Raw genomic sequence first — 105543 nt, 5'->3', positions numbered from 1 at the left:
TTGTTGTATCAGTGGCAGAATAATTGTGCTCATGCTTAGCCTTTTTACCTGGGCATTCTTCAGAGGAACAGGACTTGCTGCAACGTTCTCAAGTCACTCCATAAGGAGCCTGATCCTCTCATTAATAGCCTGATCCTGCTCCCATTCAAGTCAAGAGCAAAATTCCCATTGATTTACAGGATCAAACCCTTTCACTGGTGTAATCAGGAATAAATTAAACCAATAAAAGTGTAGAGAATTAGAAACACAAGCCCTTCATTTTTTAAGGCCCCGTTCAGTAAAGCACTTAACACATGCACACATTCTGAATTCCCATTAAGTTATCCCCATTTCTTAAGTGCTTTGCTGAATCAAGGACAAAGAGCGTCACAAATAACATTCAGTGACAATAGCAGTCTTACCATTTGGTAGTTACTTCTCCATTGTGAGTGGGAGTTAACTTCCTAACAATGACAAGTGAGAAAGAACTGTAAAGGTTCCAGAGGCAAAGCTATAAAAATCTTTTTTGCGGCTATAAACAGCCTTTTATAATTCATCAACTCCTCAGATGCAGATTTCAGAGATACCTGGTCCGCACAGAGTTCCTTTGAAGATCCCAATGTAGATGTGGATAACACCCATGATACTATGGTCTTCTCTAATTTAATTTTTACATGATTGCATACTTTTATGCCAAAATAAATCTGTATCAGTATTACACCCCTACAGTGAGTAGAGACTAATTGACAAGCTATTGAGCTGAAAAATTAGTATGCGTTAGCAAGAATATAAATAAAAATAAATAGTCAAAAGATTTCACAGGGCTTTAAAAAACAAACAAACACTGATAATATGACAGATTATAAATTGTGTTAGTAAATGTTTGGTGTTAAAAAACACTTCAGGCATAATTTTGATCTCACTTATATAGAGCCGGAATAACTTCATTGTCACGAATGGAGTTATTGGTATGAAGTCACATTCAAGCCCTTAGGACTCAATCCAACTCCCCATTGACTTCATATGGGACTTGGTAGCAGCCCTTAGACTATATTTAAAAACAAAACAAAAGCAAAACCCCAGGTGACTTAGATACAAATTATATACATTTTTATTCATTTTAAATAACATTCTTCTGTATAAATTCTGACATATTCAAATCATACACAGCTTTTTTAGAAATGCATTTGTAAGCTTAGTATATGCTTAGGAGACACCTTATTTGGATGTGTTGTAAGCCTGCTGGATTTTAGTAGGGAGCACGTGTAATTTTAATGTTTTAGGCCCACGTTTTATTTTAATTGGAGACATAAATAGCAGAGTTTCTTGGAAGCTAATTTTAAAACTTCACTTTAAAGAGAAATTTTGTGGAGGCTTCAATCTGAGGTCCTCATTTTAGAAGAGATTGTACCGACTGTCTGCCACCATACTGGATCGCTTATATTGCATTTAACATTTGGAATAAAGATACTGTATATCAGAAGTCAACGGCCCCAGAATGCCATTACAATGGTGAAGAGGCTCCATCTTGCCTCATAAATTACTTCTGAGGGTCTAAGTTTATTTTGCCTGGACCAAGGAAGTGACTATTTCAATATATGATACCTCATGATAACTCCCCAGGCCTAAAACTTCATGCCGTTATTTCTGGCTATGATGGTTCATGAGATACAAGACCTTAAATTCACATTAGCCCCATTATATTTTTGTATGTCTGCCACATCCTGTGCTCAAAGAATAGCATCCTACCTTGTGATCCAGCCAGGGTGTCCCTGTGCATATTATAAAGTTACTGTTTTTCCCTTCACCCACACTATCAGAGGAGTCTTTTTGTTCTCAAGTACTTGACTATGGGATTTCAGTTGCCTCATCCAGACCAGCAGGGGCATGTGCCAAAATGGTGCTCACTTCCCATGACAGGAGCATAAGATCATTACCATTAAGAACAGCAGCCATTGATCTTTCACAATCCTATTTCTCTGGACTGGCATGTCCCCCTATTACTCCATCTTCACCATGCACACATAGCTACTGCATCATACCACCCACTGTCTCACCCAAAATGAATCATGTCCTGTAGGACTTAACACTATTCAGTTAGCTGCTAGCAGGTGGAACAATGGTAATCACCAAAGATGTGGGTATCTGTAGTAGGAAGGTCTGATGACCAGCTGGCCTAGTGTTCAGCTCATGGCAGTATGGTTTCTGCTAGTCTAGTCATCCCAGAGGGGTCCGAGCTGCAGCCTCAAATCACCTAGCTCCTCATGCTCTAACTGCTCCATCACCATTCAGTCATTATAAAGGAGCCAGGGGACAAGGCAGAGGGACTCAGGCTCACCTGAGCAGGTCCCAAACCAGGGCTCTTGGAGTTTTTTCAAACTGTCTTGCCAAGTTACTGAGCTACCCCAAATTACATTTCCCCCAGGTCATTTCCTACCAGTCTAAAGCTCCTCAGTTTGGGGCATGGGCACTGGCTTAGTAGACTCTCCTCAGTCTCTTAGGGCTTTCAACTCCCAAAGATCAAGTAGGGGGCCCTCCAACTCCCTACTGCTAGAGGGGCCTTCACAAAGCTGTTACCATTCCTGGCACAGCATCAGCCCCATTTCCTGGTTACTACATGCAGCCCATACCCCCCTGGCCTGCCAGTCTCCTTTTAAACTCTTCCTCTACTGGGAACATGCCCTGCACCTGTTGAGGGGTGGGGCTTCCTAAGTCCAGTATCGCCTATTGCCTGCCCTGGTTCAGGGTGAGGTCTGTAAATGCCATCACAGTATCGATACTGATACTTCAGCCATCTGTGCCCAGTACCCTAGATGCCCCATCCCTACACTTGATGATTAGTCTCTCCACTGGCTCTGGTGCATCGGTGCTGTCCTCTTCCTACTTATCCATGCACGTTCCAAGCTGCTCTGGAGCAGACTCCGCAGCTCTGTGGCAAGTTATAAAATGAACAAAATGACAGGAGGACTTTGGCAGGCTGAGGCAGTTGCCAGTGGACGTTTCAAGCAGCGCGCTATGTCAGGGTGCCCTCTAAGCTGATCAAGAGATACAACTAGCTCATTTTCTTCCTCCCTTTGTAAAGATGCTCAGGTATGTGGTTAACAGAGGGGATACAAGCAGGCTCCACTCCCAGAGATCATAGAACGAGGCTGAACCTCAAGCAGGGGAGTTTCTCTTTAATTTCTCTTTCTTTAATTGTCTTTTGATTTCTTATTCAGTTATTCATCTCAGCCAAAAGACGTGACTGACTGCAATTATTTTTGTTTCTTCTGCTGAGTCATTTCACCCTCCTATAGGCATCCTCCCTAGTGCCTCACCTCTGTGATGTCTCCAGTCTCTGCTAGGCTGTTAGTTCCAAAACAAAGCCTGCTATATAACAGATAGAGTATCCCTCCACAGTCCCAGCAAGGTCAGGCCGGTTTTGAAAAGTTTTAGGCAAGTAGGGTCCAAAGGAAAGACCCAATTGACTTCCGGAGGCTTTGGATCAGATCCCCAGGATGTCTATGAGGTGCTTTCTCAAAATTTGTGAGATAATTTGCCATCAGCAAAGTATCCCAAATCCTATTGCTCTCCCACTCTTACAAAGTGTAGGGGGAACTGACCTCCTCCCTCCATCAAACACGGGCTGGGATATAGTGCCTTCATAGTCATTTCTCTTGTTTTGCTTATAAAGCAGAAAAGGGCCAGAACCAGACACCCCCATTTTTAATGGTGGGATAGGAGGGGACAGTATCTGAACTCAGAAGCAAACTCTGCAGCTGGCCCACTCTCTCTATAATGGGAGAGAACCAAAAACCAGGATCTGAAATCCAAATGAGACGTGTCCCATCCCTGTTATAAACTAGCCTGCAGGCTTGCCAAGGTTTCAAGAAGGAAAATTCGGTAGCCGTTCTTATCTTCTTTGCAAACTCTCCTCAAGCTCCCCCAAAAGCCTTCTGACAGGCCACAGTGCTCACACTTTCTTTGCCTGTCAGCATTATTGCTCTAGGAACTATTTCCAGAATCTAAAACGGGGGATCATTAAAATCGCCTATGAAAAGTTACTTTTTTCACTGTGTAAACATCAGGCAAGTAGATATTACAAAAGGACACTGCCAAGTAATTACATACAGTTTTTAGTCATTTCTCTCCATTGTCATTAATCCACTCTTCAAAAGCTTTGTGTGCAATCTATGATTTTCCTTTGTCTTTTTCCCCTTCTATTTTATCACTGAAAACATCGCTGAATGACTTGAATCTAACTTTCTTATAAACTTAGGACCTGATCCCAAGCCCACAGCAGGGAATGGCAGACTTTCCATTGACTTCAGGGGGCTTTGGATCCGGCTTATACACGGTCTATCACACCCCGCTATCACTATTTTCCTTGCTCTCCATCTCGAATTCCCTTTGTTATGTTTACTTGTGCCACATCTGACATTAGACTGTAATATCTTTGGGGGCAGGGATTGTAACTTCTTGTGTGTACGTACAGTACCGAGCACAATGCATCCCCCACCCTGACTGAGGTCCTTAGGCACTAGTGGAATACAAACAGAATAAATAAATTAAATAAATAAATAAACAAACAGTATTCTCCTTTTCCACTCGGTTTCTGATTTTGCATGAGCCAGCCATAGCTCAACTTGGGCCTGGTCTACACTAACCCCCCAATTCGAACTAAGGTACGCAACTTTAGCTACGTGAATAACGTAGCTGAAGTCGACGTACCTTAGTTCGAACTTACCGCGGTCCAGACACGGCAGGCAGGCTCCCCCGTCGACTCCGCGTACTCCTCGCGCCGAGCAGGATTACCGGAGTCGACGGGGAGCACTTCTGGGTTCGATTGCCTGCCGCCGAACCAGCGCGTAAGTATAGACCAGCCCTTGGTTAACTACCTTGTTTATCAGCAACATTGTTTCTAAACGTTTGCAAAGAACCATCACCCATGCATCACAGCTGTATACGTGGTGTCAGAGCAGGTTAGGAAAAGGGCTTGATTCATGACTCTGTTAAACATTAAATGTATTGATTTTCATAGGACAGTAACAGTTTGCCAAGCTCAGGAAAAAAAAAAAAAAAAAAAAAATCAAACAAATGATCCCATTCAAACTCCATTAAAGTGAATGGGAGACTTTCCATTGGCTTTAATGGGAGTTGGATTGGGCCCAAAGACAGCCTGTGAGTACAGTGAAAAGAATAAGGGAGAGAGATTGGATGTGGCTCTTGAAAAGGACCATGTGCCACGCTGGTGCTCGTGAGGCACACTGAAGAAAGGTAGGGTGGAGCCGAGGTGCTCCATGGCATTATTTTTACACTGCACAGATGCAGACAGAATGCTTTGGGGTCACTGAAAGGAGCAAACTGTCCAGTGCTCCTTACACCTGCTGGCAAAAGGTTCAGCATGTGCTCCCCCATTGCCTGCTGCCAGCTGTTAACAGGACAGGAGAGAAGGTCTCTCAGGGGTCAGGTGTTCTAACCAGCTGCTCACAGGCCGTTATTGCCAGCATTCTTCCTCGGTGGTGCACGGAAGTACGTTCATCATCCACATTACACCTATGCATAGGAGCCTGTATTCAGGCCTACATCTTAGAGCCACCTGGGGGAACAAGGCGGCATCCTGCTTCCATGTGGCTATCTCCATTCTGCTGAGCCAGAAAAGGGCTGTCAGCTGTTAACTGTGCTCCCTCTGCTAACAGCTAGTCTGTCGCTGCACAAAAACAGTCGGACTTTGCATAACCAATGGACCTTCGTGTTTTTCTTGGCAACGGAGCCTCCCGACTCTCCCCAGCATACAACAGCTTAAAGCTACAAGAACTTCTACGCATAAATTGCTTGACAGTGTCTATATAATTTTTTTTTTAACTAGAATTTTGCAATGAAGAACCTGATCTGTAAACTCTTAGGGGACGTCCTGGTTCCATTGAAGTCAATGGGAGTGTTGCCATTCTCTTCAACCGGGGCAAGGCAAAGTTCAGCGCCTCTGACACTACTTGATCACACCAAGCAGTCTTTAGTCACACGAGCAGTCTCGTGGACGTCAAAGAAATTACGCTTGTGAATAACAACAGCGCACGTTCATCATGGTTTTCAGGATCAGGGCATAAATAATTATGTATTTGTAACGGCATGTTTTCTTTTTGTGCTGGATTTCATAGCAAATTACCAAATGTTACACCTGATCTCTGGAAATTGACCAGGCTCTATTCATGATACTATGGGCCATACCTTTAAAGGAGCTGGGGAGTTTGAATCGTTACAGATAACGAGTAGGAAACAGACAACTTTAAAAAACTTTCAGTGATATCAGAAGAAGAACTTTAAATGATGGGTGTTTGCCAGAGGCCCAGCTCCAGCAATATTGCCATCTGATTTACACAATTTTAAACAATCCCCATATTTTTTTTACAATGCCACTAACCGCTGTACAGATAAAATCTAGATGATAAAATATGACTCATGATTTTTTTTTTTTTTTTTTTACAAATAGTTATAAATACAATGGAGAGAAGATATATTACATTCTATGTACAGAACACACCATTTCTATCAGGGTAGGATATTAAGCCTAGCTTTCATTTGTACACGTGACCCTGAGATGTCTTGTCGTCTTCCCTTGTACAGTATGTATACAAGTTCATTAACTCCTTCTATTGAAAATGGATTTCTGTGTTTTAATAGTATCATCTCTTTGTATGAGAACTCAGAAAGGGAAAACAGTGATCTTTCTCCCCTCAGCCCCAGACATTTTCATGATTGATTGTTTCTGCTCCCCAAATTGTTGGAGAACTGAACATGGTGACTTTAGTATTTGTGTAACATTTACTCATTTAGAAGTCTCTTAGCAGTACACTGAAATGAACATGATTTCCCTTTTTATATATAAAAACACAAATTCGTACCAGGAAATAAAATGAAGTCTTTACAAAAGTCTATTTTCTGAAAGTCCGCTGTTAATTCAACAGGCTGCTTTTCAAAATATAGGCTACTGGTGTAGGCCTTCGCTTGGCTGGAAGTCAAAGTAGCTTTTGATTCATCAGGAGGCATTGGTTACTACCTCCCACCATCTTTTCATATAAAAATATACTTTAAGGTCAGCATAATTTTATGGAAAGTCCTTAGCAATGAATTCTATGGATCGTCATGGAAAACAATACACTGAATGCATTTAATAATTTTACCTGAAATTCATATGCACGACACTCCTTTCCTGCTCAACAGCAAGCTATGCCATGCCCGATGTAAAAGAGTGTGTGGGTAGCAAATTCCTTTGCTTGGTGCCTTGGTACAGATTTTGATACCCCTTCAACGAGGACTGTAATTTTTTAAAGCCGACTTTGGAATAGCTGGAGTGACTCTTGTTTTAAGCTTTATAGTTATGCATGGGAGTTGTCAGCGTCAGCTGTCCATTTGGTGCCACTTCATTTCCGTCTTCCTCCAGTAAGCCTGAAACATCAGCGTTGGGTATGCTGTCATGGTAGCTGCTAAAACTAATGTTGTCCTCCTTGAGCTCAATGGTCCAAAAAGGAGCATTAAGTTTTCTGTTTTGATATTCACGGTACATGTAAACAGCACCCACAAATCCCATCAATAGGACCACAACAATAATAATAACTGTCAAAATAATGATGTTAAATTGAGTCCAGGAGACGTCTGCCAATGCAGAGGTACTATTGTCAGAGGAGTTGACAGGAAATATAGTCTGCACAGTTGTTGGCGCTAATGTACTATTTATCACCGTAGTTGAAAATGATGTTGTCCTGCTGGTGTTGGGAGCAGCAGTTATAAACCCTCTAGGTTCAGGACCAGGAATGACTTCTACAAATAAAAAAGAGATACGTAAATGAATACATACATGAACAATAAAATACATGGTGAGCCATGACTGGAGAACAGGAAATAAATGGCTCTGCCTATAGATCACTGTTAGTATGAGTGCAACAAACTAAAATTTTAAGGTCAGAATTGTTCAGGTCCCATTTACACATCAAAATATTCGGCCAGATGTTCAAGACAGCTCAGCGCATTGAGGGCTGAGTTCTTTTGAAAACCTGTCCATAAGCATCACAATGGGAGCTGCTGGGGGCCGAGCACTTTTGAAACCCCCCTCCTTGTTTAGGTGCCCAAATAGGAGTTGAGCTTTTTGGAAAATCTGGCCCCGATTGTGGGTGCTCTGCTCTTGAAAATCTGGCCCACGCGACCTCGATTACTCATGATGAATTCAAGTAACTCCAAGTGCAACTCAATGGGTGAAATGTTGGCTCCACAAAGTCAAAGGGAGTTTTGCAATTCAGTGGAGCCAGGATTTCACCCATACAAAAGGTTTTCTGAAGAGACCTTTTACTAGTAGGCGCTGAGGAGGAGACTCCCCTCTGAAAGGCGAATTTGGTACAGGCAACAGGAGTTGGGGATGCTCAGCCCATCTCCGGATCAGCCCCTAAGTGCCAGCAGTAGGAGAGTGATTATACTTGAAAGCCCAGGGATGGATTTAGAGGTGGAAAGATCCCTAACCAGAACATGTTACAACTAGACAAAGGATTTAGAATGTTTCTGCTCCATGGACCTAGTCCTGCTCTCAGCTACATCCATCCCACTCCATCCATTTTAATGCGATTGCCTGTGCATAACTAAGAAGAGAATTTGGTCCTGTCTATCTTAGGTATTTTTATACCACCAATCACTGCAGTATCGAGCCACTGAATAAAGTCCTCAATAAAAAGCTATTACAAGTTACAGAAGGTCAACTTCCAATCAGGTTCCCACACAAAACAATCTAGTTAGAAGACAGTTAAGGTTAAAACGTTGTTGACACAACCTAATTGACTAGCTTCAAGCTTCCTTATCATATACACATTAAAATATATGCTAGCCATTAGACACGCTAGCAATGCACAGTGAAGGTATCCACCCAGCTCCTCTCCATCATATAATAAATGACCATTGGCTCTCACCCAGACCAATTTCTACCACCACTCAACCTTAGCTTTGTCTCACTAGTGGTTTAATTAGACCGTGGTGTTGATGGTGTTGTGTGAATGTGCACACTGTTGGATTTATAAGTACAGTACAGACCCGTTTACGCGCAAATCCGCTTAACAAGCGGTAGCGCCATGCCTCCCAGTGCTACCTATTTAACACACGAGAATGGTTAATATGCAGTACAGGAACTTGGTATGTTGCGCTACAGATTTGCTCACTAACTCACTGACAGAAATCGACAGGAAGTGCGGAGCGGAAATGTGTTGTATGTCTTTACCGCTGACGGGGGGGAAGGGCAGGGGGGAAGGGGCAGCAACGTTAAAGCGCCGCCACAGCAAAGGACCCTGCAGCACTTTAAAGTTCCTGCCCCTTTTGCCCCCCGCTTGGCCGCCGATGGGGGGTGGGGGTGGGGGCGGCGCAAAGGGAGCAGCTGCCCGGGGCCGGCGATTTAAAAGGATTCCGCAGCAGCAGCGTCCGGAACCCCGGCCCCTTTAAAATTGCCACGGGAATCCTGAAGGACTGACTTGGGGATGCTGACCCCTAGCCCCACCCCTTCTGCCCAAGGCCCCGCCCCTTCCAGGGGCCAGAGCCTTCCCCGCCCTGTACAGTAAGTGTCCTGAGTTACTTTCACCCCTGTGTAGTTGTAGTAGTAGTAATGTTTTTATTAGATTACACATTTGAATTTATATTCTTGCAAAGCGCCATTAAGATAGGCCTGCAGTATTTGGGATGTTGTGAATACGTATGTAATCCTAGATAATTATACATGTATATATAGATATCTTAAGATATTTCAGCATGGCCCTCTTAATCCGCAGTCTGTTAACATGCGGTCACGATGGCTTGACTCCCGACATCTGCACGTAAACGGGTCTGAACTGTAGTTAAGTTCTCAGGGCCCAATCCTGCTCCCATTGAAGCAAGTGGTAAAATTCCCAGTGAATTTAGCTATGCAGGACTGGAGCCTACGACCCCAAGCAACTGAAAACAGGGAGGGTCAGAATTTAAACACTTTTTCAGCCTTCCCTATAGCAGTCAGTGCCTTTTCCACTAGAATATTCCAACAACATTTAACTATAATCAAGAGAAGGAGGAAGCTAGTATATCTCTGTGAGATGAATTATTATGGCGCAATGGAGCCTGCATCCACAAAAGTTTGCTGCAGTACTTGAGCAGACAGATCTGTGATGTCAGCTGCTGCGTTCACACCACTGATCCCTGAGCCCAGCACTTCATGGATCCAAATTAAAGGTGCTCAAAAGATCATGGCCCAAATCCCGAGTGCCTCAAGGATCCTGCTTTAGTCTGCTCTTGTGACTAAGCAAACATAAAGGATCAGTTTTCGTGAGTGGCTAGTTATTTTCGGTGCTCCAATTTTCTCAGTATCCAACCCGAGACTCCTTAAAAGGGCCTGCTAAGCATCCACCCCATGAAAATTAGACCCCTTTTAGTTGCCTCAAGTTGGGCTGCCCAAAATTGAGGCCTCCAAATTCACTAGTCACTTCTGAAAATCTTGGCCCTAAAATCTGCTTGCACGCAGTGCCTCCACCATCTCCGCCCATGGCCGAGCAACATTCAACAAACAGGGAACAAAAATGCAGATCTTTTAAATATTAACATGGAAAGGAAAACAGGTGTCAAGGAAACATGATAGCTGCCTCAGCTGCCAGTGAGACGGGAGGGCAGTATTTTCCCAAGTCAGTAATCAGCTATCTCACCATGTCATTAAAGTGGCAGGAGAGGTGCAGGCTGGAAAGGGTCATTCAAAAGCAAAGGCATGTATGTTACTATGGGACAAGGTCAGTCAGTCCCTTACACACAAAACCAATGCATTACAACGGATGGACCAGTGTGAAACTGCTATCTGCAACCCTGCAGAGACAGCCATACATAAAGTTACAGCAGATGAATATTAATCTTTTTACTAATCATCTCTCTTCCTTGCACAGAAAACAATCTTGCAGTCTGTGCATTCAGGGATCAGTAAGAGAATGAAGGTTACATCAGCTCCGTACTGTAATGCCTTTGAATTAAATCTCTTGGAACAGCAGGGATGAATTTGGTCCTGATACGTTTTGGAATTCTGCGCTCTCCTTCCTATGTACAACCACACACGCATGGAGCCTGCAGTCTATCTAGTGGAGTAACTTACTGACAACCACTGGGAGAAGAACTATAGGAGAAGAACTTTCTACCATTTTATTCAGGGCTATACTGTTAAAAGGTAGCCTCTTCGTTACCACCGTGCACCTGAGAGTATTAGATGCAATGAGGATGGGGAATAAGAGGCCTCAAAATCAGGCAACAGTGAGTTCACATCCCTGCTCTGCCACTGGATTTGTTGTGTGGCTTTGGTCAAGTTGCTAACCGCTCGGTGCTTTAGTTTCCAGCTACAAAGCGGAGGTGATAGTTCTTCACAGAGTTGTTCTAAGCAGTTGGTTAAGGCCTGCACAGCAATTTGAAGCACTATGTGTTATGATAAAAAGCCTTTATAAAGGTGCCAATCCTGTAAATCCTTACTGACGTGAGAAGTGCTACTGAATGTAGTCAAATAAAGCAACTCACCGGGGGGGTTAAGAGTTTGCATCCAGCTCTAGAAATCAGGATACAAACCAAATTATACATAATCTTTTGTTTCAGTTTATTTCATGATATTGCCTGCCACAGTTTTGGGGAACAGATGAATTAACGAAAACCTAGATGAATCTCCAATTCACGGATTTTAGAGCCAGAACGGATCATTAGATTATCTAGTCTGACCTTCTGTATAATACTAGCAAGATGAATATATTAGTGTCTTTTTTTATACAGACAAGTGCACAAACACGCATGAAAACACACACAAAAGTTCACTGCAGGAAAGGAACTTTCTTAAATACTTTTCTGTGCCAAAACCTAGAAGATTCTGCCCTTCCCCAGCCTGCTGTCTCAAGCTGTAGAGAGAACTGTCTGTCAAGAGCCACTTCCAGAATGCCAAAGATTAGCCGTGCGTCAGAAACATCATGCTGCTCCTTTCAACGTAGGCAATGTTCAGACAGGCTCTCGGTAACTGAAAACGAAGCTTGAGAAAACATTGTAATGGCTACAGGGGGAACTTTCTTCCAGCTTCCCACTTGGATTGACCCTTTTAAAGGAATGAGTTTCCACCTTGGAAGATGCTAAAGCTGTTTCATCTTCAACAGCAAATCCCTCCAGGAATAAATATACCCAATATTCCTTCCCCACCCCCAGGCAGCTTGCGTGCGGCTGATCTGTTTAGGAAACACAGACACTGATTCGAGGAGAAGGGTTTACCTTTCTTGGTGCAGTTGGCTCCCTCCGGGTCTCTGACATAACCTTCCTGACACTCCTCGCAATGGAACCCGGACGTGTTGTGGAGGCAGCCAATGCATTCCCCTGTGTCTGGCTTGCACACCTTGGGTGACTGCTCTGGGTCTACATTCCCGTTACATTTACATCTAATGCAAATGCTGTCGGAATTGTAATAGCCATTGTCGCACTGGTCGCAGTTTGGGCCTGTGTATCCGGCTTTGCAACTGTCACACGTTGGAGCGTGTTGACCAGGTTCTGAAAAAAAAAAAAAGAGCCCATGCAAATATCACTGAACGAGCTCTGTGAAAGAATGTTCCTTGTACCACTTGCATGTTTGTTCTGCATCACACTAATTTGCAGTCAGGTTCTAAAGTCAATGGGAGATTGCCCGTGTAAAAGCTGAACACACACATCTTTAAAATGCAAGCGCTTTGCAGCAGGGACGTCTTTCTGTTCAGCCCTGTAGATCTATGCTGCTCCATAAAAATAAAAAAAAACATTTTTAGGTTTCTAAATCTTGGTGCCCAGTCGGAGTATAGTTAGCATATTTCCAGTCAATCTACTTCAGGACCCATCTGTCTTGAGTGATGGATTGCACGGAGCATCTGGCCCATTGGGACTACACCATGGAAGTTATGGATGGACAAGAACTTTTTAGATCATCTCGACCCGGGGAAGTGGGGCGGGGGAAATCACAAGGCGTTGAAAATGTTATTACAACCTAAAGCTAAGGTGACTCCCACTCACACCATTTGCCTTAGAACTCAAGTATTCACCACCAACCTCTTGAAAACACACACAAATTACATAGGCCTAGCCTTGTTATCATTAATACTGTTCCTTATTCTTGCTTTTATAGTAAATGTACGGGCATCACAAAAATTCAGTCTTCAAATAAGGGACCAACCACCTACTAAGTTTGGGAAAAACTACTCTAGGCCATCTCCCCACTAGTGCAGGACTGATCCCAATAGTTTGTTTTCTAGCATTTTGTCCAAAATTAATTTGAAAATCCCAAGCAACAGGGCCTTCCGTCTCTCTTCTCTTGGGAGTCTCTTACATGGCTAGGGACGGCAGCTTAAATTTCCTCCCGATTAATTTCATCCCATCCCCCTTTGCTATCTCTCTAGTAATGAGGTGGCAAGAGCTCAAAGCAACATTGCAAAACCTGTAAGGCACAGACATCTTCACAAGCCCTGCAGCCAAGCAAAGAGCACAGATTATTTGTGGCAGGTCTATTTTCTGTGTACACTGGGTGAAATTTACCCCTGGGCAAAGGGCCAGCATGTTGCCTATGCACTGCTGCAGTTCCACTTAAGCAGGAATTAAGGGTTGCATAGGCCTGTTGCTAACTTTCTGCAGAAGGATGAATTTCACCCACTGCTGATAACACAGACTAGCTCTCCACTGTATCTATGTCTTTTTGTCTGCAAAACAATAAAGACACTTAAAACGAGCAGTGGAAACCACCAGGATAACCACAGTAACACGCAACAGTTAGCGCCTGCAGCAAGGGAGATTTTTCAATGGTTTCTTGCTCTCACAAGAAGCATCAAAAATACTCCAAGAATACTGTCAATAAATCCTGCACTCCTAAATGTCACGTGTCACTTCCGATAACACACCCCAGTTCCCATGAAAGAGGGATTCAAAGGCAAAGCTTATAAACTGGCGCACTAGGATAATCTGCCCGGAGTACAATTTAGCTGTGAAATATATTGAAAGAAGTTGCTTTCACTAGCATACAAAAAGAGCCTTACTTATTTGGCAACTGCCAGTAGATGCCACTGTTGAACATGGGCAGCGGTTACAATCGTGGCTTGGGAGGATGCTTCTAAAGAAGCCCACCTTACATTTTTCACAGTGGCTTCCTTCTGTATTTCCTTGGCAGTTCCAACAGGTGCCTAAGAGAAATCAACAAAAACAACAGACGATTCATTTAGCAACAGCTGCAGCAGAACATTTTAATCAAGGATATATCTATATCTATCTCTCTCTCTCTCTCATATATATATATAAGACACACACACACACACACACACCCCTACATTGCACAGCCTAAATGTTCACAAGTAACTAGTGATTTTGGATGCCCCTTTTGTTTGGGCTAAACCTAAGACTCATTCAAAGGATCTGATTTGGGGCATCTCAATGCTTTCTAACCACCAGCCACCCCCAGTTAGGCAGTCAAAAACATAATCACCCAAAATCACTTGGAACTTTTGAAAACGTAGGCCTACGTATACTAATAAATTCATGCAATTAAAATCCCCCAGGAGAAACATCCTAGCCTGTATCAGTCCTGGTGAGTAAGGGTGTCACCCTGCCAACCCTCACTCACACAAGTAGCCCCACTGATTTTTGGTGCCTTGGGAATACCTATAATGGTCAGAATGATGGGTTAAGGTCCTGTAAGGATCACCCTGGGGATGTCGAGGACAGCTCTCTTGATTTCTGCTGTACACTTGTTCTACCACTGCAGTGTCACTGTTTAAGTTAACCAAAGAATTCAGTGAAAAGTCTATGTTGCATCTCTCTTTGGCCTCTCTGCCAATCAAAATTCACTGACACCAGGCTCACTCCTAATGCCAGTAGCACTGCTCTCAAGTTTTGGAGATTGGGCATGCGATGCAGGCTGCAATGATATGAGGACATGAGGAGGAGTAAGAACTCCCTTGCGCAGGTTACCGGACCTTGGGTCTGAGTGTGTGGGGTGTGGCTCCACTCCCAATGCACTGACCAGCAGAGCTGAGCCAGGGGCGTGTGGGAGGATTTGTTGCTGGTCTAGGCCAGCAACAAATTACTAACCCCCTGGAGAACCCTGGGGGAGCAGAGAAGGAATTGGGGGTTCCTGAGCCAAAATTACTTCTCTAGGGTGCTCCTGGAACAGCAAAGCAACACATTGCCTCTTACTAGAGGCTGTGCCCTTGTGGCATGATCTAGCCCTTTGTCAAATTCAATTTGATATTACTGCAAACAAAGGAAGCAAATCCTGCTAGCAATATAAATGCAGCCCCTATCGAAAGCTCATCCATCAACAGGAACATCATCTGCTTCAACAAGCGTCTTACTGAGGGGTGGAGGTGACCCAGGGGAAGCTTATTTGATTAAATCCCAAGTACAAGCCTCTGAAAGGTAAAAGCAGCCTCTCCGCAAACCAGGATGGCGCAGAGCAGCGTAGTTACTGAGTGCACACTGGCTGAGCTACGCTGTCAGGGTTCTGGGGGGACAAAATGCTAGTATCAACGGCAACCAGGCATATAAAATCCCCATCAGGTTCATGTTCAGACTAGAGTTTAAACACAATATAGTTCCTTATAACATCAATCAAGGCTGGGTATTGAATAACTGGCTGGGTATTGCTTTTTGGAACCAGCTGACCGTATGGTGAAGGCTGGCAGTGACTAAGGATGCTTGCAGCGTTCCATAACTCAGGCCAGGTCTACACTAACCCCCTAATTCGAACTAAGGTACGCAACTTCAGCTACGTGAATAACGTAGCTGAAGTTCGAAGTACCTTAGTTCGAACTTACCTCGGTCCACACGCGGCAGGCAGGCTCCCCCGTCGACTCCGCGGTACTCCTCTCGTCTAGCTGGAGTACCGCAGTCGACAGCGAGCACTTCCGGGTTCGACTTATCGCGTCCAGACAAGACGCGATAAGTCGAACCCAGAAGTTCGATCGCTCGCCGCCGAACTACCGGGTAAGTGTAGACCTACCCTTAGTCTTCTAGTCATTGCTTCTTGTACAGTGGCCTGTATGACATGAGCTGGTGGTCTCGGTGGGAGAGATTTCCACACGATGGAAACCACCCCCCCCGCCCAGTTGCAACCTCTTTTGGCAATCTCACCACGGAGACCAAGGGTTGAATGAATCATGGAGAGTCAACTACTAGAGGTGGTCTTACCTAGTCAGCTTTAAGGCACTTGAGTTAGACTCTGCTCTCGGTTATGCTGCCCTAAATCTGGAATAACTGCACACATTTTCTGTGCAGACCTCTCCATTTCAAGACCACATCCTTTCCCATCAGCAGGAGTTGCAAGCATCTTCCTCTGCAATACTCCAACTGGCTGCATTGCCAATGGACCAATAGGTCACTCAATTGTACAAAGCAACAAAGAGTCCTGTGGCACCTTAAAGACTAACAGATGTATTGGAGCATAAGCTTTCGTGGGTGAATACCCACTTTGTCAGACGCAAGACGAATACCCACTGCGTCTGACGAAGTGGGTATTCACCCACAAAAGCTTATGCTCCAATACATCTTAGTCTTTAAGGTGCCATAGGACTCTTACTTTTTACAGATCCAGACTAACACGGCTACCCCTCTGATACTCAATTGTACTAAGCATCCTAAAGGTTGTGGACCAGGGATCACTTTCTTCTCTGTGGAAAGCATTAATATTTCAGAACAGTTTCCATTCTGATTGCACCTTTCAAGCATTAACTAAGCCTGGTGGCTCCTCCGGTAGGTAGGTGTTGCTACACTTATTTTACAGATACAACAAGGAGTCTGGTGGCACCTTAAAGACTAACAGATTTATTTGGGCATAAGCTTTCGTGAGTAAAAACCTCACTTCTTCGGATGCATAGAGTAAAAGTTATGAATACAGTCAGACACAAGAGAGGTGAAGTGACTTATACAAGGCAGTATGTGTAAGAATAAAGCCCGGCATTCTTGATTTCCAGTCTGCCTGCCCTAACTACTTTCTCTTTAACACACTAAAACCTAATGAACCTGTATCCATACAACATACTGTGAGAAAACATCCTTTATATGAAATTCCATCACATTATCCAACTGGGATTTGTCAAAACAACGTAGGTTTCCAATTAGCCACAAGAGGGAGCCCACAACACAGTATTAATGCAATAGAAACTTTGACATTGACAAGGAATACACACTTTTATATAAAGCTGGAAAGGTCAAACAAAGTGCAATCTCTAGTTCCTATCAAGAGCTACATGCATACATTACTTGTTAGACATCAGATCTAATTTACTACCTGTTTTTCTGCTTCAACAATAAAAAGGAAATGCAAGTAAAGAAAGAATAGGAACTTTTTACCGTTCCATCATAGATTAAACTAACAGTAACACGGTTAGGCTTCAATTCTGCAATCTGATCTATAAAGACGAACCTTTAACACTCATGGCAAAGGGTTTTGCCTCCATAGACTGACTGCAAGATCAAGGGCTTAGCTGGCTTGTTTTCTTTTTTTGGTATGTAATTCCATATCAAATAGCTAAAACACACAAAGGCTCTGATTCAGCCAGGCACTTCAGCGCACCTTACCTTGAAACATGTTCTTATGTCCCATGACTTCAATGGGACTTAATCACATACTTAAAATTAAGTCTATGAGCGAGTGCTTGGCTGAATCAGGGCCACACCGAAAAAAGTTCTAATCTCTGCTAGATTTCCCATGAAATTTGTTCTTCTGTAGCAAGCAATGAGGGTGTTATCTGCTGAGAGTTCATTCTGTGACTGTCAATATTGACTCTGTGTCTGTTAGAAATGCGCAGACAATGTAGTAATAAATACTAGAACAGAGCAAATAATTACAAACAAATAATTCATTTGATTAATTCTGTGTCTTTCTGCTCACAGGCTGTTGGCAAACAAGCTGCTAACTTCTTGAACTCATTGCCTATTTCACTAGACAAAATTTTGGGGAGTTTTAGTTTATTCTGTGGCTCATCAATATAAGTTTGAATTTCAAAATTGGAGCTTTGTTGCTGAGCTGGGATAGGTCGTGTAAATCACAGGATATTGTCTCTCTTTGGGTTTCTGGTGTGAAGGGACACAGAAAGGCAATTTACTTTTTTCAGCACAGAAAACGTGTAAATGGATCACAACGTTCAAGGAACGTCAACACAAAATGGACAGGAGGCAAATGCATTAAAAATCAGAAACAAATATGAACGGCTCATTTCTGCAGCGCTCATAATGTTATTTGGGTTATAGCTTGCATTCAGCCAACACCTGAATAATACATACTTCTGGTGAATAGAAGGTACAGCAAAACGTAAGCTCTTTCGGGTCAGGATCATCTTTTGGTTATGTGTTTGTATAGGGTCTAGAACAATGGGGCCCTGCATTCCTAGCTGGAGCCCTAGACATAATAAAGGGTCAATATTGCTGTCAAAGTGAATGGCAGAGCCCGCACCAACTTCAATGGGAAGAGGATCAGATCCAAAACAGAGTTTGTGGTGGAAGTAGATGATTTCATGCCCTATGCACAAGTCCAATTAAATGAAAGATACAAATCAAAGGGATGAGATTGGAGAGATTAGTCTTCTGAGGGCTGTAATACTTGGTCTAATTCTGGTGGTTGGGCTTGGTGTGCAGATGGCTAGGTGGTATTTAGTGGCCTGTGTTACACAGGAGGTCAGACTAGATGATCTGGTAGTCCCTTCTGGCTTTAAACTCTATGACTCTAAATACAATGGCAGAAATCAGGGGACAGTTGACTACAGGTACATCTACACAGGAAGCAGAAACGCACAGCAGCAAGTCTCAGAGCTCGGGTCTATAGACTTGGGCTGTGGAGCTAAAAATAGCTGTGTAGACGTTCCAGCGTGGGCCGGAGCCTGAGCTCCGAAACCTAGGGAGGGGCCCAACTGTCTATGGAGCTATTTTTAGTACCGTAGAATCGAGCCACGCGAGCCTGAGCCTGTAGACTCAGTGCCGCGGGTTTCTGCTTGCTCTGTAGATGTACTCTAGACTAGACGGTAAGGACCCAAATCACTACTCACTCACCACTGCAACCTGGCTGACATCAATGGAGCCCCACCAACATTACAGAGGAGAACTTGGCTCTAAGCGGTCAGAAGCATTGTACCTGTTAAGACATCGCAGCTGTTGGAATAGTTATTGCACTGGCATGGTTCACAGCTGGTTTGGTTGACCCAGTAGTATCCATCGCGGCACTGGTCACACTTGAAGCCGGTTACCCCAACTTTACACTGGCATTTTCCAAAGCTGCGAAGGAAAAAGAAACAAGAAATTTAAATGTGCTACTTGACGACTCGGTAATTTCTGTTCTCACTCTCATGAGTGCAATGCTCTCCTTCCCGAAGGGGGAATCTGTTACAATGTCATGCACATGCAGCAAATGTTCACCAGAAATGTAAATGCTGGAATATAAAACACAAGGGAGTATTACTGGAGTGCAAAACACCTGTACTACCTCATTGAGTTCATGGGGTTGTGTGGGTGTAACTGCACACAGAATTTGACCGTGTATTAGCTTTCAGTTCACACTTTATTGTCTGATAATGGTCCCTTTCTGAGCACAGCAACTCAATGACTCATCCCTCCCTTTGAAAGAGCTCTCTCGTTGACTTACACATCTCTAGGTATTGATAGCAATGGGTGACCCTTGTCATAGACTGTGAATTCTTGAGGACAAAGATGTCTTCCTCTGTGACTGGAAAGCACCTAAACCATTTTGGGCACTACTGCAACGTAGCAGCAAATGAAAGAAGATGATGACAGTTCGGAGTTTGAGTTTGGTTCAGATAAGTAACCCCCTAAAATCAGATGCTTAACCAAAGCTTCTACAAACCTCTTTGAGTGTACAAAACCGGACTGGAAATTTTGTGAGATCAGGAATATTTCAGTGTTTGAAGTTCTGATCCAGGCTAGAAACTAAAAATGAAGAAAATTCCCCCCACCATATCTGGCTATCCCAATATTTCAGAACTTTTTTAAAAGGTTCTCCTTGAGAAACGGGCAATGTCATTTCCTCTGGACCAGCCCAGCCATCTATAGGAATGATAGCATGTTACAGGGGCCGGAACTGGAATGGGGACTAGAACTGGGCTCTATTTCAACCTCAACCACTATGAGCCGGCTCCAAAGCCCACAGAAGGCAATGAGAGTCTTTCCAGTGACCTCAACAGGCTTTGGAGTAATGAGCCTTTACGTAGCACCTTTCACCTGAAAATCTCAAAGCACTTCACAACCGTGGATAAGTAATGTCTCCATTTTACAGATGGGAAAGTTCAGAGATGCAAAGTGACTTGCCAAAGATCACAGAGCCAATCAATGGTGCTTCAGAACAGCTGTGGGTCTTGATCTGCCCACCTGTAAAATGGGGACAATAATATCGCCTTATCTCATGTGTGTATGTGGAGGGGTGGGGGGGAGGGAGTTCTAAGGATTAATCCATTAATGCATGTAAGACACTTTGAGATTTCCATATGGAAGGAGCTATTGAAGGGCAAAATATACATATCCATGTATAACACGCATTCCAGTGCTTCTTAATTCTCCTCCTTTTATTCAGCATCTCAGCATTTGCTGTGCCATCCTAAACAAACATCAATTATTCTGGACAGTTCTTGCAGGGGAAGAAGAGACAACTAACCGCATCTACGAAAAGCCGATTAACACTAACAGAGGCTGAGGTCGAGAATAGCTGGATGTACTATTTATGTGTTGTTTTTAATTAAACGCCGTAGATTACAGTGTTTTTGGACAGCACCATTTAAAAAAAATTAACATACTTTGGTATTTCTCTTGATAGTTTGCTTGGCAAAAATAGGAAATACCCAAAGCCCCCGCACCTCCCTCCCCCCCACACACACACTGAAGGAAAACCCACAAATCTAGCCCAAGAGGCTAAACAAAGAAATACTTTCAAAATATGAATTTCAGACACGTTTAATGGACTGATTACAGAAAAGAGCAAGAAATAGGTTTCATTAGCCTCCACGTCATATCAGGAACTGCAGCTGGCAGATGCAGAATTTAAAGAGATGCTGTTAGAAAGCTCAGTCCCAAAACGTAGCTTTGACAATAAAAATAGGGTTTCACAAAACCTAAAGTTAATGTTTTCATGATGTTTAAACCCAAAGCAAATGGAAACCATTTTTCATTTGCATTTGAACATTTCTCCTGCAGGATTTGCAGCACAGAGCTACAGTGTCATGGAGCTAACAGCTCTGTAGAAAACAAGACTGATTAGACTGATAAGAAAGTGAAACCAACTAGACCTGTCATTCTAAACCTATGCCACAGCAGGACTCCCTTTCCCCTCTAGCTGGGACCTCATCCCATCTACCAGTACGGACAAGGGTGGAATAGTTGTGACTCCCAGATCAAGAATCCATGAACTAGTCTAGCTTCATTGTACAAACTGACTGAAATACATCGGATTTATAAGCTAGACCTCATCTGCGACAGATCTAAGAGGAAGCTTGCAGTGATGGTTAAAGCACAAAGCTAGGAGTCAGAACTCCTGGGTTCTATTACAACAAAGAAAATATTCTATTATATATAAGGTACTTATATGACCTTCATCTCCCTAGTATTATGATACAACTCTTATCTGAAGCAGAAAAATGGCCATTAAAAACAGCTGAGGCGAGGAAACAGCAGTTTTTAGTGTCAACAGTTACAGTGTATTCTTAACATCCTTTGGTTTGAGCTTGTCACAAGCAAGGAGCTACTTATGGTCCTGGCAAGTTGCAGTCTTGCATGAGTTGAGAACAAGTGATTGCAACAGTGGCGTTGTGTCCAGCGTGCAGAAGATTACAAGGGGTTTATTTATACAGCTGAGGGTGAAGGAAGTAGAGCATGAGCCTGACCACGAATGTGGTTGGAAGCTACAATTTTGAGAGATTTAATAAACCTAAATCCTCCCATACTGACTCTTGCCAAAGGAAGACAACTTGCAAGGGACCATTCAAGATGGAAATCCATTGTACACGCCACCATGGCTACATCATAGCCTTTTCTGCCCTCCCACAACTATTCTGCATGGACAGAAGAAGGCTCTCTCATCAAGAATGGCGGTAGTTGTGGGAAGGGGGAGATAGAATAGACAGTGCTAATCAGGGCAGGCATGAATGGAGAGGGAGGAGACAGACCTGATCTGTGAGGGGGACTGGAGCAAGCCCAGAGAGGGCTTAAAATAAATAAAGCAATTTTGAACTGGATCATCAAATGCACTAGGAACCTGAGGGAGGCTGAGGGGATAACAGGTCCGTGCTGCGTTGTACCTGTGTGAAAGTGACGAGTAACCCTCCTGCCCCCAACACACACATATTGCTCCCCTAGAAGGAGGATGGTCTTGTGGTTAGGGGGCTAGTGTGGGACTTTGGAGCCCTGAGTTCAATTCCCTGCACCATCATAATCTCCCCATGTGACTTTGGGCAAGTCACCTGATCTCTCTGAACCTCACTTCCCCACCTATAAAATGGGGATGACAGCACTTCCCTATCTCACGGGGATTGTCGGTTGAAATACACTGAAGAGCGCTAGGAACTTGGCTACCAGGGAGATGCAGCAGGAGAGACACATGGTGAGATGTAACCCTGGCGATGTGCAGAATGCATTTCCATCTTGAATGGTCCCTTGCAACTCTTCTTTCAGCAGTATGTTTTTTAGGTTTCTTAAATCCCAGTGGCCACTGCTGGAGTAGCATAAAGGAGCTATAATGCAAAGAAGAATGGGCTCCTTTATGCTGCTCCAGCAGTGCAAAGAGGCCATAAAGTGGGTGGATATGGCCCCTGGAGAATTTCCCTTGATTTAGAGGTAATCCCTTTGTGACAAAGAGCCAGCACAATGGGTCTATCCCACTCCCCTGGCATCATGGTCAGAGGAAAAGAGGAAATATTGGAGCTACTCCCAGTTTCTGAAATGGTTCCTTGTGGCCATGAGCAGCCAGGTGCAAGTTAGAGCAGCCCAAAGGCTCAAAGATAGGGTAAGTGCAAAGTTCCTGCAAAGGGCATAGCTCAGTCAGAACTGGTCCTTGTCGCTCTCTGCTTCGCTGATTATCTCTGCCTCATTTCAAATTTCAGCTGAAAAACACAGCCGTTGGTCTCCCTGGCTATAGTTGATTTCAAACTGAACTCTAACCGGGTTTAACTCCGGCCAGTATTCGGAGATGGCGTACAAATTAAGGGCCCAGTTCCTCATGTGAGTAGTCTCACAAGTCCCATTTCCTAGAGTGGTTTCAAATTTAGCCTCCAGAATCATTTCCCTTGATTCTGGGGCATTCCCTATTATTTTCTCACCTTAATATTGACCAGGCATCTATTTTAACAGGACCATTCTCCCCAGCAACCTCTTTCCAGCCAGACTCCTGCTTCATTTTAAACAAAGTTTTTTTCCTAGGACTCCTCTGTACTTAAAATGTAGTGTTCTTGGGACAACACCCATGGATTTTACTTGTTAGATTAAAAATAACAGGATAGGAAGTTATTTTTAAAAAGTTTTGGAAAGTTTGGTATCAATGCTTCTCTAGGAGGACTTTTCTCCACATTACACCCGGCACAGAGCCAAGTCTTGCATGTGTAAGATTAACTCATTCAGCAAATATAAAGCGTTGCCTGTGGTCACTGCTTCTATAGGATAAAGCCCTTACAACACTCCCTTTCAGAGCTCCAGCCCAGTGAAGACTGTTGAACACTTTTCGAAGCAAAGGTCAATGGTATAAACATGCTGAAATCACAAAAAAGCCCTGTTACCAGAGCAATTGTGCCCATAAAAAATCCAAAGACTTGAAAGAAAAGACCCACAGTTTAATACTTGAAGAGTGAGAACTGAATTGGATTTGTAGTGCAAGCCAGGAATATTTTGGGGAGGAAGACTATTAAGACACAGCAACATAAATTGCTTGGTTACTATTTCAAATGATTAACCATGCGGAAGCCAACAAGTTTTTAGCTCTCCGCGTTCATGCAGTGGAAGGCCCTGTTGGAAAATCTTGATTTCTGGTACCACAGGGTGGCTGCCCGCCTGGGATTCTATTTGGATCTGTGACAGTACATACTTTATACAGGGTGCATGGATTGTACAGTGCACTCCAGTCGGACACCACCTAGTGATTCAAATAAATTCTTGCCACTGCAATGCACAAGAGCATTTAACAGCCCAATCTGGGTCCCTAACAGCACATGAGCATGGCAGGGGTTTAAAAAGTCTGGGGCTGATGCACCATTGCACTGTATGCTAGCAGAGCACAGAGATTTAAATGGAGTCACCTTGGCGGAGAAGAGGAGTAGCACCGAATAAGGACCCTAACAGTTGCTGGAGAATATGGTTTGGGAACACTCCACAGGCTAGATCATCAAGAACCTGGTCCACCAGGGCTAGCATGAAGGAAACAGCACAAGTTAGAAGGAGAGGCACACGGAAATATTACTGTGTGTGGACACTGTTCTCAGATGATCTGGACAGATAAAGGAGTGGAAAGTCTGAAGGGCAATTGCCGGGGGGGACATAAATGAGATAAAAGACTTGCAGAAAAGAGAACCCCACATCAGAACCAGATGGGCTTGTAAAACCTGGTTTGGTTTGGTTTCCGTTCACCAGGGCTGCATTCCCCAGGGGGAATGGCCATATGGGGTGCAGGAAACCCCACACCTCTGCAGAGTTGCCTCCAAATCATTCCTTGGGGGGCAGGGATGCCTCTCTCCCACCCACCCCTTTTAATCAATGGCAGGGGCTCAGGCACTTAGCGAGAGCAGAAGCATCAGAGGATCTTTGAACAGGTCCCTGGGCCAAATCACTCCATTCAGGAGCTGGGTTGCTACGTGGCCCACATTGGTAACGGCAACAACATGACCCCCTTGTCGACAGCACTGGAGGGTGAAGTCATAGGGGCCAAAGGGTGGCTGGGCAACCATCCAGGACCATTTTTTTGGCTGTCAGCTGGCTACTTGGAAACCTTCCTAGACACACAGGGAGCATACTACAGAGAGCAGCTGATGCCGGTCTCCTTCCCCTGATCCTACCCCACACCATGTCCTGAAGCTGCAGAGCACCTATATGCTGAGGGGAATGGAGATCCTTCTGATCAGCTGCCGTCGCCACTATCCCCACAATCTCCCTCATCTTGTGGTTTGTGCAATGTGCTATCCTCTGCAACGCACAGCAGAGAGCTGGCTGAGATGTGACACGGGGGCTAGAGGTGTAATACCCCAGCTGGCAGTACATCCCCACGCTAGCTCTGATCAAGCTAAAAATAGAGGTGTAGCCATGACAGCATGAGCAGTGGGGTGAGTTAGCTGCCCCGAATATGAGCCCATCTGAAACTTGGGGTGGTCAACCCATCCTATCACTTACACCACTGCAGCTACCCTGCTGTTCTTAGCACGCTAGCTCCATCAGACTAGCGCGGTCCATGTAACCCAGCTGGAAATTACACCTCCAACTCCAGTGTAGACATACAGGTGTGTCACACTGTGATCCATACATTGTGCAGTACAATGAACCTTGATGAGACTCCTGCTGCTGTCAGTGGGAGAGTTTCCCATGTCAAAAGGGCCTTCAAGCTGTGATGAGCCCAGGATAGATGAGAGGAGGCATGAACATGTCCTAAGCAGCTGTCCATACAGTATAGTGCTATGGGATACAGAAAATCAATAGCCAGTTGTAATAGTTTGGGTTTCCTTTACAAGTGAGGAATCTCAGAGTCCATTGCTATAGGACTTTTTTTTAAAATACATTTGATAGCATTCAAGAGCAGGGGTAAAATTCTCTATTCAATTTTCTAGGACAAACTTCCTATAGAAAAGTTAAAGAGACAAGGTGGGTGGGGTAATATCTGTTATTGGACCAACTTCTGCTGGTGAAAGAGAAATCTTCAGGCTGCACAGAGCCCTTCAGATCTGTGTCAGCTTGAAAGCTTGTCTCTCTCACCAACAGAAGATGGTCCAATAAAAAGATAGGACCTCACCCACCTTATCCAGGGACCAACCCAGCTACAAAAATGCTACACCCAACTCTAGCAGAGTTATCATTCTGCTACTAATTTGTATGGGACATTTTCATGGTGGAACATGACCATTAATACTGGCCATGAGCACACTGAGCCCTAACACAACCATCACGACCTAGAGGTGGATTTTCACATTAATTAATCGGGACATTAACAGATGAGGAAAAGAAGAGCAGAGGAACCATTAGCACATGGTTCACTTTCATCTCCTTGCTCCTCTGGTTCCATGACGGCCCTCAGAAGCCAAACGCTTGCTCCCCAGTGCTAATTTAATCACACCTTCTGAGTGCCGATTCAGAGGCCAAAGGAGCCCCAAGCCCATTATGCACCCCCACTGAGGGCTCCTTTTGTGGAAGGGAGAAGAAGGACGGCTTTATTGTAGCAAACATTGGGTCATTGTGTGAAACATTCTTCGCTTTGTGCCAGTGGACAAAATGTGTGTATATGGAATCCATCACCGGAGCCGGAATACTTAACAGCTCTGAAAGGGCATTTTATAAATGTCAAAGGGCCAGATCGTCTGGCCAAAAGCGCCGCCTCCATAGTGCCATCTCCCCCGCCCCGGGCACGGGTCAGGGATATGTGGCTTCAGAGAGGGGGGTCTAGGGCCCTGGCATTGTGCTCTACAAGCCCCATGGATAAGCCAGCTGAGATACCGCAGCCTGGACTGTCTTAACTCCTCCACACTATTAATGGGGATCCTAGGAGCATCAGTGACTGGGGAGAGCAATGACAGTGCTTCTCCTGGGGAGCCGTGCTGTCAGGGAGATGCAGCACAGTGGCCCCAAGCCAGTGGAGACGATCCCAGGAGACGCAGGGGTAGAATCACTCCCCATTGCACAGGCAGTCATTCTATCCTGACAGAATGATTCCGGGGGAGATTCGATAGAAGGGGTCTTCCAAGGTTGTTATTGTTTGTATTATCGTAGCACGCAGAACCTCCTGAATCTGGACCCCATTGTGCCAGGGGCTGTACAGAGCCAGAACAAAAAGACTTTGTTCCAAAGGAGAGGTGACCCAGGCCAATGACCCCTTTTCAGGGCTTATATTAACCGAGATAAGGGTACTCAATGGCAAATAGTGAAATGCTATCAGACAATAAGCACAGACCTGTAATGCAGCTTTAAAAGGAAATATTTATGGTGTGGTGAAAAGTTGCCTGGGAGTAACAAAAGATTTGTCTAGGCCAAGTTACTCTGTGGCCAGCTGGAGTGTAAATCCACAGGGCACGAGTGTGCCATGTACTAATTGTCCATGTGGATCCTGCGACCATACACTAAAAGCTCCCTAGTGCACTCTGCTCTTAGACTGGGTAATTAACTGCACACTAGGAAAGATTTAGTGGGCTGTAGCAGGATCCACACAGAGTCTGTGGCACACCAGCGTGCTGCAGCTTGCCACGCCAGCCTGCCACACAGTAATGGTTCATCTAGACAAGACTTAACAGCAGCACTTGATCTTTAAGCACCTGATCCTGGATGCCTTGCCTGCTGAAAGCTCCCATGGGGGAGAATGGGAGTTGGGGATGCACCAGGAATGTAGGATTGGGCCATGGAGCATTAGAAGTGTGAAGGACATTGACATTAGCTTGCTCTACGTAGGGATATGGGGCCAGATCCTCAGCTGGAGTAAGTCAAAACTGACCCACGGAGTGACCCCAATTTACAGCAGTTGAGGATCTGGCCCATAGTTTCGTTAGTACTGGTTACCTGAAGTCCCTGGGACTGCACCAGCGTAACACAGAAGAGAATTTGGCTCCATGTATTTTCTACACTCAGGCCACGTCTACACTTAAACCACTACAGTGGCACAGTTGCAGTGCTTCAGTGTAGGCGCTCGCTACAGTCAGGGGAAGGCCTCCCCGGCGCTATAATTAATCCACCTCCCCGAGAGGCAATAGCTAGGTCAATGGAAGAATTCCATAGCTGGGTTGACCTAACGTTTAAGTGTAGGCTTGGCCGGAGCATCTGATTCTCCTCTCATTAACCAGCATTCATTTTCCTTCACAAACTGGTATGAGCAAGAGGAGAAATAGCCTCTAAGTGTTTATTCGCCCCATTGTCAATCAGCCACTGCTGTGGATCAGGAATTGAAACCTCATCGCTCACGGGCCAGGTTAGGGGCTGGACTATCCTGCCTCTTAAGTTACCAATACCAGGCAGAGTTAAAGCAGAAGTGACTGGCTCACACAAATCCAGAGAATGTACATATGTGAGCCTTTTTAGTCATCTTTTCTGGATATTCAGTAATCAGAAAAACAAGGTTGTGTCTCTTGGCAGGTTTGTCTGGTATTGTCATCATTTTTAAAAAACACCCTTCTGGCAAAAACCCAATTATGCAGATGTCCTGCCTAATGAAGTGTTTTTGCAACCAAAGGAAAGGGCCCTCAAGATTGTAAAAGTGATCTCTCCTTCTAGGGCCTGGAATCTGCACTGTTACAGCCTTTATTCTCCTATTATGAAAAAAGCATTTTTGCAAAGATTTTAGAGTCGGATTTTGACCTTCATTACAGCAGTGCAAATCCAAAGTAACTCCGTTGAAGTCTGAGGAATTACACAGGTGCAACCGCTCAGAACTTAGCCCCTAACAGTTCACTCCATTGTTGTTGTTTTCATTATGATAGCACCTAAAGGCCCCAACCAAGACCAGGGACCCATACCAGGTATTGTTGGAACATGGAGTAAGAGACAGTCGCTACCCCCAAAGAGCTTACAAAGAATGGGAAGAGAAACAGGCAGAGAAAGGTAAAATGATTTGCCCAAGGTCACGCAACAGAACTAAGACTAGAAGGCAGATCTCCACCATCCCATAACAGTGACCTAGCCACCAGCTCACCACACTCCTGCTTCCTAGACTACAGTGAATACTTTAGATCGAGGATTTTAGAAGTCTTGATTCAGTATTTTTAAGAGCACTGATTCATCCAGCAGGTGAGGTGCAGCTCTAGGGCAGAAACATAGGAATGGGGAAGCCTACTGAGGGAAATAACAGCATTTCTTGGAGGCCACAGCAGCTGTAAGAGAGGGTAACAACCAGCAATTTTCTGCTGGAGGAGCCGTCAGTTAATAAATTGCTTCGAGGGAGAGAAGTTTGTGAATTACTCCTGTCAGCAAACAAAAGTAATATCCAGGTTCACCATTTACCGACTATGGGGGGTTTAATAAGCTGTAAAAGACGAGAAATCATAACAGATACTTAGCTAATTTAAGCACACAACAAAACATACTCTTAGCCACTTTCCACTGCTTTTATGTTGCCCACATGTAACAATTTCCATTAGAAATAAAAACTCGTTCATTCCCAGAGGTGCTGACAAGGCATTATTTGGGAGATGAACCATCACTTCCGCTCTGCTAGTCAATAAACGTGGGAGTAGTTATTTTAAAAGAAAAAAATAAAGGTTTGGGCTGGGTTTTTCTAAGGGGCACATGGGAGTTAAGCGCTCAGGGCCAGAGTTAAAGGGATTTAGGCACCTAAAGACGCAGAGAGGTGCATAGTGGGATTTACAAAAGTGATTATGTGACTTTCAATGGGAGTTCGGTGCCCAACCTACTTAGGTGCTTTTGTAAAACTAGGCCCACTAGGCCACTCGCTATGTCTTTAGGAACCTAAATACTTTGGTGAATCAGGCCCCCAGCTCTCAATGCCCAACTCTGCTAGGCTCTTTTAGAAATGCCAGCCTTTATGTACTGATCATACCAAACATAAGGCTGGCTGGATCTGCCAGTAACATCAGCAATGCTGTTTCAATCCATGGGAACAAGGCAGGCAGGGTCAGCCTCTCAAAGGGAGACCACTACACGGAGGGCACACACGGTGCCAAGACTGTCTATCAAGTGGAATTCCCCTTTCAGACTCAGTGCATCCTCTGCTGCAGGGGAGACAGTGATGTATAAATGTTCCTAGGGAGGCTCCATTTTCATGCCCTTTACTGGGCATACAAGGCGTGAGATCCCCCTCCGGGGGCAGAACATCTACACTTTGACATTTACAAGCATACCTTACAATTTATTTTTAAGTGGTACAGAATGACAAGATATCCCTCTAACATGACATACCTCACGCCTAAGGCTACATGCACGAACCCTGGGTATCTGCTGAAAACCTCTACAAATTCAGCTTTGAATACCAATAGGCTGCCCTATTAGCTAGACAACTGCATAACGAAGCAGGGAGATAACAGAATGCTGTGCAGTGCTACAGTGCATTTCAGCCAAGGATCTCAGCCTGAACTAATTAAGCCTCAAAACACCCCAGTGAGGGGAAGTAAAGATTGCTATCCCCAATTTACAGATGGGGAAACTGAGGCGTGGAGAAGAGAAGGGAATTTTCCAATGTTGCTTGCCAAATCAGTGGCAGAGCCAGGACCAGACTTGACTCTCGGTCCCTGCTTTAATCTTTAGGCCTTGTTTTCACTATGAAAACAAGGTGCATTTTTAACCCAGGTCAAGTCAATCCCCGTGAACTAAGCAGTGTTATTAACCTAATGAAGACCAGATTTGTATTAGCTGGTTGAGGTAAAGGTTTAATAAAGATTAAAACTACCACTACCTCGGCTTCACTAGGATCAGGACACAGTTTAGTCTAACATGCGTTAGCTTAACATTCTTTCAAAATACAGCTATTTTTCCAAGCGAAGTCACAGCCATATACATCTCTTCCAGTCTCTAATGGCTTGTCTACATGGAAAGTTATACCAGGATAAGATATGGTGTGAATTTAAACTGCTGTAGCTGCACCAGTATAACTCCCTGTGTGGGCAATCTTACTTCGATGTAAGTGTGTCTTTTTCTGGTTTAGTTTATGTTGCTTTGGAAGTGGTTAGGATAAACAGAAAAAAAAGGCTCTCTTATTCTGGAGTAAGAGTGTCCACATGGGGAGTTATACTGGCACAACCACAGTCATGTAACTGGATATGTTTCCTGTATAGACAAGCCCTGAGTTGACCGTCTTTTCCCATGCCCTAGTGAGGGCAGCCCCCTTTTTAACCAGGAGAATCCAGTACTTCCCCAGGATTCCCGTACAGTGAAAGGGTAACCTCAAAGGAAGCCCAGAACTGTGGCTTGCTAAATACTAGATGTGCTGACAGTGGAGGATTTCCCCCCACTGTATCAGCTGTGCAGGATGTGGACAGCAAAAAGCCCAGCGAGGAGCAGGTCCCTGGCACAGGCCCGAGGGAGGGACAGTATATCCTAGCCAGCTTAGCCTCACCACATTGGAATTACTCCACGGAGACCCCGGAGCTTCCGCTGCTCTGCGCTGACCCATGCTGCTATTAGGAAGGCTGAAGACAACCTTCCCCGCCTTCTCTCTTGGTTCCTTTCCCAGCTACAGAAAGTGGGAGATTAGAGGTCAAGCAGAGGTCTAATGGAGGAATCTCAACTGCTTTCACATAATAAAAATACAGGAGCCTATTCAGTTTTTAAGTAATTGATTCAACCAATCCAGGCTCAGTTAACTTTCTTCAGGGTAATCTGTCCCCTTGGCCAAGAAACAGTGCCCAAGACCCACCTGAGTGTGCCAGACAGAACCTTGAAAAACTAATGGCAAAGCTCTTCTGATTTGCTATACCTGAGCATGCCGCAAGAGACGCAGGTTGTCTGGGATGCTAGAGGAGGAAGCTGCAGCATCCACGGAGAAGGGGATTTTGTTTTAAGCTGAGGCCAGCTTGACACAGCTCTTAATTCCTTGGGCAGACAGCTCCATACCCAGAGCTAGCAGGGCGGATGTAAGGTGCCACCTCTGCCTGGTCGGTGCTGTTTCAAAGTCCACTCTAGTCACACAGATGTTGGTATGGAGACAGTTTACACAGGTGGGCTAGTGGTTTAGATCCTAACCTCCAAATCAAGAGACCTGGGTTCTAGTCCGAGCTCTGCATGCGACCTTGGGTCAGTCACTTTACTTCTATGTCCTCCTTCTACCCTTTGCCGGTCTTTTCTACTTGGACTGTTAGCTCTTCAGGGCAGGGACTGAGTCTTTCTATGGGTTCATACAGCGCCTAGCACAAGGGGGCCCGACTTCAGTTGGTGTTCCAAGTTCTACTGGAACACAAACAGAGTAATAATAAAAACAGACATTTTATCCTTGACGCTCTAGTCCCATAATACAGTCAAGTCACCTGATTATATTTTTAGAAAACAGTGTGCTGTAATAGCTAAACAGAAAGGAAAACAATGAGGCAAGATGACATTTTAACAGAGCAAAATTAAAACCAGTTTCAAAACCACTCTGAACTGGCCAGTGGGCCATGTACGGAAACGCACCACCCCAGAGGAGACAGTGCTGATCTCTACAGATAATCAAGTCGAAAAAAGGCCTTTGACTAGCAGCAGCAGAGTCCATGCATAGTGACAGCACTGTCAGGTCAATGTTCACTCCTAAAATCAACCCTATGCCTGGGGAAATGGTTTTTGTTTTGGTTTCTTTATTCTATGGTCTGTACTGGAGGTCTAGTTAATAATTAGCACATTGGGGTGGGGTGGGGTGTGTGACACACTGTAGGGTAAAGCGTGTTTAAAAAAAAAATACAGTTGTCCTTTAAAAAGCAACCTTTACAAAAGTGCATGCAAGCTGATATATAGAAGATATGCCCTTTTTCTCCTTAGAGCTCAGCCTCTAGGAAATGCGCTTCTCAAATCAAGGACTGTCTAGACTGGTCAGAGTCCAAAATTATGTTCCGGGTTTACTGAGACAGTCTTCCCTTGAATATGCACTTTTTAAAAGGGGTACATGAGTATTAGCTTATGCAACACGTGTGAACTTGTTTTTTAAAAATAATTTAAGGTATTTTCATTATATTACCAAAAAGAACCCAAAACAACTATGAGCCCATTATGGGTATTATGGCAGTACTCAGCAGGTCACAACTCTGTCTGTAGGCCCATTGGGCTAGCTGTTGTAAATACACATAATAAGGGACAGGACCTGTCCCAAAAACTATTGTAGTGTTCACTCCGCTTTTCTATTGTAAGATCTCTGGGGCAGGAACTGCCTCCTGCTCTCTGTTCGTCCAGTGACTACCACACTGGGCCCCCTTTCTCTGTTGGTTCCTAGGGGCTACCATTATTATTAGATTGTAAGTTTGTTTATTATGAACAGGTAAGACACAAGAAGAGCATGGGGACGGGGGGGGAGAGGATGGATTGTTAGCCCCATTTTACAGATGGGGCACAAAGGCACGGAGAATAAGTACCCAAGGTAACACAGGGAGTCTGTGGCTGATCTTGGAATAGAACCCAGATCTGTCGAGTCCCCGTGCTTTAGCCATGAGACCATGTGGGGCCAAATCCTGTTCTTAGATACACACAGGCAGCTCCTATCAACTTTGACAAGGGGGTGGGGAGGTGATAGGTCCTCACACCTGAGGACATTTTGACTCTAGAGTTTACACCAGAATCTTTTGGGCAGGGACCACCTTTACACTGGACTTGTATAGAGTGTGTACACAGACTCAGACTTCAAGGCCAGAGGGGACCATCATGATCATCTAGTCTGACCTCCTGCATACTGCAGCCCACAGAACCTCACCCACCCACTCCTGTACTGTATAGCAAAGTGGGGGTCCAATCCCGAGTGAAAGCTCTAGGTGCTACCACAGTACAGATAATAAATAATAACAAAATTACACAAAGTACCAGCTCAACAATCCATCATGAAAGTCCCAAATACATTTCCTCTCCTGTCCCACAGTCAAATATCCATAAGGATCTAGTGCAATATGTTTGCAACCTACAGGCCATATTCACCCGCTTTAACTCCTGTGAATGCAGTAGAGTATTTGGCCCTTTGTTTTTTGTTTCCCATTTAATTTTTTCGCACATCCGCATCACTGTGCAAGAGTCTGCCCATCTTGTAGCAATATTGATGTTCCTAGTTCTGTAACAGACAACTGACCTACTTTTTTTTTTTTTTAAATACCTGGAGGTCATTTCTGTCTGTGGCAAAACGCACTGGGTGTGGAATGAGAACCAGAGAGCAGCTTTTTATTCACAGCATTATCTCACTTCCCCCCCAACCCACCTTATTTTCTCCTACTTTTGCTTTTTGCTCCCTCCTCAAAAAGCTGTGGAATTCCACCACATCCCAAATTCTGAGATTGCCGCCAAAGGACGCTGCCAGAATATGAAATCCTTTGGACAAAATTCTACAGATGCCCTTTCTGACACGTTCAGGGGTCTGTCCAGGTGGAGTTAAGGGAAAGATCGTCCAAATTACAATGGGTAGGTAGTCAAGTGTCAGAGGGATAGCCGTGTTAGTCTGGATCTGTAAAAAGCAACAAGGAGTCCTGTGGCACCTTATAGGCTAACGGACGTATTGGAGCATAAGCTTTCGTGGGTGAATACCCACTTCATCAGATGCAAGTAGGGTAGGTAGATGTCAAAATCCCACACAACTCGCCTTTGGGAATCTTTCCCTAAATTTCCAATGACACTTCCTGGACGATTCTATTTTACAAGGTATATAGTGGTTAAAACTGTAGGGCTGGGAGTGGGGAGAGATGAGCTCTTATGCCAACTGACTGATGTGTGAAGCTATACATGTGACGTAAGGCCAGACTGTGAAGTGAACCCCTCACTCACATTCACCTGAGCACGTGCCCATTCACTCCAACGGGACTGCTCACCAGTGTGGTTCACAACCCCATCTTTGGGAACAGATCCTGATATCCTCAATCAGGTCGGGAAACATCTTTCTCCACAAGTTGTCTCTGCCATTGATTACATTGCAGTATTTGTGAGATAAGGTTCTATTCAACCTGAGTTTCAGGATATCAGAACCTGGCCCTTGACTGCTCTGGTCCCCAGTTTCCCACAAGAGGACAATACTCATCTGACCTTTCTGAAGCATTTTGAGTAGGGCTGGTCACAACTTTGAATTACCATTCCACAGGAGAGTCTGACATTTCAAAATTTGTTTTCATTTCAAATCAGAAGCAACCTCCTCCTCCCACCAAAAAAATTATGGAAATCTCTTGTAAATCAAAGCTTTTGAAAAAAAACTGTTATGGGTCAACATTTTTCGCATTTCTATTTTGACTTGATTTTGTATTATAATTTGTAATATTTGAAAGATTTCAAAATATATAGTTGGAACCTTATCAAAACACTTTCCCCCAATTTTTATTTTCAAAATGAAATACTGAAAAAAATCAACCTGTTCCCCCCAGAATTTCCATTTTGACAAAACAGTTTTCCAATGAAAAAAACATTCCATTGGAAAAAATTTTTTTGATGTGCTCTAATTTTGAAATCCCAGGAAGGAAGGTACTATAAAGCACTAGATATTCTTATGGTTGTGAAGATCTGGGATGCAGTTTCAGATCCTCAAAGGTGCATGCTACCCGTACTTGTTTTGGTGCGAGATCAGCAGTGTCTTCCTTGTACTTCACCAATAAATCAGCTTGGAAAAGAGACGACTAAGTGGGGAATCTGACAGAGGTCTATAAAATCATGACTGGTGTGGAGAAAGTAAATAAGGATGTGTTATTTACTCCTTCTCATAACACAAGAACTAGGGGTCACCAAATGAAATTAATAGGCAGCAGGTTTAAAACAAACAAAAGGAAGTATTTCTTCACCCAATGCACAGTTAACCTGTGGAACTCTTTGCTAGAGGATGTTGTGAAGGCCAAGACTATAACAGGAGTCAAAAAAAGAACTAGATAAATTCATGGAGGATAGGCAGGGATGGTGTTCCTAGCCTCTGTTTGCCAGAAGCTGGGAATGAGCGACAGGGGATGGATCACTTGATGATTACCTGTTCTGTTCATTCCCTCTGGGGCACCTGGCATTGGCCACTGTTGGATGACAGGATACTGGGCTAGATGGACCTTTGGTCTGACCCAGCATGGCCGTTCTTATGTTACTTCTGCCTGCAAGCCCTGGCTGCAAGAACGGTCAATGAGCTAAAATTAAATCAAACCTTCCCTGTTACATTAATTCCAGCAGAGGCTGCCCTTCGCTGCCCTTCCTGCTGATCCCACAGGAAGCTCTGGAACACACCCTCCTCTCCACTGACTCACTCCCTTGCAACTACTTCCCATTTCCTTCATGGTACCTCTACCTCCCCAGCCTCTGAATCCATGACATCTTCCTCAACCCAGCTACTCATATAAGGGGCTAAGATTCAAGGTTCCAGTCTGGGCCCTGTCAGCAGTTCTGACCTTTCTGCTGCATGCCCTTTACCCTGCATGATTTGACTGAAGTAATTCAAATAAGAGAAATCAGGGTGTGTTTTTCCCTTGACTCTTAGCCGGTGTAAATAAAATGGAGGGGAAAAACCATCTGATGAAAGGGTTGAAACTACAACGGCTTAGCAAGCAGAACTCCCTCCGAAGCCAATGGAGTTCCCAGGCACCGAGGGACTGAATTAAGCCCTAAAACTGCACACGGTTTACATTGCAAAGAAAGGCTGATCCTATTCTTGTGAAATTAGGATATGAGATTATATTCAGGAGTTCAGTGTGCAGCTGCTCCATACCAGTCAGTGATGGGGCTGGAATTCTTCCACAGGAGCTCTGCAAGTGGAGGCAACAGCAGCGGGCACTGACTCAAAGCATCTCCTTTCAGTCCTAGCCACACATCCTCCCCCAGCCAGCACCATTTGCCTCCTGTGGGCTGCCAGGGAAGGGGAGGTTGCAGCTGCTTACCATGTCCCTGGTTGAGTTTCCACTGCCAGGAAGCCTCTGTTAGTGTCTATTAGTGTGGAAGCCAGCGCAGACTCCAGATGGATAATACCCACTGTGACAGAGTTCCCCATTTAGGCATCGGATTTGCTCTACTAGAACAGATCATTGGACCATCAAGCCAAGTCACCTAGGTCCAACAGCACAATCCTTTACAGTAAGAAAAAAATCCTTCAAATCATCTAGACAGTCATGCAATGCTATTCATGGGGGTATTCCTTCCTGACCCCTGTGGCAATCAGCTCCTACCCTGAAGCATGAGACTTGATTCACCTTAAAATCCAATATAAGGTAACGAAACTGCCAAGCTGAAACTGCTCTTGGAGTTGAGGGAGGGAGTTGCTTCTTTTGCTTGGTGTAAAATACATGCTGCTGGACTGCAGGGAGCATCAGGTGAGAGTGAAGACTGGCAGCAGAAAAAGACGACAGTGTGCATCAGTAGTGCAGTGTAAAAATATTTAGGGTAGGCAGGCTGTGGAATGGAATGAAAGCAAACGGGAGCTGTTACTTCAGTCCACAAAACTTTTAGTAAACAGCTTTTGACTCAATAGGACACCCTTAGCTGCAGAGCTCTTTCTACACAGGGATTGCGAGAGCTGAGGTGTATTTCACAAGAAGTGAGACTAGCTGTTATGTGCTACAAGCACAGGAAGGAACAACCTCATCAAATAATATTAAGTATCTGATGCATCCTTAACAGCAAGAGAATTCAGCAGTTACCAGCAGTACCCTTTATGCTGTCCTTAGGGTAGGACAGTGCAGTCTAGAATTCTGCTCAACTGTATTATCAAACCCCTGAACTTACCTGATTCTGGGTTCTCATTTTCAAATGCAAAATTCAGCTTAAGCTCTGAGCCAATCAGTAAAGCTACGTCTCAGCCAATCTGAGACAGATTCTGGTTTCACACAGAAACAAGGAACCATTCAGCACTTTGATTAGAGGTGGGTCCAGATCAAAAACCTTTGGTGAAGTTCTGATCTGGATGTAAACTTTACAGCAGGCTCTCAGCTCTACAATGGGCCAAATGACCCAACTCCTCTCCCCACTTCAGGAGCCTGCAGGCAGTTTCACAGCCTGCAAGAGAGTCAGTGCGACCGTCTGCCGCTCAGGACCATGGCTAGCTTTGACAGCATCTTGCTTTGCGCCTGGGCTTTTTACAAACCCCAAACTTGGTTGTTAGAAAACCACATGAGCCCAAGGCCAAAGAAAAGGCTTGTCCTACCCCTTTCAAGTTGAAACAGCGGATTTTGCGTGGTTCTAGGGGGCTCTTCTAAGCTGCATGAAATATCCCAGATAAAGAGACTAGAATCCTACTGAACAACCAATTACAATACAGGAATGATATGGGCACTGCAAAAGGGGCTTTGTTCTTAAGGCTGCTAGACCGCTAATGACTCACTGCAGGGTCATCCTCTAACCCGAACATTTCCCCCACATTCCTTCCTGAAGATGGCCCATGACTTTTGGCAAAGACAAGCAGCTATATCCCTAAATTGGCCACTATCCAGCCAGCTTTTATTATTGCATCTCCTTTCTTTCTCAACCATGTGTGTCCTTAATTCCCTCACTGCAGATGAGTTGGCACATTCTCACCCCTTGTGTTTCCAAATAAAAGGCCAGATCTGATTGCCTTACTTATGTGAGGGGTCATGCTGAAATCAGGGAAGTGCAGGAGATTTGGCCCAGGATTTCTCAGCAGAGCTGTCACGTTGCACCAAACAAACCCAGGAAAATGTGCGGAGGATGGGGGGGGGGGGGGAAGAGCATGAGAGATACATTGGACACTGTTATTCATTTCACCTGCAGTGGCAAGCAATTTGAGTTTCTAAAGCTGCTGACAGAGCAGTGAGCTACACTATGTACTTTCTACAGCTGTTATCAACGTCACTAGCCTGCGCGTAATCCCAGAAGAATGTAACCATTCAGCAATCATTAACAAATAATCAGTTACAGGATTAGGCACCATTACTCTAAATTTAAACACTTAACTACCAGCATAACCCTAATTTCTCAACAGTGACTAGTGATACTGGGTGCCTTAATTTCTGGGTTTCCAACCTGAGATGCCTTAAAAGGGCCAGATTTTCATCCACCCTCTGAGAATCAGGCCCATTTGAGAGGTCACAAGCTGAGCACCTAAAAACCCTGGAAAAATGTAGGCTGCATTATTTTTCTTTATTTACATTGCTGTAGTGCCTAAGAGCCCCAGGCACAGACCACAGACCAGGTACTGTGCCAGGTGCTGTACCAACACACTATAAAACAATGGTCCTTGCCTCACAGAGTTTACAGTACCTATTACCATGAATAACCCCTGTGCTGAGCCTATGAGGAGAGTAATGAACTGGTGAGTCTAGAGAAGGCTGGGAGATTCTAATTCTAAATTAAATGGTTATTTTGTGTAATTAAAGCAGACCTCAGAGGGAGAGGGTAATTCAAAAGCACCGGTTGTGGAGATCTGACTGGGAAAGGAGGGAAACTGAGGCAGCAGTGCATCCAACAATGGAAGAAACAAGGGCCCATTACAGTCTCTCACTCAACTATTTCTTTTGTGATGCTCAGAGAAAGAAAGTCACAAAGCTCTGTTTGAGATCCCAGCCTCTGATGCAGGAAATAACCTTTGAAAGTGACCTCTCCCAACACCCCACTGCGCGCCTCCACCCACTCTTCCTTGGTAAATGAAGGAAATCTTGTGTGAGGAGAGATGCACAGGGAAATAGAGGAGAAATTCTGCAGCAGCAGACATTCAGCTCCGAAATGGAAGTTAACTCCCTTGTAAGTTGCTAGGTTTTTTGCTACAGCTATGGATATTTGTATAATCTGATCTTTAAAAGAAGGGGCAGCATATGCTTCATGAATTTTTATGAGACCAGCTTTTTATATATATACACACATATATATATATATATATATATATATATATATATACAGACACACACACCACACTATGTGAGGAGATCCCACACCTGAGCCTCAAAATACACCCTGGATATCAAAATACACCCAAGTTACAAAACATGGCATACAATCCCTGGGGAGGCTCATTGAAATGTCATGTTACTTACTTGTCACAGAGGGAATTGACAGAGCCTTTGGAACTGCAGCCACACGGAAGGCAGAGCCCACTGGTTTGGTTCAGGAGATATCCCTCCTCGCAATTTTCACACCGCAGACCAGTGTAGCCTTTGTGACACTCGCACTGTCCTGTTGAAGTATTGCACTCATTCACACTTGCACTCCCAAGAGCACTGCAGTTACACAGATAGTCTGCAAAAGGAAAAAGAAACTGAAATTAACATGCTCTAGTCATAAAATGAAGTATATAAGCATTGGGGGGGAGGGAAATCGCTAAACATGCAAAAATTGCCAGGAGCACATTTGGGACAACCAGGCTTGCATGCTCATTCTGTGTGTGTAGCTTTGAAACAGCATTGCCAACCCCAAACAGTCAAAGATCACGAGTCAGGGCCTCAAAAATCATGAGACTGGCTTAAAAAAGAAAAAACACCAAACATGAGGGTGTTTTTGTTGGGGTTCTTCATATTTACTTTCTGGTGTTTGAGCCTCTAGGGTTCATGTTTTCAAGCTTTTCTTTCTACAATTATGAGGACTAGAAACTTACTTTAAAAAAAAAAAGTTGAGACTCTCCCATAATCACATTACTCAAGGAGCTGGGGCTTTCGGAAAGACACCAAATATCTCAAGACTCATGATAAAACTGCAACATTTGGCAACGTTGCTATTAGAGCACCTCATAATTCATGGATTTATCTTCACCACACACCAGTGAGCTAAATCGGTACTATTATCCCCTGTAATTATTATTATTACAGATGGAGAACTGAGCAGAGAGAGAGGTGAAGGGCGAGATTTTCAAAAAACCTCAACACATCGAGCGCTGAGCATTTTTGGAGTGCTGATTGCAAGTGGCACAACAGCAGCTGTGGGTACTGCCCAAGTTTCAAAATCTAGCCCTGATGATGGTGCCTATAAAAGAGGCACCGATCTCTTCGGAAAATGTGCCTCTGACTGTGGATGGTGAGCATCTGAAAATCTGGCCCTAAAATGACTTGCCCAGGATCAACCACAAGAAAATCCTTCCTCTCATCACCTAAAACACAATGAGCCAATTTCAGCCTTGCTGTCGGCAGGCAGATCTCCACTAGAGTCACCGCAGGGCTATCATCTGATCTGAAGAGCCATTCAGGCACACACCCTCCTCCAACTGACTTTCATGGAAGTTCTTCATTTGGAAGGTTTACCGAATCCAGCCCTCAAAGGGCAGAGGCAAAAGATCAAACCACAAGTTCTCAATCTACATAAACTGAAGTGTTTAGAATAAAATCAGAATTCCTCCCCAGCAAACTAGAAACTGACACTATTAGTTTTAGCTTCCCTTCTTTACTGGAAAATATTGGGCGCTGAATAATTCAAAGTATTTATCTACCAAGACTGAATTATGAATAAGGTTCATGTCTGACATGGCAAACAGGCTTCGAGGGAGTTAAGAAACACTGATGATTATTTACCGAGAGCAGCCAGGGTGCATGATGCCGTACAGATGGAGGCAGTTGCCATAGCCACTGACCGGAAGAATTTACAATCAAGAACCCAATCTCACCCACTTTACTTCCAGGAGTCACCCCACTGAAGCCTACTGAATTTTTGCCTACTGGAGCACTGAAGTGGGCCTAAAATTAATAAAATACAGTATTTCAATATTTGTACTTCACAATTATAGTGTACACTTATGTCCCAATCCAGCAGTCCATCCCTATTGAGCAAAGCACTTAATTATATGCCTAATTTTATGCACTTGTTTAAGTTTCACTGAAGTCAAGGAGACTTGAACACGTTTAGCTTTAGGCACATGCTTAAGTGTTGGTCTGAACAGGGGCAGATTTCAGAATGTATTTAAATGTTTTGTTGAACTGGAATCTTACTGAGGATCTCAAAGTGCCTTTAGAAATACCAGATCCCAGGGAGAAAGTAAATTTATTCATTTGTCAGATTAATTTACTCATTTCATGTTGGCTATTCTTTGTATATTTGCTTGTGGAATTTGGGTTGGAGGAAGAGATTATAGATCAACTTCCCAATTGGTTATATACATTTAAAACATTATTTTTAATATTATGCCCAATTAGTTCTGGAATGAAATAATGAAAAACCATGAAAGGAATGCCGGAAGCCTTCTTCTCATAAACAGTTGAATGGGGAAGTACTCGGAACTTTCTAAGAATCAAATATCCAGACAGCTATACTGTCAAACTATAGGATTCAGTAAAATGTCATGCAACTCAATATTTAGAGTAATACCAGGTTTTTTGTTTTTACAGTAAATCAATCCATCAGATGCAGAGATCAGTTTTGCACCAGATTAAGAGAAGAAAATTTTTATCTCATTCATGCCAACATAAATCTGGAGTAACTCCTCTAACGTCAATAGTTATTCTGTATTTATCCTTGTGTAAGTGAGATTAGAACTGGGCCTGTATTTTCTTGGATCAGAACTGATTACTGAAATGAATACCTGGATAAATACAGATCTCCAGGTTAACATCCACTTCCAATTACAAGCACAAATTCCCATCTCAGTTATACCAGTGTGGCCTCACTGATTTTAGCACTTTGACTTCTACCAATGAGCGCAGGTCATGGGCAGCCACTGGAATAAGCGCTCCCTTTTCAGTTTTTAAACCAAACTATTAAACACATTAATTACTTTTAAAAGCTTGTTGTATGCAACGTAATTAATCATAATAAATTTGATAAAAAAGATGTTATAGCTAACTGAACAGTGTTCTTAAATGCTAAGAGAACAGAGACAATTCTTACATATTGCTCCATATTCAGAAGTTCTTATTGCTGCAGTCGCAGCATAACATCATAAATCATTGCTTGCTCTTAGCCTACAAGGTTAGAGTCAACGTAACACTGAAGAAGTTCTACGGTAGCTTTCCGCTGCTAGTTGATATTCAAACATTTCTACAGAGAAAGCCATGGCTATTACAGGCCAACTTCTCTTCTCACTACAACTCAACCCACATCACTATAGTTTCTCCAGAATAAAAAGGAGAATTTGGTCTGTATCCTCTAAAAAGAGACCCGGGGGGGGGGGGGGGGGGAGAGAGAGTTGCAGAGCTCAGATAATGTAGCTAGCAAAAAGGTGTGGAAAAGCAACACTGGCCCAAATTGCTAGCCAAATCCAGCCTAATGCATTCAAATGAGCAGTGAAGTGGTTTAAAGTTTTATAGTTTCATGAGAGGAAGGCAAGTCTAATGGTTAGGGTGCTAGTCCGGAACTCGGGAAACTCAGGTGCAGTTTCTAGCTCTGTTACAAAAACTTCCTGCCTGATCAAGGCACTTAGGGTTAATAGCACTGCCCTACCAGCCTTAGCTGAGGCCAGAGAAACTAACAGGGGAGTTGTGAAGGTAAATATATTAAGGTTGTGCAGTGCTCAGATACTATAGTAACGGGGGAGGTCACGTAAGTACATTAGATAGATGAGATCTCAAGTACTGCAGCTGGAGGAAACCAAATACAAGTCATGCTTTGGATTATATTTTACATCTGCAGCATCTACAATGTTCTATCTCTTAAAATAGCTTGCAAAATGATAGAAAGAATGGTAAAGACTATGGCTGAGATGTTCAAAGCTGACTATGGGATTTTTGCAGTCTTCCATCAAAATTTCACCCAGCTCCGTTCACAAGCCCTGCACCCTCCACTGTTAAAAAAACAAAAACTGCAAAACCAAAATTAACAACGTTGAATAAATTCTAGAAAGAGTCACAATACAATAGCAGATATTCCATAAGTGAAAAAGAGAAGTTAAATTCTATGGATACATTATTAGACCCCAATCCTGCAACTTCAGGCACACAGAGCCCTATTCAGCTGTGTGCATGCAGTGCCCAACTGAATGGGGGTGAACCAGTAGCAGCATCAGCCAGTAGCAGCGTCTGCCGGTGCGCAAGAACTTGAAGGATAAGAGGTTATGTTGTGAATTCTTCACTCCATTCTACCAGCAAAGTTCTATTGCATTCCATTCTGTTTCTCAACCATGCCCATCACCATGGTGTTCATGTGCCATAAGTGACAGGAAATAGGTCATAAGACTACCCTCTTCCACATATGGGACTTTCTTTCATCCTTCCTCTCCTCCTTGGGGTAAGTCACATGTGGATTTTTTTCTTCATATATGATACTGTAAGTGTACATATTAGTAAAGGCAAGGTCGAGAAGTTGTTCTAAATGCAAGAGACCAAATCCCCAACTGGAACAATTGCATAGGTCCATTGACTTCAGTGGCACTATGCGGATTGACATCTGAGGACCTGGCCCAATGTACTGTAAAAATAGTCAGAGGCACAAAAGGTGAGGCAGTAAGTAAAAAGCTTGAACGGATTCACCACAGTCAATTGGTATCAATCACACTCAGGAGTACACTGTATTGAAAGCTGCAATAGGTAGGAGAGGTTGAGATGAAAATTCATCATATGAAATTTAATTTCATCCTTAGAATGGCTATACTGGGTCAGACCAATGGTACATGTAGCCCAGAATTCTGTCTTCCAACAGTGGCCAGTGCCAGATGCCTCAGAGGGAATGAACAGAACAGGACAATTTTGAGTGATCCATCCCACTGTCCAGTCCTAGCTTCTGGCAATCAGAGGTTTAAAGACACCTGGAGCATGGGGTTATGTCCCTGATTACATTGGCTAATAGCCATTTATGGACCCATCATCCATGAACGTATCTAATTTTTTTTTTAAAACCCAGCTATACTTTTGGCTTTCACAACATCCCATAGCAATGTGTTCCACAGGTTGACCACACGTCGTATGAAGAAGTACTTCCTTATGCTTGTTTTAAACCTGCTGCCTATTATTTTCATTGCATTAAGCGCTCTTTCTGTTATGTGAAGAGGTAAAAAAATGCTTCTCTATTCACTTTCTCCACACCATTCATGATTTCATAGACCTCTATCATACTGCCCCTTGGTTGTCTCTTTTCTAACCTGAATAGTCCCAATCTTTTCAACCTCTCTTCATATGGCATCTGTTCCATAGCCTGAAGCAATTCTGTTGCCTTTCTCTGCACCTTTTCCAATCCTAATACACCTCTACCTCGATAGAACGCGGTCCTCGGGAGCAAAAAAAAAAAAAAAAAAAAAAAAAATCTTACCACGTTATAGGTGAAACCACGTTATATCGAACTTGCTTTGATCCACCGGAGTGCGTAGCCCCACCCCCCTGGAGCACTGCTTTACCGTGTTATATCCGAATTTGCGTTATATTGGGTCGCGTTATGCTTCACATTGACCCTGCACTTCAAACTTGGTGCCTTGCATAGAGCCCTGACACAGCAATCTGTCCTGTTTTCTAGTCAAATCAAATATCTACTGCAGCCTTCTAACCGAGGAACAGATAGCATGGCAGAACAAAATGCTGGTGGTTGCAGCAAGAACAAGATTTCAGATGGCAGGAGTTTGTACTCAGAAATTCATCAGGAATGCTGGACTTTTAATCCAACCAAATGAAAGACGAATTGGCCTGTGAAGAGCTACCATCAGAGAGCTTAGAAATAGCAAAGAAAACTTTGGTGTGGTTGGTGTCTAGGCATATTGCTTTAGAAGTTAATTATCCTAAGATCCTGAAATGCCTGTTAATTGATGTCACACCACACTGTAGCAGGCTCATGAACTTTTATCCGTGGCCCAGCCACCCTTAGAGAAGGACAGAGTGCCACACACAATGTGGTATCTCAAACATGAACATGAAGAATTTATTTCCCCGCTCATCTCATCACTGAGGTAATAGATTCCCTTTTGAGAGCCTATAAACATTGAGAAAAAGTTAGCTACACTGCCTCCTACAAAAAAAAAAAAAAAAAAAAATCAAGCCTCCTTCCGGGTGTGGCTGTTATCTGTACATTTAGGACACAATGATTGCACCATGTTTGGTAAGCTTTCTAAAAGCACGGAGTTTAAGGCCAGAAGGAACCACCAGATAGATCCTCTAGTCCAGTGGTTCCCAAATTGGGGTTCGTGAACCCCTGGGGGTTCGCGAAATGTTACAGGGGGTTCTTGGGAAAAAATTCCCTAATGGTGGACAGAGCTGTCCCTAGGAACTCTGGGCAGCATGTGGCCAGCAGCCTGGAGCCTCTAGACTTCCAAGAGCTAAGCAGATCAAAGCAAGAATATCTATCACACTGAGGAGATTTAAACTTCAAGACTCCTTTTAAGAAATGGAAAGGGAGGTGGATATTTTTTTGCTGTTTTTAAAATGAAACAGCCAGCTAGTATTGTTTTTAAAATTATTATGAAGAACAATTTTAAGCTTTGTTGTAACATGTGGTGTTGGCCTGGACTGCTCAAGATCTGAATGCTTGTGTAGGAGGAACTCTGAGTTGGCTTCTTAAATACCTTCATACTCTTTCACATCTGATACTCCTTGATGAAACATAGGAGCCTTGTCTTATAACAGGCTTATTCAAATTGATACAAGCTATGAAAGTGAGTTCTTGGAAGAGTGTTGCCATTTTAATAATGTAATGAAAATACTGTAATGATAAATTATTAATAATAGTGTGTAATAAGCATATCATCAAAACAAATTTTATATTTCCAAGATCACTGCTTTTATAATTTATACTCAGGTAAAGGAGAAAATCCCTGGAAATAGACATTTTTAGGAGGAGATTCGCAAGACTTGACATTTTAGTGAAAGGGGTTCACAGGTTGTTAAAGTTTGGGAACCACTGCTCTAGTCCGACCTCCTGCATCATTACATCTGAGCCCTTATGTTAGCAGGTGACCATGAAAGAAACACTGTTCCACTAAGTCAAGTAAAAGATTCCAGATGGCAAGGTTTCAGACAACGGGCTTGATGTGGAATATATACGCTAGGATCGGCTTACACCAGTTACTCGACAGGGTGGAAAATGCAGCGATAATCCAAAACAAAGGAAAGCATGCAGCTTTTCGTTCACAACCTGGGAAAACCAACGTTCAAGCTGTCTGAGCAGCAAGCCTGGTGGCAATGTCTGTGATCTTGTTTAACGAAAGCAGGCTGGGGCGGCCCCAGAGTAGCGGTTACAGAACCTACTTCAGCCAGTGCACAGGAAATAGATCTGAGCTTTTCTGCTACTGAAACAGTTCGAAACCCTGGAAAAAAAAAAAATCACATGCACATTCTGGGTAACAGTGATCAGACACAAATGAGGCTTTCTTGGCTACTTCTTTCTTTCCATGGCTGTCTGCTCACAAATAATGCTTCCTGAAACATCCACAATTACATGAGGCTCCTCACACAGACTGCATGAGGTCACAGTGCCCCTCACACACTCAGCTCCCTAACACAACTGAGCCAAATCTGCAATACAGAGGAAGATCCATGGAAAAAATAACTTGGCCCCAAGCTGTACCACTCTGTGTCTAACAAAGGTAATCAATGATCACCGTAAAAGAGGCACTCAGAATGTATTTGCCATCACAGTGCACCTGGGAGGTAGGGAAAAGCAGTTACCCCATTGTATAGATGGGGAACGGAGACACAGAGACACCAAGCGTCACACAGGAAACTTGTAGCAGCACAGAGACTAAACCCCGGACCAGTGCCCTAACCCAAAAAGCCACCCTTCTCATGACAAGCTTCATGAGACTTAGAAGATTACGGGCAAATAGATCTGAGGGCCAGCAGAGAGGTCCCAAGAGGAAGAGTAAGGGATGGTGTCATCAAGGCCGCTGAGCCTCCTTCCCTTCCCACGTGGCATGGGGCAATACGTGCATGAAGAGCACTCTCCATGCGGGTGGCTGGAGCGCACAATCCCCCTGCTCATGAAAGTCAGAGCTGGAACAGACTGATAGCACCAAATCAACCAATTCATCCCACTGGCCAGCGCAGGATTGTTCCCTGAAGCACAGAAAGATGCCCTTAAGCACTATCAGTCTGAAAGCAGGAAAGACCTAGACAGACGCTTTAAAGTCCGTTTGCTAATGTAACAGAGATTTGACACTGGTGACTTGCCAGACTAGGAAAACCTGAAGCTTAATCTATCTCTCTATATATTCACTGCCCTGATTGTGGTTGGGTTAAGAAGGCAAGAATATTTCAAAGTCGAGAGAGGAAAGTAATAATGAACTGTCTACCTTAGCCTTCTGCTGATACATCAAAAAGATGGGGAAAAAAAGACTATAGAACATTCTCCTGGCCACTGGCCAGACCCTCTCTGGGTGCACAGAACCGTTATTCCATTTGATCAGGCACATGTCTTGCTCTTGAATGTAACCTTCAACAATATCTTCGAGCTTGTGCAAGTATGAAGGAATTCACAATGAGGGGGAGGGAGGAAGGGAAGATGCTATGGTTTGGCCTAATAGGCTGATCGTGAGATGGGCTTAGTCTGGGAGTTGTCTCGTGCTGTCCTGCTCAGTATCAGACTGATCACATTTATTCCAGAAGTTCATTCATGTTAGGATTGTAACATAAAAGTGGTGTAAAAGCCAGGACAGGTAATTGCCCCGTGGACAGAGCACTGGCCTGAGATGAAGAGTGGGGTTGTATTTCCCGTTCTGCAATTGATTTGTTGTCAGTGAGTCACTTCCCCTTCCCTATGCCTCAGCTCCCCTATATGTGGAATGGGGATAACACTACTTCTCCTCCTTCATAAAAAAGTGCTTTGAGATCACTGGATGAAAAGCACCATACAAGAGCTAGGTATTATCTAGAAGTTGTGATGAACAGGATTATCAGAAGCAGTGAAGTTAATAAATCAAGCAGGGAGGCACAAGCTTTGGGTCTATACCCAGCTCTGCCACAGACTTCCTCTACGATCTGGCAAATCACTTAGTTGTTCCATGCCTCCGTTTCCCCATCAGTAAAATGATTTGGGTTTTGTGCTGAGCATAGCACTGAGCCTATTGTTGGAGCTAATAAATGATATTTCCCTACCACACAGAGATGTTGTAAGTCTTAATTCATGAGTGTCTCTAAAACACTTTGAGACCCTTAGATCAAAACCACTATAGAAGTGCGAATCGTTCTGACAAGATACTACTTTAACCAAAGTGAAAACATGCTGCCTTCATGAACCTTTACTTTTCACTGCTGGATTTTTCGAAGAAGCTTGAGTGAAAGAAGAGATTTACAATACGCTACAGCAATGGAGGTATTGCTGTAATGGGGACTCAAATTTAGCAAGCAATTTCGCATTGCTCCAGCCTCCAATTGGGTCATTATTGTGCAAAATTTCTAGATTACTAATAAATTTTTACCTTTTTTATTAAATTGGAAATATGCCGCTTGCTGGAAATATTAGAGTTCCACTTTGCTGCACTGACAGAATAAGGATCTGCAAAGATTTACAAGACTGCGGTTTTATAAAATTTCACAGAGCTATAACTTCACATACGAGTTCTCATAGCAATATATGCATTGGGTTAGATTCTCTGGTGCACTTTGAGGAGGTGAAGCTCAAGGAGGTGTGGGAGCTTTAAGCTACCTTCGTGTCCTCCCAATTTTGGGCTGCTGCAGGGTCTGGAACAGTTTATGGAGTAACTTAGAGCAACCCCAGAAGCAGCTTCTGCCATTATCCTATCTATACCTTCTCTTCCCTGGCTTTGTTTCTGGCACACTCCCAAATGTCTACAGCAGCCCAGCACAGTACCTGTGGCAGAGGAATTGGTTGTTTGCAGTGTATTAGAGGTCAGGACAGATGGGCCAAGTCCCACTCACCATATTTTTGATGTAAGAGGACAGTCTTCCGCTTGCTCAGGGTCACTTCGGACAATGAATCAGATATGGAATAAAACTCTCCTTTCCTCTGTAGGGCTGGGCTTTTAGAGAGGGCGGCTGGGGTGCTTCTCAGAGGAAGAGAACTAGGACCGTGCCACAGTCCAGCAGAGAAGACGTCCGGCATATTTTTTTAGGGGTCAGCTAAAGCTTGGTAAATACAGCAAAACGTCCTGCAAATATTCAACTGAGTTTCTTAAATGAACAATCATGGGCCATACTCCTGCCCGTTTAGTGCTGACTGCCGGGGAACACTAGAGTGATAGAGGCTCTCTAGCACGAACATTTGTAGAAAGCACCTTTCAAATCCACACAGGCCGGAATGCACTGAAACAGAATGTTACATTTGTATTCCAGGTGTCTGAAGTGCACCCATCCAATCAAGAACCAGAAACAATACCTTGTGACTTAGGGCGAGATTGGTTGGCTAAGTAACACACTGAATTTTTAACATCCACCCAAAGAGTAAAAAATTCAAATAAGTAGTTGTCTACCTTTGAATAAATTTGAGTAAATGATTATTTGAGGGATCTCCATCAAACAGAAGAGAGGCTAAATGTGTCAATATAATTTGTTCACTCCAAATTATTTAACTTTAGGGTGAAGTTTTCCAGCTTCCTTCTTATGAAATAAGACCTTAATGAGTAAAGTGAGAAGGTAAAGATGTAATCAAAAGCCCAAGGAGATACTGGTATACAGAGGGCAGGTTCTTTCTCCTCCTACCTACCTGCTTCTATCTTAAGCTTCACTAGGTCTTTGACTCGACCCCACACATGAGGAAAAATGGGAAGGGAAATCTAGTCTCAAGGCTTTGAGAGATGGAGCAAGATCAGGCCCTCAACTAATACAAAAGAAACCAGTGACTGAAGAGATTCTTACTGAGCAATGAATAGCAAGGGGCATCTACGGGCCATCCCCCGCCCCCTTTTTTTCAGGGGGAGGGGGGGGGGGGAAGGTATATTGCCATCACGGGATCAAAGTGTCTGGAAAGACAGAAAGCAGACTAGGGAAACAGGTGTGAAAATTCTAACCAGGAGCTCCAATGATGCCTGTAATGTAGTAGGGAGACAGGATCTGGCTGCGAGAGGATTCTTTACTGAGGCTGCTGGACACTCTAGGTATGTCTACACGGCAATAAGACACCCATGGCTGGCCCATGTCAGCTGACTTGGGCTCAGAGGGCTTGGGCTGCTGAGCTATAAAAATGCAGTGTAGACACTCAAGCTCAGGCTGGTACCTGCGCTCCGGGACCCCGCGATGGGGGAGGATCCAAGAACCCAGGCTCCAGCCCGAACCTGAATGTCTCAACTGCAATTCTATAGCCCTGCAGCTCAGACCCAAGTCAGCAGCCGCAGGTGCTTTATTGCAGTGTAGACAGACTACTCACAGACCCTGTAGTTCTCCAATTAATAGCCTGTGCAGCCTAGCGTCATCTTACAAGGTCTCTCTGTCCTGACCTGGACTAAGCAGCCATGGAAGGGACTGTTGACTACCGTACAGCACCTTTCCCCTGCCCCAATTGATGATCTGCCTTTCAGTTATGGGAGGCAGACACCAGTCGTACATGCTGCCAGATTTAATAGCATGATCCACATTTTGCATTTGTGAATCACCTCTAAAACAGTTCAGTCATGTAGAAAACTGAATTAATTTTTCGCTTCCTTTCTGACTCGTGATATTCAAAGTGTACAGAAGAGATCCCTTGGTGCATATTTTAGCCATGATTTCTTTTTCATACAGACCATTTAAACAACGAACGAACAGTTTTTACATGGGTGAAGTAGCCACAAATGGCAAAACAAAAGCTATACAATGTGTGAACTAGAATATTTAGAACTTACTTGTCGGGAACGTTCTAAGAGAGTTTAAATCATGAACACTATTCATAGTGTGCAAAATTTCTAAGCACCGGCATGCCCAAATGCACAAGAGATTTTATAGCATACAGAAGCACAAGGAGACCATAGCGGACATGGGCCCATTTCACGTGTACAACTGCAGAGTGGGGAGGAAATATTATCTAATGACTCAGAAAGCAGGGGAGGGAAGGGTCTCTAACCTAGCAGAACTGGGACCTCTGGCTTGCCAGGTAGGTTACTAATTGACATGCTCTGTTAACTTCCTCTATGCCTCAGTTTCACCATTTGTAAAATAGGTTAAAATAACTTACCTACCCCACTAGGCTGGCATTGTTTGTAAAACATTTTAATTGGCCCAATTCTTTAATACTAAGGGCTTATCTACATGGGGAGATTTCCCAGCATAGCTATACTGGAATCGCTCTTCTGCTACAGTTATACTGGTGTCCAATGTGGACACACTATTCCAGAATGAAAGTGATGGTGATCACTCCAAAGGGGAGTAAATATTGCAGAATAAAAACCACTTTTATTCTGGAATAGGGTGTTCAGTATTGTGTCCAGTTCTGGGCACTGCATTTCAAGAAAGATGTGGAGAAATTGGTGAGGGTCCAGAGAAGAGCAACAAGAATGATTAAAGGTCTTGAGAACATGACCTATGAAGGAAGGCTGAAAGAATTGGGTTTGTTTAGTTTGGAAAAGAGAAGACTGAGAGGGGACATGATAGCAGTTTTCAAGTATCTAAAAGGGTGTCATAAGGAGGAGGGAGAAAACTTGTTCACCTTAGCCTCTAAGGACAGAACAAGAAGCAATGGGCTTAAACTGCAGCAAGGGAGGTCTAGGTTGGACATTAGGAAAAAGTTTCTAACTGTCAGGGTGGTTAAACACTGGAATAAATTGCCTAGGGAGGTTGTGGAATCTCCATCTCTGGAGATATTTAAGAGTAGGTTAGATACATGTCTATCAGGGATGGTCTAGACAGTATTTGGTCCTGCCATAAGGGTCCTCTCGAGGTCCCTTCCAGTCCTAGAAGAGAATCTTGAATTTATGGAGATTTATAACAAAAGTGGAATAGCTATCCCACTATAGCTCTGCTGAGAAGTTTTCCCATGTAGACAAGACAACTCGATGCTTTATACTATGTGCTAGGGTCTTAATATAAATAAGAATCAGGCCCTAAGATGTCTAGAATATATGCAGTTATAGAAATACCAAAGAGAGCTAAAGAAATGCTCAAGGATTGAAGCATCAACTGTTAAGAATACATCCTTTCCTTTTAATTCATTTTAAAAGTCTGCTGGCATTTTACTTTTGCCGATTGCATTTTCATACCAATGTTTTCATGAACGTCTGCAGCCATATAAATATTCAGTCCGTTCTATTTAAAATTTCCATACTTTTAAACCACCCAGGGTGTGACAAAACTAACCGAACGCTTCAAGTTTATATATAAACAATATGAGACAAGGATTAAATGGAATGCTGGCAAACAACTCCAAAATAGCACTAGGCAACCCCCAGACTCCCAGCCTACTGAAAGTTCAAACCGGGAGTACATTTGTAAGCAATCGTCTGATACCCCTCAGGAAATATAATCATCATGTCAGCAACATTCTTTTGATACAAGATCAAGACACCTCCTAAGGAGCAGTCCTGAAAATTTATTAGCATACTTCAATTTTAGTATCCATGTACTACGTCCTAAAGAGAGAGGGGAATAAAAAAAAATTACATGAATAACATGGAATATAATCATTGAAGTCTCTATGTACTTTGCTTAAAGCAAAATAATTAAAATCACAAACTTTCCTTGGTGCTTTGGGGAATTGTAGCTAATGAAAGAATGTGTTAATTCACACAGCGGCTTTAAATTAGCTGCAAAAAGCTGGAGTAAGAATGATCCCTCAATCATTTGCACTTGGGCTATAAATTTTGTGCATGGATAAATAGGGAGAAAATTTGAGACTTATATGGGCAAAAGGAGAATGGAGCTCGAATTAGGTTCTGGGGCTGTTATTCAAAACAGTCTTCTGTTTTCCCCATCTTCTGCAGATTAAGTGAAGATGTGGATGTATAACATGAAGGGATGTTACCAATATACATCTCCCTTGCCTAGATTAGGATTTGGAAGGTGTTAAAGGAACACTGCCATATCCACACTAGGTTGTTAACATGTGTTAGCTAACACCTTCTAAAACGTAGTCTAGACAAAGCCCAACAGGATCTCAGTCCAACCCTGAGCCAGGGCAAGGGTCTGGTGTTTGTGTAGGCATGTCTCATTCATGAGATTTTTGGGCCAAAAAGGTAGCAATCTCATAGGGTCAGCTGATTTCCAGGTCCCTTTAGAGCCCCAAAGTTGTACCCCAAATCTTAAAAAAAAGTTTAAAAGGTTAGTGACTGAGGGGCTGGATTTCTCAGCGTTTAAGAACTGGCTGCAGAAATCTATCCCTGAAGTCAATGGAGTTACACCTTTATCCTTCGTTTTCTGGTTCAAATCCAGCCCACATCAACAGTCGCCGAAAGGAGAAACCATCTGATGGCAGTTTGGTGAAATGAGTTTGATCTTAGTCTAGCTCCCCGTGGAGAGATGTCCACATCATAGAAACTACCACAAGTAGCTCTAGTCAGGATACTCACCGGCAGCCCCAGCAGAGCCCCTACCTTCCCTCCTAGCTCTCAAAGTGGTCCCTGCAGGTTAGGGTTTGTGCATATTGGTAGGACAACGTAGGAAAGTTTGTATCCCTGCTGCTTACGCTATACCAGTTCTAAAGTCAAATAGAGGACTTGGACCTCCAAGGCAGCCAGTCTAGCACCTTTCACGTCAGGATTTCAAATAGGCTGGCGCTAAATTCACCATGCGAAGATTAACAGCAACAATGTCAACATCAAAGAAGCCAACTTCTCTCCTGGGCCAAGGCAAATTTTACCAATTTTTTAATTCATGGTAGCCTCAGGCCTTGTTTTAACTAATTTGGAAAAAAGTGCAGCTGGAGAGAATTCCTATGGCCATCAGGTCTTACACCAGCTATGCTCCATTTGATTCCCAGAGAAGAGGAAAGAAAGCGGAGCACTAGCTTCGCATATCGCCTTGAACAGACAATGCAGACCAGGCACTCAGTTATTATCTTCCACTCATCAGCCATATTCTCCGTGCTGATCTTGAAAGAGCAAATGCAATTTAAAAAATAAGCCTCTTCAAAAGCCTGCCCTGTAAGCAGAAGCCACCAACAAGGGGCTTATGTGCTCCTAAACCAGGAGACCTTGGTCTTTTAATAGCCTGATAAACACCAAACCCACAAGACAACGAGACGTACTCGGCCTAATTCTCCTCTCATTTATTCCATTGATTTCAGTGGAGTTACACCCCTGGCGAGAAAAGAATCAGGATGTCTGGTTTTTGAACCTGCCTTATCAGAAAGGTTAGCAGAGAGAAGTTCCTTTGGGAAGGAGAAAAAGGTTCCTTTCTTAATTCCTTGTCTGGGGACTGAGAGGAGAAAAAAATATATATGTGGTTAAGTTTCCATCGCAAGTGGAACCTCGACAGCAATGCAAATGCTGAATCACTAAGACAAAGTTGACTATGGAAAGCTACACGTTCAAATTGCCTTCATTAAGAGAACAGACCTGATTTTCTTCTCCCCAACAGTTGTGTAATTCAGGAGTGATTCCACTGCAGTTAATGGTCACACTGGTGAACACCAGAAAAATAATTAGTTTCATCATAGGGTGAAGAATGACCTTACAAAAGTTGATTCTAGGAAAATACATAGGAGCATACTATCCCTGGTCCACTGAAGTCAGTGGAGTTACACCAGAGGCACATTTGGCCCATTGACCGTGAAAGGACACATTTCACAATTCTAAGGAAAAGGATAGAGAGCAGCAGACTAAAGCCAACAGACTTCAAGAAAAGCAGCCTTAGCACACTCAGAACTGGTAGGTTAGGTGGCGTGGGGAGAAAATCTTAAGGGATAAAGGAGTTCAGGAGAGCTGGCAGTTTCTCAGAGAGACAATATTTAAGGCACAACAGCAAACTATTCTGATGCTATTCTTTCTATCTTTCCTTTGCAAGAGCAACATGGCTGCATCAGGAGCTCTTTAATGACCTGAAAATCACAAAGGAATCCTACAAAAAGTGGAAACACAGATGAGTTGCTAAGGAAGAGTGCAAAAGAACAGCACAAGCATGTAGGGACAAAAATCAGAACGGTTAAGGCACAACGTGAGTTATAGGGACATAAAAAGCAAGAAGAGAGGCTCTATAAATACCTTAGTGGCAAGAAAAAGAGAAAGGAAAGTGTAGGTCCACTACTTAGCAGGGAAAGGAGAGCTAATAACTGATGGTATCAAGAAGGCTGAAGTGTTTAATGCATATTTTGCTTCAGTCTTCGCTAAAAAGGTTAATGGTGACTAGATGCTTAATACCATATGAACAAGGGGGAAGGAAAACAAACAAGAATAGGGATAGAGCAGGTTAAAGAATATTTAGATAAATTAGATGTATTCAAGTCAGAAGGGGGTGGTTTAATTCACCCTAGGGTACTTAATGAACTAGCTGAAGCAAATCTCAGGACCACTAGCAATTATCTTCAAGAACTCAAAGAATACAGGTGAGGTCATCTGGGAGTAGGGAAAACAGTTTTTTTTTTTTTTTTTAAAACCACAGAGGGGGTGGGGGGTGGGAGACAAAGCACCTGGGGAATCATTGACTAATCAGCTTAACTTCAAATACCTGGAAAAATACTAAAACAAATTATTAAACAATCAATTTGTAAGCACCTACCAGATAACAGAGTGACAAACTTACTATAGCCAACATGGATTTGTCAAGAATAAATCATTGCAGACCAACCTAATTTCCTTCTTTGACAGGGTCACTGGCCTAGTGAATGGGGGATGGCAGGGGGAAGCAGTAGATGTGATTTATCTTGATTTTAATAAGCCTTTTGACACAGTCCCACATGACAGTCTCATAAGCAAACTAGAAAAATGTAGTCTAGATGAAATTACTGTAAGTTGGGTGCACAACTGGTTCAAAGAGTAGTTATCAATTCATTGTTCGCTCTCAAACTGGGAGGATGTATTTAGTGGGGTCCTGCAGGGGGTCCTGCACTGTTCATTATCTGAGTCATTAATGAAAATATTGGAGGGGAGAGTATGCTTATAAAATCTGCGGTTGACATCAATGGGAGGGGCTACTAGCGCCTTGGAAAAGATTAGAATTCAAAGGACCTTGACAAATTGGAGAATTGGTCTGAAATCAACAAGATGAATAATTCAATAAAGACAAGTGCAAAGTTGTTCACTTAGGAAGTGGGGGGGGATCAAATGCACAAATACAAGAGGGGAATGGCTAGTGAGGCAGTAGTACTGCAGAAAAAAATCTGCAGGTTATAGTGGATCACAGATTGATTATTAATCAACAGTGTGATGCAGTTGCAAAAAAGGCTAATATTCTGGGATGTATTAACAGGAATATCGGAGACTTGGGAGGTAACTGTCCCATTCTAGTTAGCACTGGTGAGGCCTCAGCAGGAGTAGTGTGTCCAGATTTGGACACCACACTTGAAGAACGATGAGGAGGTTGGTATAACGCATGTTGCTGAGGGATGTGAATAAGCCACACCCCATAGCAACGTAAATTACATTGACCTAAGCACTGGCGTGAAGAGCGCTATGTCAGCAGGACAGCTTCTCCCTCCCTACTGTCGCTTGTTGGGAGTGGATTAAGTCAATGGGAAAGCTCTCTGCCATCAGCTTAGAGCTCGATATGTCCTTTAGGGCTAACCCAGGCTAAACAGTTGGATACCTCTTGCTTATGCCTAAAAAACCTTGCTCTCCAGAGTCCAAGCAGCATAGAGATACTGTTCCTTCTTGTTAGAAATTTTTATTCCCTTTCACCCCAGTTCTTCCAGCTGCAAACTCAGCTGATGGGAGGAATTCACTTTCATGACTCATCTTAGGGGGGGGGGGGGAAGATGGGGGATCAGCAATCAACAAAGTCTTTTGTCCTCTTTAATGTTCCACAATAATTCATCTGGTGTTGATGGGCCTTTCTTTCTGGCCAGAATGTAACACCTTCTGTTGGAGATCAGCACTTTACACTATTTAATGTCTCTCTCCTATTTGGTGATTTACACAGTCACAGAGGCTTATAATACAAATGCTTAAATACAACATCTGTATCCCACAGTTAAGGTAGTAAGTGAGATTACATGCATGCAGCAACTTACAAGCATTCAGTAAAGTCCAAACACTAAGCACATTCTTAGAATTCTAATACCTGTTTTAACAGCACCAACACACAGGTGAGGCAGACTGATTCCAGCCATGGGTGTATCTACACTTTAAACGCTACAGTGGCACAGCTATGCCACTGCAGCTGTAGTATTTCAGACCTAGTCTATGCTACATGGTCTACACTACGCTGCCCTGCGATGACCTAGCTGTGGAAGTGCCTTCACTTAAACTTGACTCCCACCAATGTCAGTGCCTCTTTATGACAATAGAGAGTCACAGTTGATGTCATTCGGTCAACACAGTGTCAGTGTAGACTCTGCGTTGCTTACGTTGACCATTACTGACTTTCAGCAGCCATCCCACAATGCCCCACACTGACAATACAATTGATACAAGCACTATTATTACTTGAGCCCCGGCACTTCTTTCTTGAAGAATTAAGCACTGGTGTAGACAAGGCCAAATGATTACCTGGCCAAAAGTTCATGTAAGAAAGTGTGTTACTTGCTAGCCCTTATTTACCTATTTAAAAAGTTCGTCATTCAAATCAGGGACAAGAAAAAATTACCATGCGATTTAGGTGGCTAATCACACACCTCAGATGGCCAACGGAATTCACTAACAACCTACAGGCTGAATTTTGCTGGTGGAAACAATTCAGTGAATATTTACAGATAAATACATTTGCAGAAGCAGGACTAGTTCACAAACGGGGAGAGGGGAGCTAAATTTGTAACACATATGAATTCAACCAGTTCTAGGGAGGACAGATGGGCTTGCTGTTAAGGCACTAGACTGGGAATCAGTGGGATCAATTCCTGACACTGCCACAGATCACAATGTGACCCTGGGAAAGTCACTTAATCAGCCCTGCACCTCATTTACCCATCTATAATATAGGGGGGTGATACTTCCTTAGCTCACGGGGGTGTGGTGAAGATAAATCTACATGGGACGTGCTTGGCTATAGCAGTGGTAAAGGGCCACATCAGACCCTAAGTAGGTGGAAAGTTTATGGGATGACTCCTGTGCATTGGAGGTGCGTTAGAGAGAACAAATGCTGCATACTCTCTCTTTGTTTTCAGCTCCCTTGTACTGTTTCAGGTTCCTGCCCACCATTCCCCTTGCTAGGATGTTCTTATCAGATCAGGTGCCACCTCTGTTGGAACCTCTATCAGCTACTTCAATTGGCTTATCCGGAATCCTCCCACCCACCCCCAACCCACCCACACACCTTAGTGCTAGATGAAGAGGCAGTGATGTCACTTAGCTGGATGAAAAGCTCTTTCATTCCTGCTGGCTCCCAGTATAAGTATTCACCCTTCTGTTTGTGGGCTGCCAACTTCATTGCTCCTCAACAGCTTTGGCCGAGATAATTAAGAATTCTTTTATCAGTGTAATTCACTTCAGCATAACTGGCTCATCCAGATTTGAAGAACAAAGTCTTTGTCTACCCTGGGATTCCTGCCATTTTGCACAGCTGTACCAATTCAAACCACTAGCAGAGACATGATTTTCACCAGTTCAATGCAATTTACATCCATGCAATTTAATAGTTTGAAACCAGGATAAACTGCACCAGTGCACATAGCATTGCACCAACATAAACTGTATCTATCCCAGGGTTTTGCACCAGCTGGTAAGCTATCCTGGTGAAAATCCTGATGCACTGGTCTAAACCATATCTGCACAAGAGGATTGTCTTGATGCAGCTATACAAGGGCTGAAATCTCAATGTAGGCCAAAATCTGGTAGCCTCTCTTCTCCTGGTTTTACATGGAATTTCTAATCTCAGAATGACAGGATAACAGTCATGCAGCATAATCACTGCACATGTGAAAGAAGAGAGGCATGGAATATAGAACATCACCAGATGAATCATTCACCCCTTTTTTATACAACACCACACCTGATCCCAGAAAGTGATTTTCCTCCTTGAACTTGTTTTGGAGAAGTTTGTGCCACCAAGACTAAATGTTTGCAAAAGATGCATTAAAAATGGACCAAATACATTAAATTGCTTTGGAGGTCGGGAGGGGAACAGGTCTTAACTGAAGAGACTTTTGTAACTAAGCGTAGGCGCTCACATGACATTTTTGGCAAGGAAGATGCTGTATTTATGTCACCAGCACCAAAAGGGCAGTAACAAGATGTAGTATTTGTTTTTGTTTTTTAAAATACACCATCAATGCAATTAAATCTGTTTTAAACCCATGTAATTGGCTAACACTGCAGGAGCATCATTAGATTAGTTATGTTTGTACATTTAAGGCACACTTTACGTCAAAACAGATTATTACCCTGACTTTTAGTTGTGCACATCCCAAATTTGTGTATCAGTGTGCTCAACAATAAGTACCTAGAGACCAGATCCTGGTGTAAAAAAAAAAAAAAAAAAAAAAAAAAAAAAAAGGTCCTATTCTGAAGCAGATGGCAAAACTCCCATTCACTTCACTGGGATCAGGATTTAACCCAGTGACTTCAAGATGTGCTGATATGCCATTGCTTCTCTGCATCCATGGAAACTAAGCAACCAAGGTGATTTGTGTCTCTCTCTCTTGCTTAAAATTACGCTGTGTATTTATCCAGGAATGCTACTGCACAGTTGGCAATCTCTTGAGCGCCAACATCTTTCGTGGTATGATAAGATGGTGTTCTGGATGGTGTTCAATCTGCAAGGAGACTACATCCCCTGGGATTTGTCTGCATGATGATCTTGCTTAAAATTATACAATAAAAACTTCTTTGCCATCAACTTCAGTAGGGTTAGGATAGGGCCACTACAGCAGTTAAGGAAATCAATCTTCTGTCCGAAAGGATTTGCTCTCTATCCTCCTTAATATTGGGGAGGGGAAAATCTCCTACTTGCATAATGCCAAAGACACATGGAAAACCTTGTGCAAAGAGATGGGCACCTACAGGTCTCACTAAAGGTGCAGCAGCAATCCCGCTTGCTGATCGTTGTGATAGGGAGCTGGGATCTTTGCACAAATACAGAATTCACAGTATGCTTTTCATAGCACCTCCCACTTCAGGATTTCAGTCGGTACCGGTGAATTCACTATCCCCAGACCCTGGTGAGGTGGGTAAGCATTACCTCAGCTTTACAGTTGGCAAAACTGAGGCACCAATAGGTTACGGTCCACACTTTCAAGACTGACCTCTCATTTTGTTTTCTAGAGCCTCACCGCACCTCCTACTGATTTCAGCTGGAGCTGCAAGCGCTCAGCGCTACAGGGGGGAAAAAGCGAGGAGGGGGGAGGGAAATCAGTTCCAGGTGGCTCTGGTTAAGCACTCAAAACTCAGAGACCTTTTTTAAAAATGTGAACCCAAATGATGTCCTAAAGGTCACATACAGCTTGCCTATGGCAGAGCGGGGAAATCAAACCCATGGTTTTGGCTCCCAGCATTTTACCCATTAGGCCATATTTCCTCCCGGACATGGAAACATGAGCTGGCTACAAATGAGATACTTTGCCTGGCTAGAGAAGAAACACTCAGCCTCGCTACAGACAATGTGCGCTGACTGCACATTTGTCTTATATAATTAAACTTACTTAAAAAATACCTTGCTGGAAGGAAGAGAATGTATCTTTCCAAACTCTTTCCTCCAGAGACATCTGTGATCACAGCAGAGCATGTTATACAGAGTCTTTAGCATTTAGTGCCTAAGTTCGTGGAGCCAAATTTAGCCCTGGTGTAAGTGGGTGTAACTCCCATCGATTCCATTGAATGTTACACCCACATATGCCAGGATGTATTTGTCCCTGGATGTAAAACCATCAAGCAGCTTGGCACAGCGATAAAGACAAACATACAATGATTTCATATCTAGAAAAGGGAGAGTGTGCTCCATATCTGGTTTGTGCTAACGGGTGGAGTCAAAAACACTTGGCCTTTGCCTATCTCTGCTCCCGCTGAAGTCAAGGGCAGTTTTACCACCCACTTCACAGGGGGCAGGAGTTAGGCTAAATCTGAGCAATTTTAAAAATCCTGCCACAATGCAGAATTTCTTCTCGCAACAAAATGAATGTTTTTAGCAACAAACCAGAGCTAGGCCTAAGCCAAAAGCCTGGTTCAAACTGGATCTGAGCTTTCAGGCTTGGGCCCCATCTCGCCTCCAAACTGAAAACACATTTGCATGATTCCGACTTCAGCACACCACAAGGATCCAAGGGAAGAGCCCCCCTGCTCTAACAATGCCCCTCTAAAAAGCATCCTGCAGCAACAACGCAGCTTGATCTCCATGAAGTGCTGTTTACATCTTATTTAGTCTGTGGTTGCAGTTCAAGGATCTGACACTGACCTACACAATCCTCTACAGTTGGATCCTAGAGAGAACCTAGAATCTATATGCAGAGTACTTGTCCTGAGGGTTTTAAGAAATTGCCTCAGTTGTGAGGACAGCTATGAACTACCCCACTTCCTCTCTTCATAGGAATGCCCAATGGCTAACATCATCCTGGCTGCGCTGCACCACAATCACAGAAAAATGGCTGACCAAGGGCCAGTTTCTGCCCTGTTATACCCACATGTGCCAGAGAACTGCACCCGTATGCATTGCTTAAACTGCCTCCGTTATTTCCCACTTGATCCAACACTCATTTCTGAGATGCACGCCCCAGAGATTTGCCCCAAAGCCTTAGCTGGGGTTGTTGGAAGTAGTTAAGGTGGACAAAAGACTAATGACTATGCATGCAGATTATCGCACAGTCTAAGTACTTTCAAGAGTACTGAAATGTTTATGCATGCTTGGGAGCAGGAAAAGTGTTCAGCATAAGCTGACAGCCACAGCTGAAGGTTGCCCTGTATTAGTATTCTATGTGGCTTTGCACAGAATGAGTAGGCCACCTTAAAGGTGACCTGCAAAAGAATTTAAGAGTTGAGCGTGTGTCTCTGATTTTTTAGGATGTATAAAGGGGGCCTGACAAGTTAGGGGCATTGATGTTTTGCTTTATTTATTTAAAAAAAAAAAAAAACAACCCTTAGAAACATCAGGAATGAAAATTCTGGCCTTTCTTGGTTTTGCTAGCAACCTCTTTGAAGTCTGTGGGGTATTTATTGTAAACACTAATACCATATTGAAGGAGCAAGTGTGTGGATTCTTTCACGAAGGGTTCCTTTATCCAAAGTGTACACTAGTCACGGAAAGAGTTCCTAAAAAGAGACTTAAAACAGCCTGACTAGAAATCCCATCTCATCTCACTTACTTGACTTTCACTCTTGCATCTTGTGAGGTCATCATTTCACTAAGTCTCCACTTGCCAGAATGTTTTCCAATCTAGTTATTTTTGTCTAATTTAACAAAAATTAGAATTTAAAAAAATCCTTTTCGGGACTTTTGTCCATCAGAAAAAGAAAAAGAAGAGTACAAACAATTCCCCTCCCACACCCCTTACAAGTCACCTTTAACGCCAGGTATGGAAAAGAAAGGGGGGAGCAGAGAAGGCGAGCTTTCACCAACCAGAGCTGGTGTGCTCCTGCTCGTTTAATTATGAGAGGGTTTAAGCTCCATGCTCAATAAAGTTCTTTTATCCTGTTGCTCAATAAGTGGAATTGCTCTAACAGAACTTCCATTGGAGGTGGGGTGGGAGAGAGGTAGGGACAGCAAGACACAGGAGTTCTGAGGACTGGATTCACGCAAGTTTTGCCATTTTGGTCTAGTTTCAGGGGTATGATGGCATAATGTCATAAGCTAATTTGGATTTAACACTTGCCAGGCCAAGAGAAAAGTTATAAAACCAGAGAGCATGAAGAGACCCTTCCTTGGAACATGTGACAGACTGGGACACCTTTTAAGCTGGGAGAGAGAATGTTTCTTGCTATGTTTCTTTAGGCTTTATTTTCATATTTTGTAACACTAGCTTTGTGCCCACCTAGCTGTACATTTCACAGTATGCAACTTAGGGTGAACTTGCCATACGTCCGGGCTGTCCCAAACATTGCCTTTTTTTTTTTTTTTTAAATCCTCCTCCACCCTCTGTCTGGGTGGATTTTTCAAATAAAAGAGGCAATGTCCAGGTTTTTGCAGAGCAAATGTTGCAGCTCAGAAAAAGCCCCGATTGGTCTGCTTCCCAAATGGATCCCTCACCTGCATCCGCATCCGATTGGGTGGGATCTGGCAGCTGAGAAGGACCACCCAGGTCCTCCCGTGGGAGGGGGAGAGCCCCCGTGGGTTGGCACTGATTGACAGTTGTTGTTGTTGCAGTTGGTCTGCACCAGGAGCTCTGCCACTGTGACAGGGAGTGACACTGCCTCTCACCTCAAGAGAGAGGCCCCAGGTACCCTCTCCAGCACCCCAGTTGTACAGCCCCTCCAGCAGGGTCCTCTTTTGGGGAACCTGAAACATGGTAACCCTAACCCAACCGGATGCAGTTTTTATCAGCTCTCTTATTTTGTGACTTTTAAAAAAAAAAAAATTTACCAAGAACATCTTCCTTTACCCAGGACCAACGGAACCAGGCTGTGGATGCTGCTAGATGACAACTATTGGTGGGTTCTTCAGAGCTCAGTTTCTCTCTGAAGAAGGGGGCTGGCATCGGCCATTGTAGGCCCTTGGAGCACCATATGAGTTTACTAGGTGTGGCTACACCATGCGATCCCATTGAAATCACCGCATGGGTGTAACAGAAGGCAAAATTTAGCCACAAAAGTGTTTTAGGTGGAGTATTGCCACGTCTACTCTACCACTTATGTCAGCAAAACTTATGTCACTCAGGGGTGTGAAAAAAACAACACACTCCTGAGCGAAATAAGTTTTGCCTGTATAAGTATTCGTGCGCACAGCGCTGTGTCGGTGGGAGAGCTTCTCCCACTGACACAGCTACTGCTGGTTGTTGAGGTGGTTTTATTATGTCAATGGGAGAGCTCTCTGCCGTCAGCAAAGAGCAGCTACACGAGCGAGCTTACAGCGGCACAGCTGTACCGACGCAGCTGCGCTGCTGTAAGCTTGCTAGTGCGGACACGGCCTAACTGCTGCTTCACCCAAAGAGCACTTCCTCGGATTTGTATTCCAATGTTCTTCTTATGCCTCCCTACATCCCATTTACCTTTGTGTTTTAAAGACTGGAGTCATCCAGTAGATTAATGCTTCAATCAGTATTGCACTGCTGCTCCTAATTTCTCTCCTTAGTGTATTGCAATTGATGCTGCAATGATGTTCAATTTCAGTTCAGTTGCTCCCCCACCATGAATTACTTATACATTGACGTACACCAACAGTTTGCATCCAAAAGGAAAATTTCCGTTCAACAGCAAGTTCAGCATCCATACGCAAACATTCCAACTTAGATAAATTCAGGACAAAGTCCCTGAAACCTTCCCAATGAATACCAAGCTATCAGGTGTTATGATTTCTCAGTACGCACAGTGGTTTAAAAGCACACGCACACACACACACCCCACTCCCTCCCCAAGGCAAACAAGACTGCAGATCTCCATGAGTAGGTAGAATGTGCAAATCACCTTTAACATGCTGCATCACAAAATAGTCAATGCTCCTGCAAATGGGCAAGTTCCTAAAAAATTTAAAAGTGCAGGACAGAGAAAACAATTCATAAATGTTATACGCCACACTAGACGTTTTTACTGCACTCATCAGCCTGGGAATTGAGCATCTACATTATAGCAGGAAGATTCCTAGACGCTGAAGCCCTCTCTAAAATGTACATGCGGTCTCATTGCAAGGTTAGGAACGAAAGCGGATGGAGCACTGGGCTGGGGGCTAGGGCTTCTTGCATTCTCCGTCCCAACTCTAGCAGCCCTGATCTGCTCCACGGGGTTCACTAGTTAATGTTCGTAAAGCACTCTGTGTGTGTGTGTTACTATTACGTGCTCAGTGCTAAGTACCTGAGTCATCTGTGCTACTGGGTCAACCGGACATTCAAGTCTGCTGGATTGTTCTCTCGTTATTTGTTGTGTCACTGTGTTAGAAATGCAGGGACGAACCTGTCTGGCTGGCTTCACAAAATAGTTTACTCAGCAGAGGAAAGAAGAGTTCAAGGATTATCCACTCCGAAGTCCCATCCTTCAGAGCCCAGTAAGAAATACAAGCAGGTATTGGACTGAGGGCAATTTTAAATGGGCATTGTCAGTGGCCTGAAATGAAATCTACCAGCTTCATTTGGGTGTGCAGATGTGCATATAAGACATGTTCATTGCACCATCCATTCTGCCTGCTGGCAATGTTCTTCTCAACTGGCAGGGTAATGAAACTTCAACCAATCCTGCAATTCAGCCCTTTTTATTTTTAAACTGTTGTAATGGGGTGAGTGCGAGTGTGAGAGAGAGAATTTAAGGGATTCCTTCCTCCTATGTTACTAGGCTTCAAATCGCCGTTTATCTGTTTTAAATAGGGAAATGCATGTAATCATCAGCTGTTGGTAATAGGGACCATTCCAATTACTGTATTGTCACTAAGATAGGCCAAATTCTCCTTTCAATTATGCTGGTTCAATGCATTAAAGTCAATGGACCAAATTCAGCCTGAGTGCCAATAGGTGCCACTCCAGTGTAACAGAATGGACCAAGGACTCTACATTTTCTATCTCCCTGTGTTTTACTGGATCTTAGTGGGTCAAACTGAAGAGTGGATGCCTTGCATCACTCTTACATTAAAGCACCATATGCCCAAATCAGCATACCTCCATTGCAGTAAACATGCTAAATGCCCAGCTGGTGCAAGTCGGTGTTTCTCCTTTGAAGCCAGTGGACCATATCCTCAACTGAGGTAAATCAGCATAGTGCCCCTGAAGCTCTTTAGATCTCCTTTGCAGAGATGTAGGTGATACCACCAAGGACAGGGCACTGGAAAATCAGGCACAAAGGACACCAAGCCCAAAATAAGCCAAAATACAGAGATTCCTCCATGATAAAAACTCAGCCAAACTTTCTAGATGAGAGAGTAGACAGGAAAATATACACACACACACACACACACACACTGTATCTCAGTGCCATGATATGAAGTTGAGCATCGAACATGAATGAGTTAATCTTTACAAAAAAACACACCTGTGACATTGCGGGAGGGGGAGTATTGTCTCATTTTACAGATGAGGAAATCAAGGCACAAAGCTCTTGAGTCTGAAAACCAGACTCCCCAAATCCTAACTGCAGTCTATGGGAGCTGCAGTTGCTCAACACCTCTGGAAAATCAGACCCTAATATGACATGCCCAACATCACACAGTCAGTGAGAGAGCAGTAGGCTCTTTAAACGCAAGGACCAGCTTCTGTCTTGTATGTGTGTATAGTACCTAAGACAGGGGTTCTCAAACTGAGGGTCGGGAGCCCTCAGTGGGTCGCAAGGTTATTATATGGGGAGGTCGCGAGCTGTCAGCCTCCACCCCAAACCCCACTTTGCATCCAGCATTTATAATGTTGTTAAATATATAAAAAAGTGTTTTTAATGGGGGGGGGGGGGTCGCACTCATTGGCTTGCTATCAGGAGCGCTGCCAGCTTTTCTGCCGCGCTCGGTGGCGGAAGGTCCCACCCTGAAATGCCGGCCCCCCCCCCCCACAGAGGCAGCGGAAGGTCCCACCGCCAAAATACCGGCACGGTCGCCGCCCCACAAATTGTAGTGCCCTAGGCAACCGCCTAGGTCGCCTAATGTGTTACGCCGGCCCTGCTTGCTATGTGAAAGGGGTCACCAGTACACAAGTTTGAGAACCACTGACCTAACACAAAGGAGCCCTGGTCCTTGATTGAGGTCTCCAGGCCCTACTGCAATAACCAATAATAAAGTGCTGGGAATAAAGCCCCCTTTCTCTGACACCTAGGCCTGTCTTCTCACACCAAGATCATTCCTCCTCCCTAATTGGGCCTAAAACGTGACTTGTTATGTAGGGACTCAATCAGTGCATCCCTTAAAAGTATTTTGGTCATCAATGTATTTTAATTTTAAACGGGTTAGGCTTGCACAACAGCGTGTCCTGAAAAGAAACCTATGAGAGATGGAACAAAAGAGACGGTCCCAATGTGGTGCTCCAGTAGGGATTAATGTCAAAGGCGACACGCTATTAACAACGAATAGTAAACTTCCGGGAGTAAAATGCTCACAGTAAAATAGTTAAGCCAAGGCAAATGTTTGTCATTCATTATCTGGAGCCAGTCTTGGATTTCTCGACAGCAGCCGCAAGCCAAGGAAGGCACGTTAATAATAATACGTACTTTGCAGAGAGCTTATGCCCTGTATGTCCAGCTTGCCCTTGAAGGGAGAAGCTCTATCAGCAGGTGGAACGTTTGCTTGCTTTTCTTTCATAACAGGTATTCAGTGAACTCTCTCTCACAGTGTAACTCGCTGGAGACGTTAGCTCCTCCCCCAGCGTGACATTGTGTCGCTCATGGGTAGGTGTGCGTTCTACAGCCCCCTCTGCACCTGATCCATACAGAATGAACCTATTACAAGCTCCTAGCTAAGGGACTTTAGCACAATCTCTAGAGGGTCACATCCTGGGCGCTAGAAGCCTGGGGTTTTATCTCCACTGAGGACAAAGAGGAGAGTCATCATAACCCACTAGCATTCAGTGTTGGGGATATGGTAGGAAGTCTTTATTGCAGCACATGGGAAATGCCTGGTTTTTGTTCTGTTCTTGTACAGCACCTTGCACAACAGGGTCCTACCCCTTAACTAGGGTTTTTAGGCACCAGGGTAATAAAAAAAAAAGTCACAGTAAGTATCTGAATAACTGAGGGCAAAAAGGGGACAGAAAGACAAATAGGAAGAGGATGTCTACACAGAGTGAAGACAGCCAACCCTATGCAGGGCTCCCTACAGAGGCAAATCATCCACTGGACCAAATTCTGCTTCCAGGTCTTGTCCACCCTAGGGATTCACTCAAATTACAGCACCAGTGCACTCCCAGCACAGATAGGCAAAGTCACTATTTGCACTGGAAGACGTTCCCCTGGCTTGAAAACAGGGTAAGCTCCAATTGTGCAAACAGCCCCTTTGCAGGTCTGCACCGGCAGCTGTATTTGGGTCAAATCCCCCAAGGCAGAGGAGGCAAGTTCCACTGATATAACCTCAGTTGACGTCAGGAGGAGTTTTGCTCAAGTAACAGAACTTGAAGAGAAGAAAACCCCACAGAAAAAGAAAAAGCCAGATTGAGAATATGACAAAGGCAGAGAATGAAGCGGCTGCTATAAATAGAAGAGGAGGCTCTAGGAAAAGAACAAGAACAATATCCAGCCGTGACAAGAGCCAGCAGGTCTGCACTCTGATTTGGTTTGGGAAACTTTGTTTACCGAAACTCTTTGGATACAGATTAACTTTCTGTACTTGATATCGTGGAGTCAGATTAATTCAAAATAATTAAAAAAAAACACCAGCTTTCCTAGACTGTTGGTTGTAGAGCTGCAGGGGGAAGAGGGGTATGGAAATGAAACCATCTTATACAATCTGTCTTGTGTTATGCAATTCAATTTGCTTGGTTTCCTAAAGAAGTAAAACAAGACCATATATTTAATAGCCAAGCAAAGAAGTGGAGGAAAACTGGCATTGATTTAGTCAATTACTCATGCAAGCTATTCCTATTTTGGAAGGACAGCTCCTAGTTTTTAGCCTACCCAGAAAGTCTCTCCTGTTTCCATGTCATCTATTCTGATGCAGACATAAAAGACTCTGCCCTATTTTTCTCCTCTATATATGGCCGCCTTTATGGTGTTTACATGTTACCAGGTCTGTATGTTGGGCAAAACAAACCAGTAAAGCTATGTTTTGTTTATTTATGGTAAGAAAGAGAGCTGACTGGAAAGGGAAATGTCTGATATTTCAACACTTGTTTTCATCCCAAATAGAGCACAAAAATAAGTCAAATATTGAAACTTTTTGTGAAAACAAGAAGTTTGAAAAATTTTGTTTCAGAAACCTTCAATTTAGATTTTTCCAATGGAAAATTCCACCAAAATCTTTTCCCCACAGAAAATTTTGACTTTTCACAAATTCCCATTTTCAAATGGGAAAAATGCTGAGTTTCATTCAACCAGCCTTAATAATAATAATAAATAATAACAATACTTTGCACTTTTAAAGCACCTTTCATGTAAGGATTTCAAAGAGCATGATTTCTTATTGGAATTACAGTAGCCCCCCGTGGCTCCAACCAAGATGAGGGTCTCATTGTATTAGGCGCTGTACATGTACAGAGCACAAGGCAATCCCTGCTCTGCACACCTTACAATCTAAACAAAGGATGGAAGAAAGGCAGTGTTGTCATTCCCATTGTACAGATGGGAAGAGAGATGCAGAGTGACGTCGGACTTGCCCAAACCCAAACTGGGAGTCTGTGGCAGAGTTGGGAATTGAATCCTGGTGTTCTGAACCCCAGTCCAGTGCCTTAACAGCAAGACCATCCCTCCTTCCTCACTGTTCATTGAAACGTGACTTGACCATGCCTTACAGTTCCCCACTACAGCACAAGTGTTGGGGGCAAATCCATGCATCAGTGTGAGCTCTGTTGCAGTTCTCCTGACGGTGCAGAATCTGCATGGTGGAATCTCCAAGTGAGGATGGCAGGGGGAACCACAAAACACCTGTCCTCTCACAGAAGAGAATTCCCCATGGGATCCAACAGGCTGGCACTGGGACGTGGGCTAGGAGGTGAATCTGACCCATTATACCCAGTGTACTAATGGGTATGGAGCTCAGCAACTTACACAAAGGCTCCCATAACATCAATTATGGAACAGGAGCTGCCCCAGAGCCAGGAAGTCCCAATTCACAGCCTCACCAGTGTGCTGCCTCACTCTTTACTTGTATCATCACTACCCCAGAGGACGCTAGTCGTGCTGCATCTCAGATTGCAGAGAAAAAGCCGATTCCTTCAGAAGCCACATCAGAACACCGCAGAGTGAGCAAAGCTGGCACATTTCACTTCAGGTGAGACTACATAAAGGAAATGCCTTCTCACCCTATTTTCTCTGCAAGTGAACTGAAGGATGTCTGCTTACTGCTTCCAGGAACTAGGAAATCTACACCCTTCCAAGCTAGAAGGAAACGGGGTCTGCTGGGCTCCTTTACAGGATCTAGGACTGTCCCACCATTCAGAAACTCTGCCTCTAAACAACAGAGTTACCATAAAAAGACCTGGTAAATCCCAATCTACTTTGAATCAACAGTTCTGAAAGGGATTCCCCAACCCTTGGGTTGAGAATCAAATAAAGGTGGGGGCGGGGCATGTTGCATACTGCATTATAATAAAGGTCACAGGGAACGATTAAAAATAATCTCTTTTAGGAACAGTGAGATCTTCTGACTCAGGTGGTGTCCTCGGAATGAGTCATTGCCTGATTCCGGAAAGTACAGTCGTCAGTGAGATACTTCTTTATGGTATGATCAGAACTGTTTCCTTAGTACCCGCTAACCTTGGCTGTTAAACACTGGGCGACAGAAGACAGTAATTATATGCCCCGAATTAGACTCGTTTCCCTTTTTCGGTAGGATGCTGCTGCTGCTGCAGTTGTCCTTCCAGAGTTAGGATTGCTGCTGGGGACGGGCAGAGCGGTACACACACACACACACACACAATCAGTGTCAAAGCAGCCTGTTATTTTTGTTTCCCACTCATCTTCACTGGTCTCACCCTTGTCTTGCCTTTTATACTGTAAGCTCTTTGGGACAGGGACTGTTATTTCCTCTGGGTTTGTACAGCACCGAGCACAATGGAGCTTTCACTTGGTTGAGTCCTCTAGGTGCCATCGCAGTACAAGAGTTAGAGGCCCAACAACACAGAGCTTTCGTGGGCTCCCAGGAATGGAAAGGGTTGACGGGGGAGAACATACACGGCAGCTACACATCTGCCACTTCATCTTTCTTGTCTATTTTACTCTGGTTTGCCCTCCTCCGGGAGGGACTGAGTGTGCACAGGTCCCCCCATCATGCTTCCCACAGACAGAGAACAATCCTTACTAGCCTGGATTAAGGAGGTGGTGGAAGCGCCACTACTCTGGCATTTAAACCTAGACTAGACAAAGATGCAGAAAAACACCCTGCAGGAAATAATCAGCACTAGGAAGGGAATGGATTAGAAGACCTGACAGGTTGTTTTCACATCTCTATCTTCCATGATGCTCTAAATCTCCAACTAGATGCTCTAAATTGCAAAATGCTGTGTCATGCAGTCAGTGAATTCTCTATTGTTACCAATAAAACATGAATGCACCGTGCTAATGCAAGTGACCCTTAAAAGAAAGGATCTATGGGAACTGAAATAATACAAGAGGAGACTATTGAAAAAAAAAAAACAAGTATGATCCATTTCAACATGCTTTTCATAAGCAACTTAAAGAACCCAGCTTGACAATAGAATCATTTAGCACAGCTCACACAGTAAAGCTAGTACATTCAAAATACACATGGCATTAATCAGCTGCCCAGAAATACACGCCATCATTTCCATAAATAATACTGGATCAAAGCAATCTTACCTGCCTTATCACTTAACATAGGCAGCCAATCAGTCAAAAGACAGTGTAAAGCAGCCTGAAAACTGATGCCATATAATTTGTAGGGAAAGGAATGAAGCAGATTCAGTTGAAAGCATGCTGCAAGCATGACCAGTTATGCAGGTAAAGGTTATATGCAGCCTACTGATTACACAGAGAAGATGCAGCATAAAGCAAGAAATAAGAGATTAACACAGATTTTATATATCACACATACACACACAAGTTTAAAGCTTGTGAAATGTCAAATTAGCCACATTTACAACTCATTTAGTAATAATAGCCATGAAGAGCTGGGAAGCCGGGTTGAGGTGGGAGGAATATACTCCCCCTCAAAGGGCAAATGTCCTTATGTGTTCGCATTTCCTCTCATTTCAAAATTTAGCTACATCCCTGGTTGTGGTTTGAAGAGTAGCAGCTGCAGGTCCAGCATCAGAGGGGTAGCCGTGTTAGTCTGAATCTGTAAAAAGCAACAGAGGGTCCTGTGGCACCTTTGAGACTAACAGAAGTATTGGGAGCATAAGCTTTCGTGGGTAAGAACCTCACTTCTTCAGATGCAAGTCTTGTTCTTACCCACGAAAGCTTATGCTCCCAATACTTCTGTTAGTCTCAAAGGTGCCACAGGACCCTCTGTTGCTTTTTACAGGTCCAGAATGTGTCAGCAGCCCTAGCTGAATCAATATGGACATGTATGGGGGAAATTCCAATCAACTTTCCAGATGCTCGCTAATTAATTAAGCCTGGCAACCCTGCTGGGAGGTAGACAGGTACTATACCCATTTTATGGACAACATTAATAAAGCATGGAGAGATTCAGAGCACAGACTTGTTCCCATTACACTCAATGACAAAACTCCCATTGACTTCAAATGTGAACAGTGGCTGGCCCGAATTAACTTGTACAGGTGACAGAGCAAGACAGCAGCTGCGGTTCATCTGCACCTGCTAATGGCAGATACATCCAACAGCCAGACATGGGAACTAGACAGGGAGGGCTCTGAGCTTCTACCGCTAATTCTCTCCCAAGTGTCTAGCTGGTGGGTCCTACCTATATGTTCAGAGTCTAACTGATCACGGTTTTCGGGGTTGGGGAGGAATTTTTCCCCAGGTCAGATTGGCCGAGACCATGGGGGTTTTGGGTTTGTTTGTTTGTTTTAAACTTCCTCTGCATTGTGGGACACGAGTCCCTTGCTGGTTTGAACTAGAGTAAATGGTGGATTCTCTGTAACTTGAAGTCTTTAAATCAAGACTTGAGGATTTCAGTGACTAAGCCAGAGGTTAGGGGTCTATTACAGGAGAGGATGGATGAAGTTCTGTGGCCTGAGATGTGCAGGAGGTCAGACTAGATGATCACAATGGCCCCATCTGGCCTTAATGTCTCTGAGCAACAGAACTGAAAATATGACCCCAGCATCCTGACTCCCAGCTCTTAGTCTGCTCTGTCCTAGACCCACATTCCCCCCTGTCTTTTTATGGCCTTCAATCACTGTAGCATCTAAGCACCTCATTTGTAATGTATTCACTTTCACAATACCACTAAGAAGTAGGGAAGTGCTATTGTTCCCATTTCACAGATGAGGAACTGAGGCACGGAGAGGCTAAGTGACTTGCCCAAGTTCACACAGGTCACCTGTGGTACAGCAAGGAGCTGAACACAGGTCTCACCATTCCCAGATTATGGCCCTAACCACTGGGCCATGCATCCTCCTTTTTCTAGATTGAGGGGCATTGGCACTGTTGTTCCAGTGGCAGAAAGCATGACTGATGGAATGCTGGGTGACACACCCCAAAAGCAGTGCTTGAGGGCATTCAGACATACCCTGAGAAAGGGTTCTCAGTCAGTGTGAAGGGTGACTACAAACAGCTCAGGAACTCTGACGAGAGAAACACAATAGTTCACTTTCTCACTGAAAGGCAACAAAACCAGTTCGCGGTCCAATTTTTAAAAGGCACGTATAGCGATGAGTACTAGCAAATACCCAAGACTGTCATGGCTGGCTGCTCTTCTCTGGGCTTATTTAGATGGATGTGGGGGTTAGTGAATTCAAAATGCTAGCTGATCATCATGGCAAATCTTATAGCGTAGACCTGAACCTTAGAGGAAGGGGCAGTGTTTCAGGAGTTTTGCAGGAAAAAGCTCTAGTCTCTCATGCTTAAACTCTGAATTGGTTACATATAGGGGCAAATTTTACTTCAAATACTGGGCATTCAGCACATGTCTAGTCTGAATAGCATGGGGTCAAACTCAGACTTGGTGTAAGCAGATGCAGCTCCACTGAGGTTGCTGCCGCCTACGCCTGCTCCGAAATAGGACTCATGTGCGCATGGAGCAGAGAGTACAAGTTCTAGAGCCAGCCCTGCAGTCCTCCTTAGGTAGAATCATCCTGTTGATCTCACTTGCTCGGCTCTTGTGTAGCAGGGCCATGAAAGCCCACCCTCTACCCCTATTCTGCAATTCTGCACGCGTTGCCAACTCTCAGTGAAATTAATAGAAGAACAGCCTAAAGAGCATCAACCAGGAAAGGAATTCGGTCATTAAACAATGGGCTGGCTTTGTTAAGATCAAACATTCCTAGGCAGATTAGTGCTATGTCATCATGTTTAGATGGTCTGTTCTCTGCAGTCAGCGGTGTATGTTCCAGAAAACCCCCTCAACCAAGCATCTCGCTCTTCTGTTCGATGAAAACAACCGCTGAGAGCCAGCCGGTCACACACCTAATTCAACCTTACAAGGCCCCTACTATTCTCCCACTGGGTCCTGCTCAGACTGTGACACTGGCTGTGGGGAGGACAGGTGGGACGACTCTTCTGAAAATTCCCCTCTGTGAGGGGGAGGAGCCCCGGCCAGGAGCAAAGAGGGGTCGCATGCTGTTCCCAAGAAAGCAGTGAAGTAACTCACTCCTCCAGTGGGCAGGAGCAGGGGTGGACCTGAGGGTCTGAATCCTAATGGGTTCTCTGGTCCATTCATGAGGTGGTGCAGCTACTCACCACCCGTGTAGGCAGAGTACATTGCAGGGTTCCAATCTAGCCTTTAGGTAGCAGATATAAAAATCCCTACCTTGGGGACAGATTCTGTCCCCCTTCCACACATATTCATGCTGATCAATGCCTTATTATACTAGGAGCCCTGTCGATTTCAGTGGCTGCTCAGTGTGACCCAAGGGGGCAGGATCTATGGGCAACCAGGGCTCTGAAGCTAATCAGAGCCTTTGCAGGAACCTCATTTATAACAGCTAAACAAAGTCTCTGCTGCAATCTAAATTATGTAAGGCAATTCAGTCCCTGTAAACTGTTTTTTTAAATATGTTTTTAATGGAGGAAAGCAGAAACAACAATCCCTTCCCCCAGCCACACATTCCCAAGAGAAACCCCAACTCCTCGCAGCCAGCATGGAAATGAGTTTATTTCTATTGATAAAAGATATATCTTGAGAGTAGCAACATTCCGCTCCCTCTTGAGAGCTTGGCCAATCAGATCAGATCCGTGGAAGCATTTCCTGTCTGCCAAACGGCATGAAGGTTTCAATTTTATAAGCAGCAGAATGAATTACCTGTGTGTTGGAGTCCAGGGGCCTAACTCAAATCCCACTAAAATCTTTCCATTAACTTCAATGGGCTTTGGATCAGGCCCTTGGGTGCAGCGCTGCAACTTGCTTCACACGTCCACAGAGGGGAAGGAGGAGGTGGATGGGCAGTGGGACTGGAATAACGCAGTCTTTGGCCTATCCCGCAGGACAGCAGGCACCCCCGGGCTGGTGCAGGGTAGGGGAAGTGTAACCTGCTACTATAATGAGCAATAGCGGATTACTTACTTCCCCTTAAGAGCAAGGGAGGGTGGAAGCAGAGACAGGACTCTGCCTTTCAGAGTCATGATCCTTTCCTTGGTCTGCCACAGCTACGTGCCACCCCTTAGTCACACTTCTGGGATAAGTCAGTCTCACCTTTGAGGAACTGACCTTTGTGGCTGCTCTTTCCTTACAGGGAAGGGAAAAGAGGTTGGTGGCAGTTTTAAGGCTGAGTGAGTTCTCTTTCCAGCAAAGGTATTTCAGTTCCAACTGCACCGAGATTCAGATTTCAAATGTCAAAATAGCAAAGGCCTGATCCTGCCACTGTTACATCCCTGAAACTCCCATTTGGTTGAGCGTGCTGTAGACCACCATCCTCAAGCATTCCCCCTTGTGGCACACGGTGGCTTTGGAGGCCAGCTGCCCTTCCTCCCTCCTTCCTCGTGGTCTTGCAATGATTTACTCAAACCAAGGAACTGAGAACAAGATGCCTCCTTTGCAGGGTCTGATTTATTTGCTCTTTTTCCAGTGGACAAAGAAACCTCCTCAGCCTCTCAGATCCAACCCTTAAGCCAGGAGTCCCCTAGTTCTCCTCCCAGAGGCCAGCTCTACCCCCCTTTTTATTCACGCCTTTCACCTGTCCAGCTTGAAAAGGTTCATAGTCCTTCTCCTGCCAAGAGCTCAATGAACTCCTCTCTCTAGGAGCATCTCCCTGCAACTGACCCCCGATAGTTTTTTATGGTGATAGTTATTCAGTTAACTGCCTGGATGGGCTTCTTCACAGTGTTGTTGTAGCCAAGTTGGTCCCAGACAAGGTAGGTGAGGTATGTCTGAGTATACAACAAACATCTTTATTGGGGCCCCACTGCCAAGAAATGGAGAAGTTGGGAAGATTGTCAAGAATAAAGGGCCAGTCTAGAGGTACAGGGACTCCATGTGAATGGCTCTAGCCTGCTGTGAACCACAAGGATCCATGCAGAACCAGGAGGACTCAGGGGTTTTATGTAAGATGGGGGGAAATCCCACCTCCCATTGCAGAACAATTTGGGAGAAAACTCTGCTGTGATTTTCCACTGCTGTAGGCTCTGTTGCAAGTGGGGGGGTGATCAAGCACTAAGGTTTTAGTTACCAGAAAGGAAAGACAACCTGGGCCCTAACCCCTGGCCTGAAACCGGGGTTCAATTTCCTGTGCCGCCACAGGCTTCCTGTGTGGCCTGGGGTAAGTCACTTCGTCTCTCCGTGCCTCATTTCCCCATCTGCTCAATGAGACTAACAGCACTGCCATTCCTCACAGGGGAGTAGTGTGGATAAATACATTCAAAGATTGTGAGGTGCTCACACATTACAATGATGGAGCCAGATAAGTACCCTAAGTAGACAGATCGGGATGTTCTCCAGTTCGGCATTGCTAACTCTTGCGATTTTATACTGACCATTTTTGGGGGGGTTTCTTCCAGCCCCAGCTCCTGGAGTCATGTGATTATGTGAGACTCAGTTTTCATTTAAAAAAAAAAAAAACCATACAAATTTCTAACCCTCTTCATTGCTGAGAAAGTTTGAAAATGTGACCCGTAAAGGCCCAAGAACTAGCAAGTAAGACGACCTACAATTTATTGTTTTAAAATCTCATTATTTTTCTGTCCTCATTCATGATTTTTTTTTAAATGCTTGCGGTTGGCACTGCTGATAGTTTGATGCAAACGTGAGTTTGACATGGCTCTGAGACCACAGCACACCCTCTCCATGGAGGCAGCGATGAGCACAGGGTTGTTCTGTTTCCTGCTGAAGGCAGCAGGAATTTATTTATTTATTTTCTCAGACTCACAATAGGAGGCTCATGATTTATAACAAACACCCTCACTCCTCTGGCCCCTCCCAGGATGGTTTCTATGTAGCACGATCATTCCTTACATCCCAGCCTTCACAGCTGTAATTCAAATTTCCATTTCTTAAAAAAGAATAAAAAAAATCCTGGTGACGTCTCCTTGAAACCGTGATATCTCGGCAGCCACACTGAACTGCAAATCCTGAGCTTTCAAATGATACCGAGCGTAAGCTGCATTTCCAGGTGCTCAGCCAGAGGATAGGCCTGTGCCGGCTTGCAGCAGCTTCCCATGGTCGTTCTATACATATCATATCCCATCCCTTATGTCTAAGATAAGGCAGGCGTCATCAGGCTCTTCCTGGATTGCTTTCAGCCGAGTTGTCTCCCAGCACCAGAGAGATCCCAATATCCATGGATTGGGAGCCTTCCCTGCTTGGAGATCATAGATTTTAAGGCCAGAAGGGGCCCCTATGATGATCTAGTCTGATCTCCTGCATGACACAGGCCACAGAACCTCACCCAGTAATTCCTGCATGACGTCTTCTAATGCACCCAAAAGGGACCCCTGTGAAGCCCTGCCGTCCTGCCACACCATACTGAGATACACCAACCCCCAGCAGCAGTGGCAAGAGGAAGCTCATGGCACTCATCCGGTGGTGAAAATCTAGGGAAGAGAGCAGCAACTATGTGAGCAGACCAGAGAAAGATCAGCCTCAGTCAGATGGAGGAAAAAAGGAAAGCAAAGAGTGTTGGGGAATACGCTGTCCAGGTCTCAAGTTTCCATGCTAGCATATATTTGAATAAAAAGATCTCAAAATTGTTTCTCTTTCCCCATGAAAAGCAGCCAACAGCTGCCTGCTTTTCAGGTACTTGGAAAGCAACTGATCCTCAGTTCTTTATTAAAGACAGGCCCAAATCCAAACGTCACGTGAGAACCTCACAAACAGCCCTTAGTATTATTTCTCTAAGGTAACACCTACTATGCATTCAGCGCTTCTTATGTGCTCAAGGAGAAGCTCAGAGGCTAAGGAAAGACAAACAGACAGCGCACAGAGGAAAGGGCATTGTAACAACAGGTAAATGACACGCAAGTCGGCTCAATTCACTGCAGGCACTGCAGCAGAAGTGGGTCTTTAGGAGGGATTTAAATGTGGGTAGGGAAACGCGGATCAGCTGGGAGGGGGTCATTCAGCGTAAAGGAGAGGGGCTTGTGGAAGAAGGAACAGAAGGGATTGTGTGAGAAGCTGATAAATACGGAGGCAAAAGCAGCTGAGAGGTTGCGGAGCCCAAATGAAGCTTGACAAAGGAAGATGAATAAGTAGGGGCAAAGGAGTTATGTAGCGTTTTGGTGACAAGGGGTAAAATTTTCACAACGCAGCTAAGTGCCTTAGCAGGATAAGTCCCAGTGGCATTTAGGAGCTTTGAAAATTCGGTGCAAGAAGCTTAAGTCTGATGCAATAATGGGTGGGATTCTATAAAACGTTGGGAATGTTCAGCTGGATCCAATCTCTTTCCTTACAATGCTGCTTTGTGTGTTAGCCCAGATTTATAAAGTGCCGTGCATGTTAAAATATTACACTGTCCCACCCCCCTGTGAGGTGGACAAGTGTTATTATCCCTCATCTACCGATGGGGAAACTAAGACACAGGCTCATGTAACTTGCCTGAGGTCACAGAGGGAGCCTATGGCTGAGTTGGGGATTTAGACCTGAGCTGTTCCTGGTTCCCAGCCCCATACGTATCCCACCCTGCCTTCCCCTTTATATCCTGCACACTGCACTTCTCCCCGAAGCACAAATCTCAAGGACACAGCCAATGGCAAACTAGAGGCAGGGACCCAATCAGGGCCATGAGGTGTCTGGATGAGTAAGGAAACAGAGCTGCAAATGCCCTCAATGGTCCCACTCCCGAAACATGTCTTGTTTACAAGACAGCTGATTGGAAGTACCGTACTCCTTCCAGGATTTTATATCCCTCTATGGGATTTGCCTTAGTCTCTTGTTTGTGAGCAAAGTCTATTAGCTAATCTTTCTTTCTAACACAGACACAATCAATCTGGCTGCTTTCGGCTGCACCTTTTCAATCTGGATAGACTATTCCCAGTAACAAAGCGGCAGATACAGTAGTATTCTAAATGTGGTTACACAGGTCACTTACTGTCCGTACACCTTGCTTTGCCTGATACCCCACATTTCAATATACCAAGACCTGCTTCGTTTATGCAAATAATGCTGCATATCCACAATCACTTCAGGTACCTTTCACAATCAGTGCTCAGAACAAGGATTTTTTTTCCCCCGTACACCCAAAATGTACATGTTGCAAAATTCAGATCAGGAATCAGATTCTCTACACCCAAAATTTTGGTGGTACTGAGCTAGAGATCCAGTTCGAGCCATTGTAAAAGTGGAGGCAGTTTCTGAAATCTGAATCTTGGTTCAGATTTCAAATAACCTCAAAATTCCAGAGATGTCTGGATTCAGGGTTTTGGACTGAGGTGTAGGTAGCAATGAATCTATTTTCTGTGTAGCAAACCATTTTGCATTTAATAGGTCTATCTGCCTGTCCATCTTCTGGGGTTGGGCCTCAGGCTCTGGAAAGGAATCAAGATGGAGGGATTTATTCTGATGCCCATTGATTGTAATAGTAGTCGTGTGGTTAAAACCACACACGACTGTTTGAAAATGAATCTCTGCCCCTACAGGATTCCCAGTGACACTTCATAGATTGGAACGGGACTAAAAATATATGGATTAACTAGGATGCATGCTGATATCAGGCTGTGCCTATCATGTATACCAACTCTGCAAGTCGGACAGGCTTTTCTATATGAAATCAGGAATACGCCTCGGATTAAAATGAACTATACTGCACACGAAAAAAAAGACGTTATTATATTGCTGCTCTCCTGGTTCATGTATTCCGGACTCGTGGCCTAAACCCATTACATCTGTTACTGTACAGTAAACCCTCCTCGAATCAAACTCAACTGCCTTTACTAACAAACAACATGCAAGAGTGAGTGTAACCTGTCCATGGAGGTGTTTCTAGGGGCCCATCATTGTGGTATGAAGGCACCAAAGTTGAATAATGAACCTTCCCAGTTCTGTAGAGATCAACTGGCTGTAGCTATTATTAATAATTAGCATTTACCAGCTTCTAAGAGCTTCACAAGCATTATTAACAAATGGTCTTTCCATCCCTGAGGTAGGTAGGGGAAGTATTGTTGTTCCCATTTTATAGATGAGGAAATTGAAGCACAGCAAGGAACTTGCCCCTGGGCAGGGAGGGGAGGTCAGAGGCAGCACTGGGATTAGACTCAAGAATCCCTGACTCTCAGTCCTTAACTGAAGCCACCCATCCCAGCAAACATGGAACATGGAAGAATCATACACAGAACATGGAAGAGTGAGGATCCTCATTAAATTTTGAGCTTTCCTTCATGTCTTGCATCACCTATGCATGATACTTGTACTTTTGCCTATATGGAAACTAGAAAGCGCTGCTCACTTTCTCAATAAAGCATAAAAATCAAGAGGCTTTGGTTCTCTTAGCCTTAAAAAGTGAGGTTTTTGGACATCTTTCCAAGATACTGCTACTAGAAGTAGTCCTTTTGGAGGCTATGTAATAGAGGAGCAGTACTTTCTGATGCTGCATTACCTGTTCTGGAGGTGATACACAACAGTACTTCTAGGCATGACCATAAACATTTTTGGGTGGTGGCTACAGTGGCTGTTCCTAATATAAGTCATCTTCTCTCCTAACAGATTTCAATCAGTTAGCAGAGAAACACTACGCATAAAATCAGTTGGAGATTATTTACTTTATATGACTCAACAACCTGTCTATTCACTCTCAATACTTCAGGCCCTCAGGTTCAAACTACACATTCTGGAAACTGCAACTCACTGGATTAGTTTGTTGACAGAACAGATGAAGTTTAATCACTGTACAACTGAAAAGGTTGCTTTTGCTCTGAGAAAATACAACCTTCTCCCAGTGTTATCTATCATTTCCAACCTTAAACCATCCTGTATCTTCACAAGGAAATAAAAAGACAAAACTCAACAGAAACAAAAGGGAAGTGGGTGTGTGAAAGGGTAAGTAAATCCAGGTTTCCCACAAACTGCATTTCTAGCCATGTAAGAAAAGCTGACTAAAATCATCTGCTCAGGACACTGACTGCTGAAGTGGTAAGAAACAACAGCAAAATACCACCCTGTTTCAGATCCTTGTCCAGAATTTGACATAGTTTCTTCAAAATATCTTCAATGTTGGGGGTATTTATGTGTCTGTCTGTCTAAATAGTCTTCATTTCTAAAATTATAGGGACAAATTCTCTGCTGGAGTAAATGGGAACAGCTGTATTGACTTCAATGGAGTTTTGTCTACTTTCATTAGGAGAAAACTGAGTTTCCAACATAGGTGGATGAGAACATGAAAACTCTGGAGAGGAGTGTATGGCCCACCTTGCTAATTCGCCATATCATTTCAAATCTCAGCTGAAAACAGCTTTTCTCCCTGGCCTCTTCTGCTTCATATCTCATACTTTCCCATAATGGCTCTCTAAGGCATTTTGGGGATACGGATGTATGGAAGAGCCAATACAAAAATAAGGTTCAGATACTCAACTGGTATAACTAGGTATAGCTCCACTGAATTCAATGGAAGCAGAATCAGCCCTAGAGCTGATTATGACTATGTTGTGATATTTCCCAGAATGGAAAAAAGCTGAAGGCCTTTTTCACTCACATGAAAGTCAGGCATTGCACTTTCCCAGGCTCCCTCACAAAGTCTCAGCAAATACTCATCATTTGCATATCCCTTTCCCTCCTCCCCAACCTATAGAATTTAGGCAACATCCATATAAACACAAGTACCACAAATCCCAGTCTACGTGAATTTCCTGTCACCGGCATGCGGACGTGGGGATAGAATCTCTTAATCTTAGGACTCAACTTTGCCTTTTAGGTGCTGGCCAGGGAGCACAATGCCTTATAGTGGGCGCACACTGGTTGCTACATCTCTAAAGGTGTAGTGTGGTCTCCCCTTGAACCTTCCCAGTTCTGCTGGCTAGGGTGGAAGGAGGATCATACCCTCCCCTCCACACTCCTCCCTGCCCCTTTAAGGGTTCTGCTGCTCTAGCCAGGAGCTATTCTTGCACTCAGCATCTTCTCCTGGGCCCCTGCACAATTAACTCAAGATGGAGGGGAAGGTGTCTTGTGCCCTCCCCATCCCTTGCACACTCAGGGATCAATCATCATCTTCTGTACTTGTGATTATACCAAAGACACGTCTTCCATGTATTCTCCTACAAGCAGCCCAGGTTTTCCCCCCTCCCCCCATATATATATATATATATATATATATATATATATATATATAAAAATACCTATAGATATACAGGTGTGTCATGGGTGTTGTATGGATTTTACCCCATCCCCCATTATGGCTGACATGCCCCCCTTATCAACACAACATGAATCCGATCCTGCTCCCTTTGAAGCCAATTGGAGTTTTGTCATCAAGTTCAAAGGGAGCAGAATTGGAGCCCAGTGCATTTTTATTTGCACTATTTGTTCTGGAAACCATTGCTTAAAGGCATCACAAACAATTATCCCCCTCCTCTCCATGTACAATTTAGAATATAAAAGGCTCCAAAAATAAGTTTCTTTTAAATGAAACTCCTCCTTGTGGCTCCCTGGTCAACAGAAAAATCTGATCTTTGCTTGTACAAGCATTATTTAATATAGGGGCATGGAACCTGCTACTATTTAATCCAATTTCTAAATTCCCATTGACTTCAATGGGAGCAGGATCAACCCCATAGTAAGGGTTAGTATGTGTAAATAACAAAATTCCACATTTACTTTCTCACCCTCACATCCATTTATAAAAACCAGTGGTGAAATTCTGGCTATATTCCAGCTCAATTAAGCTCAATTTTTTGTATTTGCATGAGCAGTGTAGCCAAAGTGTAATAAAAAGGTAAAAACTGCAGGTGTCTGTCAAGGTAGATACCGGACATCAGGCATCTGCCTAGAATAAGGCTTCACACTCTTGTCTGGTGTTTTATCTTGTGTCCATTTGTCCTTACTGTCCATATGTCATCAACACAGGCGTGCAGGAGAAATAGCAGTGAAGGAAAAGCTAAAAGCCTCCACCCTCTGTTAATGTGCAACTGATCAAGTTTACACCTGTCCTTTGTTTATTTTTAAACAAAACTTTATTTGGCCTGATCCTGAAAATCCCATTGCAGGGTCTTCTATTTTAAATGCCATGAATTACCCAAATATACCACCAGAAGAAAAAAAGAGAAAAGCAGAGAGGTGAGAAAACCAGAGGAATTAAAAAAGAAAAAATGACCCTTTGCTGACCACTGCTGAACCTCAGATTATTGCCAACGATTTCTTGGTGGGGGAAGTGGGGAGGGAAAAGTGGAAGCACATTTTTCTCACGGCCTGTCTACATCTGCCACCATCAGCAGAAATTTCCACCGTCACCAGCAGCTGGGGGAGAGGGAGGGAGGGACCAGGGCTGTTTCCCTTTGGTGCTGCTGGAGCCTCAGGCATCACTGCGCACCTTGAGCATCTTCCCTATCGCCCCCTTTCCCGTTTAACCCGGCGGGTCCCTTGCTCGTCACCCGGCAGGAAAAGAGACAGGGCGGGGAGGGGACTCACCTTTGCTGCTGCTGCCGCCGGCGGCCACGTCCTCCTCCTCCTCGGCAGGTGGGGACGGGACTGCAGCGGGGAGGCCGGCGCTGGGGCCGTCGAGGCGCGGGGCCGGTTGGCTTGGCAGCGGAGACCCTGCCGCGGCTGGCGAGGCTGCGGTGCCGGGGCTGGGCTCAGCTCCCGGCGGCGCTGGGCTCGCCCCGTCCGGGTGCCCCGCGGCGGCGCTGGGCTGGGGGCTACCGGGGCGCGGCAGCGTGGGGGCGAAGGTGGGCTGGGGAGCGGTGGCCTCGGGGCTGAGCTCGTTCCCCGCCGCCGCGCCGGGGGCAGGGCGAGGGGCCGGCAGCGCCGCTCCGGGCTCCCCGCCGGGGGCCGGGCTGGATCCCGGCTCGGGCTCCCGCGGCAGCGAGCCGGCGGAGAGCGCGGCCACCAGCCAGAGCAGGGCGAGCCGCGCCGGGCTCCGCGGGACCCTCATGGCGCCGCGCAGCGCTCCGCCATCCGCGCCGCCCGCCAGCCCGCCGCGCCGCCGCCGTGCGATGAGCGCTGCCCGGCCGCCGGCCGCGACACCATCCCTCAGCCGCTCGCAGTGACAGCCGGCCGCGAGCCCTTCCTGCCTCCGCCCCTTGCGCCTCGCGCCGCCGGGGCCCGGCCAGGCCGCCGCAGCCAATCGCGAGCCAGCCCCGGCCACGTGACGGCGGGCGGGGCGCCCCTTCGGGCGCCGCCCAGCCAATGGCCGGCGAGCTGGGGGCTGAGGGCGAGCGGGTGGGCGGGGCCGTGCGGCATTGTGTGTTACCGGAGTGACACGGGCGGCAGCGAGGCGTGCCCGGCCCCGCGGGCGGCTGCTAACAAAGGAGCCCCCGCCGCGCCCGCGTGCCCCTGGGGGGGGGCTCGTGGGGGGCCGACCGGGGCCCTGAAGCAGGATTTTCCCCTCCGTGCTTTGTGTTGGTTTTTTTAAATACATTTTCCGCTGGTATCTTGGGGAAACCGGGGGGCAGGTGCCTGGCTTGCGGGGAGAGGCGAAAAGCCCTCGCGGCGTGTCCTCGGCCAAGCGCTTGTCTGTGCTTTAATAACCGGCTCCCGCTCCTTCAGCCAAACTCATCGCGCTGACAGCTGAAATGCAGCCACCTCTGGGGTGGAGCGGGCCCGCTGTTCCGCTCCAGCGGCGAGGTTACACAACGGGCTCTGACGTAGGGAAGAAGGATAGCTCATGAGCGGAAGAAGGGGCTCGGGGTTGCAGCCGTCGATTGCTCTTCAGGGGATTGGGGGGCAGTTCTTGGCTCTGACACAGAGTGGCTGTCACACACAAATCTCTTAATCTTTGTGCCTCAGTTCTCCCCCTGTGAAATGCTCCCTTTCTCCTGCTCTTTCTTTGTGCTGCTTATTAAAACGGCAAGCTCTTCAGGGTATGGGACTATTAACAGTGTAATACAAACGATAATAGCCACTTAGAAGCGAGCCATTGAGGCTGACAACGCCTTGAAATGAGCATCAAGGTTGGCAAAACACTGGCCACAGATTGTGATTCAAGATATTGGAAAGAGATACTCGGAAGTGACCTTGGTGAGATTGCACTATCATGGAGAACTATTGACACCACAAAAACAACAAAGAGTCTGGTGGCACCTTAAAGACTAACAGATTTAATTAGGTATAAGCTTACTATTGACACCACAGTGGGGGAAAAAAAACAAAAAACAATGACACGGTTATTAAGTATTTATTGAGCACCCAGAGTGAGGTCACTGCTTCGCAAACATAAAAGGGAGTCACGGCCCTGCTCCTAAGAGCTACCGGCAGCCTTGTTCTGTTTTGTCACTAATGAAGAAAAAAATCCCTGTGATAAACACAAAGGCACGTGTGCCCAAGTGACTGTGCGCTGCTGTGTGTTTATATGCCAGACACCTGCTGATTACAGTGGGAAAGGCATGCCCATAAATACTGCAGGAGTAACCTTTCAGGGGGAATGCAGGAGCAACCCCCCCGTTTCTGCAGCCTACCAGGGAAAAATTCTGCTAATCCCAGGTAGGACAGGACATCATCTACCACTGGGGACCCTCCAGGGCTAGAAGCTATGCAGATGTTTGCAATGTGTTTAGGTATTGTTTATAAACACTAATAATTCAGGCTGCATTCAAAAAAGAAATGAGCGGTGCTGGAAAATGCATCCTTGTCACCCTTTCCTATTGATGATCCTGACTGTCAGTCCTGTGTCCTCATGATTATTTACATAGCACCAAGGTGCACTAGGCACTTTACAAATAAGTAAGGAGACAACAACATCCCCACCCTGAGGATCTTAAAGAGACAACAGACAGAAAAGAGAGATTGGGGAACTGGATGTGAAAAAAATGACAGGGTGAGTAGGGATGTTACGACATATATGCTGTGGTTCCACATTTGGTTGTCTGTGCTCTCTCTCTAGCAGGAAAGCACTGTAAGGGATGCAGGGCAAGCAGTGACACAGCTCCTCATCCATCTGGATTTGAACCCTCCTAATGTGCCAGAGGGGTGTTAGGCATATATCTTGTGGTTTCACATTTGGTTGTCTGTACACACTCTCCTCCCGAATGTGCTCACCGTGGCTTTGTGGGATTAATAGGACGCCTGGACAAAGTGAGTTTTGGGTAAGGATTTGAGGGCCTGATCCAAAGCCCACTGAAGTCAATAAGACTCCTGGTATTGACTTCAATGGGATTTGGATCAGGCAATGAAAGAGGAGAGGAGTGGGTGGGGAGATTGGGAGGGAGTTACAGGCATACAGGACTGCATGGAAGAAAGTGCAGAGACCAGAGCAAGAGGAGGAAATGAAGGTGGCTGTTAGCTGTGTATCCCCATCAAAAATGACTATCAATCTGAAAGGAAATTTGTATTGTGCTGTTAGTTTTATTGAAGGCAGCAGATTTCGACAGGTGCCTCTGCAGCATTAGACATTCCTTCCCCTCCCTTACTCAGAACAAAGCCTAGATAATAACTCCCTTTCTAACTCAACACTTGTCTACACAAGGAGGAAATTGACTGGCATAGCTATTCCAGAATCTCATCATCATCATCAAAGCAAATCCGAAAGGGACGGAGCCTTCCTGCAGATCAAGCACCATATGGATTGATCTCTAGCTATTACGTAATAGCTATTCTGGAATAGCTCTCTGTGTGGACACTCACAAAGCAGAGTAATTCTTCCAGAATAAAATCACTTGTATTCTGGAACAGAGTGTCTACATGGGAGATATTCCAGAATAAGTAAATGATATCAGAATAGCGATTCCAGAATAGTTATTCTAGAATGGTTATGCTGGCCAATTGCCTCCAGGTAAACAAGCTGGTCTTCACTGAAAGTTTTGGCATGTTCCCACAGAACGTTTGGAATCCATCAAACAGCACTTTCCGATGGAAAACCATTCCATTGGAAAAATTTCTACCAGCTCTAGCTCTAACCCATTCCCAAGCCCCAAACCACCCAAACCCACCTCTCACACTTCGGTGACAAGTACAAAAGTTAATTTTGACACCCAACAAAATACATGATACAAAAACATTTTTTAAAATCAATGTTAATTGCAAAGCAAGAAAAATGAATTCTCTCTGTGGAGTTAGTTTTCAAAGCACCAAGCAGCATTTGGCAGCACAACTCTCATTACGTCTGTGAGTATTAAGCGGTGTTTGACATTACTGCGCCCTCTTCGGTAGGCAGAGCCCAGAAAGGACTGTAATGCAGACATCTACAAATGTGACTAAAGAGCAAGGCTCACAGCCAGTCTTGTGAATGTAGGTGTCAGTGTGTGGTTCTGCTCCTTAAAAAGCACACTCCATAAACACACATTCATTTAAAGCACTTCAAAATCATCCTCTGGAGAAAGTTACTGTACAAATGCAAAGCATTATTGTTATCTCCCTTCCATGTTTTATCAGTACAGACAGCCTCTCCTACTGCATGAATATGAAGAGCAACATTCTGGCACCTGCTCCTGTTGTAATGATCCCTTCCTCCTTGATTGGAGAGACTGTACCTGTGGGAGTAACCAGAGTTGTTCAGAAATCCTCCTTGGTCACACTGAGATGCCCTCTATTGTTACCTTTAGAACTCTAGTCGCTGTGCCAACAGTCTCTGGGTTTAAAAGGAAATTAAGTTGTTTAGGCCCCACTTTTTGATGAATATTGTTAACAATAATAATTTTTAAAATATACTGTAATTTACAGAAGATTTTTTGTTCAAATGTAGATGTGCCCCTGCAGCATTTGCAACCTAATCATCACAGCTTTGTGCTAGTGCATATGAATCAGAATGGGAAACTAACTAGGGGTCGATCTGAAACATAAGGAAAAGGCTTGACCCTGTTTTTGGTCTTGGCGATTAATGAAATGCAAAAGTAAACAGCATTAGTGTTGAAATGTTTTAACGATCCGAGGTAGTGCTAGTAGCATATTATAAAAACAGACAGATAAATAGATATGTTTTTAACTTGTCATGGGTGTCCCTTAAATAAAATACCTTCTATAGCGGTGATACTCAGACTGAGGCTCACAAGCGGCTCTTTAATGTGTCTCCTGCGGCTCTGTGCAGCACATGATATTAAAACACGGAGTGATTTAATTATTAACCAATCTAAGTTATTAACCAATCAGGATGCTTTTACTATATTATTAACTGACTGTAGTTGATAAAACAATAATGCTTGGTCAATCATTTTGCTGTGAGAATATCTATCTATATACTAAATATTTTCCTGTCATACTGTTTAAATATGAATATATAGTACTATAATAAATGTAACAATGAACTCACACTCCAGTGGCTCTTTTAAGTAATGTTGGTTGCTAATTTGGCTCCTGAACCCCTGAGGAGTTCACTGGGCTGTAGTCCACGAAAGCTTATGCTCTAATAAATTTGTTAGTCTCTAAGGTGCCACAAGTACTCCTGTTCTTCTATTCTATAGGTTCACTCTGAAACTACATCCCTTATCTCAGCTAAGGCCCTACCTATGCTCGAAAAAAGTGGAACCCAGTGAACTACAATTCCAGCTCAGAGGGTTTCATGGTACTCTTGAGGCTTGTCTACATTAGGGTTGCCAACTTGGTAATATTTAAAAACCGAACACTCCTAACCCTGCCCCACCTCTTCCCTGAGCCTCCACCTCTGCCCTGCCCCTTCCCCGAGGCCTCACTCCTATCCACCCCTCTTCTGCCCTCCCATCACTCGCTGGTTTTTCCCACCCCATCTCCCTACCCAGGTCAGGAGGGACTTGCCTGCGGAGCCGGGGTGGGGAGCTGCAGTCACCCAACGAAGGTAGGCGGTGGCCCCAGCTGAGTAGGGGCTGGAGCGGGTGATAACCCAGTGCCTCCCCACCTCCCCTACTTGTAGTAACTGGACTTCGGGTATCCAGTCAGTAGATCTGACTGGACACTGTCAGGTTCCCTTTTCGACCAGAAAGTCCGGTCGAAAACCGGGCACCTTGCCACCCTCGTCTACACTATAGTTTCAGTGATCATGTAGCTAAACACCAGTGTAAACTGCTAGTGTCTACACTGCAACGGGGTCAAAAATATTTGCACCAGTGCAGTCTAGCGGGTTTGAAATGAGGGCAACAAGTCTCATGATTGCAAGTCACTTTTTACATCAGTGGAGCATAGCTGCACTAGGAGTTTATACCAGGGGCGCTACTTTGGTGTGGCTACATTGGAAAACCCCAAGGTAAACAAGCCCTCCGTCTAATGCAAAGGATTCTCTCCTGTTGCAAACCACCCAGGAGGAGGAAAACTGTACACAAAACGGATCCCTCCCAATTTCACTAAGGCCTGATCTTGCAAACATTTCTGATTCTCATTTGAGTTTACTCACATGGATGCTCAAAGGAGCGACTCACCTGAGTAGAGTTACTCATTTGTAGGCTCTGGCTTACAAAAGCAGAGACCATGCAGCCCCGCGGCCCGGCGCACCCCCCCGCTACCCCGGACCGGCTCCCCGCCCAGCCCCGCGGCCAGGCGCACCCCCCGCTACCCCGGACCGGCTCCCCGCCCGGCCCCGCGGCCCGGCGCACCCCCCCCTGCTACCCCGGCTCGCGGCCCCGCGCACCCCCCTGCTACCCCGGCCCGGCTCGCGGCCCCGCGCACCCCCCCGCTATCCCGGCCCGCGGCCCAGCGCACCGCCCGGCTCCCGGCCCGGCACCGCGCCCCCGGCTCCCCGCCCGGCCCCGCGCCTGGCCCGGCACCATGCCCCCGGCCCCGCGACCCCGGCCCGGCCCCGCACCGGCCCGGCCAAAGAGGCCCCGCCCGAGCCCTCCATCCCTCCCTCCCGATTTTCCCGGACATGCCCGGCTTTTGGGGATTTCCCCCCGGACGGGGATTTGAACCCCCAAAAGCCGGACATGTCCGGGAAAATCCGGACGTATGGTAACCCTAGTATAATTAGCAAAAGCCCAACATCCTTCTTGCAGCTCGTTAGACAGCAGCACAAGTGCTGAGGCTGGCCAGCTAGCCAGACCTAAATATAGAGACCAAAGCAGCAGTCAGCTACTCTCAGAATATGAATATAAACAAAAACAGGAGGAAGGCCAGGGAGAGCTGCAAGCCCTTTGTAATTTACAAATAAACACAATTATCAGTTTGCTGTCCAGCAAGATTCTCCGGGGAGCACTTTTTCTGCAGCCTCTGCTGCTGGAGTTGTAGGGGGATGGCTTAGCGGTCCCTGTTACCACGTGCAGTTGTTTTCACTAGTGCAAATTCATCTTTCCGAGGCCGAAGAATTGAACGCTATGCAGTTTGCTTTGGGAGAAATAGATGAAACCTTCGCTGCTAAGTGTCCATATTAATTTAAAAGATCTCTTGACCCTTTCCACAAGAGTAGCATATTAGCCAGAATTTCTCCTTCTTTGCTGACTTTGCACCTGGAACTGCTCTCTAACAAAGAGGTAGATGCGTTCCAGTCGTATTATATGCGCTGCATGTAGGCCCTGATCCTGCAAACTCTTAATCAGGTGCTTAACTTTAAGCATGTTAAATTTATACATGTGTAAAGTTAAGCACGTGCATACAAGCTTGCAGGATCAGGGCCATAGTTTGTAAACTACTTTTGGCATACAAGAGCTATTATAAATGTAAAATACTGTCATAAAATGCCTCCTAAATATGTTTCATAGATTCATAGATTCTAGGACTGGAAGGGACCTCGAGAGGTCATCGAGTCCAGTCCCCTGCCCGCATGGCAGGACCAAATACCATCACCTACTCTTAAATATCTCCAGAGATGGAGATTCCACAACCTCCCTAGGCAATTTATTCCAGTGTTTAACCACCCTGACAGTTAGGAACTTTTTCCTAATGTCCAACCTAGACCTCCATTGCTGCAGTTTAAACCCATTGCTTCTTGTTCTATCCTTAGAGGCTAAGGTGAACAAGTTTTCTCCCTCCTCCTTTTGACACCCTTTTAAATACCTGAAAACTGCTATCATGTCCCCTCTCAGTCTTCTCTTTTCCAAACTAAACAAACCCAATTCTTTCAGCCTTCCTTCATAGGTCATGTTCTCAAGACCTTTAATCATTCTTGTTGCTCTTCTCTGGACCCTTTCCAATTTCTCCACATCTTTTTTAAAATGTGGTGCCCAGAGCTGGACACAATACTCCAGCTGAGTACTCTGATCCTATCAGAGCTCTCTACTGGATAGGATCAGAACTGGTTAACTGTGGGTCATAGACCCTATACTCTTAACTAGAGCTGAACAGAAATTCCAGTTTCTGACCTGCAGGAAATATTGACGATTTGAAATTTGTTTTTGTTCTGAATAGAAATTAAAAGCCAAACTTTTGAAATTTCCCGCAAAAGGAAAACTCCGAAAATGTCTGATTCGCAACTATTAAAAGGTTTCCTTTTGACAATGTTGAATTGCTAGGTTTCACTGATGCCAAAACAAATATAATATTACATAATATACATGTAAAGTAAAACCAATAGGAAGAGAAACAATAAAGTCAAAACTAAACATTTTTACCTTAGCAAAATAAAACATTTCCGCATTATCAAAACAAAACTGGAAAGATTCATGTAAATTGGGAACTTTGATTGAAACTGACACATTCCTGCAAAACAGATGTCAGTTAAACAGCACTTTCCATCAACGGTTCCATCGACAATTTTCCAGCCAGCTGTCCTGCTAACAGAGAGACTTTTTAGCTGAGCTAGTCTCACTGTCCCCATGGAGCTCAGAGTGGCTGTGATGAACAGCGTAGTATTCCTTGGTGACCTGGCCTTTGTTATAATATTATTTTCCACGCTTTCCTGCTCTACCATCTCTCTGTGGCTTCCTTTCTGTAAAGGGTAACTTTGGAGGCACCTGAGCTGCTGGTTGTGGCTGAGGGTGGAGCCGTACAGGTCTCCCTGATGCCTCCTGGTGGATGCATTTGACCCTGGCTGACTGTGTTCCACGGGACCAGTTGTTTTCAACCCTCAGGCCGCTTTGTGACCCAATCAGCACACAGCTGTGGCCCATGTGACAGCCTCAGGGCCATACAGTAGTATATGCATGGTGTGGATGTGGCCCACATAACACATAGAGAGCTGCATATGCAGCCCACTGTGGTAAATAGGTTGAGAACCACGTCCCTGGAGGATGCAGTACAAGCTTTTTGTCCCTCAGCACTCTGGTAACTTGTCTGGGGGGGTCTTGCACAGCATTGTAGTGACCAATCACTTTGTGAACCGCAACTCCCCCGAGGTGTCTGCGCAGTGCCCCTTTTCTACGGCTTCAGATGTGGTGTTTCATTTTTAACGCCATTGCCTGTTTGATTCCTGTCTTTCTTTTTGCAGTGGCCTTTCAACAGCTTGGAACGGATTTTCTCCAGGCTCCTGTTTATTCTAATAGAAGATACAGCAACCGCACAAGACCTGTCTTTTGTCAGGCCAAACTGGCCATTTTGAAACCTCACAAGGACAGAGTGGAAGGGACAGAGGGGTTTGACGCGCTGGCACTATTCTGGGCGTTGATCACAGCCCAGCTGCAGATGGACGATGTCTTTCATAAGTGATTTGTAATCTGCATACCTGGTGATAATAATGTCCTGTGTGAACTTGACGATGGTGACATCTTAGTGATCCAGGTGTAATGTTTGCGTGAGATGGGCTTATCTTTATTTATTCCTAACTGTGGGTATATTGTAATGGATAACAGGTCATATTTGTACAATGCTTTTTTATATGATGAATAAAGGTGTTTTACATCACATCTCTGTCTCACACAAAAGCACACACAAAGATTCCCCTTCTTTCACACAAAGATTCTCTCGTTTTTACACACAGATTCTCCTTTTGTCACACAGTCTCGCTCGCACACTCAGACATTTCTCTCTAAATAACAAGCACCCAGATTTTCCCTCTCTAATTGTTCTTGGCTCCAGCAGAGAACTGAGCAGCCCCACTAACCTCACTTTGTTCCTTTCTGTCTCCCAAACTGACAGAGAACCATCAGCTTCTAGAATTCTGGCTGTATTTCTTAAAGGGCCATCACACCAGTAAGGCTTCCTTCGGCCGTGCTCCCCCTTTTATATCCGATTTGTACCTGTGAATGAAGGGCCACAAAAAGTGTCAGTTTAAAGCAGCTGTGCTGTACCCTCTTAGAGATGGAGCAGGATCCCCTAAAATAACACTTCAAAACCCATTGGGAAAAGGCCTCCCTTATTACACATACCAAGAAGAAACAAAACAGCAAAGCCTCCTGGTTATTTGAAACAAAAACATGGAGGCAAGCTCCTTGAACTGAAATCTATGGGATACCGGAGATCACAGAACTCCCATGAAGCATCACTTTCCCACCAAATCCCTTACAAATGTATAAAAGTAGTTTTTGTAATTGGCCTTTTCCAGGCATTTTTATTGTAAAGGATCTCACAGAGAGAATAAGAAACTTACTACCACTGTACTAATAACAGCTACAAGAGCTCCCCTTTAGCTCACATAGAAGATGGCAGTAGTTCTTGAACCAAAAGCAGCATGGTTCTAATCCCAGTTCCCGCTCTGTGCGTGTGAGAGAGAGGGAGATTAATTGTGCTGTTTGCACCCCACTACTGTGTTACACTGTCTGATGTGAAATAATTGCTAAATCAGAGGTAGAAGGAGATTTGCAGATACAGAGGCAGATGCAGAACATCCAGAAGTTCAGACCAGGATTTTGGTTCAATCCATCATAAAGATAAAGAGCTAGCGGCAAAATTTGGATCCCCTTCCAAGTTCAAATTTTTAACACCCCTAAATGTTGGTGTTATGGCTTGAGCCTATCTCCAGGGATCCATCCTGCTTCCAAGGAAGTCAACAGTAAAACTCCCATTTGTTAGCAGTGTCCAATCCCGACTCAGTGGCAGATAGCTACATGTCATGATCCCGTTTCTGCCTTCTCTCTCCTTGCTGCTGTTCATTGCTTTGATGCTCTACCTAATATGTACATTAACATTTTCTTCTTTATTTTTTTGCATTTGTGCAAAATGCATATTATCTGTAGATATGGAAGATGGAGGAAATAGGGTTTCTAGTCATGAAAGGAGATTATTTTGTCTAAGTACAGCTTCTCTTAGCATTCCTCCAACATGTCAATGGAATGGAAGAGATTTTGTGAAGAACTAAAAGTGGTTGGGATTTTGTGAAGAACTAATGTAAGTGGTTGGGTTGATTCTGAACAGGAATAACAATGGGTATTTGCAGCCCGGAATTGTTTTGTGTGAAGACTTCATATTGCATCTAAATTAAAATTAAACTATCTTTACAAGCAGAAAAAAACCAGACATGCTTGTATGCACGAGCTAACCAGAGGAATATTTAGGGTGGTATAAGGATCTGTAGCTAGGAGATATCGGAAGAACGTAAGCAAGTGTACATTAAGATCAAATATTGAAAAAAAAGGTTATTGGCGAGAGCTATTAAACTATGGAATAGCCTTTCCAATGGTGGGAGCCACAATGCTTGGGACATTTAAAACTAGCCTAGCTAAAGCACTGGAGAATATACTGTAGAGCAGACCCAATCATGCAGTGACTAAGGAGTGATGGTGGAAGTGGGGATGGATTCAATTGAGTTTTTCAACATTTAGCTGCTCTGGCTCTGGGTAGAGATAGGCCAAGGTAAAAACTACTAGCTCATTCCAGATTTGGCTCAGGATGGTTTGAAGCCAAATGACGAATAGGATTTGGGTTTAGACTGAGTGGTATCAGCATCGTGTGAGTTGTTCTAATACCATTTCAGTCTCCAAACGTTGCTTTTCTTGAAAGAGTTTGGTTGCATCTAAACTGGAATCAGAAAATAGCCCCTTACTGGTTTGGAATCTGATCCAGAATCAAACCCAGAAGGGTCCGATGGAAATCCAAAACACACAGATCCTGAAATTCACAGGGGTGCAGCTTTGTGGTTCTGGCCCACATCCAACATTTATGTGCATGTTGGGCCTGTTTCAGCTCTTCCAAAGGGTCCTTTAGTTAGTGACCTGGTGTAGCCTGATGACATGTTGTTATTTTTGCACCTGTGTCAGTTGTGTTGGACTGAGTTTCAGCCCTGCATGCAACTGCCAGGGGATCACCATGTGTTGTTTTGTTCTAGAACTAAATGGTTGCTCTGGTGATCTAGTGGTCTTTAGTTGTCAGAAGCAAAGGAAACAGGCAGTCGGATGAATTTAAACAGCTTGAAAGCGGGACGTGTTCTCAGCTGAGTAGAGTGGGAACAGGGCCAAGAGAGTGACAGTGAGATCTAGCGTGGAAGGGGATTGAGTCCTTTGTTCAGTCCAGGACAAAGGGACCTGGTGAGAACTGAGAGCAGGGAGGAAAAGGCCTGCAAAGAAAAGTTTTAACTCTCCCCAGCTTTCTGCAGCTCAGCTGGGTTTAACCTTGTCCACACATAGAATTTCCCCTGGTTTAACTAAACTGGTTTTTAAACTGGTGCCCAGACCAAAAGCTGGGAGGCTTGAGCTGGAGCCCGTGATTATGGGCCTAACCCAACAACCATTAGTCATGGACGCAGTCCCTGTGAAGGCTTTATGCCAGCTCTGGGATGTCCAGAGATAGCTTAACTGGAGCAGTGCTGTCAAGGTCTTTTGTCCCAGCACAAAGAGTAATCAGCAGGAGAGTCTAATAAGCATCAGGCTCTATTAACTTCCCTACAGTCTCCGCCCCTGGCCTGCCCCTCCCCAGCATTCTGGTCCCCAGGCTAACTCTATAGGATGGAATCATAGAGGTGGATGAACCCCCCCACTTCTATGCATCCGGGGTCAGATCTAGATACAGCCCATGCCCTCTGCATTCAGATCTATGCAGCACAATCTGGTCCCTGGTTCAGAGGCTCATGCATGAAATTCTGCTGTCACGTAGAGGGGTTCAGTGCCTGTTGCAGGATGTGCAGGATTGGCATTTTGTGCACTCTCCTCATTCCTGTCTCCTCTTGCAGTCATGTTCTGATCCAGTTGCCACTCAGACTCTCTCCCATTTCCCCTGCTCACTGGTCTGGTCTTTCTTCCTTTGATATTTATTTTTCTAATCTTTTGCTTTGTATCTTTTTTCTTTTTTTGCTCTCTCTTGTTTTCTCCCTTCTTCTCTCCCCCTCTCTTAACCCCTTCATCTTTCCATTCCAGAAACCTTCGTGCTGCTTTTATTGCTTGAAGACAGCAGGCACCCATCCATTGCTAGCTCCTTGCGGCCAGGCAGCCAATGTGCTTGCAATTGATTGGAGGTCTGCAGGAACAGAGACAGACACTTGAGCCATCTGGTTGCTGCCTGAGCCTTTAGCCTTCTAGGCCTGAGGTGCTTCTGCAGCCAGTTGCACTAGGGGCTGCCCTGGAATAGAGAGGGAATGCAGGCAAGGAGCCACCTCCTACTTTCCCCGGAGCAGTGGGAGTATATTAGCAGCCGGGATGGCTCCAGGGTCCTGCCGCTTTCTGTTCCAGATTTCAAAAGGGCCCAGCACATAACGGGACTCAGCATGGTGGGTTGCTGAACTCTTTTCAAGAATCTGGCCACAAGTGTCACTATTGGGGCTGGTGGGCTGAGCTCTTTAGAAAATCTATGTCCCTATTTTATCTCCTATTTGCTCCACTCACCCTCCACCCCGCTCCAGATGGTCTGGCATCCTCCAGGTCAGAAAACACTGGCCCATTGCTTTTGGTGGAATTTGGACCTATGTGTCTCACCGTCCCTTAACAGAAGGGGCATGGTGTGGAGAGATACAAGCCACAATCGTGTGTAAACCCTTATGTGAATAATCCTTCTTCTAGGAGCCCTCAAGAAATCCCATTAACTTCCCATGTAGTAAGAATTACTCATGTGCAGGGCTGGTTCACACAATGCACCAAAAGCCAGAACTGCAGGTAAGCCCCACATCACAGGACCCCAGCCCAACAGGGACATGTGGAAATGGCAGGAGAATGTTTTATGAAGTGTTGTAGCCATGTTGGGCCCAGGATATTGGAGAGATAAGGTGGGTAAAGTAATATCTTTTATTGGGCTAACTTCTGTTGGTGAGAGAGACAAGCTTTTGAGCTTACACATAGCTCTTCTTCAGGTCAAGGAGAGCTCTGTGTGGCTCGAAGGTTTGTCTCTCTCACACCAACAGAAGTTCATCCAATAAAAGATATTACCCACCTTGTCTCAGGAAAATGTTTGGAATGCTCCTCTGCTGCCGTGTGTTGATTAGCTGCAGCATACTGGTGACTGCTGGGGGAAATAACAAACTGTCAGAAGAAAACGTACGTAAGCAGGGACTGAATGACCCTGTCTTGTCTTTATAAGTGGACAGGAGGAATATTGGGAACATTTTAGTAGTGACCGACTATTTTACATGGTATGCGCAGGCATATCCCACACATGACCAGAGGGCCACCACCGTTGCTTGAGTATGGATTCCCGGCTCGGATACACTCTGACCAGGGACAGGACTTTAAGAGTCACCTCCTGAAGGAGGTGCTAAGGATGGCAGGAATTAAGAAGTCCAGAACAACACTTTATCACCCCCAAGGTGACCCTCAGCCAGAGCGATTTAATCGGACTCTGTTGGATATGCTGGGGACTTTATGTCCAGAGCAGAAAGCAACCTGGAGCCAGCGTGTTGTGGTTTTGGTGCATGCCTACAATGCCACAAAGACCGATGCTACAGGAGTCACCCCATATGTCTTGATGTTTGGGCGAGAGCCAAGATTACCCATAGACCTGTGCTTCGAGCTATCAGAGGATGGAGAAAGCTATGAGACATATCAGCAGTATATTTCCTGACTCAGGGAAAAACTGCAGGATGTTTATCATTTGTCTGCAGCTACTGCCCACAGGAATGCAGATAGTAACAAGCACCGGTATGATGCTAAGGAGCGTTTGCAGGAGCTCCAGTCCTGGGACAGAGTTTTGCTGCGAAATTTGGGTGTTGCTGGCAAACACAATATTGCTGACAGATGGAAGGCAATACCTTACCTGGTGGTGGAAAAGCTGGGAGATCTACCGGTCTACAAGATTGAACTTGAGACGAGGCCAGGGTAAATAAAGACAGTACATAGAAACCTCTTACTATCTGTGCAGGAATTGGTAGGCACCCCCTATGGAATGGACCATGACATGGGATCTGGGTGGAAAAAGGGTGCTGGACCAAATCCACCACCCAGCATGTGCAGTGGGCCCTGTGGGGCTAATTCACCCTTATCTAGCACATCTGAGAGTGAGTCTTGAGAGGAGAACACTACCATGGAGTATCCTAGAATGGAGATCAGATTTCGGTCTCCATCAGCTGAACCTAGTGAGAACACCACTTCTTCATCTCTAAACCCCAGGACAGAAGCATTCAGGCCTGTTGCTGGCACACGCCTCCCCACCAATGATGAAACCAGCCTGGGATAATGAGCTTGTCCCACCAATGTCCCCAGAAGTCCTGGAAGAAAAACAGACCTGTGATGACACAGCTAGATTGTTGGACAGAGGGGACCTACAAGTGGAAGGTGCCCCTGGACATCCCAGTACCAGAGTAAGAGATGCAGGGGCCTGTGCCAGTAGAGGGGTACCCTCAAGGGAACCCTCACTATCCTTAGACCCAGAAGAAGTCCCTACTGCCCAGCCATGCCCACTCTCAATAGGCACGACAGGGGTATAAGGCCATAAAACAGGCTAATGTACAATGCACCTGAGTGGTAAGTGAGGAAGTGATACACTTAGCTCACAGGCTTGTGGCAGCCATAGTGGGTTTCCTCAGACCTTTTGAGGAGAACTCATGTAGTTGGAATAATCTGGAGCGTGATTTGCCAGGACGACAAATTCTCAGCTGAGGGGAGGAGGTAAGCAGAGTCTGAATGAATTTGTCCCTGATAGCTAGCTGGGAGAGGGAGAGACTTTAGGTGTGTTCATGTATATACAGTTTGCTCCTGATCTGCTTAGCTATCCAGCAGATAGAGTGGTGTGTTGCTCAAAGTAATCCACTTTGGCTGGTGTTGGGTTATAAGTCACTCTAGAACTGAATGCAGGGGTAGTGAAATGCTGTTACCAATGTTGTCATTATTGTCTGAATAAAGGGGAGCAGAACTGTACTTAACCTGTCCCAAATGAGGGGGTCACCCTCAGCTGAAAGGACCTCGTTAAGCCAGGGACTTGAATGCCACAGCCCTGTGAAAGTAAGAAGGGCGAGGACAGGTGTCCCAGTCAGAAGGTGTGGACCCTCCCCAAGGGTCCTCCCCAGACTAGTTTAACCTGTTCCCCCCACAGTTCAAAGAAAGAGCTAAATAGCCTTAATTAAGAGCCTCTTTGTTATTTAAATGCTCAACCAGAGCTGAAATTACTTGAGATGGGGCAGTGTTTCTGCCCAGCCTGCAAAGAGCTGAAAATTACTAAGGCTGTGTCTAACTACACAGCTTTTAGCGACATGCCTGTGTCGCTACAGCCGTGCCGCTAAAAGTCGCACAGGGTAGCCGCTGTTTGTCAGCTGTCCTGCCAACAAAGCACTGTTCACACTGTTGCTTCTCCCCGGCAAAACTTTTGTCTTCCGGGGGGTTAACACCTCTAAAAGACAGAAGTTTTGTCATTCAATTGCCAGTGTAGACATAGCCCAAGAGACTGATGTGCAGAGGTCACAGCAGAGAGGCAGGTGGCAGCAGGTGACTGACAGTCGGATGGCAAACGAGTGGTTGGTGAGGTGGGGAGCAGAACAAGCAGCTGGTGAGGCAGTGAGGAACCGCGGCTGGCGGGACAGCCAGCGGAAAAGAACCATGGCTGGCAGGGTGTAGGAGGCGAAGCGAGCGGCCAGCAGGACCGGCCAGCAGGGCGGCTGGCAGAGAGGGGCGGCAATCAGCCAGCAAGATGGCTGGCAGAGAGGGGCGGTGAGTGAGTGCCCAAACAGCGGAGTAAGTGAGGTGCCTCCTTGCCCCCCTCCCTTCCACCCAGGGTGGGAGGTGAACTCTGCAGATGCACTTCAGAACTCTGGGTCTGCACTGATCAAGGAGAGCAACTGAGAGTGGGGTGCAGAGAAGGGACAAGCACGTTAAATGGACTTTTGGGTTGCTGGACTTAAGAACCTGAGGGGAAAAAGACCCTGCCAAACTTATTTGGGGTGGGTCTTTTGCTCATGGTTTATGTTTATGAACCTTGTTTGTGGTGTTTTCCCAAATCAATGCTGAGTTACTTCCCTCTTTTTATTAAAAGTTTCTTTTCTACACTCAGACTCTGTGCTTGCGAGAGGGGAAGTATTGCCTCTCAGAGGCACCCACGGGTGGTGTGTAATTTTCCCAGGTTGCTGGTTGGGGGCTCAAGACGGTTCTGTATTGTATCGATGGAAAACAACCCCTAGATATTGAACCAGGCCCTGGTTGCTGCTGGCTCCACCTGGGAGAAGGGTTACACATACATGGACCAGCTCTGCACGCAACCCCTGCAACCTTTCCCCTCTCTGGATATAACTCCATGCTCCCCAGCTGGCATAGCAGAACAGTTTGAAGTGAGAAGGTAGAGGTGAAAAGACATTGAGTTTTGGGCCTTTGTGACCAGGGACCCTGGGCTCCAGATTTGCTGAAATTGGCCATGCTTGTGTGAGTAAAGGTTTGCAGGATCAGGCCTTACAGTTTGAGTCACACTAATTTTATCCTTTTCTACTAGGTCCTTACAGTGCGCTTGTCACTGTGGTATCCAAGTACACCATTGGTTTTTTCTTTGGATGCAGACAATGTTGGGATAAAGCCTGGAAAAAGGGAGACGCTAAGGGACTCAGCAGAGGACAGAAAGGAAAAATAACAATAAAAAACGAGGGAAAAAGAAAGAGCAACAAAAACTGAAAAGGCCAAGCTAGATTAGAAGTACTTTGGGGCAGGGACGTTCTTTTTGTTCTGCCTTTGTACAGCACCTAGCACAATGGGGTCCGGGTGCACAACTATGGCTCGTACGTGATTCAATAACGCAAATAATGGACAGCAAAAATAAATACACAATACAAAAAAATAAATAACAGAATCAGTCAGACATGTGATAGCTCAGTTCATATTCCCACCAAGAAGTACATGGACCACCCACATAAATGTTGGGCTACCCCAGACTGGTGTTTGGCAGTTCACTAGACCACTGGGTTGACTTTAGCTGAGTTACACTCACTTGCATCAAGCTGGTGTAACAGGGTAGGGAATGAGGCCCCTGCCCTTTATCTTGGAGCTGATGCTCCCATCCCTGCAAGCAGCCTAGCCCTTCTTACACGGTATGGGACAAGGGAAAGAGAAGGAGCTCTTTGTCCCTGAGGAGATGAGCAGGTAATTCCTCTGCGACAAGCTGTTACCAGGCACACCCCTTATCTGTTAGAAAACAAACAGCTGCTCTCCCTAGGACAGACTCAAGGGCCTGTTGAGTCTCTGTCTCTCCCTGAGAAATTTTTCAGGTAGACAAAGAGCAGGACATTGTGCAAGGAGACAGTTATCTGAGATTACAGTGTTTGGCCACTGAATGTCAGTGTTGCACCATGAAAATTCACATAGGCTGGGTAGCATCAGAGTCTCAGCAGTCACCCCGTCCTGAGGGGGCCTAGGCCGTGTCTGGTGGTGCAGAGGCTATACTAAGAAGAGTTTGAGGACTCTGTGCCTAAGGGAGTTGGGGGTTGGAGTGATGGGAAAGCAGGGCATTCAGCGTGGGGCACTGCCGCTGGCACACAAATCCATTCCTATTCAGCCGATTGTTCACTGGGAAGCAGTAATAAAAGATTTGTTGTCATTATTATGATTTAGCGCATTGCCACTTTACAGCTGGGGAAAGAAAGTGAAGCACAGAGGTTGACTGCCAGAGGGATCCTCCCCCCTGTACATAGCACGGAGGTCACTGTCTCTGTGGTGCTTGGGAGATCATGAGGAACAGAGACCCGATGCCCTGCCAGTCCACGCACTGCAGTCCCAAGAGAGCATGTTCAGCCAGAGAGTGCACATCCTGAGGACTGCATAGCACATGGTTGCCAGGTAGGGTTGCCAATTTTGGTTGGATGGTTTCATCACACGACATAATCTTTAATTAAAGACTAATCTTTAATCCGTGGAGACTCCCGGACAATCCTGGAGGGTTGGCAACCCTATTGCCAGGGGCTGCTTCTTTCTAGAGCTGGGGGGAGGGATAGCTCAGTGGTTTGAGCATTGGCTTGCTAAACCCAGGGTTGTGAGTTTAATCCTTGAGGGGGCCACTTAGGAATCTGGGGCAAAATCAGTACTTGGTCCTGCTAGTGAAGGTAGGGGGCTGGACTCAATGACCTTTCAAGGTCCCTTCCAGTTCTAGGAGATGGGATATCTCCATTAATTTATATTTATTTAATTTAATGCATTCATGGATGCAGCCAGCACATGGGAGCCTGCCTTGGTCAGCAGGATTCTTGGAGTAAAGGACAGATTGCCCAGCATTCCTGTTCCCCCTCACACTGCCGGTCAGGGCAGCATTGGGCCTAAGTAACTTAACCAAGGCCATAGTGAGTATCAGTGACAGAACCAAACATCTCCTAGAACTCATCCTGGCTCCACTCCTTTGGTTATGGATCTGGGTGAGTTGTCAACAGCTGGGATCGAACTTTGGGCTTTTTAAAGCATGAACCTTTGCCACTGCCTGAGCTGACAGACCTGTTTCTGCGAGCCAAGGCTGTAATAGGCTCATCAACCTCGGTATGTGGTCCAGCCACCACTAGAGGGGGACAGAGTATGATATATTCATTTAGATAGAATATATGGGCCAAACATGTTAATATAACCCAGTCACTGTCCAGCATTAAACAATTTTAAACAAGGTTTGGGGTTTGGTATACAGAGACCTCACCCTGCTTAGTACCATGGCAAACACACAGTTAAAGATCTTTTAAACCTTTTATTAAAGATACACAAAAGGAAAAACAGTTAAAATGTTTGAAATGTAAAGTATTCCATAAGGCTTTCACTTTAACAACAACATCCCCTGTTCCCTTTCCCTTTAGCTGGAGAGAGCTTTAAGAAGAAAAATCCCCCTTGTTTGATCGAATTTTAGATGGTATCAAAGATGATAACAACTGTCCTTTTTGAAGAAAAGAGAAGAATTCAGTTGAGATGGAGCAGTTATTGCTGTTGATATTACAGTCCAATCCTGTTTCCGAAAAAGACAAAACAAGACAAACACACAAAGGGGGAAAGAAAAGAATAGAAAACATACAAAATACAGCTTTTGTCTCTGGTGTTGACTTTCATTTGCAACCTCACAGCTGGGGGAAAAAAACACAAGCCCACCACATGATCGTATCAGCCACTCCAAGACATGGCAAACTTGTACCAGCATCAGACTGGTTCGGGCATTGCTTTTAGCTGCCTCTTTCTCTTCACAGTCTCACAGCAATATTGCAAAATATGCAGTTTTCACCAGGTGAGCCAGACTCATGTTAGACAGAAGGAAAAAGGGGAGAGAATTAGGAAAGAGAAGAAGTAGGGGAGGAAAAGGACTCATGCAGGGAAGGAGGGCTCAGTGGTACAGAAAAGACAGTCTCACATCTGAGGCAGTGTTGGGATTTAGCCAAAACTGATAGAGGTGGTGATGTCATCTGGCTCCCTCTCTCTGGCCCAGTCAGGGCAGAACATCTTTCAAGAGTGGGATGATGAAGGCCTGGGGTCCCAGGAGACAGTGGGAGCGGCAGCCGTGATGTGAAACTCACTCCAGTAGCCAAGTTTTCTCCCCAGACTCTTTCTTGAAGGACCCCAAAAAGGAATGATGGGTGGAATAGCCCATCTCCTCATTATTTTGTCCACCAATTAGACCTCATTTCCAACATACCAATTTTGGTCCATTGATTTTTGGTATCATACTGTTCTTATTTACCAGGCATGATTTTAACATAGCCCTTGAGTTATATCAGTAGGACTTTCTGTTTGGATGAATTCAGTCTTTTTTGCCTGAACATTTGTCGTTTTAGGTTACTGTGACATCTTATGAACTTCCACTCACTCTTTACAGTTGAGCTCACACAGTAAATGTGTAGGCCCAATTATTACAAGCACCACACTAAGTGGGCGTGAGTTACACTTAGGGTTGCCAACAGTCCCTTATTACAAGGGACGTCCCTTATTTTTTCATCTCTGTACTACAAGGTCGGGAGTTGCTGCAAAAAGCAGCAAGAAATACCCCAGGCGAATGTAGGTGAGTACTGCTTATTATTGTTATTAGTATTAATAATGATAATAAAATAATAATATCAGGAGGATGGTTGGGGCAGGGGTGCTAAGAAAACAGTCCCTTATTTTTGGACTACAATGTTGGCAACCCAAGACTTACACTCATATCACTCCTCTCTATGAAAACATTACAATAATATATAGGTGAGTATTACATTGTGGGTTGCCATGTGGTTTTAAGGCTGGCATATTCAAAAGAGCTCAGCGTTGGCCTATTTCTGCTTCCATAAAAGTAAACAGTGAGTGCTTTTGAAAATTCCACCTTAGGTTAGCATTCATTTTAATTTCTTCTGTCGGGCAAGCCTGTGACTGGGTGTTTGTGTTTTCTTCCTAGCACCTCAGTAGCATCTTCTCTTGTATCCACCACTTTCAATCAAATAAATTGCAAATAAAGAAAAAGAGCAAAAGTCCCTGTGAAAAAGCATGAGAAGTGAATTACCATGAGAATTCCATAAGCTTTCACAGCGGCTGCTGCAAACCCAGCATTATGCCTAAGTGTGCTGGTTGGCAGTGAGGTACAAACAGTACCTGGCTCATGAAAAGAGAAAATAGTGAGCTGGGGAACACACTCAGACATGCCAAACCCGCGAAACAAATGCAGAAATTGGGCTCGTTTTTGGCTTAATTGGCTT

At 44.8% G+C, this 105543-nt stretch overlaps 1 protein-coding gene across 1 annotated transcript; it reads right to left on the bottom strand.

Annotated features, from left to right (window-relative positions):
- Window positions 1-1067: 1067 nt before the first annotated feature.
- MEGF9 (multiple EGF like domains 9) lies at window positions 1068-84781 on the bottom strand. Its single transcript, XM_054007764.1, has 6 exons — window positions 84300-84781; window positions 39735-39936; window positions 19094-19233; window positions 14010-14153; window positions 12232-12504; window positions 1068-7776 (listed from the first exon to the last, which is right to left on the bottom strand). Exons 1-6 carry the CDS (start codon window positions 84760-84762, stop codon window positions 7322-7324), a joined length of 1677 nt encoding a protein of 558 aa, XP_053863739.1. The 5' UTR covers window positions 84763-84781; the 3' UTR covers window positions 1068-7321.
- Window positions 84782-105543: the final 20762 nt, after the last annotated feature.

The sequence above is a fragment of the Malaclemys terrapin genome, chromosome 17 (genome assembly GCF_027887155.1).
Source record: "Malaclemys terrapin pileata isolate rMalTer1 chromosome 17, rMalTer1.hap1, whole genome shotgun sequence".
Classification (NCBI taxonomy): domain Eukaryota; kingdom Metazoa; phylum Chordata; order Testudines; family Emydidae; genus Malaclemys; species Malaclemys terrapin.
The sequence above is the reverse complement of the archived record's forward strand: the minus strand, read 5'-3'. Positions and strand labels throughout refer to the sequence as shown.

What these genes read in the sequence shown, in the direction of transcription:
- MEGF9 (XM_054007764.1), bottom strand. Translation starts at nt 84,762, where the DNA reads ATGAGGGTCCCGCGGAGCCCGGCGCGGCTCGCCCTGCTCTGGCTGGTG. An exon ending in CAGCTGCGATGTCTTAACAG is followed by an intron (nt 14,154 to 19,093) that starts GTACAATGCTTC and finishes GATTTCTCTTAG; the next exon opens with GCACCTGTTGGAACTGCCAA. An exon ending in AGCCAACTGCACCAAGAAAG is followed by an intron (nt 7,777 to 12,231) that starts GTAAACCCTTCT and finishes TTTTATTTGTAG; the next exon opens with AAGTCATTCCTGGTCCTGAA.